At 40.2% G+C, this 114,356-nt stretch overlaps 3 protein-coding genes and 1 long non-coding RNA gene across 4 annotated transcripts; 1 reads left to right on the forward strand and 3 right to left on the reverse strand.

The window, feature by feature from the left end:
• Positions 1 to 6,597: 6,597 nt before the first annotated feature.
• Positions 6,598 to 28,104, reverse strand: LOC121877163 (arylsulfatase D-like). Its single transcript, XM_042382774.1, has 11 exons — positions 27,211 to 28,104; positions 20,792 to 20,894; positions 16,639 to 16,764; positions 14,329 to 14,492; positions 12,243 to 12,389; positions 10,601 to 10,833; positions 9,706 to 9,878; positions 8,812 to 8,996; positions 8,287 to 8,398; positions 7,389 to 7,570; positions 6,598 to 6,950 (listed from the first exon to the last, which is right to left on the reverse strand). Exons 4-10 carry the CDS (start codon positions 14,389 to 14,391, stop codon positions 7,389 to 7,391), a joined length of 1,095 nt encoding a protein of 364 aa, XP_042238708.1. The 5' UTR covers positions 14,392 to 14,492; positions 16,639 to 16,764; positions 20,792 to 20,894; positions 27,211 to 28,104; the 3' UTR covers positions 6,598 to 6,950.
• An 8,774-nt stretch (positions 28,105 to 36,878) lies between these two features.
• LOC121877161 lies at positions 36,879 to 38,499 on the forward strand. Its single transcript, XR_006090917.1, has 3 exons — positions 36,879 to 37,037; positions 37,472 to 37,540; positions 38,458 to 38,499. It is a non-coding gene; the product is annotated as an uncharacterized LOC121877161 (long non-coding RNA).
• Positions 38,500 to 41,530: 3,031 nt separating this feature from the next.
• On the reverse strand, positions 41,531 to 53,627 carry LOC121877162 (barH-like 1 homeobox protein). The gene is made up of 4 exons (XM_042382773.1): positions 52,403 to 53,627; positions 44,475 to 44,632; positions 43,767 to 43,903; positions 41,531 to 42,240 (listed from the first exon to the last, which is right to left on the reverse strand). Exons 1-4 carry the CDS (start codon positions 52,926 to 52,928, stop codon positions 41,835 to 41,837), a joined length of 1,227 nt encoding a protein of 408 aa, XP_042238707.1. The 5' UTR covers positions 52,929 to 53,627; the 3' UTR covers positions 41,531 to 41,834.
• Positions 53,628 to 65,207: 11,580 nt separating this feature from the next.
• On the reverse strand, positions 65,208 to 65,753 carry LOC121877159 (IWS1-like protein). The gene has a single exon (XM_042382772.1). The coding sequence runs from the start codon at positions 65,751 to 65,753 to the stop codon at positions 65,208 to 65,210; it is 546 nt and encodes a 181-aa protein (XP_042238706.1).
• Between the last annotated feature and the right edge of the window lie 48,603 nt (positions 65,754 to 114,356).

Genomic DNA, 114,356 nt, shown 5'->3' on the forward strand with positions numbered 1-114,356 from the left:
TATTCCTGGCAGTACCCTTTCTCAAATGACCTTGATAATCCCGTTACTTTTTTTTACTTTACTTTTATCCTCTTCGCCACTGATGAGCTTGTTGGCCGCTTGGGCGATCGGTCACGTCTCTCATTATTTTTCCTTTTCATTTATCTTCTTCACCAAAAGATCGGCTAGCTAGCCGCCCGGGCGATCAGGCACGTCTCTGTCACGCACTGTTGGCAAATACTGGGCAATGGGCATGCACCGGCTCCTGAATGTAACTGAACCCGTTCCAGTGTTGGTCAAGTCTTGTCTTGAAAGAGCTCACACTCGGTGCCGTCACAACACTCTCTGGTAGATTATTCCAAGAGTTTACAACCTCACCTGAAAAAGTTTGCCTCACAGTTTCTGGACTTGAGGCTTCTTCAATCTTGAGCTTGACCCTCAGGGGCGAGCGTCCGCCAAACCAAGTAGGACACTCAACTGAGTAGTGCCCCCCGAGATGCTTATACACCTCAACTAGTCCCCTGCCCGTCTGTAGTATAAGCTAGGCAAGTTCAGGGCCCAATCTCTCAGGGCATGAGGTGCCGAGTGCAGGCACCAGTCTGGGCCCTCCTTGAAACATTTTCAACCAACTGACAGTCCCTAGCATATCTCGGGGACCAGATGGGTGACAGTGCTCCAGATGGGAAGCACTTCACCCTGAAGATCGTTTACGGGACGGACCGTCTAGATATCTGAACGACCTTCTTATAAGACCCAATAATTTATTTGCCAGATTTACCTTCTTCTCAATGGCCCGAGAACTTAAGCTCATTGTCAACATACACACCGGTCCTTCTCACATACAGTCTCAACTAGTGCAGTTTCTTCATCCCATTGGGACATATGATACGCCTACTTACCGTTGGTAATGCCCCAGGTGCATCCTCTTACACTTCGTGACATTGAATCTCAGCAGCCATTTCTTCGACCATTCCTGGAGCCCACAGAGGTCCTTCTGCAGTTCTTCACAGTCCGCTTGGTTCTTAATTTCCCGAAATAATTTGGCGTCGTCTGCAAACATTTATATGGGAGTGTACAACGTCAGGCATGTCATTTATGAAACAAACAAACAACAGTGAGCCCTATACACTGCCCTGTGGTACCCCACTTGTGACAGGTACAGATGACGATTTCGTGCCATTAATCACCACACACTGCTTGCGGTCATTTAGAAAGTCTTCTATCCACGCTAGGACATTTTCCCGAATTCCGTACCGTTCCAGTTTGATTTAGCCTCGTGGGTACACACTGAAAGCCTTGGCATCTAGGTAAATATTGTACGATATTACCCCTGCTCCAGAATAGTCCAAATATCCAATACCTTGAGCATTTGTGTTACAGGAGCGCCCCGGCAAAAACCGTGTTAGCAATCTTTACAAGGTTGTTCGTATTAGATGTTCCATTGTGCATCTCTGATAACACTCTCAAGTATTTACATATTATGCTGGACAGGCTAACTGGTCTATAGTTGTTCCTGGAGTGACGATAGCCCTTCTTGAAGATAGAACCTACATAAGCCACTTTCAATTCACTGGGGCCATTTGTTCATCCAGGCATTTAACAAAGGATCTTCAGGGCTCTGCAAGCTCGTGCACAACTCTTAGCACTCTAGGATGCACCATGTCAGGCCGGGACTTTATGGACCTTTAGCCTGGACAGTGTATTTAATACCTCTTCTGTGAAACAACGTGGGTCAAATGAGGGCTTGAACTCCCACCATTTATGAGGGCCTCTAAAGTAGTAATACCTTTTATTTATATTTATCACCATTGGTATGGCGATAGAGGCTCCGTGGGTAGGTAATGATAGTATCACAATAGAAGAAATAACGGTAATACTGTAGGTAAATAATAGACACAATTATACAAATACAAAGTTTATTTAAACATGAATATGAAATTAGAAAGAATTTGTTTGTACTAACAGACGAAATCTAGTACTAGGCCCCAGGCTCAACAATACTCACACCATTACTGTGGACATATTCAAAACACTTCCAACCCTACTGGGTGGACATACTCAATAATACAACTCTCATAGTCACTTAGCACCATAAATACTAGGGCAACCGCCACCACAACACTCAATCGTCAGGTGTGTTACTGAAGCAACAGCCATGGGTCCACCCACCATGAGTACTATCCGACGAACTCCTGAGATCCCAGTGGATTAATTCCACCACACAAATAGCCCTACTGAGTTAGACACTCATCCACCAATGATGGGGGCTGGTAGTGTGTGGCTTGGTGATCCGGCGTCACCTCGTGGACCGAGCGTTAGGGCCAGACGAGCCAGCTGGCGAGCAGGTAGTCTGAAGTGTCTGACGGCCGGGTCTCAAGGTAACTGATCCTACTGGACCTCGGACATCTCCCCAGACATAGTGGATACAACATCCACGCCAGACACGGCCTAGGCTGCGTTAGGGACCTGTATGGATGAAGGGACGGCACTTACTAACCGGTGACAACAACATCACGTTTGGGGACGAAAGACGTAAATATGACTTCACTCAGAGCATATCAACTACCTTACTGTAACGCTGCACAAGCAACTATTAATTGGGTAAATCACTTAAAGAAGGACGAATTACAACACAGAGTGGAATGGCATACCCATATGGACGAAGGACGGCACTTACGAATCAGGAAATGCCCGCGGCGCCCTCATCAAACCAGACGAGGGAGTCCACCTACCTATTCCGATGAATTAATTTACTGTACCTGACGTTGAAACTGAGACTATGGACTCATTTTCATTCTCTACTATTATCTTCACTAACAATGCTCTGACTCAGCTATCGAAAGCAAAATTAAATACAAAGGGTTGTATGGCAACAGGTCCCAACATACAGTCTGGCTCCCCTATAGACAAGCAGGTAAACAGAGAAAACGGGGGACGTTTCCACTGGGGACTCAGAAGGTTTTGTGGACGTTTGAGCGTAATATGAATCCTTTGGTTTTCAGGTTACCTTATCATGACCATTACAAATGCTGTGTCGAACCGTCTGTCCTCAAACGCAGGAAGGTTAGTTGCATCCTCTCTTGTGAACACCGAGGAAAAGAAGCTGTTCAATGCCTCAGCTTTATCCTGGTCAGAATCTGCGTAACTACCATCCACTAGCCTCAGGTCTGATACTCCTACTCGCGTTTTCAATTTCGACTTTGCAAAGCGGTAAAATGCCTTTGGATTTGACTTGACCTCGCTTGCAACCAGCCTCTTGAACTCCTTTTCAGCCCTCCTACACTCTATCTTTGCTTGGTTTCTGGCTCTTGCATACATCCTCCTTTTCTTGCTCATCGTTTGACCCAACCCACGTCTTGAATTTCTGGGTTTTCTTCTTAATTTTGTCGACCGCCGCATGGTTCATGCGTAGGATCCCTCGTATTCCTAAAAGCACTGGGTTTGGTCTTGTATATATTTATCGATCAAATGGGTCACTTTACTAGTTATGATATTCAGCGTAGTGTCTGCGTTCTTGTACCTAATGAGTCAGGCCAGTTGATAACCCCTCATTCTTCCCTCATCCCATTGTAATTTTCCTTGTAATATTTGCACCTGACCTGGCCTTATCCTGAACTAGGTAAATAAATCTGAATGACAACACTGTATGGTGACTGGTCCAACTAAAGGGCAAGTTCTTAGTTTGGCCACCATACCTCTCTTTTGTTATGATGAGGTCATGGCTTGGTGTTTGCTCCCTGTAATGTGTCGGGTCTTTAATATGTTAACAGAAAATTATCTCTGAGTTTCTACGAAAAGAGCAGGGCGTCATTCCGGGTGGACCTGCCTCCAGTCGATGCCTGCTAAAGTCCCCATGATAAGGAGGTGGCTAGGGTTGAGCATCGCCGCGTTGTTTATTAAGGTTCTTAAGTCTTTGATTTAGTGGGCCACAGTTTGGGATCTGTAGATACACCCGACGATAAGTAAGTCCCTCCCTTTAATTTAATTTTACACCACTTGGACTCTTCAAAACATCCTCCCTGTACCCTCGCCTGGCTGGCTCTATGGTCTTGCCTAGCATAGTAACCACACCCCTCTGCAAGTTTCTTGAGATAGGTTCGTAAATGAGTCATATCCAGCAATACTGAACTTACATTCCTCTGGGTCGATTCTCCTGTTCTTGTACAACAGTTCTACAACACCTACAATATCTGGTTGGTGTACTCTTAGTAGTGTTTCAAATTCTCTTATCAAGGAACGTGTCAGTATTAGTGTACATGACATTCATGCCAGAATTTGTTCTCGGTAACGTCTCTGCTCTAAGTAATAAAGAATCTCTGAGAGATCATTTTCTATTCCAACAGGTGAAAGATCCGACTCACTATAGATGGGATCAAACACCCAAACCGCAAGACCTCATCGTAACTAACGACGAATACGGTATAGTGGCCATAAGTACTGGGAAATATCCGAGCATACTTCCTTTTATCCACCTGTCCATCCATTCAACCATCTATCTAACTATCTATCTATATCTTTACCTTCTATCCCCCCGTCCTCTGTTTATCTGTCCATCTATCCTCAACCTCCCTACTATCTCGTAGATAGGATGCATCTATCAAGCAGGGAGGTACTACCGCCTGGGAAGTTATTGGAAGCATAATGTGATGTCTCACGGTAGACCCTGCTGCCATATTGCATCATATAAAATTGTGACCAAGTCCAAGGCTGCTCATCTGACTTTCTGTTTCATTTACACATAATTGCAGGGTCTCATACATACTGTATATCGTTTCTCACTCTTGATTTTTTTTTCATTTTTGTATTTATTTTTGGTCTTTATTATCAATATTATTTTATTTTATATTATAATTTTAATTTATTTTTTATTAATTTGTAGTATTATTATTATTATTATTAATTTGTATTATTATTATTATTATTATTATTATTATTATCATCATCATCATCATCATCATCATTATTATTATTATTATCATCATCATCATCATCATCATTATTATTATTATTATTATTATTAGGCTATTATTATTATATTTTTTCGCCCCAGGCCCTGATGTGTGTCAGTGACCTGTGACCGGTTGGGCAAATCCCAGTAAAAAAAAAAAGTCCCCCCCTTACCAGGGGGTGGATCCAGGGATATCAAAAGTGGGGGGTCCAAAGTTACGGGTGAGGTAACATGGCGAGCACGAACCCACAGCTGTTTTTTTTTTTTTTTTTTTAGTCAGGGAGGACTGTAAGCCCTCCCATAATTTTGGAAATCTGACCAATACCATAGGTATCTTGAGGCCATTTTTAAGCCATATTGAACTTGATATTAGGATATATTTTGAGGTCAATAGTAGTTACTTTTTGCTATGCAAAATACTTGAAATCTAATACTGTACTAAAGAAGAATTATTGATTTTCTGATAAATGGGGAGATCGGACCCCAGCCTGGATCCACCTCTGCTTAAGAATTTCCGTAACAATATATTTAATTTTGCAATTTTGCAAATTACACTACCTCATAGTCTCCTAAGCTCCCGAGTAACCTACCAGTACAACGACTGACAGATCTATTTCATTTAATTTCTAATAGTTGATAACTAGAGTATGTACTTTACTAAATTAGATTACGTGTTTAAAGGTGTTTCGTTGATAAAGATTTATCAATTGAGTTTCAATTTCTGAATCTCTTTATTTTCTGGGATGGTCAGATGTGAGGATACAATACACAAGGTTTAGAACTTTAGACGAAGCATTTATTTAGTTTTTGTTACACTTAAGAGAACAATATAAGAGCTCTAAGCACATGACACATTACAAGGAAGAGGATAGATGTGAGTCATTCCTCTGGTAACGTCGAGAATGATGTTCTTGGAGTAACAACTTATCAGTTCATGAAGGTATATCAATTAGCATAGGTTAATAAGACAGCAAGATCTTCATTAAGCAGCTATAATAGTGTATGACCACAATAACCATTGGGCCTGATATTTGTACCCACCAATATCTTCAGGTCGAACAAGTCATAACTGGTACAATATCAGCGGTGGGTCACTCTATTGGGCTCTAGGGATCCTTGGTAAGAGTCTGGAGCCTTTATGTTTACATTTCTCTACCCTTTATTGCTACTTCTATAACTCAAAGAATCATGTCGGAATTAAGTAAGCCTTACTGCAGGTTAAAAAAACTTGTTAACTATTAATGGCATTGATTGGGAAATTTACCCATTACAAAAAGTTCTTAAATTATCCCAAACCCCTAGACATCAGTCAATGAAATCATGAATTCGGGCTTAGTTTTCAGTCACGTAACAATGCGTTCAGAGACAAATCATAACAAAAATAATAATGCTGCTACCTGCAAATGTAATAATTATTCATAGTAAATAAAATTTACAATAAAAAGTAAAATAAAATAATAATGATAACAATAACACTGTAATAATAATAATAAAGAACTGTAAAGAAAAAAATAAAATAAATAGTGAGTACCGCTTTATGTTTGTTGTGTTGTCAAGTAAAAGAAACAATTGAGACCTGCAATTGTGTGTAAACGAGGCAGAAAGACAGATCAGCAACCTGGGATTTGGTCACAATTTTCGTGATGCCATATAGCAGCAGGGTCTACCATTACACAACAAATTATGTTTCCAATATCTTCCCAGGCGGTAATAACTCACTGTTCGATAGCTGCCTACTACCTACTTCCTCAATTGTCATGACTCCATTTATGTGTGAAAGCTTTGAAGTCAAGCCTTAACAGATACAGGTCATTATCGAGATATGGATACCAAATACACGGTGTAAGACCTGTCAGTTATTTTACAGACAGTTAGATTTGACAATTACCACAGTGAACGGAAGGGTTGACGCCAGATTAAGTGTATGTTGCTCTGGAAGTCTCCGAACAATGAAGGTGGGTATGTCACTCGTTCTCTCCACTTAGCCAAATACTGCTTCAGTATTCCTGTCACCTGCATATACCTGTAAGATCATCATATGTTTGATTGGAAAACTAAAATATATGCTCTTATTACCACATGTCAACAAAGAGACAAAGATTTGTATTTTTCTCTTACGATCATAACAAAATAAAGGCTATTTTTTCTTATAGTTCCTCAGACAAACAATGAAGACTAGATATTTATTTCTGCATAACAAAGACAGTGATACATTTTTTCTACATTATCTCTATATATAAACAAATACTAATACTAAGCTAAAAACTGGTGCTAAAGAAAAACCTACAGAGTATTAAATTAAAATTTCACATAAATGGAAGTGAATAAACTTATTCACCCATTGAATAACTAAAAAGTATATAACAATGCCGATGAACAATATCCGAAGAACAAAAAGAAATATGTTAATTACTTTAGCCTATTTAATTTTCTACGACTATATCCGTTTCTATTAACTTACTCAGTAGTGTTGGTAGGAATCGGGTGATCTTCGTAAGGGTCCTGCTGGAGGTTGAAAAGTGGGCTCGTGGCTGTAGTTGATCACATCATAGCACGAGCAGCAAGTCTTGAGTCCCCAGCCACACTGTGTACTCCCGGGCTTAAACTTATACCCTGCCAGTTGCATTTTGTATGTCGCATTACCTATTAAGAAAATGTGTCATACCAGAGATGTTGTTTCAGGTCCATGGTATATCAAATTCGATACAAGTGAACGTGGAAAAAACAGTTGCTGATGACATTGAATGTATAATTTTTCACATATCCGTTGAGACATTGTTACATAATTATTTGACAAATTTTATAACCGAATAACAGAACACATATCGAATGACAATCTAAAATAACTGTTGGTGGTATGTCATTCTCCAATTGTTACATTCTCAAACTATATGTAGACTGTCGGTTTATTGTTCACGTCTGTCAACTTCATAACTTATGTCAATCACTTCCGTTAGCATGAACGAACAGTTATTTTAGATTGTCATGAGATATGTGTTCTGTCATTCGGTTATGAAATTTGTCAAATAGTTATGTAACATTGTCTCAACGGATATGTGAAAAGGTGTATTTTAAAGGGGCATTACGTAGGTCGAGAGTTGTCTGTCTATAGAAGGTCCCCATCACTTTAAACTTTGAAATGAAGTGTAATAAAGAAAGGCAGTTTTGATATGTTCTGTTAGCACGTCGATGTTTGTGGTGGTTATTTTTTCTGTAAGTCTAAATATGTGTCAATGAATAGGTCTGAGGTTGTTTTAACTTAAACAGGTCTAATGGTGTTTCATCGTGAAGAAGTTATATGTGTTACCTTGAAGAAGTCAGAGAGTGCGTTACCTTGAACAAGTCAGAGAGTGCATTACCTTGAACAATTCTAAGTGCGTGTATTTCTCCTTTGCAATGATGGAGGAGGACCCGCGGTGGAAGCTGTTTACGGCTGGTCATCAAATCTCCAATGCTTACACCATCCAATTCCTGAAAAAATCCCAACCCTTTTTCACGTCACCGAGTAAAGTTAAGGCTCGTTGGACCGTACCGTGGAAGGTGAGAAAATTGTCCCAACTGTATCATGCTACACACTTACACAGCCTTGAGTCAAAGACCTGAGTCTGGTCTGCAATGATAAAAGTAACATGGAATCTTAGTTACCTCGGTTAGACATCCATGGAATTTGGTTCGACTGCTTGTAAGATACTTTTTCGTGTTACAATCAATTGCGATCATTTAATAGAAAATATATCAGCCTGGATTCACGGCATATTACAGAATGATTTGTTCTTTTCTTTAAACCAAACACTAGTTCCTGTAGACTATGAGTTTTAAAAGTCCTGGTGTGGTGGGCTTGTATCCTAAGAGGCAGGTGGTTGTACTAGCGGTGGTGGACTTACCCTTTGAGGTAGGTGAGGCATTAGTTGAGACAGGGGTGGGAGGCCAGTGAGGTGGAGTGTGGTGGGTAACAAGTCCAGCATGGAGATAGGGGTGTCGTCAGTGACTCCGGCCGGTATGTGACCTGACCAGCGGTAGATCCCCGGCACACGTATTCCACCCTCAGTACCACCTGCACATTTACCTCCTGAAGATCAGTAGAATGTTTTTGCGATATAAGGAACTTTGATTTTTCATCCCTTCCTTATAGATAGTTTTATATTACGTATTGATTTTAATGTTTTGCTTTACAGGAGGGAGGATTGTTAAACAGGTAAAGAACAATGAGGGACATAGACGCCAACAAGGAGAAGACAGTAAATGCATTACATGAAAAATATTAGCCCCTGACTTACATATTTTACTATCATTATATATTCATTTACATTTCTTTAATTTTCTTCACACAACTGCTCTACCGACATACGGATACATCTTATTGAAGTATACCAGTTGTTTTCCTTTGGTAAATTAAGCCTGTGGTTCTAAATCGTCCCTAACCAGAGACTAATAGACTACTTCACTACTGCCTCTTTAAGTGTCTACAGGAAAGCCGGGAAATTAAGGGATGATTGTCTGAAGGAGGGTCAAAGAGCTGCTGTGATCAGATCTTTTAACATATGCAATCAAACTTTTTTAATTTGGGAAAAATAGATAAACTAAGGCAGTTTAAATACACATTTTTTACACGGTCATTTTATCAATATATATTTTTTAAGTACTAAAGGATAAAATTAACCAAGAAAATGAAAATTTCTAAATTAAATGCAATATTAAAGTTTACCAGAACATTGTCATATCTCTAAGAAGTATCTCTAATTTGCTCTGACATCACGGATAAGTACAAGTAAGCTGACCCTTGAAGCGTCCATTATAGCCTCCAACTCGCTCGCCGTTCTCTCTGGCCTCCAGGTGGCCCCCGTGGTCTGACGTGAAGTAAATTAAAGTATGTTGATCCAGGCCATGTTCTGTGAGAGCATTCAAGATCCTCCCTACCCCGTCGTCCATTTCCTCAACATTATCACCATACCTGCAATCACGAATGCTTACTGGTTGCTGTTGTTCACTATTTACGTTCACTAGAGTGCACTAAATTCAATGTTATCTTCTGTATATAATAAACAGAGCACAGTACTAAACAGGAAGATTAATTTAAACCAACATTAGATAGTTCTGGTGATAATTACTATTGAGGATAAGGGAGGGAGTAAGCCACTGGTGGATGGCTCAATGTACTGTAATTCTCACGAGATTCTGAGGCTGTGGAGGACAATAAAAGTTTACTCATGCAAAAACTTAATACAAGTACAGTATGTGGCTTTCCTGGATTCCTTATCGGTTATCCATGGTGATGTGATATTATTATTATTATTATTATTGTTAATTATTATTATTATTATTATTATTATATATTGTTATGTTCCATATCTTGAATCTAGGACAGATTCAGACAGTTGACGTCAGAGTTAAACCCGAGTTTTAACTAATGATGGTAGGTAGTAGAAATAACTAATTCCAATAAAATTAATTTATAATATTGGAATTAGTTAATTTTACCGCCACACCACCCCGTTAAGTACTGTACTGCGGTGTCCCTCAGGACTAATTTTATTTAAAACTCGGGTTGAAATACGACGACCCTCTTCAAGGGAAGATGTTGTTTAATAATACGGGCGTCAGTATCCACGGTAAGTGCAACACAGAACCAATGGCGAACGGGACCGACAGACACAGAGACCTGTATGAACCAACCGTCCGTGTTTGCTCCGTCCACTCATGTTTGCTGCTGTGAACATGGGAATGTGGACGTGAGTGAAGGAGTGGTAGAGGAAGAAGGGACGATCGTCTTGGGCGTGATGAGCAATAAACTTAACGGAGTGATCCACCAGCCGCTGTGAGAGGCCAGCAAGCACCATCGGTTGCTCCAACACCCGCTCATCATCCATCAGGATACTGTTCATGATTCGCATCATCCAAGGTGATGCCTTATTGGGTTTGTCAAACATCACTAAGTTACCATTCAAGATATATCATGTTTATTTAATCACTGTTGACCATTCCTAACGCAATTCTTAAAATAAGTCTGAAATTCGGTTGTTTAGCCAGGTGGGGTTAAGCGGTCTCTTTCAGTCTCATTTGACAATTAAAACATGGCCGGTAGAGCACATACTGTACATGGATACAAATTAGTAGATTAGCTCAGAGTAATTTCCTTATCCAAAAATATTGAATGCTTCTTCTACATATATTTTGTTATTATATTAATGTCCAGGAATACTTTACGGTAAAATTATGGCTTTGAAGATGATGGCTTAAAGTTTAATTCCTCGATGATAATAATCTATGCTTAATCCTCAACAGTCCATCCTCCTCACAGGGTTAATCAATGGTCTGTAAATTGATTACGGGTTGGCTGATTATGTAAGAATCTCTTCCCCTATCAATTTAGTCACCGTTATAGGCTTTAATTATCCTATGATTAAAATTTAGAATGTTATACAATGTTTGGGCTCCGGTGTAAAACTTCCTACACTTACTACACTCAGGGCTAAGAAGTCGCAGTATCAATGTTTTGGCATAAACTTATGGCTCTGACACATTTACACGTAGATGATGTAACCTTTAGAAGAATATGACAATTGCTAAGGGTGTACGAAATGCCAGGAATCAGTAGTAATGAATTGGGTATTTGGACCATCTATATAAACGGATCAGCCATGGTCTTGGGATCCATTGATGGTTTATCTTGTATAAACGCCTTGTGAGCGTCGTGGCGAACATTGGAAACATGTATTTTCGATCGATCAATCACGGCACCTTCATCATATGTAAGTGTTGGCGACTACGATTTTCCACTCTAAATGTTTTGGGTTGTTTGTACCAGTCCTTCCAGATTTTGTATGTCTGGGGCTACAGTTTTTTATTTGACCCCAGTCTCTGTCTTCCGCTGATCCTCCTACCCTCAATTTTACCCAACATAATTTCTTCCATTATCCTCCCTTCCATATTTATATGACGAAAGTATCTAATATTTATTATTCTATAAATTTCCAGTATTCCTCTCGTTGCTGGAACGAGTCTTTCTAACTTTTCGTAAATTCTTATTGATTCCTGGATTTTCGGACCCCTAGTACCTCTTCTCTAATGTTCAGTAACAAATGAGTATTTTTAATATTGTAATGCCTACTTCTATTCATCCAGCTTTTCAAAATGTTGATATGTTTACAAAAGAGATAAACGTGGGAAAAACAGATTGTACTTCAAATATTTCTTAATCTCAAAGATTCCAAACTAACCCAATCCTACAATTAGCATTAGTTACATTAAGAATGAGGCTTAATTGGTCTGGGGACTATTAAGACTAGAAGTCATTTAGTTATTCTTCAATACATACCAGCCACCACCTATCGGTGGAAGCGGTAGTGTGAAAACGTGAACCATATATGAACAGGGCGAAGGGCAGCAACACGAAGACGACACCCCGCTGACCCTTACACCCCCATAGCGTCACTCCAGTCACTAACATTATGGTCACCAGCATCTGATAACACATAGATAAATATATAGATAGGTGTTATTTAGTTAATAATCTTCATTCAAATTTACATTTGACTCAGCACGTACAGTTGAGGAACAAATTACCAGGACACTTGTCAATATCTGGCATGTACTTCAGGGTTATAAACCTTATTTGATTAATTTATGTCTAATAGCGCTGCTTATCATTACATATTATTCCAGAATCACAAAATGGATAAAATATCTTCTTGCAAATAGAATTTGAGAAGGTATGTTAGAATTCCAATCGCTCTCACTTAAAGATCCTCAAGTGTGAGGAATTATGTCCGCAACTGTACATAACGGAAATAAGCTTACGAACAATGACATTTTAATTCAACTAAGGAGAGCTGAAGCAAGAAGATTATCTCTTCAATGACTTGATCCCTTTAGTGGTACGACTTAACCAACCTGCACCCAGTTACTCTCACTTGAGACCACGCAAATGATTTTTATGTCCATTTGCCTGGCGGACAATTTAATATTTTAACGGAAGTTTGTCAGGTGCTGCTCGACTCACCCCACATGTTTAACCAGTGAGTCATCAGTGTCCCAGGATTAGTGACCTACTGTACGTCAGGTGCAGGTTAATTTACCTCTACATTCAGCTGCCAACCCGCCTCTAGTTAGTCGGTCAACTTGACAACATTTCAAAGTAACCAACAACCTAAGAAAGGCTGTAGACGTGAGGTGACAGGTGTTATGACCTCACATGACAAGTGTTACCGCCACTGATTATAGGGTAGGTGATATACACAGTAAATTTGAAGGTTTTGAGAAGTTTATTTAAGTTTCTAAAAAAAAACCGGGAAAGCAAATTGTTCCCTAAAATTTGTCAGGGCAAGAAAACAGAATATCCAGGCAAGTAAATTCCAAAGGTCACTTACACATCCGGGAATTAACCTTTTAGGAAATGTAACTTAATCCATTGCCTGCGGTGAATTAAATCTTCTTTAGCACAATTGTCAACTACTAAAAAAATGATTAAGTTATCATACATACTATAGGCTAACGTCGTATTTGACAGTAGTTCATGTATTCAAAGTGTCAATGAACCAAATTCTGTTAATATGATTCGTCTTGAAATAATGTACGTAAAAGATAAACAGTCTCTCACTCTCTCTCTGTCTCCCCTCTGTGTCTCTGTCTCGCTCTCTCTACAAACAGAGAGTAAACACCAGAGGCAGAACACAATGAATATGAACGAGGGGAAACCCGACATACATGTCTTATTAACTTAGTATGATAGAGAAAGGTGAATACCCCTTTACTATACCTAGTTGGTGTCAATGGTGTAATTGTACACACAGATTCTTTAGTTAGTTACTGTAGCGTGCCTTAACTGGGACCTGAAACACGCCTTAACTGGGACCTGAAACACGCCTTAACCGGGACCTGAAACACGCCTTAACTGGGACCTGAAACACGCCTTAACCGGGACCCGAAACACGCAAATTGGAGCTGAATCACGCCTTGGGCTGAAACACACCTTACCTAGTGGTGTATCTGGAGCACGCCTGGAGGACTTGTTTAGGAATGTGTAGTTGCGAGCTGGGGGACATTTCTAATAACAATGGAGGGAGGACTGCCACGCAAAGAGTGTAAAAAGATACTAATTTAATATTCGGTATAAATGTATCTACCAAGATAATCCCCCAAGACAGGTATGGTATTGAGGAGTCAGAGTTAAAAGCTGTCTGATAAATGTTCTCACTCAATTAACCTTCACCATCACTAGGTGACATAAACGGTGCATTAATACTGTAGATTATTTTGTAGAAAAGACGTTTACCTTTGGCAGGATTATAATATGTGATATACAAAGAAACTAACAACTGTTGCTCACCTCCAAGGGCAAGACATCTAGATGAAAGAATCATAAATAGCCGGAATGTGTAAAGAAAATGTGTGACTTACACTACCTGGTAAACTGTGTTATCCGGAGGTAATGTGAAAAAGGGATGAGGACTTCCCATCTCTTGCATCAGGGTTGCAGGGACGCCAAAGAAAGACTGGAAGCCATGTAGGTGCGGTCCCCGACAACCTCGTCCGAAAAGGCCGCATCGAGAACCCAGGTGCCACTTGCCTGTCAATGTTATTTGTTTTCATGTGCTGGAAACATTTTTAGTCATATTGATATCTAATTTGTGAATATATATATATATATATATATATATATATATATATATATATATATATATATATATATATAAATCAGGAAAAGGAAACAACGGAGCACCTTAGCTTTTCGTCTTTATTCAAGACATCTTCAGAGGCAACTGGATTCCATGGACAGAGAGGCTTAAATATACAGGTTGACCTTAAAAACATGAGGTCAGGTCATAATGATGTCATCCACTAGTCCCCACCCAACACACGTAGAAAGTAAGAGAAGGGTGGTTGACTAGTCAGGTCAGGTAAAAAATAAGGGACCCACTAAATAACTATCATACATCTAGATCAAAGGTTTTCAAAGCATTTTTAACCTTGGGCCACTGACAAATAAATTTATGTAACATATTATCAGTTTTGACAGAGTACATTTGACAGAGTACCGCATCAGAGGCTTCTGAGAAAAATTAAGGCTCATGGTATCGAGGGGAAAGTTTTAAATTGGATAAAATCATGGCTCACCGATAGAACGCAGAGGGTCAGCGTAGATGGTGTTAAATCTGAGTGGGGCCGTGTAATCAGTGGGGTTCCCCAGGGGTCAGTACTAGGCCCACTCTTGTTCATAATCTACATAAACGATCTAGATACTGGGATCAGTGATGACATAAGCAAGTTTGCGGATGACACCAAAATAGGGCGCAAATTAATTCAGGGCAGGATGCAAATGCATTACAGGAGGATCTAAATAAACTGCAGGGTGGTCTGAAAAATGGTGAAATTCAACACCAGCAAGTGCTTAACATATGGAAGAACAACTACTTATAATGTATACAGCCTTAACAACATCAACCTAGAAGTCGACTTGTGAAAGAGACCTAAGGGTACTTGTAAGCCGGACCTACGGCCCTAAAACAGTACGTTAATGTTCGAAATAAGGCAAACAGAGTATTAGGTTTTATATCTAGAAGTGTAAAAGGTGCAGAGGTCTTATTGCAACTTATCTTGCGCTAGTCGCGCACCTCGATTATGCGGTTCAGTTCTGGTGCCCTTATTATAGAATGGATATAAATTCACTGAGTCGGCGCAGCGAAGAATGACAAAGTGATTTCGGGAATTAGAAACCTTCCATATCAGATATATTAAAAAACTAAACTTGCATTCCCTGAAAGACAAAAGAGTGCGGGGAGATATGATAGAAGTATTTAAGTGGGTGAAAGGAATCAATAAAGGTGATATAGATAAAGTTCTTATAATATCCGAGCAGGATAGGACTCGAGCAACGGATTCAAGTTGGATAAGTTTAGGTTTAGGAGGAGATAGGAAGAAACTGGTTCACAAATAGGGTGGTAGACGAGTGGAACAAGCTTAGCAACTTTCTAGTAGGAACTCTGGAAAGTTTCAAAAGGAGGCTAGATAGATTCATGGATGATAGAGAGTAGTAGTAACTCTCGACAGGAGGTACCATGCACAGGCCAACCGGCCTATTGCAGACTCCTTATTTTCTTATGTTCTTATGTTCTTATCACTAAGGTTTATTGATTTTAATCCCATTGCTTGGGAAAAAAGCTTAGACGTATTTAAATCATCTTGTGTCACAGAAAGACTTCTGGTTGAAGCTAGTTTGATTAAGGAATTAAAATCAATAAACCTTAGTGATGGTCAGTTCAAAACTGATAATATGTTACATAAATTTAATATATATATATATATATATATATATTAAATAAGAGAATAAAAGAGATGAAAGTGGGCCCCATAGGCGTGGTGGCCGGTTAGGGGCAGATGACACATCACACCATAGAATCTTAGATTTATCCTTACCTTCGGTACATGAAGAGGCAATGTGGCCAATCCTGCACTTAACTACTTCCACTTATCCAAATATAACTTTAGGTACTTATTCACAGCTGGGTGGACAGGCAGGAGTACGAACCAACAAATAGGACAAGGTGTCCCATCGGCCTTACCAACCCACATATTATAGTATTAGTTTAATTTAAACTAAGCCCTAGATTCCACCACACATAGAAAAATAAGTACAGAACTATATTTTCAAAGTACTAAGAACTGTTACCTATAAATAGACAAGCAGACACGTTTACAGTAAGTAACAAACCTACCAACAGCAGCTGTGGTGTAATTGGCAGCGGTAAGGGCAGTGGCGAGGGTCACTTCGTCCAAAGGCAACCCAACTTTGACAGCAACAAAACCAATTACACCTGATGTACCCTTGCCTCCAACCAAACCTGTAATATACCCTATATTTATAGTGTCACGTTATATAAACAGTCACGGTCGTTATTCCGCAGTTATTTACATATGTCAGTATGCAGTCATGTAGGCTGTCAAATTTTACACTTCTTCAATAAATGGAAACTATATAATATAATTTGATGAGCTAATTTATAATAGGTTAATTACAGAAATCAGAGGGAAAACAAAATAACAGCAACGTGTAAATTACTTTAAAGAAGTAAGATTGATCAGTTTACTCTAAAGGGAAATAAACTATCGCCTGTTAGGTCGCGTGGTGCCACTAGTTGAGGTTCAAGATGCAACCATCCCACCCTAGCTCTCATACTCGCAGTTTTACCTGGTAATACTTGGTGATCCGTGGGGCGCTGGTACAGGGCTATTTTTTCCTTTTATCCTCTTCACCACTGATCGGTTTCTTAGCCGATTTACAAAGGGAAAATCTTGTCTAACAAATCTACTGACTTTTTTAGGAAAGAATATGAGGTAGTAGATAATGACGAAAATTACGATGTTATTTACTTAGACTTTAGCAAAGTATTTGACAGAGTACCGCATCAGAGGCTTCTGAGAAAAGCTAAGGCTCTTGGTATCGAGGGGAAAGTTTTAAATTGGATAAAATCATGGCTCACCGATAGAACACAGAGGGTCAACGTAGATGGTTTTAAATCTGAGTGGGGCTGTGGAACTAGTGGGGGTTCCCCAGGGGTCAGTACTGGGCCCACTCTTGTTCATAATCTACATAAACGATCTATTCACTGGGATCAGCAGTGACATAAGCAAGTTTCAGGTGACACCAAAATAGGGCGGCAGATTAATTCAGGGCAGGATGCAAATGCACTATAGGAGGATTTAAGTAAACTGCAGGAGTGGTCAGAAAAATAGCAAATGATATTCAACACCAGCAAGTGCAGCGTACTTACTATTGGAAGAACAAATACTGTCAATGTATACAGCCTTAACAACATCAACCTAGAGAAGTCGACTTGTGAAAGAGACTTTGGGGTACTTGTAAGCCCGGACCTATGGCCTAGAACACAGTGCATTTATGTTCGAAAGAAGGCAAACAGAGTATTAGGTTTTATATCTAGAAGCATAAGTAATAAGAGTGCAGAGGTCATATTGCAATTATATCTTGCGCTAGTCAGGCCGCACCTCGACTATGCGGTTCAGTTCTGGTGCCCTTATTATAGAATGGATATCAATTCACTGGAGTCGGCGCAGCGAAGAATGACGAAAGTGATTTCGGGAATTAGAAACCTTCCATATCAAGATATATTAAAGAAACTAAACTTGCATTCCCTAGAAAGACAAAGAGTGCGGGGAGATATGATAGAAGTATTTAAGTGGGTGAAAGGAATCAATAAAGGAAATATAGATAAAGTTCTTATAATATCCGAGCAGGATAGGATCATCACGGATTTAAGTTGAATAAGTTTAGGTTTAGGAGGGAGATAGGTAAAACTGTTCACAAATAGGGTGGTAGACGAGTGAAAGCTTAGCAAGATTCATGGACGATAAAGAGTGGTTGTAACTCTCGACGGGAGCTGCAATGCACAGGCCAACCGGCCTATCGCAGACTCCTTATTTTCTTATGTTCTTATGTTCTTATGTCTCTGTTACGCACTGTTGGCAAGTACTGGGCATGCACTGGCTCCCGAATGTATCTGAACCTGCTCCAGTGTTGGTCAAATCTGTTCTTGAAAGAGTTCACACTCGGTGCTGTCACCACACTCTCTGGCAGATTGTTCCAGGAGTTCACAACTCACTCCGAAAAAGTTACCCCTCACAGTTTTCCGGACTTGCGGCTTCTTTAACCTTGAGCTGTGGCCCCTTTGTGGGGCGAGCGTCCGCCAGCTCCAGGTAAGGACACTCTACTAGTAGTACCCTCTGTCAGTTGAGTCTACTACACAGTGTCAGCCCTCTAACTTACGTCAAATTACATTATAGAATAATGACATTAGAAAGAAAATTACTTCCTTCATGAAATAATCAAGATTAATTATGGAGCATGTATTCTTGAAATTTGATGTGAGGTTATAATGGTAGCCCTAGATGTAGTTGAAGTGCCAATTCATTAAAGTCATTTTCTTCATTATTTAAGCAAATGTATTAATATTTTAAAACTCATCATGTTTAAATAACGATAATAGTTTATTATTATAAATATGTTACCTTTGGTTTGTTTAATATTTATCCTGACAGTGATACAGCGGAAAATAGATCCACCAATCACATTCCCGATTCCTTACAGCCTTACTTCAAGTATTGTCAGGTAAAATACCAGTACGAGAGCTAGGGTGGGGTCGATGCATTTTTGTTTGACTGGACCAAATCATCAATGCAAAGCCGCAATTTGATAGTCTCCTGAGGAATTTTACCAACCAATACATAGACTCCAGTTTGCGAGGTGCCGTTAAGAAGGCTCCCATGCCACTGGCCTCGGGTTACTTCCCAACTAAATTCAAAGAGGCCATTATTACCCTAACAAAACAAGGAAAGAACCCCGCCGTCCCACTAAACTATAGACCGATCTCCCTCCTCGAAGTACCTGGAAAAATTCTAGAAAAAATCATCAATAACCGTCTGAGAAATCACCTGGAAACGACCAACAGAACCAATTGCAGACAATTTGGGTTCAGGAAAGGGAAATCCACCTCAAATGCGATAGCCCTGGCATGTGAGAACATAGCCAGATCCGCAGCGAGTAGTAGCCAATGTGATCTAACTCTCCGGGATGTAGCGAAGGCGTTTGACAAAGACTGGTATGATGGCCTAAAATATAAGCTCCTCCAACATGGACTTCCCACCAACATCGAAAAGCTGCTTTGTAACTTCCTTGATGGCAGGAATGCCAGACTGAGGGTGGGACGACACACGGGAGAGACCTTCCCACTCATGAGCGGAGTCCCTCAGGGCAGTGTCCTCTCCCACCCAATACATCATCTACACAAGTGACACCCCACCTCCTACCAGAATAGGCAACGAAGATATTATGTACAGGTATGCAGATGACATCACTCAAATAACAACACACCGAGGAAAATCAAGAGCACTACAGGTCGACAACACCAGACGGGAAATAGAAAGGGTAAATAACTGAAAAAAAGGAAATCTAAACCAGTCTCCCGAAATTCACAGTAATACCCTTATGCAGAAGGAAAACCCATCCATCAGTAACCAGCAATGCCCAAGGGAATACAAAAGCAGGGGAACCCTTCTGGGCCTGCATATATCCACGACAGGTTACTCCCACAATGTCAACACCAGGAAGGAAAAGGCAAGAAGAGAGCCGAGAAAACTCTACCTCTTTAACGCACTTCCTGAGAATATAAAACTCCGCCTGGTGACATCACTTATCATACCAATATTAACTTACCCAGCAGTACCTCTTCATACTACGAGCACCACCCAATTATTAAAATTACAGGGGGTCCAAAATGAAGCCATGAGGTTCGTCACAGGTGAAAGATACCCTTTCACCAGAACCACAGCCGAGATACATAGAAACCTGAGAATAAAACTCATCAACCAGCAGCTGCACACCATGGCCAGTAGAGTCTGGCAAAAGATAGAACACTCAGAGCAAGAACTCCTTCAGAGACTCCCACCATTCAACGACAACAACCATACATGGTTCCCAAAGAGTTACCAAATATCAAAAGGGTCCTTACCATCCCCGATCTATACGGCCAGGTCAGTCCACCTCCCCAGACCAGCATCCGCCAGTAGGGTCGGCGGAATATGAAATAAGTCCCTCTAAACACCCATATATGGGATAGGGTAGGCTGTCTAGTGCCTCTACCGACGGACAATAACTAACCCATGACACAACCCTAACACACTATTAGCTTAGCTTACTCACAGCAAGGCCAGCCCGCCCTCTCCTACCTCCTAAATTTATTCAATTTCCAAACTATAAACTTCCTTCCCCCACCTTTGATCTTCTTTCACCCTCTCTATCTCTACAAAAAAAAAAGAAAAAAAAAAAAAAAGCCCACTGAAGGTCATTTAACTTACCATAACGTGCTGGGTAGCGGCTGGTGAGCAAGGCAGCACGGCTGGGTCACACACGGTGGCCGCTGTCAAATGATGGGTGAGTCGAACACCTTGTCTAGCTAGCCTGTTGACAGCAACACAACACTCAAGGGTGACAAAGATAATGTTCATATGTGGTTGAAGAGAAATGATTGTTATTAGCGTATGATTAGACGACTATGAAGAATACCGCTTCCATTTATTTAGTGTTACTTTATCATATCTAATATTGATAGTGGATCCCTATGTAGTCTGGATATGGCATATATGTTGTATACTAAGCATTGTGTACTGTACACAAAATGGCAGTGTTGGGACACTACCTTAACTGCCTTGCTTACTGTACCTATGGAGGAGAGCAGGGCACTTACTATACACATACTATGCATTCTCTTATATAAGCGTTATTGGGGGCAGCCACATATCCTCGTTGCCTCCCCTTCCCTCCCGCACCCGTTCTGGCGCCCATGAGAAGCAAGATGAACTTTAAGGTAGGAAGATTTTAAGATAACAAAGAACAAGATAACCTTAGAACTTATGATTAAAACTAAAGAGACATCTAAGTTTGAGGTTAACCCACCGCTGATTTTTATAATTTGTAAGGGAATGACTAAACGTTTATTCACTTTTTAAAATGTTTTCTAATAGGACACAAAAATCAAAGACTCCTTGATCTATTGTATAATTTCTACTATTATCCCAATGTTATAATGGTAAAAATAGGGGATAAGGATGATATTATTTTGTTTTAAAACATTCCCCGTACGGTTATCTATACAAGGCTTTAGGTTAGAGTCTAACCTAAAGCTTTGTATAGATAACCGTACGGGGAATGTTAGACAATATGAATTTTTTCTTTGTGGAGTCGAAAAATATTAAAAAGCAGACGGATACTAAAACAGAAATGATGCATAAAAAACGATTCATAACACAAATGACAAAACAAAATCGACTCTCCAAACAGTTAATGTATAAGGATGAAGTTGAAAGTTCGAACTAGCGTTTGTTGTTATGTGAAGTTGATAAGGTTATGTTATTCAAGGGTGAAGTACCTGATAGGGTTGTGGACCGTAGTGGGTACAAAATTAATGTCCTGTATTCGTGTGTGTGTGTGTGTGTGTGTGTGTGTGTGTGTGTGTGTGTGTGTGCACAGGGTGGTGTTATGCGTCTATTGTAGTAGCACTATGTTAAGTGTTAAGGTGCAAGCACTGCTTGCTTCCTCTAGCTTTCAGCAACAACCGCTGGCGAGCCCTCGTGGTGAACAGGTTAAGCAACTTGCATAAGTCTTCCCCTGCCAGTACACAGCCTCCTGCTATGCCTCCTCGTGGCAACACACGGTACCTGGGTACCTCGTGGGCCCAGGCTAGACCAGCAGGGGATCTCGGAGTAGTAGTGGGCCCCAGAGGGACGGCGCATAGGCCCACTGGCATGTGGATACGTTCTGGCGCACACCAACCATTGCTCCGCTGCCTTGCGGATTAACCTTCGTAGGTATAAGGTTACGGGAGTAAACTCCAAACAAAATCTCTGCAGTGGAGCCCCGCACCAAGCAGACATGCTTACAGAGCTCCAACAAGACCCTAACAGCGGTATAGGCGGAAGAGGTGACCACCATGGGAACTCAATGACTTCACCGGTGGACGAAGGCAATGCATGATGGACAAGCTACAAAGGCGAAACAAAACAAACTGGGCTATTGGCAGTCCATTGAAACTCTCCCTCTCCCCAGTCATTGCAGCACTTACACCACTGGATCAGGAAAAGGGAGAGCCAAGATGTGTGGTTGCAGCCTGCACTCCTGCCTCACCACATAAATCAACTCATGCACAACCATCATCCGGCTCATCATACTCCTCATCATCATCAAAACCCCTATACCCCCAAAAAGTTCAATAGCGACGGACAGGTGGCGACGGGGACAGGCAGAGAAGACTGCCAGGAGTCTCTAGTCACAATTCTGTTCATGGACGGCACAGATAAGATGGTCGCTCATGCACTGGGATCTAGGCAGCAGTGCAATCCGGTCCTGTCTGTGTGACTGAGCAGCCCTTTCGAGTAGCCACTCTGCTCACCCCACATGGGGAGGGTTGGAAAAGGTGCCCTAAACACAGTTTGCATAAAGAACCAACCTGACTGGGCACCGCATCCAGTAAGGTCATCCTTATTCGGTCAAAAACACAATTATAATCACAAAAATGGCTGCTGAGATTCAATGTCACGAAGTGTAAGAGGCTGCACCTGGCGAGTAAAGGGGCGTATCATATAAACCAACGGGATGAAGAAACTGCCTTTTGAGACAGAATGTGAGAAGAACCTAGGTGTGTATGTTGACAATGAGCTGAAGTTCTCGGGCGATTGGGAGAATAAGGCAAATCAGGCAAATAAATTATTGGGTCTTATAAGAAGGTCGTTCAGATATCGTAACGATCGTCAAGAGTGAAGTGCTTCCCCATCTGGAGCACTGTCACCCCGTCTGTTTCTCGAGATATGCTAGGGACTGTCAGTTGGTTGAAAATCTCAAAGGAAGGCCACCAGACTTGTGCCTGCACTTCGGCACCTCAATTACCCTGAGAGATTGGAACGCCTGAACTTGCCTAGCTTATACTACAGACGGGCAAGGGGCGAAGTAAATGAGGTGTATAAGCATCTCAAGGGGCACGACTCAGTTGAGTGTCCTTACTTGGAACTGGCGGACGCTCGCCCCACAAGGGGTCACAGCTCAAGATTGAAGAAGCAGCAGTTCCAGAAAACTGTGAGGGCAAACTTTTTCGGAGTGAGAGTTTTGAACACTTGGAACAATCCGCCAGAAAGTGTTGTGACGGCACCGAGTGAGCTCTTTCAAGACCAGACTTGACCAAACCTGGAGCAGGTTCAGGTACATTCCGGAGCCGGTGCATGCCCAGTACTTGCCAACAGTGCATAACAGAGACGTGACCGATCGCCCAAGCGGCTAACGAGCCGATAAGTGGTAAAGAGGATAAAAGTAAAAGTAAAAGTAAAACAAAAGCAAACTATAAAACCTCTTATGGTGGCTGCATGGAATGTCAGGACCCTTCTGGATACTGGCACAAATTAACGTCCTGAAAGAAGAACTGCCCTTGTAAAAAGAGCTGGCTAGGTATAACATCGACATAGCAGCCATTAGTGAGTCCTGCTCCCAGATGAGGGCCGACTCACAGAACGGGGCTCTGGCTATATCTTCTTCTGGAAGGATAAGCCTGCTGCAGAGAGAAACTGCATTTATGGAGTTGGCTTTGCCATCCGCCAATGCATGCTACACAGGCTAACTGAATTGCCTGTTGGGATCAATGAGCACCTCATGATGCTCAGAGTCCCCTTTTTCATCAGTGCATATGCCCTAACACTGGATGCAGAGGATGATATCAAGCAGGCCTTTTATGCTAACCTTTATCCCCAGAGAAGATAAGATTGTGCGCCTAGGTGACTTCAATGCCAAAGTTGGCAGAGATGCTGACATTTGGCAGGGAATCATAGGGAGAAATGGACTAGGCAAGTATATCCAACAGAATACTCCTCCTCAGCAAGTGTGCTGCACACAACCTTACTATCACCAATACCTTGTTTAGGCAGGCCGACAAGTTCAAGAGTTCGTGGCAACACCCACATTCCACAATCCAAACACTGGCATCTCATTGACTTCATCATTGTCAGAGAAAGAGATCGCCGAGATGTCCTCGTTACCTGAGCCATGCATGGCTCACGTCACTGCGACACTGATCATCGGCTCATCAGAGCCAAGCTCTCACTTCATGTCGCCCGCAAACGGCGAAGGCAAAGAGCCTCCAGAAATTTTTTTAACACTAATCGTCTGGAGGCTCCATTGGTAGCACTTGTTTTCAGAGAGCAGCTCAAACATGGGCTGATAAACAACCCAACAACAAATAACCCAAATCCCAGTGCCGAATGGGGCGTTCTCAACACTGTCGTGACAAAAACCTGCAGAGAGGCCCTTGGCCAGATCGAAAGAATAAACCAGGACTGGTTTGATGAAAATGATCCTGAAATCAATGGACTCATCAATGATAAACGTGATGCTTTAACTAACTAACTAACTAACATCGCAAACTAAAGACCGACTGGTTTAAAAATAAAGCATGTGAAACGCAAAAAACTTGCAGATCAACACAAGATGCGTTAATTTTTCAATTCTACTAAAACATTTTTGGGGCCAATCACTCATGGCGCAGCCCCACACTCACCCGACGGTAACTCAATTATTAAAGACGAAAAAGGCATTCTTCAGCGCTGGAAAGAGCACTCCCATTCGCTACTCAACCGAAACACTGGTGTGGATGTCCTGTCTACCCAGCAGGTCCCTCAGCATTCAGAACTGACCCATCTCAGCTATCCTCCATCCGTGGATGAGGTAGCTACTGCCATTAAGCAGATGAAAAATAACAAAGCCCCAGGGCCTGATGGAATCCCAGCCGAGGTGTATAAAGCAGGATGACCTCTGCTTACCAGCAGTCTCCACTCTCTCCTGGAGTATATATATGGGAAAAGAAGGAAATCTTCTAAGGTCATAAAGACGCTTCCATCGTCAATATTTATAAGGGCAAGGGAGACCAGTCAGACTGTGGCAACTACTGCAGGATCTCGCTGCTGTTTGTAGCTGGCAAAATTATTGCCCGAATCCTCCTGTGGCGGAAATCTTCCTCCCCAGAATCCCAATATGGCTTTAGACCATCACGTGGCACTACTGACATGATCTTTGCTATCCGCCAGATACAGGAAAAGAGCAGAGAACAGCGTCGTGACGTGTACATGCCTTTCATTAACCTAACTAAGGCCTTCGAATCGGTCAACAGGGAAGCCCTCTGGTGGACCCTCAGCCGTTTTGGCTGCCACCTAAAATTTATCGCCATTGTGAGGCAACTCCACTATGGCATGAACAGCAGTGTCCTTCACAATAGCACCCATTCTGAGTTCTTCCCCAACCAAATGGGGGTAAAACAAGGATGTGTCCTGACACCAACTCTCTCTTCCATTTTCTTAGCTGCCTTCCTTACTCTTGTCAGTGCCAATTCAGCCGGCGGGGCGGACATTGAGTACCGGACGAAGGGTCTTTTCAACATAAGACGACTCCAGGCAGGAACAAAGGTATCGGGAGCTTCCATTACTGAACTTCATTATGCGGACCACCTCACCCTTGTCGCTCAAACTGAACACGGTCTACAGGAGATCCTGAACACCAATACAGATGCGTATGCACACTTCGCCCTTGAGGTGAATGTATATAAGACTTTGATTCTCTTTCAGCCTGCCCGTGGTTTAGCCACACCTCCACCATCCGTCCAGCTTAATGGTACTACCCTCTCTAATGTAACCCACCTTCAGGATCCAGGCTCCCACCTGTTCACCACTGCGGCGGACATCGATGAAGAGAATCAACATTGGATCAGATGTGCATCTCAAGCCTTTGACAAACTCCGTACCTTTGTCTTCAGCGAGGGAGCTTAAATTATCTACAAAGTTGCACGTATATCGAGTAGTGGTCCTCCCCACCCTGCTATATGGCAGCGAGACATGGGTCACATACAGAAGACACCTCAAGACACTTGAAAACTTTCAGGAGCATCGCGGCTACCATTATCCGTGAGCAACTACGTTGGACTGGCCATGTTTACTGTATGGACAACCGTAGACTGCCAAAGCAGCAACTTTACAGTCACCAAACGAATAGTGAACGTAACGCCGGCGGGCAACTGAAATGTATAAGGATAGTCTTAAGGCAAACCTTAAAAAATGCCAAATTGACCCCCTCACCTGGGAGATGATTACTCCACACTGTAACGCTTGAAGGAGCACCACACGAGAAGGTGTCAATACTTTCGAGTTAGCCCAACTGCAAACCAAGGCAGACAAGCACCAACGTAGGAAAGACGCTGCCATTACCCCTCCTGCATTAGATGTAGCCCTCTACATGTGCCACATCTGTGAATGATCCTGCTGCTCCGGTATCGGCCTCTCTAGTCACCTCAGAGATCACCAACGAAGGTGACATCCTTAATAACTCATATCATTTTATCATAGCTTGACGATCGTCATACTCGATTGCGAGTGACACCTAATTAGTAGTAGTGTGTATGTTTAATGAATTACTGAACTGGTTCCAAAACATTTAAAAAATATCTCTGAATGTTTGTTTTTGGAATCCATGAAAAAAAGTTCAACTGTTTTTGTTATAAATCTATGGTTTCAGAATTGACATTACACTTATTTTCCAGTCCATTAACTCACTTTAAATATTTTCACACATACACACACACACACACACACACGCACACACACACACACACACACACGCGCGCATACACACACCAGGAGCAGCAACCTTGCCAACTTTACACACTTGTCATGCAGACGGAGATACAACATACCTGTCGATGTTCGGCGTGTTAATGGTAGTATTGCCGTAACAGCCAAGATCACCAATGCCAAGATCATCTGCCACTAGCACCACCACATTAGGTCGTCGATATTGTTGTTGCTGTTGCAGCTTTTGTTGTTGTTGCTCCTCCTCTTGTTGCTGTTGCTCTTGTTTCCCAATAGGCTGCGCACTCTGTTGCAATCCATCTTCACTGCCCACCACTACCACCACCACCACCATCATCATTCCTACAGCACCCCAAAATACTGCCATCGCCAATACCCACTTCCTTGCCACCCTGTCTGTGTAGAAGTTGGTAATAATCGCTGATATAACCAGTACATCATATATATTATTCCTTAAATATTGAATGTATTTATCAAGTATCACAGACTAAAGTTCTCACAGCCGAAAGTGAATTTGATGGTTTCTTTGAAGATAGTCACTACTCATCATAATAACCTGTGATACTCATTTATTATCACCTTTTCTCTATGTTTATGAACAAGTGTATTGTCCACACTACATCTGTACAGAGAAAAAACTAACCTGAAGCAAATTGGATTACTCCAGGGCTAAGGTATCGTAGTGAATAAGTGCCAAATAATATAAACTTTAGTCTACATGATCAAATTGGCTGCCTTAAGCTTGGATACACGTTTTAGCTGTTCATTTTTTGCTCGTATCTAAGATGAAGGCGGCCATTTTGAACATGTATTGTAGAATAAACTATACTATTAAACAAATTATTTTTATTGAGGGTAAATCATTACTTAACTTGTAATACCCATAACTCCATAACCGTTGAGAATTGGACCTTTGTTCATTGAGTATTTTTGACTGGAATGACCTCATAAATAAACTCTCTAAGGTCATGGAACACCCTGTATCTAATATACTATAGGACTAGGCGTGTGTCTGTCTGTCTGTCTGTCTGTCTGTTCTGGGCAGCCGAAACGGCACAATCGTTTTTCATCAAACTTGGTGGAAAAATCGCAAAAAATTCGTAGAGTGGAACAAACCTGGTCCCATGTCGATGGCTTCTTTAGGAAGGCATTAATTAACCATTTTATTTATGATGGAAAATGATGCAAGTCTACGGACTTGGCACACCCTAATTAACCATGCAAGTCACGCACCCTCATTCCATGTACGCTAGCAAAGCAAGAGCTTGCAAACTTTCACTGGGCACGAACGTGCCTGCGATCTGTTATCATCTATTTTAATTGTTGCTGTAGACCCCAGGAAAACCCAGTGTCATCCTACCTCTTCGGGCTGGGGCGGACAAGACCAGTGGTAGGGGAACACTATTTGAAAGACTCGGTGGAGACCTATGCAAAAATATTACTGATATGCATACCAATGACTCGGACATCACCTCAGCACTGCCTAGACATAAATAAGCTGTGATGTCACACGACGACTTTTACGTTCAATTTTCGATTGTTTTTCATTTTTCATACATATAGGCTACCCGAAATTTCATTTTATTAACACAGAGGTAACTAGACACGTACAATACATGTGGACACAATAGAATATTGTTGATACGTCGTTTGAAATAAACCATTTTTTTTTTTTTTTTACAAAATTTATGCCTTAAGTTTGACAATATGGAGTAAAAGGTGAAACAAAATAAAGAGAAGTGTTTCTTTTAGACAGATTTATTGTTCGTGATAATTATATTATCTTGACTTTTCCTTATCACCAAATAGAGGTCTCGTACAGAGGTGAATGTAAGGAAAGTGATCGGAGTTCATTTTGGCCTACGTAATCACAAACGCTGTCAGGATTGGTAAAGACTGCCCCCAAACGTGTGTAGTGGGCCATGGTGACCAACCCCCCAGACATGAGGAGACTACCATGATTAAATTATCTCTAATTTATATCTTAAAAACATGACTATTCCATATTTAGATTCTGTTAACTATATGGCCAGGAATCAATCAATGGGTGAGTTAAACGCCCGTCACTTAGAATAGATAAACAAGGCCTTCACTCTCTTACTCACCAAACGGAGTTGTGAATATTAAAGTGGAGTATTTATTCCTGTTCTTTAATCTCAGCTGAGTAAGAGGGTCAATTTCGGCATTTAATGTAAGTTACTTTGGGTTGCCAGCTGCTTCTATAGGCTATACTCTACCTCACATCCGCCACCAACACTACCCAAAAGTTTGTGTCTAATGGAGAGATAGGTGTTTATTAAGTGAAACCGCTATAAAAGTTTATATTGGTTTAGATTTGTTTAAGTAAAAACTTCAGTATGCACAGACCAGATTATAGTATACAAGCAATGGCAAACACTAGGTCGTCTCAAACCAGTATAACTTAAGAAAGACATTAAAGCGTTACTCGCAGTGGGGTTTCTGTAACACGACGTTAAACGTGATAACATTCTAACTTGTATTTACCCTGTAACATGTTATTAAATCTTTTATACGAATTCATTGAAACAAATGACAGGTGCTATTAAGAGTGTTCAACCATATGAGCAATTGGTGTCAATTTGTGTCGTCTGAGTTTTTCTGGCTAAATAAACTGTTTCATTGTCACCGTCAGTAACATGAAGGTGTATGTAAGTCTTAATACACAATGAATAACCAACTTTCCACCGTAAATGTGTGTCAAAATTCGCAATTGTGAAATAATAAAGTGTTTGATTAAAACAACATTAAACTGACAAATGATAAATAAAATGACAAAGTGCAATTGCCAGGCTGATATCCAGACGAAGCACTCTTCCTATTATATTACCTCAGGAGCGGCTTGAGTCAGACTGAGACTGTTGTCGGCCAATTGTTTTTAAACACTCGGGGCAGCAAGCCCGAAGAGCTTTTTGGCCACGCCCATTATTTTGTTTTTCCAGTTTCCAGCATACATAAGCATTATTATGTGATAAAATTTTCTGATCAAAATTTATGAGAAGATACGTAATAAATTGACTTCTATTTTCAAAATTCTATAATATAAAATATATATTATGAAATATACAATATACTCTGCGAAATATTCAATATATATTATGAAATATACAATATACTTTGCGAAATATACAATATACTTTACGAAATATTCGATATATATTATGAAAACAATTAAATGCGCGTTTTTTTCTGAAAATGGAAAGTCAAGATTGCATTTTATTTATTTATTTATTTACTTTTTTACTTTTACAGGGATTGTTTTGGAGGGATAGGATGTCAAACTATCTCCTTTGTTAACACTTGTCTGAATGAGTGTAGGTTCGTCGCTGGTACCTTTAATGCAGCCAGGTGAGATATCAGGTAATCTCACGGCATGTCACCTTTGATACAGTCGTAGATTGGTTGATAGTTGAAATCGTCACAGCTGGCCTGGGTTGTACTTGTAATTATCTTAGCTTGTAAGTTAAACAAGACACACAGGTACTGTTCTCTTCACTCGTTGTTCCTTGGTTTAATGTAAACACACGTGGTGATTTTTTAGTTATATTGGGTGTAATGTCTGTGCAATTATTTGGTATTGACAGATTAATGAGCATTAGCTATTAAGCGTAATTAGCTGATATATTTAGAGAGATGTACAGCCCGGAGAGCTGGTCTCACGACACGACTTTAAGGCGTCGTGTCAGGCTGTGAACTGATGAGGACTGGGCTGAACTCTCTTGAGTCTGGTGACTGGTGGTTGGAGAGTAACCAAACTTCAACCTGGCCATTACCGAAATAGCCTACCCACACACTGAGGGTTGAGTCTGAAGTTGTATGGGATGTATACTCGCACCAAAAAGTATTGGTGCAGGGTGAGATCGACGAGTTCCGAAACGATATGTATACACTGTGATATGTCGGGAAGGTTGGTAAGTGTATCCTCATAACCCCTCCCCCCTCCCCCTCCACTAGGTGTTGTCATATGGCTGACAATCAGGGCTGCCAACATACGGCTGGAACAATTCGCCTTTCCCAATACCTATCGTCACTGGTCTCAAATTGTTCACACTACAGTATGCACCGATACTTTTTGTTGAGAGTGTACACCCGAAAAGGTGTAAAGAACAAATGTTTATGGGCTGTCCACCCTAGGAGGTGTGAAAGAACAAATGCTTATGTAGCTGTATGTTCAATAGTCTGGGTGATAGAATGTATATAATGATTATATGCTATTAGCCCATACTTATATAACATTACTGTCTCTATACTGTATGAGACAGAGGCTAATACAGGATTAGCCTAACCGTGCACAGGTCGCTCAACAACAGGGCCTCAGGGCAAAATGATAATAATAATAATAATATAATAATAATAATAATAATAATAATAATAATAATAATAATAATAATAATATTAATAATAATAATAATAATAACAATAATAATAATAATATAATAATAATAATAATAATAATAATAATAATAATAATAATAATAATAATATTAATAATGATAATAATAATAATAATAATTCATAGTAAATAAATTTTATAATAATAATAATAATAATATAAATAATGATAATAATAATAATAATAATTAATAGTAAATAAATTTTATAATAAAAATACAAAATTAATAATTAAATAAAAATAATTCATAGTAAATAAAATTTACAATAAAAATTAAAAAATTAAAACAAAACAGAATAATAATGATAACAATAATAAGAACATAAGAAAATAAGGAGTCTGCAATAGGCCGGTTGGCCTGTGCATGGCAGCTTCTGTCGAGATTTACTACCACTCTCTATCATCCATGAATCTATCTAGCCTCCTTTTGAAACTTTCCAGAGTTCCCGCACTTACTACAAAGTTGCTAAGCTTGTTCCACTCGTCCACCACCCTATTTGTGAACCAGTTTTTTCCTATCTCCCTCCTAAACCTAAACTTATCCAACTTGAATCCGTTGCTCCGAGTCCTATCCTGCTCGGATATTATAAGAACTTTATCTATATCCCCTTTATTGATTCCTTTCACCCACTTAAATACTTCTATCATATCTCCCCGCACTCTTCGTCTTTCTAGGGAATGCAAGTTAAGTTTCTTTAACCTATCCTGATATGGAAGGTTTCTAAGTCCCGGAATCATTTTTGTCATTCTTCGCTGCACCGACTCTAGTGAATTTATATCCATTCTATAATAGGGGCACCAGAACTGAACCGCATAATCGAGGTGTGGCCTGACTAGCGCAAGATATAGTTGCAATAAGACCTCTGCACTCTTGTTACTTACACTTCTAGATATAAAACCCAATACTCTGTTTGCCTTATTTCGAACATTAACGCACTGTTTTCTAGGCCGTAGGTCCGGGCTTACAAGTACCCCAAGGTCTCTTTCACAAGTCGACTTCTCTAGGTTGATGTTGTTTAGGCTGTATACATTATAAGTATTTGTTCTTCCAATAGTAAGTACGCTGCACTTGCTGGTGTTGAATATCATTTGCTATTTTTCTGACCACTCCTGCAGTTTACTTAAATCCTCCTATAGTGCATTTGCATCCTGCCCTGAATTAATTTGTCGCCCTATTTTGGTGCCATCCGCAAACTTGCTTATGTCACTGCTGATCCCAGTATCTAGATCGTTTATGTAGATTATGAACAAGAGTGGGCCTAGTACTGACCCCTGGGGAACCCCACTGGTTACACGGCCCCACTCAGATTTAACACCATCTACGCTGACCCTCTGCGTTCTATCGGTGAGCCATGATTTTATCCAATTTAAAACTTTCCCCTCGATACCATGAGCCTTAATTTTTCTCAGAAGCCTCTGATGCGGTACTCTGTCAAATGCTTTGCTAAAGTCTAAGTAAATAACATCGTAATTTTCGTCATTATCTACTACCTCGAAGACTTTCCTAAAAAACGTCAGCAGATTTGTTAGACAAGATTTTCCCTTTGTAAACCCGTGTTGAGAGTCGTAGATTAATTAATTAATTAATGATAATAACAATACTGTAATAATAATAATCATAATAAAGAACCATAAAGAAATGAAAAATGAAAAAAAAATCTTGAGTGAGAAACGCTATACAGTATGGACAGTATGCTGTGTTGTCAAAGTTAGATAAATAATTGAAACCCTGTTATTGTGTACAGGCCCGTCCTTTAGGGGGGGCGAACAGGGGCGACCGCCCAGTGCCCCACTCGTGTGGGGGCCCCGCGGGACCCAGCACTAGACCCAGTGACCTCGGACACATTACCTGTTGATTGGTTAATCTGGCCTGACGGCTTACGCCACCATCGCACAAGTGACCTTACCATCCATAGCGACAGTCCCATGGGGGTTGGTGGGGGTGGGTTCCTCTGACCGCATAATCTGACTCCATAATCCATTGCACTCCACACAGCCAGTCCACCAGGGTCAGTAACCAGTGAGATCAGGTTGTGTCCTGTCCTGTGAGCTGTGACTCCTGCCTTTTGAGTTTTGTGGATATACTTTTTTGTGTAAGAAACATGGGGCCCCGCACCCTCCTAGGGACGGCCCCGATTGTGTGTAAATGAGGCAGAAAGTCAGTTCAGCAACCTGAGACTGGGTCACAATTTTTTTGATGCCGTATGACAGCAGGGTCTACCATTAGACAACACACTAAGCTTCCAATATCCTCCCAGGCGATAGTACCTCCCTGTTTGATAGCTGCCTACTACCTAACGTATTTAAAATAGTATATCTAATATGAGCAATAGTTAAAGGTCGGCGGAATATGAAATGTGGCTGTCGAAATGCCTGTAAATGGGTTCGGGTAGGTTGTCTAGTGTCAGTGATTACATAATGGGCAGCAAACCAGCCAACCAGCTCTAAAAATCACACACAATTAATAACCCAATGCACAACAACATTCCATTAGCTTAGCTAGTCAGTAGCAAGGCGGTAACCCCCCACTAGTACAACTACTACCTTCTTCCGAACTATTAGCTCCTTTTTTTGTTTACAAATACTTTATTCATCTGATTGAGAAGAACTATTTTTAGTTCCGGATAAACCAGAGGTACGAGATTTAATCATGTATAAGGCGATTGTTGGTGGTGATCCGTGTTGTCCTGCCCGGTGGACGTCTTCGAAAGCATTGATTTGAAAAAAAAATTCTTTTGTTACTTGTTAACGATATATAACCATTTAATATATTTGTGTTTTATCGTAGTATGTTTCTTTAGTTAATAAACTGAGTAAAAGAAAATAAGAACAAAATTGTCACATTTTCTTCATAGTTTGAGACACTGATGACGACAGAGTTTGGAAGTGTTGCTTCGGAAGTTCATGACCAGTGGTGATATGTGTTCGTTACAAGGAACTCGTTCAAATGGGACAATAGTCTTTATAACTGGAAGAGTAAAGGTTTCTTATAGGCATAGAATAATTTATGTTGGACAATAAAATGCTATTACATGGGTTCTAGATCAGCGAATCAGGTATTTCGTAAATTCAAAGAGAGAGATACAATTGAAATCTTCTCACAGTATAATGAGACAGGTTCAGTAAGACTCCTGAAGCTCTGACACTTTCTTTGAGACGTTTTATGACGGTCAGTTCCGTTGTCGCTGTTGCCGTGTTAACAAGTGTTACAGTTAAGTGCCATCGTTGGTGAGAGAATACAGTATTAGATCAAGAGGTAAGTGGTGGTCAACACGGGTTTTATATATTGATGTTAATGTGCTATGAAAATGCACAAGAGGCTACACTGTGAGCAAGTACAGTAGTCTTGGCTTGGAGCATACCCAACCCTTAACAAACCACGATCGCTCCACGAAAAACAAAAACATTGCACAAGGACTTCACCTGGGGAATACATAGACATATTTTTATAGTTAGCCAACAAAAAAAATTACTGCCCGTGCGTTGACAATACGCCGTCCCGGTCCACCCACTGTCAGTGAAAACATAGAAAGGACTGTAAACTCAGGAATGTGTACCGGTATGGATTATGTCAGGTAAACTCACCACAGACACATTTGTAACTGCAGTTAGGGTGATCCTGGAGACAGCTAACACCAGAAGGCGTTGTTCAATTTCGCTCTTTTTCCCACAGATGTTCTTATGATTATATTAAGTATTTTAAAAGACACGACATTTACTAGAACATAATAGAATCTTACCTAACCTAACCTACTATCCGTGGGGTTCCGGCCCCGGACCACCCGCCATATTAAACAAAGTACTTTTTTTGATATTTGGTACTAATGAAATCAACTTTGTTGATGCATCGTGGTGAAATTTTACTTTTTTGTGGACGTGAGAGTATGCCTGTAACGAGAGGGTCGGTTGTAAATAAACTGAACATAGCGGACTCAGCAGATTTTTCGGAGGATTATTTGAAGTATTTTTTTTTCGGGGGATTAGCCCACCCTGGCACATGTTATCGACCTACAGCGGGGTCTATATGGGACGCAAAATAAGAGTAAAAATAAATTAAAAATAGAAAAGAAAACTAATTTATTAATCTACAGCACGAAGATGCCGGATAACCAGCTTTTTAAAGTGAGACATTGTATGAGTGTGGAAACACAGAAGACGGCAGAGCATTCCACAGTTTGGCTGTATGAGGAAAGACTGATGTATTATAACGGGTTATTCTAGTGTGACCGACATCCACAGAGAACGGTGGGCACTGAGGGCAAGATGAGTGTTACGAGCCCACGGCCTTGTCGGCGGTATACAGGATGCCAAATCCACCGAACATTGCCCGTTATAGTACTTGTAAAAGAGAGAGTGAAGCAACATTGCGGCGAAGAGAAAGGGAAGAGAGATTATCAACTAAAGGAGAGTGAGTTAATAAGGCGAAATGCCTTTGATTCCTCCCTATCTAACAGTTGGACAGACGAAGAGCCGTCCCAGATATAAGAGCAGTATTCCAAGTTAGGACGAATGAATCCTTTATGTACCAGTGGTTCAATTAGGCAATCCCATTCACCTTGCATTTACAGGGGGTCGTCAGGTTTTGTGCAGTGTGGTAGCGCTATGTCTGTTTACATTCGCAATAGTAAACACAGTGTGGAATAAAAGTAGAAAAAAAGTAAAACAAATATCTCAGTGTAAAGATTTGTGGAATGTTTATATGTTTAATAAGAAATGTACTTATTAGACTATTATTGGCTTGTATTTTTCCCCAGTGGGCTGTGGTATGGCGAGGTAAAATGACGTAAAGAGGATGTGGGGTGGGAGAGTGGGCAGCAGGGGGAAGTGGAGGCAGGTGCTCCTCTACCTATACTCATGTTATCCGTGAATGATGAACTATTCAATTGAAGCTTAAGTTCATATCTATTATTTTCCACGTCTGCTATGTTATGCTGGTAACATTCATACTGCTCATGTTAAACTCTGGCCATAGTGTGAACAAGAGGAGGTTTGAAGTTAATTGCAGTGATACTTTATTCATATGTGCTTGTTGCTTGCTAGAACAATCTACTAATAAATTAACTATACCATAATAATAGAGTAAATAAAACATGTAATAATAATAGATGGCGCGTGTTTCCTAAATTTTTAATCAGTTGTTATTTCAGACATTTTATTCTTTGAAACCAGTATGAAGGTAACAACGTGTGTTGAATATGTTTCTAAATAAATAATGTGCGGTGGTGGAGACTTCAGACGCCTGCCCACATCTTTCGTTTAAAGGAACATAGTGGCAACACTTGAGTTGCCAATGCAACATTTCATATTCATTTGCCACAGTTGACAATTCAATTCAGTTTCAATGTTTTATTCCTTGATAGCGGAAGCGGGATCCTAGTGCTGCCACTAAGTACCCCTGTACAGTCCAGTTGACAATGGGAAGTTTTCTTCTGATTTCGCATTTTGTTGTAATCATTGTATCGTGGTGACGAATGGCGAATATAACGTATTTCCAATGTAATGCACAACGAACTATATAAGGTAATAATCAATGTCTTTCGTGAGAGAGTTTATGTTCCGTATCGACCACACACAACACAACACACACACACACACACTCAATCCCTTTCATACCTTTACAATATTATCTCCCTATATTAATTACAGACGTAAAATATAAGCATTAAATGTATCCACTGTATCCACCCGACTGCCGTGCTCCTCGGTGCATCCCTACTGTAGAAGTTTCCTTACATTTGTTTTTTAAATGACTGTACACAAACCTTAGTAAATTGAAATTAAATCTTGCACAGGTAATTTCTTCATCAAAATAAGGAGAGAGGTTACGGTAATTGGCATCAACAGCCCTCCAGCCTCCTACATAGGGGCATGAAGCTTATGGTTCTGTTACTATTCATAGAATTTTGTTTTAAATGAAAGCAGAAGTGTGGCTTCATTCATGAATATTGTTTCAGGCATGATGGTCCCTGGTCCAAGACATGACGGGTTATGCCAAAGCTTCCTCTAAATACCACCAGGGCAAGGTAAGCACTACTTCTGCTACTCGTATTGTGACACGATGAACAAGTATCTTTATATTATTTTGGTGTGAACGAAAAACATTGTTAGTACTGTATACTGTAATAGTTGTTCGTATTATTTGAAGAGAAAAATTGTTGGTCATGGTTAAGAAGAGGGTCACCACCTTATTTGTTTTTATTTGGTGGGGGGCAGGTAGGAGGGCTGAAGCTTTTGGTGGGGGGCAGGTAGGAGGGCTGATGCTTTTGGTGGGGGGCAGGTAGGAGGGCTGAAGCTTTTGGTGGGGGCAGGTGGGAGGCTGAAGCTTTGGTGGGGTAGGAGGGCTGAAGCTTTGGTGGGGGCAGGTGGGAGGGCTGAAGCTTTTGGTGGGGGGCAGGTAGGAGGGCTGTAGCTTTTGGTGGGGGGCAGGTAGGAGGGCTGAAGCTTTTGGTGGGGGGCAGGTAGGAGGGCTGAAGCTTTTTGGATACACATTTGTTGTAATGCATAAATGCTTATCTAACAAGAGAGAAAACAAATTTATACAGTTTTCTTAAGAATTTTAAGGTCTTATCAAAACTCCCCCAGGAAGGCTGAAGGTCTAAACCACTAATGATGACAGACAAAATGAACCAGCTAAACCAAATTTTATGATCTTACATATCTATTGATTTGGTTAGGTTAGGTTGGTTACTGTTGCCAATCACCATAGCCCCACAACCAATTGCCATTTTGTAAGATCACCTTTAAAGGTGCTACTGTAGGTTCATAGTTATTATTGAATACTCTCCCACTTAATAGATTTTTTTTTTTGCTTTCAATCAAACACGTCCTCGAGATTCTTCCAATATATGATGCGGTATAAATGGCAACTTTCTCCTTAACATCTATGACAAATTTTACAGGAGTAAAGTGTGATGGGAGGTTAATCTGATTTTATTTTCAGGTTGGTGAAAGTTAACAGCTTCACGAGGGAACGTAACACCACAACACATTACACTTCAGGCATGTCCAAGTCAGTTTTATATATCAGTTATTATTGTTTCTGTACTTGCTCAGGGGTCTTGTGCCTCTGCTAACTGAGTAAGTTGCTGATACCTCCTGCATTGACGATCCGGATCAAGTTTGTTGTATAAAGTTACTGGGGAAATTTTCTTGGTCCTGATTTTCTTGATACTAACTTGCGTATATTAACTCATATCAACTTCCGAAACTTTTAACTACTTTACGCCATTTTCGCATGATCGTTTAATTAATTTTCCATTCAAGCATCATGCATCCTCTTAATACCGACATGTTTTCCCATGTTTCTTGTGATACCAGAGATCGGGTCCAGATTGAACCAGAACATGGAAAAGTCAGTTTTCATTCCACTCTCGATCCATCCCGGAACGAGAAGAGCGTCTTTTAGTAATTTGGTTCTGCCTTTCAGACGCCCCTTCAGTTTGTTATGGTTTTCATTCTTTCATGCGCTGGTATTTATTACAGTAGAAGGAAAAAAAACATTCTTACTTGAATGTCGTGTTTTGCCTTTCAAATAAGATATTTTCTGGTAAAATGTAAAGTAATTTTTAATAAAATATAAATTTTTGTGTTTCTTAATCGCTATTTTTCCCGGAGGAACTGGAGGTATGGGAAGAGCCTACTGCTGTCTCTACTGTCCTCGTCTGCCTAGAATAGTTACTGGTATTTTTCTCTCTCTCTTATGTCAGACGTATCAAGTTTGATATTGAAGTCAATGAAATATTGAAATAAATATTCTAAGGTAGTCATGGTGGGCGCTAAAAAGTCAAGAAGTTTGTAAAATGTGGAGCTTATCTATGATACACATGCATGCTATCTACCAGAGATTCTAGAGACAAGCACGTCTCCAGAACTCTCAGGCTTGTGATGGGGTGGAAAGGCTAGAAACAGAGTCGATTATGTTATAATAAGTAGAGCAGTAATGATGATGATATTACCCCCTGGAGGGTGTGTGGCTGGGGTCCTGGTATCATTCACTGGAGGGTGCTTGACTGAGGGCCTGGTATCATCCACTGGAGGGTGCTTGACTGAGGGCCTGGTATCATCCACTGGAGGTGTATGGCTGGGGTCCTGGTATCATTCACTGGAGGGTGCTTGACTGAGGGCCTGGTATCATCCACTGGAGGGTGCTTGACTGAGGGCCTGGTATCATCCACTGGAGGTGTATGGCTGGGGTCCTGGTATCATCCACTGGAGGGTGTGGCTGCGGTCCTGGTATCATCCTACCTTCCTACACTGGCAGTATTGTTCTGAAGATGAGTTCTGTGTAACCCGAAAAGTTAGATAAATAAATTCGGCTCAACCCTCTCCCTCCAAGTGCTAATCATTGGTTTTGTTCATGCCTCAACACATGACTGAGATTTTGGCAAGCTGCTTCTTGGATAAATATATCTTAAAATTTATGATGGATAAATCTTTGTTATGCCATTTTCAAATAAAATTTAGTCATTCATTATTTGATAAGTTTTTCGCCTTATTTTACCCCGTAATTTCCCTCATCTTTCATGCCTTTCCCATTACAAGTGAATAACAGGTAGATAGAGGAAAACGTAAAAAACTACTTAAAATTAAAGGAATAAGTTGTTGTCATTTTTATTACTTACTTTCATCCAAACAACACCTGTGAAAAATATGAACGAATTCCATAAAGTCCTTTTTGTGTTAATCGTCTGCTTCTCTATTGCCTAATTCAGAAATATTCTTGATAGTTCTGCAATATTTTAGATTTGTAACCCATGAACATTGTGATATCGGACGAATGCTATTTCCTGTGTAATCACTGACAAATAACCGGGTGGAAGCGAACGTATATAAACTTCTAAAGTGTCCCCTAGCAAAGGGCATTCAGAGGCAGTCAAGCAGCTAACTGGTTCATAGAAAATGTTGCCAATATTTTAAGGGAGACTTTATCAGTTATCACCCTAAGTCGACAATTTTGTGTCGTGCTGTCACAATCCCAGTATGGGGATTATGCCGATACTACCCAGCAACACATTTTAACGAGTGTTAAGGAGAGGGATGCTGCTATTTTCTGAACAGTTGTGGGGGGATCTGTGTCAATTAGATAATTTTCTTTCGTCTTACTGACTTATGAGTTTTACACTGCGGAAAAGATTGAAAATTCTAAATTGATTTAATGTAAGTGCAAGGTAATATTTTTTGTTACCTCTGTATTGTCAAATATATTTATTTATATAGTAAATTCTTTGTTATCTGATCAGTCACCCCAACCCTATACCCGTAAAAATTTTAGTCAGAGTTGTGAACTCTTGGAACAATCTGCCAGAAAATATTGTGACGGCACCGAGTGTGAGCTCTTTCAAGACCAGACTTGACCAACACTGGAGCAGGTTAAGGTACATTCAGGAGCCGGTACATGCCCAGTACTTACCAACAGTGCATAAGAGACGTGACCGATTGCCCAAGCGGCTAACGAGCCGATCAGTGGGGAAGAGGATATATATATAATTTTTTGTTTTGGGGGGGGGTATCCGTGGTTGATCCAGCTTACTGTTTGCCGTTGTTTGTATACCTGCATTGTCTATGTGCTATAAGTACTGAGCCTATACGAAATTACTTGATAAATGATGAAAAGTGCTGCAGTTGCGTTATTACGTTATATGTTAAAATCCCCCCTTCCCTCTGCCTCTATATCTTATTGTGTAGAGTTGCGTGCATAAAATGACACAAAAATCTGACTGTTTCACAAACCTCATTATCATCACCTCAACCTTTCAAGTGCTGTAGCTACGAAACTTTGCTGATTCCGACAGTTTGATATACACTCTGCAATTTACTGTACGCAATTAAGAATCACCCTGTATTGGGTCTAATTTTAACAGTTAAATATAGACAAAATTATTACTAGAAATCACTTAGTTATAGATAAAACTCCAGTGTATGTGTATTGATAGTTTTTGTTTATACAAATATAATAATTCACCTCTGGGAAGGGTGGTTAGATTAGGTTAGGTTTGGTATATCAAACTACATAATATCTCGTAATTATCTTTATTAGAGAAATGGGTGGAATTATCTCGCACAAATTAAGCCTTACGTTAGAATATCCTTCACTGGTGATGTAGCTCGCCAACAACTTCAGCAACAAATGTTATCCGTTGACATGATGTTGCCAGTTGGAAGCTTCACAAACACCTTTTTTCCCAATCAGTTTTTAATTTCATAATATTCCAAAACAATGGAAGACAATCATTACAATCAGTTGTATATCTGAAAAGTTAATAACTATAAATTATGTGTAATTAACTATAATTTTATCCTTGTGTGGACTTGGTGGTTCTATACTCCAGACCGGTTTTCCTGTTGGCTTGAATGTCCGAGGTTGTTGATAGTGTTATGGAGTGAGGTGAGGGCCGAGAGGTGATTGGTGGAGCCGTGTGTGTACATCGATGACGTAAGAGTGGGCAGTGACCCGGAGCCAATGGGAGACAACGAACTCGGAGGCAAACCGTGTGTTTCACCAACCAAGTGGCGGTCAGCCAAAGGGTTAATTGGACTTGGGTGTATGATTGGTCGTTCACAAGAGGAGGCCACCAATGAGGACGGAAGAGGCAGTGAGGGGAGGCATTGGGGCGGGAGGTGAGGCAGGGCGTGTGAGGGGAGAGGTGAAGGGAGAAGGGGCAGGCCGCTGCCGTGGAGACCCACTGTGTGCTGATTTGGGTGTCCCATGGAGTAGTTGAAGAGCCTGTGGAAACGAAGGGATGCTTTTAGGTTACAGTAACACCAGCAGGTTCTACCTTAACATATACGTCATCCACGTGTGTTTTGTTCATCCATTTACACAACCTCTGAGCAGCTGCGTGAGGTCTTGCTTCTAGTACTGTATAAACATGTGGTATGAGTTTATTAAAGTAGATTGCTCATGAAAGTAAACAATAATCACCTCTGAGTGCTGGGAAACTGAGCTGTAACAGAGTAGTTAAGGTGGGGAAGGTTTTTAACCCTTCGTGGTCAAATGGATAAGTTTCCAGCCGACCAATCGTGGTGGTACAGGTTCGATACCCGTCCAGTGTTGCCAACTCGGATTTTCAAATGTCGCTAGGCTGGTACCTAAAAGTAGCTAAATGTCGCTAAATCTTCCATGGAAAGTCGCTAGCTATTATTCCCAAGTTTCTTGAATGGTAAAATTGTCTGTCTTTCTGCACTAAACGGCTCTTCTGCTTTCTTGTGTTTTTTAGTGTTTTTGTGTTTTTCAATGTCGCACAACTTGGCAGACAAAGTACACTTGCAAAATTTACAAAATCCTTTTTTATTATCTCCTGGCACCTCCAGAAGCCAATTTTTGTATCTGTCATCTCTGAGCCATTCCTTCCTAAATCGCTGCGAATACTGTGGCTTACCCATTTTCTATTGGGACTATGAAGGGTTCAAATTAATAAACAGCATGCAAACAAGCGGAAACTTTCCTTGATGGTTTTTGGCAAAGCGGGTGAACAGTGTCGGGGCAACTGTATGGAGTCTATGGGTCACCCATGGTGGACGCGTATGAGAAGTTTGGAACCACGCAGGCTTGATAGAATTAATTCTATAAGATGTTTTGCTAATATTCTTTAAAATTTAGCGTATTAATGAAATTCATATTGCATATCTGACAAAGAGGTAAGTTACCCAGGTGCTACAAAGGCGAAGGTAATAGACAAATAAATGACGACACGGCAACATTAGCCATGGACGGGCTGACATCAAGTGATCAGGAAATAGACGTGTCCCTCCTTCTGTACCACGACCCGTTCAAATGTATTAAACTTTTCTTATTATTTATTGTCCCTGTAACCCCGTTGCTATATATTATGGCTCGAAATTAGGAAAACTGAGTTTTCATGGACAGTCCAAAAGTATCCAGAAAGTCGCTAGATTTCTGTGGATATCTCTAGATTTGCGACAAGTCGCAAATCGCTCTAAAATGTCGCTAGAACAAAACTAAAAGCTCTAGATCTAGCTACAAAGTCGCTAAGTTGGCAACTCTGTACCCGTCACTCAGAGGTGATTATTGTTTACGTTGATTTGTATGTGTACATTACAGCTTCTGATATATTTCTGGTGTATTTCCGGTGTTGTGTTACTGGAAAGTGGTGAGGAGATATACTTTGTTACTAAAAAAAAAATAATTAAACTCGGAGTTGATTGCAGCCAAAACACATTAATTAGTATGTAGTTATTATCAACACTCTCTTACAGTAGAACTCAGGTTACATCGCTGGATAGACTCACCACAGTCTATCACCGACCACCATGGGCCGTGGGCTGAGGACCCCCAGAGCGGAGTAATACTGTTGTGCCATCAGTTCTAAGTCGTTTGTGTACTTCCTCTTCCATTTCGTCCGTCGATTCTGGAACCATATCTTGATCTGGGTAAGGGAATGTTGAATTAGTTGATTAAATGGGAGAATTATTCTTTTATTTTACTTCGTTTATTCATGTAGTATTTGACTGGTATATCATGGTAGTGTACAAATCAATTGGTAATATATAAGGTGTCGTGTTGTACAAGAAACTATGATAATCTTAAGGAATGTAAAAACACAAGCTTCCATCCCTATTCTCCTTACACGTGTCTCCATATTCCCTTCTGTTCCATTTAAATCACATTTACCTTCCCTAATCACTTGATAACCAAAGCTCAATTCACTTGAAAATCGGTAAATGCGACTTCTTACTTCAGAAGTTAAGATTCTGTACTCCAGTGGCCGGGATATACGTAATCAAGGGGTTGAGGGTATCGTACTCACGAGATTAGATTATAGTACTATAGGGGTTAAGTCATACACTCGAGGGGTGAAGATCTCGTACTCAAACAATTAGGTTTAGGGTCCTCGTATTCAAAGCGGGAGGTTGGCCTGTTTTTTGTACTGTATTATGAACTCTCTCTCTCTCTCTCTCTCTCTCTCTCTCTCTCTCTCTTCTCTCACACAAGCTCACTTGCGTCTCGGTGAGTTTCAACTGCTTGGAGAGTTGGAGTCGCTTGCTGACGGACAGGTACTTATTCTTCTCAAACTCCTGCTCCAGTGCCTTGATCTGTGAGGCTGTGAAGGCGGTGCGAGGCCGCTTCTTGCGTTCCTCACTCGTCCGGGAGTCCTCTGATGGGGGGTGGGGTGAGGGGAGAAGAATGTCAATAGATGCGAAATAATGGACATAATTAAGGTTAATATCAATCAATAAATCAGGGTGTCGCCATAATCATGTTCTGAGGGTTGGTGACCATAGCCCTCCACCCTATACTTTATCGGGTTGTATATAAAGATAAGATGCATAAGACCAAAACAAATTATAAAATGTAAAATAGAAACATAGAAGCTAAAAGAACAATGAGAAAATATTACAAACATTATCTTTTCTAATCTTGAATCATAAATGTAGGAGAATTCTTGACATAATTTTTGACGATGGAGGGTTCATAGTTGTGAGTGGGGGTGTGGGCGTGTGGGGGTGTAATTAGACGTTAATATGTACTTAAAAAAAACAACACCACGTCGGGTTTTTTTTTTATCTCTAACCTTAACCTTAAAACATGTATGACGTTTTAGGTGTGTTGGAGTGATGTGCAATTGTGCATCCTCCTGACACTCGACAAAACCACACCTGCCACCCATCCCCGCCCACTTAATGCTATACCTGCCGCCCATCCCCGCCCACCCAATATTGCTATACCTGCCGCCCATCCCCTCCCACTCAATGCTATACCCGCCCCCATCCCTGCCTGCCTGGTTGCACAAGTATAATCTGCGCTTCTTCCATCCCCGCCCACCAGCATTGCTATACCCGCCGCCCATCCCCGCCCCACATTAACACAGGCACGCCCATCCCCGTCTGCCTGACCTTGCTATACCCACGCCCATCCCCAATTGCTATACCCGCCCATCCTCCCTGCCTAATTAGTATACCTGGCCCATCCCCGCCCAACACCAGCACTGCTCAGTTTGACCTGCCCATCCCCTGCCCACTCAGTATTGCTGTGCCCCCCCATCCTGCCCACTCCACATTACTTACACCCAGCCTATCCCTGCCCATCACGCTGTACCCGCCCATCTCTCGGCCCCTGCTCCACATTGCTATACCCACAGCCCATCCTGCCCACCCACACATTGCTATAATTCCACACCCATCCCCTGCCCACCATTACACCCATCTGAAGATACACCCACCTACACATGCCCATCCCTGCCCACCAATTGCATCACGCCCATCCCAAATCACCAATATTACACCCATCCCTTGCTGCATTGCCAAAATTCCGCAGCCCATCCCTGCCTAATTAATATTACTATACTCATGTCATCCCAACCTAAATTCTCTATATTGATACACCTATCCTCACACTCATATACCTGCCCACCCCGCCCACCCATTAATACAGTTATACCCGCCCATCCCCTGTCCACTCAATGCTATGCCCGCGTCCATCCCCTGCCCACCATTATTAAGCACCCGCCGCCCATTCCCGCCCACCAATGCTATATACCTGCTGGCCTATCCCCGCCCGCTCAGTATTGCTATACCTGCCGCCATCCCCGCTCAATTAATGCCATACCTACGCTCATCCCCGCCCACCATTATTGCTATACTCATCCATCCCCGCCCACTCATCGCTATACCTACGCCCATCCCTGCTTCCACTCAATGCTATACCATTATGCACCCAACACTATTTTACCCGCCGCCCATATCCGCCCACCCACAACTGTTATACCCACCACCCATCCCCGCCCACTCAATGCTGTACCCGCTGCGAATCCCCGCCCACCCAAAACTGCTATACCCGCCTCCCGTCCCCACCCACCCACTCAATATCGCTATACCCGCCACCCATCCCCGCCCACTCAATGCTGTATCCAACGCCTATCCCCTCCCACTTAACATTCGTTTTACTCACTTATCCTTCCCACTCGGTTACAGTGTGGGTGGGCGGGGTGTTACAGTGTGGGTGGGTGGGGTGTTACAGAGGGGGTGGGCGGGGTGATACAGTGTGAGTGGGCAGAAAGGTGTGAGGTGGGCGAGGTGATACAGAGGGTGGGCAGGGCTGTCTGAAGGGGTGGGCAGGGTATTCTACAGTGTGAGTGGGCGGGGTGTCCCAAGGTGGAGTGAGGTGTTAGAGGGGTGGGCAGGTGTCTGATGTGTGAGTGGGCAGAATGTGTGTGAGTGGGCAGGGGTGTTCCCAATGTGGTGGGCGGGGTGTTACAGGGGTGGGCAGGGGTGTCAGTGTGAGTGGGCGGGGTGACCCAGTGTAGTGGGCAGGGTGTTACAAAGAGGGTGGGCAGGGGTGGCTACAGAGGGAGTGGGCAGGGGTGTTCAGTGTGAGTGGGCGGGGTGTCCCAAGGGGGTGGGCAGGTGTCCCAGTAATAGTGGGCAGGGTGTTCTGAGGGTGGGTTGACAGTGTGGGTGGGATGTGTAAGGCAAAGTATGGCGGTGTGTGGGGCAGGATGTGGGGTTGGGTGTGACTGGGTGGTGGGCGGGGTGTGTTATGTATGAGATCTGAATGGGATGTGAGTGAGTCATAAGCGAGAATGTGGGTAGGGGCGTAGGGGAGGATGTGGGTGGGGATGTAGGCATGGGTGTAGGCAGGGGTGTGGGCGGGGGTGTGGGCGGGAGTATATGGGCGGGGAGGAGGAAATACCCACCACCCCGAGATAGACCAGCGGGGGTTAAGCCGCCTGACTGCTAATAGCCTCCTTAGATGGTAATTAATAACAGTGTGTGTCACCGTGGCGCCGTCATCCGAACCCGCAGGTCAACAGGTCAGCGAGTGTGACCTGGGGTGACCTGGGTCAAGCGTCACCACCGAGAGTTGAAGTTCGTCTCCTCAGTCATACGCTATATAGTGATTATGTCTATAGTTTGGCAGGATTTAATTGATTGGAAGTGTGTGTGTGTGTGTGTGTGTGTTAAGCTAAATAAGGATAATTGCTGAATAGAGATAACTTCCATGTACTTCTAGCCTTTGGAACTTACTGTCTGACTATAGACGATCATAGAGGTCTTCAAAATACACACAAATGTATAGTTTCATAAAAAAAACCTAACCTAACCTTACCTAGACAATTTTAGGTATAATTTTCCTATTTCTGCTATAATAAACGACAACTTAAAAGAAACAGAGCAAATTTTACCATATGCGAATTAAGACAATAACTTACTCCAATTAGGCAAAAAAAATATCAGTTGCTTTTTAAGGCTTAACACGTAGACAAGAAAGCAATTATGAATGATTATTTTCCTGACAAACTCAAATCGACCTACGAACTTGAATTTTATTATTTAAATTTCTCACATATGAACACACCTTTGTTAATTTCAGGCAATACCGGTAATGTTAAGACTCGTGAAGAAGCCGCGTTACAAGAGTATTTTAACGCTGATGTAGAAATAGTTTTGAACACTGTGATGTAGTTAACGCTGGCGCGCACACTTCTCAACGTGGCGAGAGAGGAATATAACACTTGTTGCTATACGGCGTTGAATATTGCAAATAAATTTCAACACATGTGAAATATAGCAGTTATCATGAAGCTTGCAATATTATTTTAAAACAAAAGGTTAATTTAAATGGTGTAAGGAAGTTTTACCACGGCAGGGATACGAACCAACAACACATCGCTGTCACTGCAATCGCGGTCACAATGTCAAGAGGCACAGACATGATACCAACAATAATAATAATAATAATAATAATAATAATAATAATAATAATAACAATAATAATAATAATAATAATAATAATAATAATAATAATAATAAAGTGCAAAATATAATAAAACAAGAAAAAATATGGTAACTAAGACCAGATGATATTTTGTTACTTATTCATTTATTGAGATAGAGGTCTTATGATTATCATATGTTTTTCAAGACAGCTGGAGTTGTCAGAAGGCTCATCAATTCGACTCCTGGTGTTATTATTATTATTATTATTATTATTATTATTATTATTATTATTATTATTATTATTATTATTATTATTATTATTATTATTATTATTATTATTATTATTATTATTATTATTATTATTATTATTATTATTATTATTGCATCTTTTCTATTCTAGCTAGTTGTCTTTCTGTTTCCAGTGATAAGTATAGACTAAAATTTTATTCTGACAATGAACTTCCTTAAAAAAAATTACAGACTAAAGATTCCCTCCAAACATAATAATTGATTATTTATATACGAGAACATACTCAACATACCTTCTTGGGCAACATATGTGATAATTACACCATTTATATTAATCCCACTAATTTTACCAACAATTAGTGAATACCTATTGCAATTAACTATATTTTTTTACTATGAACAATTCTAAACTAATAATCGCATTTTGGGGGGTTAAATCAGTATCAAATTAAGACAAGTATATACAGTATTTGATTGGTTTATTTCTCTCGGCGATTATTCCGATTTCCCGGCGCTAATGTTCATAATCATTCATTCAATTCCGTTTTCCTACTTGGACTCTCAGGGGTTAAAGTGTGATCCGAATATATAAACAATCACATCCAGCCTCTGATACTACACAGTTTATATAATATTGTATGAATGATTGATGTAGTAAGAATCCATTCCTTCCATAAGATCCACACGGACGGGATACACATATACACACGCGCGTGACCACACACACACACACACACGAAGCACACAGAAACTTGATAATGTCTGAGCGAATTTTCGTTTCATATATAAAAATCACCATAAAAAAATAATAATCAAACAAAAAACACAATAATAATTTTTTTTATTATACCGTAGTTAAAAAAAGAAAAATATTCTTTATTATCTATAGTCAACCAATTCCCCAGCTTTTCTGAATTCATTGATGATTTTTTCTTCATATATGGGAGTTTGTTTATTCAAATTAGGTGTAAAATTCAGTGAACGATGCTTTGATACTTTTGTTTCATTCATTAAAGAGGAGTAGAGAGGAGCTGCGTTGCCAACTTAGCGCTGACGGAGAACTGTGGCTGCCCAGTGACCGACGGAGATGTACAGTTGTTTTGCATAAGTGACATTTCAATGTGGTTTAGTTAATATTATTACACGGTGTAAAATTAGCTTCATTGTTACTTACGTGAGGTAACTGATGCAATTAAAAATTCTGATGAAAAAATATTACGAGGAAGAATAAAGATAATAATAATAATAATAATAACAACAATACTACTAATATAATAATAATAATTATAATAAGAATACTGATAATAATAATAATAATAATAATAATAATAATAATAATAATAATAATAATTCAGGGAGTGTAGGTGTCACATACTTGTATGCTAAGACTATATTAGCATGACAGAAACTGTTGCATAGTATTCTTTCACCCACCCGTTGAGAGACGGGTTGTCACCGTTAACAGAGAGAGAGGGGGGAGGAGGAAAGCGAGTGTGAGAGAAAAGGAAAAAAAGGAGGGATGAAGAAGTGTATGTATTTATGTGTATATGTGCAGGTGTGAAACTATAGGCAAGTTTCTTTACGCCATTTGCCTGTGTCTACTCAGCAGTAATTGGGAACCTGGATGTTAATCGATTTGCGGATTGTGTTCCTAGGTAATGGTTAGCCAGTGCAATTGGCGAATTGTCCGGTCTTCTCGGACTATTCCTTGACACTGGGTCATGCAGCTCTTTAACTTAGGATGTTGGACCATCCTCGAACACGAGGGGCAACCGTTAATTAATAATGATACGTGCGTGCGCGAGTGCGTGTGAGGAAAGATGGTGAGAAAGAAGTGTGGGAGAGAAGGAAGAAGTGAGGATTGAGTGTGGGAGAAGAATGAGCAGTGTGTACAAGAGAGAGAAAGAGAGTGTGAAGAGGAAGAGAAGGGAAGAGGAATTAAGGGTTAGAGAAGAATAAGAATGGGAAGAGGGTAGGTAGTAAGAACATAATTATACTAACTTCCTCCATAATTCCCCTTTCACATATCCCCCCTACTTCACTAAGTTCTTTAACCTATCGTGTTACTGATTATAAAATTCATCCTTAGGTCAGTTTGTGTACGATGTGGCTGCTTTTATTCACCCATTGTCCGTCTTTACTGATTAAACTGATGGACGTTCTTCCCGAGCGTGGTTGTTTTTTCTGTTAAATGAGGTCATTTCTGGGTCATAAGACTCTTGTTCGTAAAGTTTATTTTATTGCTAAGTATAATTTTCAGTCGGGTATATCTTCAGCGGGTATATACTTATATATTTTTTGTTCTTGTGCTTTTGTTGTTCTTGTTATAGTTATTATTATTATTATTATTATTATTATTATTATTATTGTTATTGTTATTGTTATTATTATTATTATTGTTATTATTATTATTATTATTATTATTATTATTATTGTTATTATTATTATTATTATTATTATTATTATTATTATTATTATTATTATTATTATTATTATTATCCACCACATCAATTCAGCAAAGATAATATTTTTATGAATACAGTATTACTTATTTTCGATATTATTTCCCGTCGGCTAAATTTCCAATGCTATCTATTCCCCGTCGGGTAGGTGTCATCCTTCCGGATATCTTGACTATCAGGTAACTTATCTGTCGGTTATATTTCTCATCGATAATATTTCCCATAATCTATAATTCCTCTTTATCATACTCCCTCTCGCTTAATTATACCTCCAGGTGTGTAGTTGATATAATTCCTGTAGGATATATTCTTTAACGGGTATTTTTCCTGCTGAGTATATTTCTTATCAGGTATAGTCGGGTATATTTCTAATAGATTTTAAAGCGTCATGGCTAAATGTGCTATCTTATTCCGTGTATATCGTGTATTATATTTTATAATATATAATACCTATATCATGTATCAAATATATTTCTTATAAGTATGTTTCGAATTGGTTATATATTTAATATATTTTCCATCGATATATTTTATATATAGCTGCTGTTTTGATTATGATCAGGTATACTCATAGACGGATATATTTCTCGATGAATATAGTATCCACTAAGAAGAGTATATCTCCAAGAAGTATATTTACCCATGAATATACGAAGTACCATGGATATATATCGCTAATGGTATATTTCCCGATGAATATATGGACCATAAATGAAATATAGTATAACAAGTAATATATTTATCATTGAATATACAGAACAATTGGGGAAAATATCACATAAAAAGTATACCTACCAACGAATATACAAACTAGTAGGCAATTATATATCCTAACGCATATTAGGTATATTTTTCACTTATACATTTATCATAGTGTCCTGGCTATGGAGGTTATACCAAAACTGGGAATATATTGAAATTTTAGTGATAAAAGACCTTGTCCGTTGAATTACCTAAAATTTAAGACTTGGTGAACGGTGCCTAAAGACCATGGTCCTAACCTAACCTAACCTAACCTAACCTAAAAATTAAGGCACCCAAATAGATTATATACAGCCATAAGAGCTAAATAATCGGGACCGTCGGAGCAACTCACTATCACTAGGTCTCAGAAAATGAACGCGTAACTCGCATTTCATTGATCTCCATCGTTAAACAATGATTACCGCTCCCCCCCCCCCTCCCCCAATAAGCTTTGTTGAAGACCAGTTGAACTTAATTGGCGAGACGTTAAATTGGTACTTAGGTAAGCCCGGTGAATTTAATGAGTATTAATGTTTTCTTGGGTTCAGTATCACCAGGTGAGTAGATGACTATATTTACCTGTTCCTCTGTGGTGTTGTATTTTAATCTTATGTTTAATGTGTTGAAAATAGTTTGTAATGTTCCTAATTAGTGATAGGTTGAGTGTTGTTGTATGCTCTCTCTCTCTCTCTCTCTCTCTCTCTCTCTCTCTCTCTCTCTCGTTCTCCCCTTTTCTATTTATATCTTACTTACCTGCATCGCTGTGCTGAGGATCACACCTGGAAGACGAGGTAGACACCCCTCCCTCACCCTCCATAGAGTGAGAACTGCCACCATCGTCAACCACCACATCGTCTTCCCCCTCGTCGCATTCTCTCAGCTCATCCTCCACATCCTCCTCCAATTCCCCGTCCTCCCCCGTCGTGGTGTGGCCCTCCACCCTGGCTGTAGCCCTAGGAGGTTCGGAGCTGGCTCTTAGGTTGGTCAGAAAGATCGGGGTGGTTAAGTCTGAGGGCTGGGGCGAAGCATCTCGTCGAATGTTGGGTTTGGGGCATCCGATGAGCTGGGGATGTGAGTCGAGATGAGATTGAGAGTCCGGTGTGAGGGCTGGCGTGAGGGCTGGCGTGAGGGCTGGGATGAGTGCAGATAGTGGAGGAGAGGGGTGAGGGGTGAGGCTGTGTGGTGGAGGCTGAGACGAGGGCCTGCGGGAGGCTAAGAGAGATTCGATGGAGAACGAGTCACTGGCCATGGTGAGGCGGGGAGGGGGCGACGATGACATCTTAAACTATATTACCGGAAGAAAAATATTACCGGTATGTATTTTTCAACTGGTTGGGGAATCTGTGGAATATATATGACAGAACTGTATACGATTCCACAAATTCGTTCTGTTATGAAATATACTGACACACGGTCACATTAATGTTTATTGACGGATCCTTGAAAACAGGTCAAATATCACTGTGAGGTCAACATGACAGCTCGTGTGTCTTCACTGTTAAAGGGATGTGACCTCAGGAGGGGTCATCAGGTCACCTTACTTATCATAGCCTCTTGTCACTTAGTCTTAGTGGGTGCCAATGCCACGTTGAAATAAGATGACACTTTGGGAAATAGTTGGCACATATAGTTTAAGTGCCAAACCTTTATCAGTCTTACAATACAGTCAGTTTTTTATTCGTAGATCGCTCACGAGTCAGTATCAACAAACTCTTTTAACAGTGTGTTGACCTATTCCTTGGTAAAACGTGTCACTTATATATCATGTACAATGTCCATCTCGCCGAGTCACGGAGTCGCCGCACCACACATACTATCGTCCAAAATTTGCTCTTCCTCTGAGTTTTTGCTTTCATATAAAGTCGCAGGAACATACGTCGGCCACTCCGCCAGGGCTCAAGTATTGGAGCTGAGCGACGTGGCACTGGTGAACGACGACACGACACAGAGACAACCAGAGTGGCACTCCGGGTGTGTGAGTGAGGTGCCTCTGTGTGCCAGGGCATCACGCCCCGGGTAGGAGGAGGAGGAGGAGGAGGAGGGCACCCCGCCACTGACAATCTTCACTAATTGTGTTTACTTCTTACTACGCCTTAAATTCGAATTCATCTCAGGTTCCTCACTGGTTCTTGGGGTCAAGGTTGATTATATAAGCACAGGTAATATATTATCTCAAGTATATTGTCACAGAATCGTCCTCAAAAACTAATTTATAATCAACAGTTGGGCTCTGGTGGCCACGCCTGGGGGGCACGGAAGCGAGTCGGAACACAGGAAAAACACTCCGAGTGACACCAAGCAGAGGAGGTGGGCGGGGCTTAGTGGACAAGGCCCCGCCCACCTCACACCACACTCAGGACACACGCTCGGTGTCTGAGATGTATGACGCCTCTATATCATTATTATTATTATGATCGTTGGTGATGCTTTCTCCCTCTCATTGACCACCGCATCATTATACAATACGTTGCGTTTGCGTGTGCACGTGCTTGTGTGTGCTCTTTATGAATTTCCATAGATTTGGAGATAGAGAGCTGAAATTTGGTAGGGATGTGCGGGTGGCCTAAGGGATATTCGTACACTAACTCCTATTCCTTCATCTGAGCGAAGCCGGATAACCTATCTTATAATTTTGTACCACGAAAGTCTTAGACGCATATGATCCCTAATAGTTTAATATATAATCTGTGATCATTTGAAATATATCGAAATAATTGTCTCATCAGTTACCTTATTCTTACTTTAAAGGTGTGTGTGAAGACTTCCTTGGTGTCAGAAGTTACACACACACACACAGGTATAAAGTGTCGTGGGCTCGTCTCATAGGTATATACATTTTGGCCTAGTGTTATTGAGTGCGGTTGAGATACCTAGAGGTGTAGTCAGTTAAAAATATGTTTATCAGGAGCTTTTCAAGAGAACTACAGGTATTTAGAGACTCAGCCAAGATAATGAAAACTTTAGAAGACACACTTAAGGAATGGATGCACTTAAGTCAATGCTTTGTGTTGTGGATCGTGGAAGTGTATAGTGAGTGTCTCTAACCCGTCTTGTTGATATGTGTTTAGTGAGTTTACGAGGGAATTGAATCTTCTTGCATACCCCCCCCCCCCTCTCTCTCTCTCTCCTTTTCATTGACGGTGGAATTGAGCATCCTTGTCTACTCTTCTCCCCCTTCTTATATGATTCTCTTCCACCTCCGTTTCCTCCCTCCATTCATCATTATTCTCCTTCTCCCATTTCCCTCTTGTTTTTACACTGCCTTTTTTGCTTTTCAGTCCCCACTTTCTACATGTCTTTTTCCTTCTTTCCAATTTGCTACTTTCTTTTTTTCTCTTTGTTTCCTTTCCTCTTGTTTATCCTGTCTTCCCTCTCTTCACATCATTATTCTCCCTCTCCTCTTCCTCCGTTTCTTCCTCTCTTCTCACCTGTCACCCCCTCTCTATTCTTATATTTTTATTATTTCATTATCCTCGTTCCTTCCATCTACATTATCATTCTTCCCTTGTCCTATCCTCTCCTTCGTGTCCCCCCTCCCCATTTTCTTTGTCTATCACCCTTTTCCTTGTTTCCCTTCCTCCCCTCCTCTTCCCCGTCACCCCCCCTCCTCTTCCCCTTCACTCCCCTCCTCTTCCCCTTGGTGTCAGAGGAGAGGAAATTCCCCATTGAACACGCAAATAACAGACGCGTCACAGTACCCTAATGCTGTTTACATATTCTGTCAATTGTTAAGGTTCGTATGAATGATTAATTTATTTATGTTCTTTATAAAATTACATTCCTCTTTTTGCTCAATCTTCAATGTTCGTTTAATCTGAGTGTGAAAACATGGATAATCTGATTGTCATTTTCTTGTATTCGAAGCCAGAATTAAGCAAAGGGTTTTAAGGGATTGTTGTGTTGTATATAATGTAATGTAACCACGGTATATAAAGCACCAAAATAGATAACAACTTAGAATAATATGTCGTATTTTTTTGAAAGCGTTAACAAACAAATCCACTGTTTTACGAGAACAAATTAGAGGTAACTTGATAGTATGGCCAAAAGTAGGAAGATACGCGTACACATATTGTCATCTTAATTAAGCGGTATAAAGTGAGTTCTTAATGGCAACCTAATTTTTTAACGTTGGGGGGGTAGGAGACGCCCATCATACCATCCACCCCCCCTCCTTGAGTACCTGAATAACACTATTGAGATATTTACCTTTTGATACAACTCAAATCTTTTGTTAAGGTGATCTAAAAGAACATAATTTCAACATTGAGAATTATAATTAGTTGTGGTATTACTGCGACCTTCTTTTTTCTCTGATAATTCATGTTATTTACGAGACGCCTGAGACTGTTAACTTAGTAGAGGTTAACCTTTCATACTTGGTGATAACTTGAGCCATTTAGATGTCATAATAATCATATCTTCGTGTATATCGGTTTGATCACCACAAAAAACAAAGAACTTCGGTGTTTTTTCTCTGTAACTTGAGCATCGTATCAGTATTAATGAGAGAGGTGTCACGTGCCTTAATAGCCTCGACTGTCAGTAATTAATGACATGTGAGTGATGAGCTCAAGCGTCTGGCACCCACGTGGAAGGGCGTGGGGGCGTGGTCTGCAGTTGTTGTATCAGGTCACTCAACGCAACCATTAGTGACGTCACGTTATCTGTGGCAGCAGTAGAGGCGTAAGGTTAAAATTATATCCTGAGCTTCAGATTGAATTTGAAACTATATAACAATTTCATACAGGAATAAGTGTAAATACGACCCATGTATACAAATCCATAATACCGCATGATTAGAGCACCAAGTTTCAACACTCACTGATATCCTTTTCACCGACTAATTTAATTACAGTTTATCGTCCAATAACTGTCAATTTCATAATAAAACAAAAAAAATGTATCTCTCTCAACTCTGCTAATTCATTTTTGGTTCCATCAACTCGTTTTCAGCATATGATATATAAATTCACGTATTGTATTACTTAGAAACTCAAGTCGAATACAACAATCCCACAGAACAGTTGCGGTATAATATAAAATACACTTCCTTTATCATATATGGCTTTTACGAATACCATGGATAAAGGGATAAGGTGATTAATAAACGCATTCACCTTATACTGAATGTATTTATGAGATTAAACACTTTATTTTCTGATAATTACTGTTAAACATCTTCCTTTATGTGATATAACACTATCGGTAAATTCCTCTGACCTGATCGCGGGAGCTGTGCGCATAAACAACGCCATTTAACCTATTGATAACGATAAGGTAGCCCATGAACAGTGTTATCTGCCTTAGAGGTTTAGGGCATCATGTTCCAAGGCTTATTGAGACAGTACTCTAGGGATGATTTCATTTTACTCATTAGGTTACGTCATTGTCTCCATGGGTTTGGTATTGTACTCAAGAGATTAAGCCATCGTAATCACTGGGCTTATTTATCGTACTCAGGGGCTAAAGATATAGTACTAAAATCAGATTATCCATATCGTACTTATAAGAAAATTAAGGAGGGGTGAGCGATCGACTTGAAATATTCGACAAATATTACCCTAAAAAACATTAACACACAATAACTAGGATAAAGAATAATAGCAAACATTGCTTTTGATATTGTAAAAAAAAAAATAAAAAAAATAAAAAGCATTAATGTATAACTGTAAATATTAGTAGACCGAACAAATTAATGCTTTGTATTAGTTGATTAGTTGATTATGATTGAGACTTGATATAGACATGGTCGATAGACTTCCTAAAGATATTAAAGAAATTTTGTGAAAGTGTGAAAATAGAATCAATTTCCTCATAACACTCTTAAACAAAAATATATATGCTCGTAATTTTTATGGTAATAATTATTGTTTAATAAAAGTATTTTTCGCCAGACGAAAAGGATGTACTGTATCATATATTTCAGCACACCTTAATCCCTTGCAACCACTCTGACCCCTTACCAGCCCACTCTGACACCCTACAACTTACACTACCCCTCTGCAGCCCACCATAATTCTCTACAGCCCACCTTGACTCTCTGCAACCCACCCTGACCACCTACAGCCTACACTGTTCCCTACACAGCCCACCGTGGTCGCTTACAGCCCACCCTAGACACCTCTAGCTCATTATATCAGCACCTTATTCCCATGGTAGCTCGCCAGCCCCTACCCTAGACCCTCCCGCTCGCCCGTACCACACCCTGGTCTCCTATAGCTCACCATAAGTCCACACTAGACCCCTCTACCCCATTATAACCCACAGACGACTCGCCATAACCCACAGCCGTCGACCCGCCGTAACCCACCTTTTAACCCACTGTGGGCTTCGGCGGTAGCACCCGACACCACGTCAAAGTCGGGCCTCAGATCTCTTTGTCTCCCGGCCTGAGGACGCGGCGTGGCACCAACTGGTGATGGATCGACCGCCCTCCTTCTAGGACAGGGAGAGGAGGAAGAAAAAGGTAAAGGGAAGAAAGAGAAAGAAGAGGGAGAGGAGTAATAGAAGGAAAAAAAGACAAGGAGGGTGGAAAGGTGGAGGAGGAGTAGGAGGAGAAGAGGAGGATAAGGAAGAGGAAAAACACGAGAAGGAAAGAGGACAAAAACGAGCAGGAGGAGAAGACAAAGAATGGTGGCTGTTTTCTGGTCAGGAATCGTCTAATCCCCCTCTCTCACCCACGAACATCTTTCACTTACATATGCTACTCATAAACCCCTTCGCCTCACAATACATACTCATAAACCTACTCACAAACACTCACAATAGTTACTCATAATCACCCTGTCTACCAGCTGTACGACCACCCGGAAAAACTACGCTAGTAACGAGGTTCTAATGAGGAAAATCTTGGCAAGAAGAAGATGGTCTTGTGAGGCTGTGCTTTATATATTTAAGTCTCATTAGTCAGGGGAAGCGGCGATGATAGGTGGGGGGAGGGTGAGTGAGTGTGTTGGTAGGGTGTGTGGGTGAAGGGTGTGGGTGAGTGAGGGGTGTGGGAAAAGGGTGGGGGTGCTGATATGGTGTGTGGGTGAAAGGTGTGGATGAGTGAGGGTGTTGGTAGAGTGTGTGGGTAACGCGTGTTGGTTAGGATATACCTATTCCTCTACTAACCAACCTGTAACCCCTATCGCCTATCCCATAGTAACCAATCCCTACGCATAGCTTATATTTCCTGCTAGCCTCCCGCCGTGTCCTCCCCTTAAGAATTATAGACACTAGCCTATATAAATTTACTTTAATTCCAGGTGCTGAGAGAGAGAGAGAGAGAGAGAGAGAGAGAGAGAGAGAGAGGTGTCGTTTAAAGTGCGGTACTTTCAGGCTGTCGTCTCGTTGACTGATGACACGACTAATTGCGGTAAGGACCAGCGTGCGTCAGATCACTAACACCTGGGGTCGTTAGTTGGTCGTCCAGGTCCTCTAACAATGCGTAACTGGCTGTTTGATGATTCTAAGATTACCCTGCTAGTGCTTGGTTGTGTGTGAACTAATGTTGTTCTGAGAAAGGACTCCTGGTCTGTCTGTCTGTCTGTCTGTCTGTCAACGTGACTTCCTAACAGGATCTAATACAAGTGTATGATATTTGATTATTAATATAGTAATAAATAATAACCTTTAAAATAATAAGCTTCGTTTGTTACTCCTAATATAATTCATACTCTATTCCTATAATTCATTCATCGGAATATGCATCATAATATTTTCCAACAATAAACACAATAATTTTAATAGCATTTGTGATGTATGGACAATTTTTATCTATAATCGTCCATGTGGGAATTGTCTTTCTAGGAATCGTCTTTTTTTGGGAATCGTCCAAAAGGGATGACACCCCCTTCTCCTCGACTCTGCCAACCTCCTACGACCTTTTCAGCCCTAGGACACCAAGGGCCAACACTGTTTCACCGACCGTCCCACAAATCCAACATCGCCGTCAATGTCACACACACCGGCACTGCCTCACTGGCGAACGGAAATAAAGTCACAGAACAAAAAAAAAAGAAAAGTAAAAAATTTTGGCTACGAAAAAATCAAAGGGAAACAATTCACATTTTAATTATATACCATAAACATGCAAAGTAATAAAATAAACAATATTTTAAGTCGGTTATTATTATACCTATGTGAAAAAATCTCATTTTATTCAGTATCATAGACAAAATAAGGTAATGGAATAATAAAAGGTACTAAAATCCATCATTTATTGACAGTACTTGACAGGTTAGGTTTGCTCAGCTCAGCTCAGCTCTTCAACACAATAACCAAACCTACTAGAGTAACTTCCACCTCTACCACTCCTAGATCATATCTGGACTAACAACACTCCTAACAGCCTTGCAAGTGGAATTATTTATAACAATGTCTCAGATCACTTCCAGTTTTTGCCATGTATAAAACAGCCACAAGACCTGAAAGGTCTAGTAGAATCTCAATACAATACAGAGACTACTGCGCCGACAGTATACTCCTGTTCGAAATGCTAAGTGGGATCTTGTCTATGCCTCCGACAACCCTAACGTGATCTGCTGAAACTTCTCTTCCATCTTCAATGTTTGCTTTGATAAATGCTTCTCCCTCAAGACTAAGTTAGTTAAAGCTGTATCTATCTCCAAGTGAAATTAGGGCAATAATAAAAATAAACTCAAACTCTAAAGAAAATTTAAATTTGCAAAAATACCCATAATTTTCGGTGATGCTTACCGAAGTATCAGAAATAGAGTAACTCAAGGAGTTAGAACTGCCAGACGTAGCTATTATACAAATAAGCTACAGTCAACATCCGGCAACAGTAAGAAAACCTGGAGTATCATCAATACTATTCAGAAGAGGAACACTCAACCTATGACTCCCCACTCAGCTTTTATGATAAATGATACAGCTGTAACGAAACCCTCAGTCATTACCAACCACTTTAATGATTATTTTATCAATGTTGGCAAAAATCTTGCAGAGAGCATCCCTAATCACCATGAGGAATTTAGAGCCTACCTGCAAAATAGACAGCAAAATTAAATGGTCTTATCACTTGTCACGGCAGATGAATTTATTATTGACCATAAAAACGTCCAAAGATGCAGCAGCAGGCAACGACAATATACCAATGAGCATCATTAAGAAAGTAGCCTACCTATTACTACCTGTTCTCCAACACATTTGTAACTCCTCCTTCACTGGTGACGTCTTTCCGGATAAACTGAAATTGCTGAAGTTCAACCAGCATATAAACAAACTGGGGTTAAAGGTCTTTTAAAAAAAATACTGTCCCTTATCAGTCAGCCTTCCAGCCATAGGTGAGATATGTAGTTGACAAAATTCCTTCTGATAACAGTCAGTTCACAGTTGGAATATTCCTGGACCTCTCTAAGGCCTTTGATACCGTTGACCATACCATCCTCTTGTCAATTAACCTTGAACATTACGACGTTAGCGGCTTATCCCATAATTCATTTACCTCGTATCTGTCTAACAGGACGCAATATGTCTGCTATATAATCATCAATCTGACTCCTCACCAATTTTATATGGCGTCTCTCAAGGCTCCATTCTCGGTCCTGTACAGTTCTTGCATGTTGTACGTAAGTGAAATAGTCCACTCCAGCGCACTCGTAAAATACAACTTATTTGCGGACGATAGTAATCTCTATGCCAGCAACTCAGATCTCCATTCTTTGATGAGAACTACGAACAATGAATTGACTAAAGTCAGTACCTGGGTAATATGTAATAAACTGACCTTAAATATCGAGAAAAAATCCCACTACTCAATCTTTTACAAAAGAAAAAAACTTGACTCCAAATTTGGACCCCCTGTACCTTGGTAATACAGTCCTCAAACGTGAACAAAATACTAAATTCCTTCGGGTTATTGTTGATGGTAAACTAAGAGGTAAATTAATAGGTACAGTAGTAGGAAGCTATCAAACAGGGAGGTACTACACACTGTTAAAAAAACCTTGAAAAAATTTACAGAAAATTCACTGGTTATATTGTTGCAAAACATTTTCTGTAGAATTACAGAGATTTTGTATATATTTTTACATAAAATATCTGTTGAATTAACAGATTGTTGGAAGTTACTGGAAGCTCCAACAACTTATCCCTGAATACGAATTCGCAACTTTCGATTTACAGCAGGTACCTACTGTGCTGCTATAGGTGAATAGGGACCAAGGGGACTAGGAAGAATGTCCAAACAACTTCCGCCGGCCCGGGAATCGAACCCCTGACAACTTGCTTGCGAGGCAAGAGCGGTACCACTCCACCAGCACCCCCTTCCCCCCCTGTGATAATGTGGCGCTCTTTTAAATAATGTACAGATGTACAGTAAACAAACACGGACATACGACGATCGTGAAGCACAAACAACCGCCAACCGCATATTCAGTAATTACAATATAGAAATAACAGCATTAACATGCAATTTTAAATGTTCTTTGCATCATGAAGTGTATATAGTATGATAAAATGTCAGTTCATATTGATAATTAAACAAATTGAAACAGGGAAAGAGAGTGTCTGAAATATTTTACAGAAGAAAAAAAGTAATTCAAATTACTACATTTTCCTGGTCGGAAATACGGAAGAAACATGTAAAAAATACTGAATTTTCTAACAGTGCAGCCTGCGAAGATATTGGAAACATAATGTGTTGTCTAATGGTAGACCCTGCTTCCATATGGCCTCACAAAAATTGTGACCAAGTCCCAGGTTGCTGATATGACTTTCTGCTTCATTTAAACACAATTGCAGGGATTCAATTGTTTCTCTTACTTTAACAGCACAACATACGAGTACATATATCGTTTCTCACTATTAATCTTTTTTAAATATTTGTATTTATTTTTGGTCTTTTATTATTATTATTATTATTATTATTATTATTATTATTATTATTATTAATTATCATTACTTGTTAGTATTATTGAATTATTATTATTATTATTATTATTATTATTATTATTATTATTATTATTATTATTGATTATTAATTATTATTATTTTTAATTATTATCATTAATTGTTAGTATTAATTATTATTATTATTATTATTATTATTATTATTATTATTATTATTATTATTATTATTATTATTATTATTATTATTATTATTATTATTATTATTATTATTATTATTATTATTATTATTTCGCCCCCAGGCCCTGATGTGGGACATTGGATGTGCCCTGGTGGGCTAAGCCCATAAAAAAAATGGAGAAACTACATACAAGCCATTCACAGTAAGATAATGGCTGCCCCTCATGTAACGAGGATGGCCGATGCCATTCACAGTAAAGTCAATAAATAGCGCGGTAACCTCTATCACACTCGTCAGTCACTCTTGCAGCAATGAAAGAAATCTATTATGATCTTGTTTACCAACACTTGATACACTGTCACACAGTATGGGGGGCCTCTGATCACCGCACAGAAAAGTTGTGATTATACTAATGAACAATTTGCTGAATTGAAAATATTATAATTCGAGGATATAAACACTAACTGCTGTACCCTATTTGTTTACAAATCTGTCAGTCACTTGTTTGACTACAATTATTTCCTGCTCCGGAATAATCAGAGATACAGCTTAGACACCCAGAGCTACTATGAACTACCCCCATGCGCTCCTCTCAGTCCCAACCCTCCATGAAATATCACGGTGTGAAGGTGTGGAACAACTAACGCCCACCCATCCCAGCAAAGGCTACGCTCCCTTCCTTTAACCCTTTCACAGCGGGAGGTTACCCTAAACTGAATACAATCGACTAGCGGTAGCCAGAATAAAATAGCAAGTGCGTGACACGCGGTAAAAGGGTTAAATATATCTTAAAAAATATCTAGTGTCTATGTATTAATAATTTTTAACAATAACTTTATATCCCTGCCATTAATGTACCACTAAAACCATTAGGTCAAATATTGTCATGTAGATACTGAAGATAGAAATTACCATTGCAATAATTATATATACAGTATGTCTTCATGACATGATCCCAACTGTTTTTGCTCTCTTGTTTTACCTTAATACAACCCATGTTGTATTGCTTCCCTCACTTATCATATTAATTTATATCATATTAATGTATATCAACTCCACTGTAAAATATGTACAGTCTCGTTCAAGATTCTTGGAACACTGCTGAGACAGCTACCAACTCAAGGCCGTTTGTTTACTATAGTACGTAGTAAAAATTATGAATGAATGTAAAAGGTTATCAGTGATTCGTTTCTTAGTTCCCCGTTGCTTAATTAATGGCTGGGCTTTGTTGTTTCGTATTATATTATACTACGTACTATAGTACACAAACGGCCTTGAGTTGCCAGCTGTCTCCAGCAGGTTTCGAAGAATCTTGAACGAGACTGTACATACTTATAATTTAAATGAAAACAAAAATACAGAAGTGACAATCGCGGTAAGATTCTGATATGTTCTTACTAACACCATGTTACGTGTACTATTCCAGATGTTACCAAATGTTACACAATACTTCCTTGAGATAAATGTGCAGTATGTATCAGGTCCCACTAAGAGAGCTCAGGCTCTCACTTGGCTTAGCCATGTCAATATTGTTAATATTATCGACTCTGCATCTGCATATTTCTGGCCAACTAAACTGTTTCAATATCAATATCAACATTAATATCAATATCAAGGCTCTGTAACTTTTTTCTGGATTCGCCTCACCGACGTTCCACAACTCCAGTGCTTCCCTTCCGGCGTCATCCTACTTTGGACTCCATTCAACAAAATAATGTTTGTACACATTGCATTATATGTCTTTATTGAGTTACTATGTTTGGCATTTCTCCTACTGTTCTTGCCAAACTTCATCAGGTGGATGGGTGAGTGGACCACGTGACGGGAGGGTTGCTTCACTCAAATTTAAAGCGCATGTATGGCTAGACCAATGAGGTCCCAAGGAATAGGCGAGTCTCCTGGGCCACTGTCTTCGGCTATAAGAAAAAATTCATTTTCTTCTTGAGATGTGCAAGAAGCCAGCGGTCTCTGCATTGCAGTGCGACGCACCCATAAGTAGTCTCTAGACCAAAAAAAAAAATCTTGGGCGTTTTATGCCAACTTGCGAGCCATTCCAAAATCAATCAACCGAACTTGGGGGCCATTAGAATCGGTGGTAATAATAATGTTTCTATTATGAATATCTCCGTGTGTGTAACCTGCCCTATGAAGGTCTCCTATAGCTAGTGTTAGCTTTATAAACGCTAAAAGACAAGTTTTTACGTCAGCTTCACAAAGGAACCTGTCATAAGTTTAGCCCGGACAAAATTCCATAATGAGTGAAGCAACATGGTAACCGAACCCTTTTTCCACCATCACACCATAAAGTTTGGGCACCCCAGCGACCCCCTCCAACTCCTTCATTGTCCGGGCCTCCTAAAAATAAAATCTGGCGTTTAGTTCAAACTGTTTGATCGCCACAGGAACCAACTCACCGTTCTCGAGTTTTAAGGTGCCCATGTAGACGACGCCATAAGCTCCACTTCCCAACCTCATGCCAATTTCTAGTTATGCACGGCAGATAGATGGGATGTCCTTGTCTTATGTTTTTAGGCCCACAACTAACTTGGAGCGTCCTTCCCTCTCCGAGTTCTTCTTACCCCACTTTACCCCATTAACAGAAGACTCGGGAGAACATTCTTCTAAATTATTTTTTTTCGTGCACGGTTCATCATCATCTAAGTCAGACTGAGGTAGAGGGCGTTTACATCCTCTGTCATTAGAATCGATGGACTTCATGGGTGAATTTTCTTCTAATTTTTGTTTTTTCTTGCACGGTTCATCATCATCTGAGTCAGACTTAGGTAGAGGGCGTTTACATCCTCTGCCATTAGAATCGATGGACTTCATGGGTGAATTTTCTTCTAATTTTTGTTTTTTCTTGCACGGTTCATCATCATCTGAGTCAGACTGAGGTAGAGGGCGCTTACATCCTCTGCCATTAGAATCGATGGACTTCATGGGTGAATTTTCTTCATTTTTTTGTTTTTTCTTGCACGGTTCATCATCATCTGAGTCAGACTGAGGTAGAAGGCGTTTGAATTGTTTACCTTTTGGCTCGGGGAACTTATTGGGTGAGTGAGACATTACTAACAGTAATTAATTTTATAACAGGCGAAAAATACCAAGGCAGTCGATTTATTTTAGTGGACTAAAATGTAGTAAGAATGGAGCCTCGGTAGAGTTGTAGTGTAGAGATAACCAGTGTTGTAGTGTAGATGTAACCAGTGTTGTAGTGTAGATATTACCAGTGTTGTAGTGTAGATATTACCAGTGTTGTAGTGTAGATATTACCAGTGTTGTAGTGTAGATATAACCAGTGTTGTAGTGTAGATATAACCAGTGTTGTAGTGTAGATATAACCAGTGTTGTAGTGTAGATATAACCAGTGTTGTAGTGTAGATATAACCAGTGTTGTAGTGTAGATGTAACCAGTGTTGTAGTGTAGATATTACCAGTGTTGTAGTGTAGATATAACCAGTGTTGTAGTGTAGTGTTGTATATAACCAGTGTTGTAGTGTAGATAGATATAACCAGTGTTGTAGTGTAGATATAACCAGTGTTGTAGTGTGTAGAGTGTATATAACCAGTGTTGTAGTGTAGATATAACCAGTGTTGTAGTGTAGATATAACCAGTGTTGTAGTGTAGATATGACCAGTGTTGTAGTGTAGATATAACCAGTGTTGTAGTGTAGATATAACCAGTGTTGTAGTGTAGATATAATCAGTGTTGTAGTGTAGATATAACCAGTGTTGTAGTGTAGATATAACCAGTGTTGTAGTGTAGATATGACCAGTGTTGTAGTGTAGATATAACCAGTGTTGTAGTGTAGATATAACCAGTGTTGTAGTGTAGATATAACCAGTGTTGTAGTGTAGATATAACCAGTGTTGTAGTGTAGATATAACCAGTGTTGTAGTGTAGATATGACCAGTGTTGTAGTGTAGATATAACCAGTGTTGTAGTGTAGATATAACCAGTGTTGTAGTGTAGATATAATCAGTGTTGTAGTGTAGATATAACCAGTGTTGTAGTGTAGATATAACCAGTGTTGTAGTGTAGATATAACCAGTGTTGTAGTGTAGATATAACCAGTGTTGTAGTGTAGATATAACCGGTGTTGTAGTGTAGATATAACCAGTGTTGTAGTGTAGATATAACCAGTGTTGTAGTGTAGATATAACCAGTGTTGTAATGTGGAACACGTTCCGGCAGACTCTTATACTCACACTTAAAGCGCATGTATGGCAAGAACAATGAGGTCCCAAGGAACAGACGTGTTAGCCGGTTCCCTGTTTGGGGCTTCTCTATAAAATTCTTCTTCTTCTTGTAGACATACTTAACAAGTCGGCGGTTTCGTCTGCAGCAGTTCACGCGCATATAAGTAATCCCTAGACCAGGAAGAATAATCGTTATAACTAACAGTAGTTTACTTTAGCCGGCAAGCATTTCCTAAATCAATCAATCGGACTTGTGGGTCAGTTGAACCGTTCTTAACAATTATATTGCCACCGTGGATATCTCCGTGTGTGTATCCTGCTTTATGAAGGTCTCCAATAGCCAGGACTAGCTTCAAAAACACAAGAAGACAGCTTTTTACAGTAGCATTTAAAAAAAAATTGGAAAAGGTTTAGCCCGGACAAAACTCCATAACAATTAGTACAGTCTTTTTACAGGCATCTCTGATTTTAACAACACCATATAAATGGGGCACCCCAGCGACCCCGCCCACCACTTGCAATACTTTTGCTTCTTTAAACGCTTCTTTCATTTGATTGCATATTTTTTTTATCACTACGACCGTGTCATCGTTCCCGAGGCGTAAGATGCCCTTGTAGGCGGTGCCAAAAGCTCCTGCTCCCAACTTTTCTCCAAATTTTAGATCCCTAGGAAGGATGACTGGGAGGCCTTCGACTTCTTACTTTAGGTTTTTAATTGACCTGGAGCGCCGTCCCCTCTTAGTGATTGTCTTACCTCGCTTTACACCACTACCAGATGATTCGGGTGAGTTAATTTCTAATTTCTGTTCTTTCTTGCAAATTTTGTCATCATCAGTGTTAGATTGCGGTAAAGGGCGTTTACGGGTACCTCCTGTACCTCTAGGTTTGAGGGGCTTCTTAGGTGAATTAGACATTACTAACGTAAAGATTCCCAGACGTTAAATACTACTGTAAGGCAGTCGATCTTTTTTATGACCCGCTAACGAAAATATAGTAAGGGGTGATCCTCGGGAGAGGGAGAACATTAGGTAGGTTATTATTAATCCCCCCCTCCTCTCTCTCTCTCTCTCTCTCTCTCTCTCTCTCTCTCTCTCTCTCTTTTAATAACAATATTAACAGGTGTGATCCTTTTGAGGATCACTGGCCACCCGAATCCTATCCTGGTTCCGTCTAATGACCTCATATTTGTTGTTTTGTATTATGGCCATTATAGTAGGGTAGATATAACCAGTGTTGTAGTGTAGATATAACCAGTGTTGTAGTGTAGATATAATCAGTGTTGTAGTGTAGATATAACCAGTGTTGTAGTGTAGATATAATCAGTGTTGTAGTGTAGATATAACCAGTGTTGTAGTGTAGATATAACCAGTGTTGTAGTGTAGATATAATCAGTGTTGTAGTGTAGATATAACCAGTGTTGTAGTGTAGATATAACCAGTGTTGTAGTGTAGATATAACCGGTGTTGTAGTGTAGATATTACCAGTGTTGTAGTGTAGATATTACCAGTGTTGTAGTGTAGATATAACCAGTGTTGTGGTGTAGATATAACCAGTGTTGTGGTGTAGATATAACCAGTGTTGTAGTGTAGATATAACCAGTGTTGTAGGGTAGATATAACCAGTGTTGTAGTGTAGATATAACCAGTGTTGTAGTGTAGATATAACCAGTGTTGTGGTGTAGATATAACCAGTGTTGTAGTGTAGATATAACCAGTGTTGTGGTGTAGATATAACCAGTGTTGTAGTGTAGATATAACCAGTGTTGTAGTGTAGGTACAACCAGTGTTGTAGTGTAGGTACAACCAGTGTTGTAGTGTAGATATAACCAGTGTTGTAGTGTAGATATAACCAGTGTTGTAGTGTAGATATAATCAGTGTTGTAGTGTAGATATAACCAGTGTTGTAATGTAGATATAACCAGTGTTGTAGTGTAGATATAACCAGTGTTGTAGTGTAGATATAACCAGTGTTGTAGTGTAGATATAATCAGTGTTGTAGTGTAGATATAACCAGTGCTGTAGTGTAGATATAACCAGTGTTGTGGTGTAGATATAATCAGTGTTGTGGTGTAGATATAACCAGTGTTGTAGTGTAGATATAACCAGTGTTGTAGTGTAGATATAACCAGTGTTGTAGTGTAGATATAGTGTAGATATAACCAGTGTTGTAGTGTAGATATAACCAGTGTTGTAGTGTAGATATAATCAGTGTTGTAGTGTAGATATAACCAGTGTTGTAGTGTAGATATAATCAGTTGTAGTGTAGATATAACCAGATATGTTGTAGTGTAGATATAACCAGTGTGTAGTAGTGTAGTGTAGATATAACCAGTGTTGTAGTGTAGATATAACCAGTGTTGTAGTGTAGATATAACCAGTGTTGTAGTGTAGATATAACCAGTGTTGTAGTGTAGATATAACCAGTGTTGTAGTGTAGATATAACCAGTGTTGTAGTGTAGATATAACCAGTGTTGTAGTGTAGATATAATCAGTGTTGTAATGTAGATATAACCAGTGTTGTAGTGTAGATATAACCAGTGTTGTGGTGTAGATATAATCAGTGTTGTAGTGTAGATATAACCAGTGTTGTAGTGTAGATATAATCAGTGTTGTAGTGTAGATATAACCAGTGTTGTGGTGTAGATATAATCAGTGTTGTAGTGTAGATATAACCAGTGTTGTAGTGTAGATAGTGTAATAACCAGTGTTGTAGTGTAGATATAACCAGTGTTGTAGTGTAGATATAACCAGTGTTGTAGTGTAGATATAACCAGTGTTGTAGTGTAGATATAACCAGTGTTGTAGTGTAGATATAACCAGTGTTGTAGTGTAGTAGTGTAGATATAACCAGTGTTGTAGTGTAGATATAACCAGTGTTGTAGTGTAGATATAACCAGTGTTGTAGTGTAGATATAACCAGTGTTGTAGTGTAGATATAACCAGTGTTGTAGTGTAGATATAACCAATGTTGTGGTGTAGATATAATCAGTGTTGTAGTGTAGATATGAGCAGTGTTGTAGTGTAGATATAACAAGTGTTGTGGTGTAGATATAATCAGTGTTGTAGTGTAGATATAACCAGTGTTTAGTGTAGATATAACCAGTGTTGTAGTGTAGATATAACCAGTGTTGTGGTGTAGATATAACCAGTGTTGTAGTGTAGATATAACCAGTGTTGTAGTATAGATATAACCAGTGTTGTAGTGTAGATATAACCAGTGTTGTGGTGTAGATATAATCAGTGTTGTAGTGTAGATATAACCAGTGTTGTGGTGTAGATATAACCAGTGTTGTAGTGTAGATATAACCAGTGTTGTAGTGAAGATATAACCAGTGTTGTGGTGTAGATATACCCAGTGTTGTGGTGTAGATATAACCAGTGTTGTGGTGTAGATATACCCAGTGTTGTGGTGTAGATATAACCAGTGTTGTAGTGTAGATATAACCAGTGTTGTAGTGTAGATATAACCAGTGTTGTGGTGTAGATATAACCAGTGTTGTGGTGTAGATATAACCAGTGTTGTAGTGTAGATATAACCAGTGTTGTAGTGTAGATATAACCAGTGTTGTAGTGTAGATATAACCAGTGTTGTAGTGTAGATATAACCAGTGTTGTAGTGAAGATATAACCAGTGTTGTAGTGTAGATAAAACCAGTGTTGTAGTGTAGATATAGCCAGTGTTGTAGTGTAGATATAACCAGTGTTGTAGTGTAGATATAACCAGTGTTGTAGTGTAGATATAACCAGTGTTGTAGTGTAGATATAACCAGTGTTGTAGTGTAGATATAACCAGTGTTGTAGTGTAGATATAACCAGTGTTGTAGTGTAGATATAACCAGTGTTGTAGTGTAGATATAGATATAACCAGTGTTGTAGTGTAGATATAACCAGTGTTGTAGTGTAGATATAACCAGTGTTGTAGTGTAGATATAACCAGTGTTGTAGTGTAGATATAACCAGTGTTGTAGTGTAGATATAACCAGTGTTGTAGTGTAGATATAACCAGTGTTGTAGTGTAGATATAACCAGTGTTGTAGTGTAGATATACCAGTGTTGTAGTGTAGATATAACCAGTGTTGTGGTGTAGATATAACCAGTGTTGTAGTGTAGATATAACCAGTGTTGTAGTGTAGATATAACCAGTGTTGTAGTGTAGATATAACCAGTGTTGTGGTGTAGATATAACCAGTGTTGTAGTGTAGATATAACCAGTGTTGTAGTGTAGATATAACCAGTGTTGTAGTGTAGATATTACCAGTGTTGTGGTGTGGATATAACTACACTATGACGAAACAGCATCGTTTGAGTAACTTTTAATAGTAAATTCTTCAAAATACCTTTATATCTTTTAATTCATCAGGTCTTTGGTGTTTGCATTTTCTTCTACAATGCTTGTGTCATTAAGTCAAATATTTTTAACTTAAAAATATAATCGTACTTAAAATATGCTAAAGAAAGTGCACTTCAGATATTTCATATTTTCAAATAAAGGTTCTGTCAAAATAGAGCAAGGTTAAGTAACAGTGGGATTATAGGCTAAATAATCATGGGTAAATTTCACGGACACACAATGTATATTTCAAGTACACACAATGTATATATTTCAAGAATACACAATGTATATATTTCACGGACACATAATGTATATATTTCAAGAACACAATGTATATATTTCACGGACACACAATGTATATATTTCAAGAATACACAATGTATATATTTCACGGACACATAATGTATATATTTCAAGAACACAATGTATATATTTCAAGAACACAATGTATATATTTCAAGAACACAATGTATATATTTCAAGAACACAATGTATATATTTCACGGACACACAATGTATATATTTCAAGAATACACAATGTATATATTTCAAGAACACAATGTATATATTTCACGGACACACAATGTATATATTTCAAGAATACACAATGTATATATTTCAAGAACACAATGTATATATTTCAAGAACACAATGTATATATTTCAAGGACGCACAATGTATATTTCAATGACACACCATGTATATATTTCAATGACACACAATGTATATATTTCAAGTACACACAATGTATATATTTCACGGACACATAATGTATATATTTCAAGAACACAATGTATATATTTCAAGGACACAATGTATATATTTCAAGGACGCACAATGTATATATTTCAAGGACAAACAATTTAAATATTTCACGGACACACAATGTATATATTTCAAGTACACACAATGTATATATATAGAAAATGTTCCTAAAGTTACTCCTTGTTATTAGCTCGCATCGTTAAAGTATTATATAAAGAAATGTAAAGATTTAAGTGTGAAAGTTGCTTCCCCAAATTAACAATTAAGACATAAGTTACATGATTTGTACTGAGTACTCTTTCTAAGTCTGTGTAGCTGTCCATTTAATAACAAGTAAAAAAAATCGTGGAGATATTTCTGTTGAGTCTGTCCAAGCTGGTTTTATTTCTTGTCAATATAATGGTTTGATAGATTAATACTCTAATGAATGAATTCTTAAAGACAGAATGGTTCGTATTATTTTGTCAAGAGTGTTAGTCATCGTTCAGAAAATGCGAAAAGAGCAATTTTATATTGATGTTTGAATAAAATAAACAGTGTCTAAGTTCATAAGCAGACTAATAGAATAAATTAAATCTGTACAAATAACTGGCATTGATGGTTGTACCTGGGGAATTAATGCTTATCCGTCTTCAGGCACGAAGCGACCTTCAAGTTTTCTCAGTGCAACAGGTTCGGTTCGGTTAGTAGGTGTGTTGCGGCAGTGATGTGGTTTAATATCTCTCCCAAGTTGCCACCTGGACCAGTGAGATGACCGTGGTAATTCCAGAGGTCCTATGTGACTAATGGGAAGGCCAATTAATTCAGAATGAAGCTGAAGTGTGTATATAGGTAACTGAGGCCAGGATAAAACTAAGAAAATATCCTCACTCACTCAACCTATACCTTAAACTAATTGTTGACCAACCCTTCACAGTTTTGACTACAATTGTACATTCCCATAATATAGACAACAGAGCTAAGACTGTAACATTCGGAAAACAATAAAGAAATTTTTGCACCCAACATTTTACCACAAGTCAGTTTCCCCCAAATTTAGTCATATATCGGGAGAAAATCAAAAGTGGACACAGTAAGAAGAAAGATAAGTGATAATTGTAAGAAATGAGACCTATTGTGGCTATTTTAGGGAGAGAAAACGTGGCCACATGTCCATACCCGCGCGAGGCAGCCACTTACCCTCAACGTAACGCTCATCAACACTGATTTCGAAAACTTGGTGTCAGGTATCCGAGCTGGGTCATCAGTCATCAGCCACTGACTCTCGTCTAAAGGTCAGGTCACACTCATACCATGACCTCGTCACCCCTGCCGGGTCAAGAGGTTAAGTACCGTTTACTGACCTACACGCGCCCGCTAGAAATTATAAATTATATCAGAAAGGAACATCGCCAAAGATAAGTCACCGTTGATTGGGTTTAAGTGGAATTATGATGATGACGTGTGTGTGTGTGTGTGTGTGTGTGGTAGTTCCTCTTTTTTCAAGGTGTTTTTGTATCATGGAATAATCTAATTAATGATCTTCTTGGTCTACTATTTATCTGTTTTGTGTGTGTGTAACATAACCAGTATCTGTCTCTTTAGTTAACCCTTGCGATATATATCATCCTTATGAATTTACCTGAGTGTAATAATCTGAAAAATTAAATATTGAGAAATTATAAAACCTTTTTGCAAAATAGATAAAAATCAGCTCTTTCATTGTTAAATTTAATCACCAAAACAAAAATATGAAGAAAAAATCCAGGAAAGACTCAATACCACAAACAAATCAATTTATTAATATCCATATGATTAATTCACCTTCTTTGTCAAGAGGATGAAATGATAGCCACTAGAATTACAAGCGGCAGACACAGACATACTCGTACACAAAGACAGACAGGCGGCTTGATGAAAAGAATAAGATGGATTCACATTATCATTAATGGGGTTGGAAACTGGAGATGTGGTCTATAGGGTTTTGTAATAAGTGTTTTAGTGACCATATATGAGGGTTCGAATCCCCCTCCCCCCCCCCCTTCTCCTCCATATCACTGTGTTATTTGATCATGTGTGTTGTGAGTCATGGTGTGTCGTGTGTGTGGAGACAGGAATGAAGGTTGATGAATAGATGGAGATGAGAGATTGCTTTCCCGAGTGTCGTATTTCGTGTCAGTTATGTAGAGACTGATAAGCCTGATCTACCATATGCAAGCTGACCCAACTATCCACCAGTTTGATCCACCACTTGTAGGTTGGCCATCATCAGACATCCTTCCTCCTTAGTTACCGACGGATCTACTGAAGGTGTGCCTGTAGGATCGAGAGACGGACGCGGTGTGTGGGGAGGGAGCAGGAGGTTGAGTTGGGCATCGTCAATAAGAAGTCAGACGAGACAAGATATAACCACTGGGGTCACCTTTAACGACCTAGTGACTAGTAACTGCCTCGTTACAAAACAGTTACAACTCCACAGGCGGGGGTGACCACCTGACCTCTTGGCCTCGTCGCCTGACCCCACCTGACCGCGACCGACTGACGCCCGGATATCCGATTCTTACAGACGGAAAATGATGACCCTTTGTGAGTCCATTTACAGAGAAATATTATTGACCTCACGGGAACCCCAACATTGACCTACAGTAATACAGTGTCGGTATTTCAGTGTAATGATGACGTATACTTGATGCATAAAATAGTTGGTAATTCACAGAAATATTGTCTTCGTTTCATACAGTCTGTCAAGAAGTATTCGCCTGTCTATATTATTACATGCATCATACAAAAGCCTGAAAGGACAGGTGTCATGTTATATGGGTAATCATCGTGTTAAGTCATTATAGATAAGGTAAATACCACACGTTAGAGGACACAGGAGATGCCTATAGTGAGATTTATTATGTACAGTAGACTTTAGGGTGAAAGTTAAAGCCAAGTTTTACCTGGACAGAAAATTGAGTTAAATGGTAAAAAAGGAGTTGGACGATAATAATATGTTGCTGCTGCTGATGATGATGATGATGATGATGATGGAGACAACGTGAAGGAGGGGGTGGAGTGGGTGAGTGGAGGGAGGGGCAGGGGCAGGAGCAAGAGCCAGGTTGTGCATCAGGGCAACAAATATCCCGGGTTGCTTGTCGTGGCAGATCTCTCCACCTGTCGCCAGCTGCGATAATTAGAATTTATTAGTTGAAAAATAATCCATGAATAATCACGTTAAATAATGGGAGTTTCACGCTGTAGCTTGACAGTTAGTGAACACCTTGATAGCGGGAGTAAGGAGGTGAGGACGTGTGTGGTGGGATAGTAGCCTTCAGACGGCTCTCTTATGTGTGACTGGTAGATGCACATTAATGTTTAAAAATAAAAATATTTGATACTTTTTGAAACTTATATAACTCAAAATGGTCGGGTGGATGTTGTTTCAATGAGTCATAGCATCCAGAGGTTAGTGTGTTACTCCACCACCCTGGCGGGATGCTCGTCCACCCAAGGGTATTGATATTGACACAATTTATTTTGCCAGAGAAAACAGAGATATAGAGTCGATAATAACAACAATATTAATATGGCTGAGTCAGTTGAGAGCCTGAGCTCTCTTGAAGGCACCTGATACATACTGTATATTTGTCTCAAGGAAGTATTATATAACATTTAGTAACATCTGGAATAGTACGCGTAACATGGTGGTAGTAAGAACATATCAGAATGTTAACAGGGGTAATCACTTCATTATTTATTTATCTTATTTTATTTTTATTTTTTTTCACATTCATATTATAAGTATATACGTATTTTACAGTGGTGTTTCACCATCGGCAAGAGCACCCGATAGTGTACACATTTAATGCTGACAATACGATGGTTTGTACACAAGAAAGGAACCCAGTCCCTCATTGTGGCCGGAATCGAACCCATTCATTAACGAGGCGAATTCTTTACCACCGAGCCTTACATTTTCACCTGAATGCTAAATTTATTATACCAGAAAAGAATATAAAACAGATATATTAACTTTGTTGCTAAATACATTTTCTACCTACGTATAGAAAGCAAATACAAATATATATCACACGGAAGCTTTCTTTTAAAGATTGATTTCCCTTCCCAAAGTTTTTCTCTTCATTAATGTATTTCGTTTTCCATGGAAGTCATATCAGGTTATAAATCATAATTTTCATTAGATGTTCAGGTATCATTAAAGCTCACGTTTCAGCAACATATATCTAAAACTCAGAGCACTAGAGCGATCCCGCGACTGGGTTTGCTGAACCTCAAACAAGAGAACTGAACCCTGTAAGTGAACCCGAAGCGATCTTAGTTGCGTGTTGTTCATTAAGATAAATCTCCTCAAAATCAACCTCGTTACTAACAAGGATCTAAGGCACCAAGAACACATGGCCTCTCCAGCTGCGTCTCCTGGACGTATGAACCAATTAAACGTCTAAGAAAAAAAGGTGTTCAAGTTACAATGTTGACACCGGTAAGGTACTGAGATGCAGGAATTCATCAAAAGACGGAGTGGGAAATACGGCACTGAGTCAGTGAGTGCCTCCGGAGTGCCACCCGACACTGAACTAACAGATGTTGTTACACATGTGTTCACGGGGCGGGGCGGGGCAGGGCGGGGCAGGGCGGGGCTCACGTCACCAGCTCGGGCGTCCGCGTTATAATGAACCCTCACATCATCACTCTGTAATCCACTGATTAGATTTACTCCCCTGCTTCATTCCACACCAGGTAGATAATGAGTCACCCATTTTGATCATTATGGGCAAGATGAGTACTCGGTGGGGGCGTGATGGGCGGCGTTGTGGGCGGGGGAGGGCTTGTTGGTCGGCTCCTTAGTGCCACCGCAGATGAGAGGGAGAAAAACCAACACAGCGGCGCGTCTGACGGTCGTAACCCAATTGTTGTGTGATGCATGAGAGGGTCGGGACAATGGCACCTCTTACCAGCCTGCCACGCCCTGCCACGCTATGTACCGCCCTGTAACGCTATGCTACTTGAGGCTAATGAGGGACCACTCGCTGGGCTGTTGTGGTTCAAGATGATCACTAATTAGATGCTCAGTGTAAGGCGAGAGGCTGGATGTAATTGTGTGTCAGGCTCAAGATCTCTCTCTCATCCTCAGTGCGTCACCTCCTCTTATTTCAATGTTTGTTTGTCTCTGCTTTCTTTTTTTTGCTTAGCGTGTTTCGTTTTATACATTCATTAGTTTAATTTCTTATAAACTACATCATCCAATTCTCTCTTTCTTATCTACTTTCTTTCCTTTTCTCTTGAGTGCCGACAGATGATCACACACACACACACACACACACACACACACACACACACACACACACACACACACACACACACACACACACACACACACACACACACACACACACACACACACACACACACACACACACACACACACACACACACACACACACACACACACACACACACACACACACACACACACACACACACACACACACACACACACACACACACACACACACACACACACACACACACACACACACACATATATATATATTATGTTACTGGAGAAGGATTAATGTTTGTCTTATTTTGTATATTAAGAGGGGGAACGAAGATAAAGAATAATTGATAAGGAGAGAGAGAGAGAGAGAGAGAGAGAGAGAGTATGTGGTAATGATAACAGTACGCCATGTAACAAGACTCACGCTTGGACCAATTACAGAGGAGGTCAGAGGTCATGTAGTGGCACAGGTCACTTTCCTGTGTCACTTATCCTCACTTCCCTTGGCTTCAGTACCACTTCAGGGCTGACGATGTCCTGAGAACTGACACTGTCCCCGTGATGGCTGACAAAGTCTTCTTGAGCGGTGACAGTGTCCTCTTATGGCTGACACTCACAAGTGATGAACGGGTCTTCCTGTTCATTGTTTATTCTCCATCTCTTTCTCTCTAATATTTTTATTCCTGTGATGTTTAAACCATTTTGATTATCCATATTATATTTCGTCTAAGATTATATATATATATATATATATATATATATATATATATATATATATATATATATATATATATATATATATATATATATATATATATATATATATACATACGTGTGTGTGTGTGTACCCACCGCAGCTTTTATCAGTCGCCTACTGTTGATTTTTTTTCCATGTCTTTCAATATTCAGTTTACCCGAGCAAGATATATAAACGAAGAAAACAATAAACATCAGAATGAAAACCATCACTCTACATAACACACAGCCAGACGATGGAGTGTCATTGTTCCATAACATTCATAGCGTGAGAGCAGCCCCATGAATTACAATAAAAACTGCATTACCCGCACCACCCTACATCATGACCGGTTCCCCCAGATGATAATGTTATTTGGCGATACTTACTCACTCGCCACACTCTCCCCATCGCCTCCCTGGGCCCTGGCAGCATCAGGTGGTCATCGAGGGGCCAGCATCGAATGGTCTATAAGCGCTCAGTGGTGTCCCCACGATGAGTACGAATGGCGAGGCTTGAGCGGCAATCAATTGGTCGAGCATGACCAGACCACACCCTGGCTTTTTGTGGAATTGGCTGCCGATGGGGCGAGGCTGGGGTTGTGTTGTTGTCAGTAGGGGAGGGGTGAGGAGGAGGTGTTGGTGACAGTAAGGGAGAAAAGGAGGTAGTGGTGTAAGGGAGGAGGATGAGGAGCAGGAATAAATGTTGGTGAAGGGAAGGAGGGGATGTTTGGTGTAGGGGAGGAAGGAGAAAGATGGGGTGATATTACACAGGGGAGGAAGGAGGGAGGGAGGAGAAGGGGAAGAAGAGGAGTAAGGGGATATTGACGTAGGGGAGAGGGGGGGGGCAGGATGGAATATTCGTTCAGGGAGGGAGGGTCATTAGGTTAAATATACAAGATAGAAAGACGTGACATGATCTCTTATAAGCGTTAAATGACACACGAAGGCTGAAAGGCGAACCACATGTAGCTACTTCAATTTAAGATGGAGCATCAGACTTTCCTTACAATAATAACAGTATGACTGGGGGTAATAAGGGTAATACAACCAGTTACGAAATACATCAATTCATATTATGGATGGAAAAAGGGAGGGATAGTGGCATAAAAAAAGAGAGTTAAATGATTGTTAATGGTGTGTGTGTGTGTGTGTGTGTGTGTGTGTGTGTGTGTGTGTGTGTGTGTTTGTGTTAAAAATTGATTGATTTTCATGGTCAAAAGCAGTAATCTCAGTTCTCTTTAACGTTCAATGTAATGCCACACTGAGGTTCTTAGCTACACTAGTAATTAATGAAACATATCCTGGTTGTAGATGGTTTTAAAATCCTCATAAATTATGGATATAAATGTAACCTTTACCTCAATTACCTGTTTTATTTATGAAACAAAATTTTTGAAGGATTTGTGGTCCATTTTTCGATTTTTTTGTAGTGTCTAGACGATGTTAACAAGTTTCTATGGTGGTTAGAAACTGTTTAATTTACCTCCAGGAAAATTAACTTCTTCAATGGGCCGCCTTGTCTACACCCGAAAATAACGAAAAGATAAAAATTCCTTACAACAAAATGCTCGTAATTTGATTTATCCACTGGTAACTTCTTCATTGACTAATCTATCTGATATAAACAAATAAAAAAATGAAAATACAAAACTAAAAGCTACATTTGGAATATTGTTAAAAACATCGAGGTTATAACTATTTTTTGGGGGGTACAATTATTTAAATATCGCCATGAAATTTTGGGTGGGTATTTATGTGGGTAGAGGAAGACCAGTTTGGCCTTGTTTTTTCGAAGTTGTAATTGCCGGCGGCCGCTTTAGAAAATGAGCCCTGACAACCGGATGAATTGTTCAACAGTTTGCATGACATATCGATGATTGGGCAAAAACAAAACCAACCCCCCCCCCCCATAACACCACATACATTTCTTGAGTGGAAGTGATGTACTGTGTTTGTGCTACACTGAGTTTATATTACATTCATCAATGACTTAACGATACTGACGACAATTCTCTTCTTTGGTAATTTTTGTTAATGTCTTTGTGAAAGTTGGTCTTGAAAATTCTCCCTATATTGCCATGATGTTGTTTGTTTTTGTTTAATTGTAGAAGCAAGTCTAGGTTTTGTATTCTTGTAATCATTTAATGATTGTTTGATATTAAAAGAGAGGCGGGTCATTTGTTGAGTCAGTTCTATAGGTCAAAGGGCCCGCACAGTCCTAGTGGCTCCTATTCTATCTTTATCTGACCTTTAGGACTGGGGCCCATACGGACATCATTGAATATCTAATAGTTTAGTTAGGTTAGGCTAGGTTAGATTAGATTAGGTTAGATTAGGTTAGGTTAGGTTAGGATGGGGTTTACTAGGCTTGCAGTTTTTTGTCCAGATCCTTGATAACTCGTTCTCACTCCTTCCTTCAATATCTTGTAAATTATTGAGTACTTAAGAATATTTCTATACACACCAGAAATACTTCCCTTGCGTGTCAACAATCACTGAGGCTTTTTTGCGTGACATTGACAGAAATAAATATAAAGTACATTTATTGATACATTGTTCTAATACCTGTACACACTTCACACCTTGATCACTCTGGCTGAGCTACAAATTAATTAATCCATACCTGATGTTGCTGCTTTTAGAAGTATATTAAATTACATAAATGTACTCTCTCTCTCTCTCTCTCTCTCTCCTCGATTCATCTGTTAATGATCCGTTCGTCACATAAATCGCTGAATTTTTAGCCATATGATCCGCCAGCCTTATGGACTGTTAAGCAGGTGACCTCGTTATCTAGGTGATCTGTCAGCCATGTGTTCCGTAAGCCAGATGACCCAGTCATCCAGGTGATGTGTCAGCCCTGTGAGGTGTCAGTCATGTGATCTGTCAGCCATGTGATCCATCAGTCATGTGATCTGTCAGCCATGTGATCCGTCAGACAAGTAATCCCGTTATCCAGGTGATCTGTCAGCCATGTGATCCATCAGTCATGTGATCTGTCAGCCATGCGATCCGTCATCCAGGTGATCCGTCATCCAGGTGATCTGCCAGTCGAGTGATCCGTTAGACTGAGGCAGGGCAGTGTGACTGATGGCTGCTCTCGCACACGCCAGCACTACTACGCGCCAAAACCCGCCATTAAGAAGAGACATGGCGACACCCTGGCGGTAAATTAGCGCCAACCAACCTCCTTTCTCGCCAAAACTGTCAAAACAAGTCGATGAAGAACTCTGTTATTATGATGGACTACGGAGGTCTGATGGGTGATGCTAGGCTGAGTGAAACGACGGGGATAAACCAGCAGACTCGGTATAGATATTTAGGGCCTTGTTGTATAGAAGGGAAATACCAAAGTAGAACACACCTGTTAGGGTGGTAAAGGTGATGTGAATAACAGCGAAGGAAGAGAGCAGAGTGTACGAGTATATCTGTTCTCTGCTTCCTGTCGACTTACTGATACAGAAGCTTGCAACATTTTACATATTCATCAACAAACTTTCTCTGTGCAACATTGTCTGAGAATCAAAAGCGCTATCGTACAAATACATTGATTATATAAATTAACTTCTTATGAGAACATTATTAGGGGGAAATAATCGTATGTCGGAGAAAGGGTGAAGATACGTTACTCAGATAAAGTTTATGAGTGTTTAAGTGACAGTAGATTGACACGAGTGCAGGCTACATGGTTTGAGGTGACTGTGTGGTGAGTGAGGACCAGAATCTTAATACTCCCGATGACAGACGCTGCTTAGGTGTATTGTCTCACTAAACTAAACAAAAAGATGGAAGGGAAAAAATAGGTTGACTAATATTTTTCAGTTAAGGCGCATGAATTCTTTTTGGTGGTGATGGTGGTTGTAGTGGATGGTAGTGTTGGTGTAGTGGTTAATATTGGTAGTGGTGATGTTAAGCATATTGGTAGCGGTGGTAGTGTTGGTGGTCTTGCTAGCAATCTAAGTTAGCTTTCATTGTTAGCAGTAATGGTGTCAGAGAATGTAAAGGAAGTTTCTGGCAGTAATAGGCATACAGATGAAAGCAGAGGAGCTCCCGATGGTGGTGGTAAAGCTCTCAATGGTAGCAGTGAAGGTGACAATTGGTGGTATAACGGTGGCAGTGGTGGCAGACGGAGGAGAGTAGTAGTAGGGCGGGGGGAATGTGGTGACAGTTATGCCACCATTCGTCATTATGTCATGAGCAAGGGGAAGCCAAAACCCCGCGCCCCTGCAATTAGCCCGGGGAGGTGTCGCGGTGGGAAGGGTGGAGAGGAGTGTGTCTTGGGCAGGAGGGGGAGGAGATGTCATGAGGAGGGAGGAAGTGGAGAGGTGTCATAAGAGGGTGGGGTAGGGCGGAGTCATGAGGGACAGAGGGGGTGAGGAGGTGCAATTTGAACGAAGGGGTGGGGATGAGGATGGGTGATTTGAGGGGGGGGATGGGGAGGCGTTCTGAGAGGAAGGGATGTTATGGAGGTGAGAGGCTGGGAAGGTGTATATAGTCCGTGAATTATAGGAGAGAGGAGGAGCAGGAGGAGGAGGAGGAGGAGGGGGAGGTAATATATCTTGACAGGAAAGTTGCTATAACAAGAAACTGGTAAATAATAATAATAAAAAAAATAAAAATAAAATAATAATAATAATAATAATAATAATAATAATAATAATAATAAACAATTATCTGTGGTTAAGAAATCACAAGCGTTTATCACTGACATTAACACACGACACTGTCAGAGGTACACCTGACCTCACATAGGCTCCTCTGGGCTGAGATATTCTATACAAATAAATACCTAAATCGACGTCCGGCCCCTGTGTACAGATCTCGTTTCGAAGTCATGTGCTTTTTTTTTTACCCATGAGAACATTAACACAAGACGCAATAAGAGAAATACTTATAATATGGTTTACCCGAAGTAATGTAATTCCTATTCCCGATTCGAAATCAAACCGAATCTCGAAGCTTCGCAGGGCCCTACTTTAGAGGTATTTTCCATTAACTTTATACTTCGAGGTCAACTTTCCAGGAGATGTGAAACTTTAAGTGAAAAATTTCAGGGGTTTTAACTCTCTTACATTCTGAAATTCAATAGGATATGAATTATGAAACCCTTTGTGTGAGGTGTTAAGCGGGATCTTTCCTCATTAGCGAGACCTCTGACTGCAGTTTCCCACGCTGTTGTCTTCCTCGGTGTCTCTCCCACACATTCATTTATTCTCTTCCCTCCTTTTGGCATCTCTCCTCACTCCATCCCACTTACCCCCCCCCTCTCTCCAACACCTCTCATCATCACCTCATCCCACTTACTCCCTCCCCCTCTCTCTCCAACACCTCTCATCATCACCTCATCCCACTTATCATTCTCTACAACACCTCGAACCCACTCCCTCTCCAACACCTCTCCTCATTCCACACCACTCATCCTCTCTTTCCCTCCACGCATACCTTCCACACGCCTCTTTTTGTCTAGCCTTCCCTTCTCCAGATATACCCTTTCCCTTCGTCTTCACGCCCTTCCCTTTCCCTTCACACCTAATATTATTATTATTATTGTAATTTCGCCTCAAAGCCCTGATGTGGGTCATTGACATGTGCCGTGGTGAGCTAATCCCGTAAAACAAAACAAAAAAACTTCCTCCTACACACCCTACCCTTCCCCTAACACACCCTTCCCCTAACACACCCTTCCCCTAACACACCCTTCCCCTAACACACCCTTCCCTCTACACACCCTTCTCTCTATCCTTACCTCCCAACCTTCCCATCCCCCTTACACCCACCCACACACACCCCTCCTTCAACACCCTCCTAGGACCATATCTCTGGCCTTTACGCAGGCATGTAACTCCCCTTCAAGAGCTGGCTAAGAGGCGGCATAAGGATCTCGTTAAGGAATAATTTGTACCGCTGCCGTGTGCCTCAGTCCGTCTGCCAATAGCCACCATACCTGCCAAACGACGAGGATTTCACGCCACGTCGACCCACCAGGGGAATTAGTGAGAGAGTGAAGGGGCGTGAGACAGTAAATTAGGTTGATGGTTTATGGTGGTTGATCGTGGCTGGTTGACGGGGGTTGTGTTGCTCGTTTTATTTTTGCGACGCGTGTGTGTGTGTGTGTGTGTGTGTGTGTGTGTGTTTAGTTAACATACAGTAACTGGTGTGGACAACGTCAACCAAATGTCATAACATATTACGGACACTGCCACTGTCATGAAGAAAATTATTATGATAATAAAACTTCACTACGATCAGTAATACTTGATGACTTGATAATGTAGGTATTCACACACACACACACACACACACATACACACACACACACACACACACACACACACACACACACACACACAGATACACACACACACACACACACACAGATACACACACAAATACACACACACACACACACACACACTCGAAATATATATACAATACATACAGTATATGTGTTTGTGTAAATTTTTGTGTGCTCAAGTAAAGGTAAACACATGTGTACAAGTATGTATTATACACACATGTGGCCACAACAGCGCCTTATGACCAGCAGTGAACACCAAGACACTGTTGAGGCGGTGAGTCTCCCACCTCTTCCACACTTTTTATTTACTTCACTTATTCTCTTCCTTCCCTACTCCCTCCCCCTCTCTCTCCCCTCTCCCTCGTCCCCCCCCTTGATATACACTACTGTACAGTATGTGCTCATTATTCTTCCTCATAATTATCCTCCTCTCCTTTCATCTCTCTTACAGCCTCCCTCCCACATCACTCCTCTTCCTCATTCAACACTCACACCCCTTCCCTTATTGATAGACTCTATACGTAAGATATAAACTCACCTCCTCCTCACGCCCATCTTCACTCCCTTGCTTCCATCCTCACGCCCACTTCTACTCACTCACGCCCTCTTCCCTCTCTTTCTCTCACCGCCGCCCTCACACTCACCACCACCCCCTCACCACCCCCTCGTAGCCTCGGCGTGAATAACTATCAACATCCATCTAAGACGCACGTCCTGAAATCTGAGTTGGACTACGCTGGTTTCTCCCCGTCTGCTCGTACATCAACCTCCCCCCCGTGGGCGTGTCTGTGGGCGTGGTTCTTGCGAAGTTGCGGGAATATATTATGCTAATTAGTCGGATAATCCGTCGTAGGTCTGGCAGCGCGGGCGATCAGCTGACATCCCCAGCTGACATTATGGCTCTATTTTGTAATCAGGAGAGAAGCAGCACCTCGGGGCAGCAGGGCATCCACTTAGTACACGCTCCAAGAATTCTAATTGCCTGCTAATTCTCCTGATTTCTTTGATCTAATCTCACCAAAGCGAGGAGTTGATTTTTATAAAAGCGGGGCTCTTATTTATTCACTGCCTCTGTATTTACCTGGTGACTCGCTTAACTAGCTGCTTGTATATATAGATTCGTCGCGGGTTTTCCTCTGTTTCTTATACACTAACATTCCTATCCATCTCTCCGTGTATCTGTTCATCTGTTTGTCATTCACTTCATCTTTTTAATCTATGACGTTTGTTGTCATTCTATAATGTAGCTGAAGGAAATTTGTTGGGGAATAATTAAGTTAGTCTCAGAGGCGATTATCGATGTAAAATATGGTTACAGAACAACAGAAGACACGGACTGAAGGATGATATCAAGAATTATGCCATTTCGTGGTGTATGAATAATGGAAGGTTTATTTGTATTCCTAATTGTGTACATTCTTAAAACCTATTTTACAATTCGTTGACTGTTGGAAAAGTATTATCTAGCCGTTTTATCAGAAATATTCAGATTCGTAGAATTTTTAAAGCACACAAAACTTCTAAACCGCGTGTGTGACAGAGTGAAGGTCTGTGATCAATGTTTCCACTGTAATAGTGAGTTTCTGTGGCTCGCTACAACAAGGGTGACGCTAAAGAAAAAGGAAACGGAGAAAGAAACTGTATACACCTTGATGGATGAAGGGGTGACTCTTACAGTTTCGGCAGCTCCTGGAACTTTGGTTTTACCGTTGTCAAATTTGGCCTGTGGTGCGATGGTTTTCTGGGGCGATACTTGCGTTAATGATAATATTTATTCTATACATGGAAGAGTATTGAACTTCTCTAAGCTTTGGATGAATATTAATGGAAGAGTCATAAGCTCATCTAAGCTGTTGATCAATATGCCAGGAAGTATCAGGAACTCCACCACCAGTTCAGCCCAACATCTCCCAAGTGCAATAGATCTTCTTAGTTGACTTGAGTCCACACAGGCTTGGCGTTGACGTGTGGGCTGTGAATAGCACAGCCACTGCCAGCCTGCCAGCCCCCCTTGTCTCCCGCCTCACACCTTCAACATCTTTTTCAAGTGAATTTAGCGGCGAGCGTCCGCCATACCGGAGGAGGCGTCTGGTCCCCTCACTGCCACATCAAGATGGAGTAAATTATCTTAAATTTTTCTTGTATATTCTTGACTTCAAGAGTATTTTCGTAGAAATGGAATATTTATTTTTTATTTTGTAAATATTTCATCATCTATATGTGCAAAAGGTACCTGATATTAGGAATTGTGTCTTGTTCAGAGGTGTACTTAACAGCTAATTGGTAACACTGTTAAAAGCCGCGGGAAGTGGAGGCGGGAAATATCTTATCTCAAGTTAATTTTTGCCTCCTGAACGACCGTCATTATGGCTCGTGTTACGTCAGGATCTTGAGGGTTCTGCTCGACACTTACCACTCACACATGCAAGCTAACTTACACGTGAGTCCTGGCTTACACAGCTGTCTGTTACCTGGTGTACTGAACTGTGGCAGGAGGTCAGGCTATGGCTCTATTAATACAGCCTGTTCATTGTTGTCTCTAAGGTTCATTGTTGGTTCTAAGGTTCTTTATTGGTCCAGAGGTTCATTGTTGGTTCAGAGATTCATTGTTGGTTCAAAGGTTCATTGTTGATTCAGAGGTTCATTGTTGGCTCTAAGGTTCATTGTTGGCTCTATGGTTCATTGTTGGTTCAGAGGTTCATTGTTGGTTCAGAGGTTCATTGTTGGCTCTAAGGTTCATTGTTGGCTCAAAAACTCGGTGTTGATCTGAAGATTCATGCTCAATGGTCCGAATATCTAACCTAAACAACCTTTGTACCAACGACTCATCAATACAGAAGGTGAATACTGACCTAAAGATTATCCCCAGGTGTCGTCAGGGTGGTTAAACTTCAGGTGGATTAGGCTGGTGGAGTGAATCTGTAAATGAGCATTTTTAGGGTGCGAATCTTCAGGTGATTTGCATTTAGTTATATACCTGTACATATGGCGAGTTTTAGGAATAATTTGTTTAGTAAGAAATTTGGGCCTCGGTTCACACATGTATAATATTCTTGAGGGGTTGATATTCTTGTATGAGGGAGAGTCAGTGTTGTCTTAAAGCATGAAAATATTTACCAACAAGTATGGATGTATGCATATCAACTACCAGATGATTAGTATTGTTTTATTTATGCTATAGATGAGTAAGTAAATATTCACATTTTACTACTTACATATTTTTTGAGGTTATATCTGTTACATCAGACTCATTGATTTTATCCAGGTTCTCTATTTTTCTAATCTAAACCACGAGAAGTATTCATTACACTTAAGAAACATCAACATATTCAGTACATTTGTTGATATTCGGCATTTATTATCCTACATATTGCTAAAGTGCCAGAATGATCACTAATGGAAAATTGGCCTTGTTGTGCTGCTAGAACTAGAGTGGAGGAGTCACGTGTCACTTGATTGACCTTGCCAACTGGTGGTCTAGGTACTGACGAAGGACGGGGTGGTGAGGCGAGGTGAGGGCTCTCCTCTACCTGAACCTAAACACATTGAATTGACAACTCTACAACAGCCTTGATAACGATTAAATAAAGTTATGGTCTGGAAAGGTGTCGAGCAAAATTCGGAGACCACAGATGTCCAAGACCGAGACCTTGGAAATGGTCTCGAAACAAGTCTTGAAACACACACACACACAGACACATATTCGACGATCAAATGTTAAACTCGTCTAATAAAGATGTGAACAGTCTACAAAACATGTTCAGGGACTGATATCATAAGACAGCTCTTGGCCGAATATTAGTCAAGTCTGTGTCTGGTGTTGTATCTGTAACCGACCATGAATCTCAGTCAAGGCCCCGCCTCCTAGGGTATAGTTGCTACGTACAGTTTTTTTTATTATTTGTCATTAATTATTTTCTATTTTAGCCTTGCAATTATAAGTAGACGACACAGTGGAGTGAATAAAGCTTCCCAAGTCAGTGCACACAAGCTACAGTAGTAAAAAAATAAACTTGGTTGGGATATATTAAAAAGATTGAACCATAGGTGACAGCAAGACTCCTCATGCCATCTAGCGGCGTTAAGATGAAGCGTGGGTGTCATCAAAACATTTGCCACAGCTCTCGTTGACTGTCTTGAACGCTAGTTAAACATGAGTTGATGGCGCAGTATCACATATCTTGCTCTTACACATTCTGCACCCATTAGCTGACAAGCCTGTGAATATATGATGAACTGAACTTTTGGAAACTGGTGATGTTAATGATATTGCCACTATTGCTGTATCACATAATAGCTTAATTAAATAGCATGTATAAATTTTAATAATTTATATCTAACAAATTAAATTTCCCACTCTCATAACACGGATAAAGTCACAGAGAAACACAATAACTCCGGATGAAATCAAATTCTTGTTCATCACATAAAAATGGAAGAGGAAGGTAGCACAGAGGAACACCAGGGCCTTGAGCTATTTTGAAAATTCGGCGCCTATCACACTATCGCTTTAAACGTCCAATCAAAACCTAGTGAGTGGCGCTACAAGAATTCTAATTGGGTCATTCATTGTCTGTGTGCGTTGTTCAAGAGGACCTGGGTAGTGTTGGTTGTGGCAGTTGATGTCACTGTTTCCGGGGTTGATCTCTTGTGTGTCTCTTTTTTCCTTTTCTCCCCCTCCCCGTCTATCGTCTCCCTTCCCCTCCTCCTCTCTTTCACACCTCCTGCCTTTCTCTCCTCTTTCGTTCCTTTCATACCTCGCTCTCTCACCTCCAATATCCCTTTCCTTCCTTCAACCCATTCCGTTACTCCCTCTCACTTTCTTTCTTTCTTTACAATTTCATCTTTAACACTTCATTATTCCACTCTTCGTTCACCCATCTCTTCCTCCTTCCTTTTCCCTCCTCCTCTTCCCCTTTCCCTCCTCCTCCTCCTCTTACCTCAGCTCTAGTTATAAAGCTTCCACAGAGATAAGAGGCCGATGAACCATGATAAAACGCTTAGAGAGTATAGATCAGAATGCAATAATGCGTTTGGGTTAAATTGAGCTTTTGGGGAGGAGAAGGGCGAAGGAGAAGCTTGCTGTAAAGGTTCATGGTATGTCATTGGTTAGGTAATGCAAGGTAAGTAATTAAGTGATACAGGTAATGCTATGGGTCTAAGGAAGATGTAAATATTATCCGTGTTTAGTCTGACCAAATATCCTCCTTTCCTGATCTAACTGAAATATATTTTTTGTTCGTGAGGGATTTTGTTTTTGTGTGTATAATCAAATAGACCAAAACACTAAAGACAGAAATTACAGGTGTTAAGGAAAATTGGTGTACAAGTTTTGAAATGAATTTGTAAATAGGGATGAAAATATGATTATACGGGGTTTAAGAATAGGGAGTTTTAAAATTAGTTTAAGAATAGACTTGGAGATAAGATTATATAAATTGGCTTAGAATATATTTGAATATGAATTTAAATATTTGTTTATAAATGGCTTCGAATACGTATAATTTGCTTTTGAGAATAAGTATGGGGATAGGCGTATTAATTGATTAAAATACCCCGTTTACCCCCAATTACAAAGTCAATTAGAGTTCTAAAATAATATACCACAGTCTAACCAATACTCACTCGTCATCGTCATGGGTATACACACACGAACATATAATAATTAATTGGATATACCTGAGATTAAACAGCTACACTACAAATTGTATTCTTAGTCACACCTGTAATAAAAAAAAACCAATGCAGGTGGAGTGATTCTTATGAGGTAACATTATTATAATTTGGTGGATCAGCTTATCTGTTGTGTTCTTTTAGTTATTGTTCTCTGTTCCTTTAGCATTTATCTACTTCATAACAAAAAGGTGGTAAGGTAAATGTTAATCTATAAGTGCAAATGAATCCGACTTTCCGAACAACTCCGAATCCAGGTTCTTCGGTGATTCGTACGGAAGCCAACACCTGCCCACACTGATTCGGCCTTAATGAACCAGGTGTTGACGGCCAGCAGCAAACAAGGGTTCCTGTATCTTGTACCTGTACCTGAGTAGCATCTTATGTCAGGACCATATCGTGATAATTTCGTTTTGTTAAATTTCTATATTTTTGTTTCTGTTTAACCTTAATGTTCGTTATCTTGTTGTTCCTTTCTGCTGTCACTACGTCGTAACTATATGGGTCGGTCGCTCTGTATTTTATTCGTGTTGTTGGTTGCACTGATAGGTCTTATGTGTGACTGTGTGACTTTAAGCTTCTCAACGTTGTTTTGTGTACAGTATATATGGTAATTTGAAATCCAATCGTGTTGATACTCAGTTCTCAGATATATAAATTTATTATTATTATTATTATTATTAATCTCTAAAACATTTAAAAGTAAACGTACACATGCAAACACTGACATAAACACACACACACACACACACACACACACACACACACACTCAAAAAACACCAGTGTAGTAAGAAGGAGAGAGAGAGAGAGAGAGAGAGAGAGAGAGAGGAGAACATATCTCTTATTTCACATCTAATAAGCCTGGGAAACTTGTACTTATTGTGGGGAAAATCTTTTCCTGCTTCGTCATCTCTCCTCACCCTCATATCTCTCCCCCCCACACCCCCTCACACCTTTATTCCCTCCTCTATACCCCCTCAACCTCCCTCCCTCACCCCTCTCCCGTGGTCATATCTGCCACCACCTTCACACTAATTACCACACGGACCTGAGTGCCACCACGCTATCACTTTGGCACTATAACTTTTTGCTCTGGCATTATATTTTGTAGCATCCTGAGGTGTGACCCAGCAGATTGTGCTATTATGTGCGGCGGGTATTGTAGATTGTGGCAGTGTGGTTTGTGGTAGCGTGGGTTGTACCAGTGTGGGTTATAGCTTGCTGTTGCAGTGTGGTTTTTGTGGCGTGGGTTGTACCAGTTGTGATTGTAGTGGTTTGTGGTGGGTTGTACCAGTGTGGGTTATAGCTTTGTAGATTGTGGCAGTGTGGTTTTTGGTAGCGTGGGTTGTACCAGTGTGGGTTATAGCTTTGTAGATTGTGGCAGTGTGGTTTGTGGTAGCGTGGGTTGTACCAGTGTGGGTTATAGCTTTGTAGATTGTGGCAGTGTGTTTTCTGGGATTGTGGTGTTTGGTACCGTGGGTTGTGGTAAAGTGGGTTGTGGCAATATAGGTTGTGGCAGTGTGGGTTGTGGTGGGATATGGCACCGTTGATTGTAGCAGTGTTGGGTTGTGTTGAGGTACTTTGAGTTGCTACAATTTAAGATATTGCCTTCTACAGTAGTTTACCACGTTTGGGGGATAAACTTAAGGTTTCGATCTTTTTTGGCTAACAATGTAATCAACAGGTGATGTAAACAGAATATTTTACTCCTTATCTGACTGCAACACACCTGGTAGTAATTAATTCTCATAAGTGGAATTTCTAAGGTTTTACTCTCTATTTCAGTTATTGTTGATAATTTAATCAGTGTCTATTTACTTAATTAATCATCATATTTCAGTATTCTCTAGACGAATTAGTGAACGCTATTGAGGGAGATGTCACTTTATTGGTCTTTTACCTTAACGTAACAGGATGGGGCGGACTCTGAGTGATTACAATGTTAATTTTTTTTAATTTTTCCACATAACTTTGGATGGGAGATCGTGTTTAATAACTGTATAATCTCAGAGCAGTAACGCAGCCATTTGTTGGTCTTTAGGTTAGAGTCGTAGATAAGGTGAAACAATTAGAGGTTAATTCTCAACTCCAATTAGGGGACAAATTTCGGACTTTAAGAAATTCGGTTTCTGAAGACTTTCTCACGAGGTTTAGGGTGTCTCCAATGACCAGTTACCCCTGTGTGTGTGTGTGTGTGTGTGTGTGTGTGTGTGTGTGTGTGTGTGTGTGTGTGTGTTAAAATACCAAAAGCCCATAGATATACCTGATAGTGGAAGAAAGGATTGAGTAGCATTAAATGAAAATATAAAGCCAACTTGTGTATGTATTAAAGTTAATGGAAAAAATATCACTGGTCAACTACACATAACACCGGACTGTGTTTGCATTGTTGAGTACCACACATCAAACAACATCAAACAACATCACTAATAGTTTGTTTGCTCTGTTTGTTATGAATTAATTAAGGAAAAGGTTTGTACTAAGACATTGCCAACACTCTTTAGTTCACTGCATTAGCCCACTAAGATATTTGGACCACGTAAGTAAGATATGTGAGGTCAGTGAATTAAACCACTTGAGTTTGAACACAGTAAATTAAACAACACTGATATCTTAACATTTTGAGTACGATAACTTAGTCCCCTGAGTACGATAACTTAATCCCTTGAGTACGATAACTTAATCCCCTGAGTACGATAACTTAATCCCTTGAGTACGATAACTTAATCCCTTGAGTACGATAACTTAATCCCTTGAGTACGGTAACTTAATCCCTTGAGTACGATGTCTTAACCCTCCGAATACGATGACCCAATCCTTTAAGTCATCGTTTACTGAAGGAGCCAAAACGACTGTTAGTTCTTCATTATGTTCACTGTGTGTATTGTTTGATGAATACAGCAGTGATGATATTAATTACTTGATACGACGCTGATAGGGTAAATGCATGACCAAAGTGAAGTCAAAATATGGGCCGCGTCGGGATTACTGGCTAATTTGTCTGATGTGTAGATTATAAGCGTGATAGATGGAGGCCGCCCAGAGCTGTATGTGTGTTAAGTAGTAAGAGAGAGAGAGAGAGGAGCGAACATGACGGGAACACCATCATTCTATCTTGTATAGCTACAGCCTTTGATAATATTGAGAGAGAGAGAGAGAGAGAGAGAGAGAGATAAATGGGTGGGAGTGTTAAAAACGCATCCCATATCCGGTACCCAGGTCGAGCGGGGGCGCCTCGTCACCCTGTGTAATTTGACGCATAATGTACACGCGGGCGTCGCTGAGGGACATGCACACACACACAAACAGACACACCGGTGGTGCTAAGAACCCAGTTAAACGGAGAAGAAGATCTGACGATCGTTTAAATTCCGCGCCGTCTCATTTTCGCGGGACAAGGCGAGATAATTTGTAGTTCTTGTTGCCGAACGCGAGATGGACCACGATAAGAATTTCACGGTTGTTCCTTTGGTTATACTTCGAGGTTATTCGTCTCTGCTTAATTGTTCTCTTAAAGAGCATCGCCAAGGATTCGTGCCTTGTGTGAATACTTCATCAGAATCGTAAAATAAACCACTAAGCGATGCAATTACTTGGAGAAATGAAATTAGCATCAAGGCTGTAAGAGAACTATTTTGCAGAGGTTTTATGAGCGACCGGTTGGCACTCGCAACGCCCCGAGTTGGCAGAGATGAATTATCCCTCAAATTATTATATACACATGTCTACTTAATATAATGTTTAATAATAATTCAGACCAATTTGCATATCGTCAAGACACTTCATACTTAAATCGAGCACGCAGAAGTGTTGGGGAGCGCCAGTAAAATGCCTCAGCTGATGTACGAGGAGTAACCGTGAGCAAAGTTTCGCACGGTTCCTCGGGGTTACTAATTGGTGCGGGTGACAGAAGCCAGATGCCCGACCATGACACTAAGTAGTGCCTTAGAGGGCAATTATGCGCTGCCAAGGTGCTGAGCCGGCTTTATATATTTACCCACTCATTTTCATATATCATTTTCTCGCACCCACCGCTTCAGGGACATGAGCAACGAGGTCAAAGGTGATTAGTATTAGGGGTAAACACTCATCCCAAAAAACAAAAGGAGCAAAATATATAAGAAATCCTTGTGAGGAGCAGCTAAGCGTCATCCAACACACTGCTGACATTAACTCATCCGAAGTGCCAGATATTTCAAATACTCACCAATTACAACCTCTTTACCGCGTAGCCAAAGATATCGCCTCTGATACCCGCGCAGTTGACGGGCGACCTCTCTATGCTCTCTTGTATGTCTGTTCTACCCGTGTAAATGTCTAACGATGTTGTTGTTGTGGCGAGTGTTGGTATACGTTGTGCTCCTCTTAACGACAGATTTCTCTCTCTCTCATTTAACTAGTGTTTAGTTTACAAATACAACTCTTTAACGGCGGTTTCACTTGTTGGAAGTTTACCTTTACTTCATACGAGTCTCTTTGTCGCTTGTGTTTGTTCTCACCAGGTGTTTTGTTCTATAGGACCTGTTCTGGTGTGGTCTGCCCTCTTTTGTTCAGGAATCTGTTTGAACTTTGTCTTTATACCAACAGATGTAAACGTTTTGTACCGATTTTCTTTTTGTCGTGGGAATGTGCTAGTTAACTTTACTTAATATCGGGTGTTCTACTTGTCATGTATGTGAACTAAATTACGTAACAACTAAAATATTTTTGTTGTGATTAATAATACAGTTGTTGTTATAGAAGTTCTCCACTTTCTCTGTATTAACTTTAAATTTTGTAAATGTTCTAAAATATTTAAGTGATCATGCAAGTACATTTATTTTCATAGATTCCCCATAAAAAAAATATTCTTGAAGATTAAAGAACACTGAAAGGGAGTTAGTTCATTGACATTAGTGTTAAGTGAGTCGGGTGTTTATTCCATATGGGTAAATTACTTAACGACTTGGTGTTTATGTTTTATATCAAGGAATCTCCTACTTACTCCTGGTTTATGGTTTGTCTAATGAGCTTTTACTGAGTGTATTTTGGTGTAACACTGCACCGTTGCCTGGTACTGTAATGTTTAGAGACTTGTGAGTTACGTAGTGGAGAGAGAGAGAGAGAGAGAGAGAGAGAGAGAGAGATGATTTTTTACTTATATCCGTTGTAGAGTTCTTGTCCGTGTGTTAGTGTTGTATAATAACAGGAACATTATATAAGTGAGTCATAATAATACGGAAAACGCTACATTATTATTTTAATTTGAGTTTCATACATTTAGCCATGTCTATGAACGCCATTCTTGACTGACCGATCCATTAAGATATTCGACTGAAAAAAAAAATCGTCTCTACTGACCTAACTGATGGATGTCGTTCGCCCTAAAGGTAGTGATATCTTATTTTTCCATCATCCTTCTCGTTTCCTTTCCTTTAATAGAGAAACAAAATTATTTACTAAAAACTAAACGAGTCCAAGAAATCGATGACGTATATGAAGATTCCTGTCGTTGAGTTCATTGACTTTAATATAATGAATTTGACTGAAAAATAATGTAAACCACGACCAAGTCACTACCATGATAGCTGTTCAGACACTTGCTTAAGATACTCCAGCGTTAGAGAGGTCTTACCAGTATGCAAAGTTCCAACAGCATCTGAATCAAGGTTCAGGAGATAACGGAGATAACGGGATAAGAAACTAAAAAAACAAAAAAAAACACACAAACATTATCCTTGACGAGACTAATAGAACAAGGCTTCCCTCCCCAGGCACTAGGAAGGCAGAGTATGCAAATATATACATGGATATTTACACTCGGGGGCCTTGTGTTGATTTCTTACAGTGAGAAGTCTGGAGTACAGGTTATACTTACACTGTAGTAAATATTGGTTTAGGTGAGTCACTGATAGTTGAGCGTAGTCGTGGGTGTTGTGGAGTGGATACCTATAACTGTATATTCGTGGTTAGGTGTAGTTAACGATAGGTATTCTTGACGTGGTTACCATTTATGAGACGATTATCTAAGGAATGATTTATGTGTATAGTTCTATGTTGTATTATAATTATTTAATAGTTTCTTTTATTTTATTTTTTTTACTGTATATCGTTTTGTTTTAACTCATTTGGTTTTGTTCTTGTCTTTTAGGGTTAGGAAGTGCTTTTATTATGACAGTAGAAGTAAGACAGGTGGAAGGATTGCATCTCTCTCTCACACACACACACACACACACACACACACACACACACACACACACACACAGATGAAGCCAATATTTGCATATTTGCTGATACTGTATGACATATTTGTTTTGTTTACCCGTTCTCCATGTTGTGGGCGCTGTTCACTCTTGGTCACCAAATCCCTAACCATACAACATCTCTCATATCCACTTACCTTAATCAGGACTTACCCAATACACCTTAACTGCTTAAATATGTAGCTGAAACTGTAGCCAAAACTGACCAGCGAATAGAACTGATACAGAGAAAACAGGGATATATGCTGCTTCTTAACCCGAATCTGTTCTAAAAAAACATTGACACTGAATCTAATACCAGTTTCAGTTTCTAATATAATCCATTTGTTGTTCCGTGTAGCTGAGAATATAAAAATGTTTGAAACTAATAATATTACTGCGGATATTAAAGTGAAACCACATTTGAAACGAAGTAAAACTATTTACTTAATTAATTATTGATTCGTGTTATGCAAAATACGATTCGCTAGTCACCACTCACACAAGTCCAATGAAGTCCCAGTTATCAAGGGAATATATCCCACTATTGTATATTGATAACTAATATAATGTTTTAACGCTAATATTAACGTACATGTCAAAATATTAATAAATTTAGAGGTATTTGTCTTTCCCACATAGATGTTCCGCCCAAGGGAGGCTAAACTGTATAGAGAATATGTGAAGTTAATAATAGTTTGGAGTATTAATAAAAATTTTTTAGTATCTCTTAATGGTCCCTGATGCTGTACCGAGTAACATAGACACTCCCACTTACTGTTCTTCTTTTTCTTCTTCTTCCTTCTCCTCCTCCTCCTCCTATTCATTCCCTTCCTCTTCACCCTCCTTCTCCTTCTTCTCTTCCTGTTCATCCTCCTTCTCTTTCTCCTCCTTTTTTCCCTTCCTCTTCTTCTTCTTCTTTTTCTTCTTCTTCTTCTTCCACATTATCTTTTTCCTCCTCCTCCTCCTACTCTTCCTCGGGTCCTCATTAACTGATAATAAAGCCTTCTTCTTCTCCACGCAATGATAATCAACAGTGAAGATGAAATAAAATGAGAAATTAAACTCTGAAAATAATGCTGAAATCCTCGTTAAGTTTCAGCACTAGTGAACCCTTACCACCAGTACCTGAGAGTCGAACAAGTGAACACAAGACGAAACCCACCGAAAAGGTACTTGGCAATCTCTGTTTCTCATTACAATCCATTTGGTACATAATAAATTGTCGCAACTCTACCCATCAAAGTTATCGCGGGGAGTAATGTTTCCTCGGGGTGATGGCGACAGTTTTCAAATATGTTCGTTCTGTTTCCTCTCCTTGTTTCATTACGTTCTCTAGTAACTTTCTAACGTTTGTAAGATATACTAAACTTTATAGTGTGGTTGTTGTTGTATATTCCGTTCTATATGTCTCATAAAAGATAATAGTGCGACAAATTATAACGTAGGAGAGAGAGTAGTTTAGTTTCCCCTCTCTGAACCAAAAGAAAGCGGGCACCTGAGCCAACTGGCCGTGAGAGAGCGGCTCGTCGGCTGTGAAATATAATTGTGTTTGGTCGGGTCTGTCACTTGGACAATTTGTCAGCTAAACTAAAGCCAGAGCCACTTCTTGTCATCGAGATGAAGCGTAAGTGTTGGCTGCTGAAAAATATGTCGGACTCACTTGTTTCTTTATGGGTTTAAGTCCCTCCTAAGTCCCTCCCTCCTCCCTCCCCAGCCCCAGAGTCAAGGAAGTGAGGCTACTGCCGTTATATCACGTAGAGTCGTAGAGGGAGATGTGTCGCCTTCAGGAGTAGAGGGAAAGAGAATATTCTGGGGTTTCTGCAGTTAGTGATACACACACACACACACACACACGGTGCTGCTATGAACATCTGGGTGATAAATCTAACTTCTATCTTTCCGACTTGATTTACAGAAAACGGTGAATAATAAAAGTCATATTAATAATAATAATACTAATACTAATAATAATAATAATAATAATAATAACAGCACTAACACTAACACTAACACTATCACTAATAACGGTTCATTAAGGTACAGCAACCATCTCTAATCTGTAAAAAAAAAAACTCCAGTTGAATGTAAATATGTATGCACAGAAAGTCAAGCAATTCAACACAACATAACACCAAAAATACCTGCAAATCTGAAGTAATGTTTATATTGACTTTGAAACCCGATATATATATATATATATATATATATATATATATATATATATATAGGTAATTTTTTTTTGGGTGGGGTACATGTGAGTGTGTATGATTCTGTAATAAGACTTGGGAAGGTGAAAAGTATTTATCTCGCTAATTATAATGAATAAATACTTTAAAATTAGCCTTTAAAGAGAGATGTACTTATGGTTAATTTTTTAGATAAAGAGGAGTAAGTTTTATCTCGTTTCTCTTCATTTTATTCTCTCCCATACATCACCACACTACCATGTTATTCACTATCTCTCCCATACATCACCACACTACCATGTTATTCACTATCTCTCCCATACATCACCACACTACCATGTTATTCACTATCTCTCCCATACATCACCACACTACCATGTTATTCACTATCTCTCCCATACATCACCACACTACCATGTTATTCACTATCTCTCTCATACATCACCACACTACCATGTTATTCACTATCTCTCCCATACATCACCACACTACCATGTTATTCACTCTCTCTCTCATACATCACCACACTACCATGTTATTCACTATCTCTCCCATACATCACCACACTACCATGTTATTCACTACCTCTCCCATACATCACCACACTACCATGTTATTCACTATCTCTCCATACATCACCACACTACCATGTTATTCACTATCTCTCCCATACATCACCACACTACCATGTTATTCACTATCTCCCATACATCACCACACTACCATGTTATTCACTATCTCTCCCATACATCACCACACTACCATGTTATTCACATACATCACCTACCATGTTATTCTACTATCTCTCCCATACATCACCACACTACCATGTTATTCACTATCTCTCTCATACATCACCACACTACCATGTTATTCACTATCTCTCCCATACATCACCACACTACCATGTTATTCACTATCTCTCTCATACATCACCACACTACCATGTTATTCACTATCTCTCCCATACATCACCACACTACCATGTTATTCACTATCTCTCTCATACATCACCACACTACCATGTTATTCACTATCTCTCCCATACATCACCACACTACCATGTTATTCACTACCTCTCCCATACATCACCACACTACCATGTTATTCACTATCTCTCCCATACATCACCACACTACCATGTTATTCACTACCTCTCCCATACATCACCACACTACCATGTTATTCACTATCTCTCCCATACATCACCACACTACCATGTTATTCACTATCTCTCCCATACATCGCTATACACCCTATACATTAAGCCTTATACAACAACCTTTGACGTAACACTACACGATACATATTATATAGTGTGTGGTATAACAATAGTGTCTAGAATATCACCATCACCACCACCACCTACCACCACCACCACTATCACCACCTACCACTGACACCACCTACATCCACCTTTACTACTACAATTAATACTACCACTACCACCACTATCACCACCTACCACTGACACCACCTACCACTGACACTTACCACCACCTACACCACCACCACCACCACGGCACCAGTGTAGGTGGTATACGCCACTATGGTTGGGCACCACTGTCAGGGAGGGACACAAAATTACACGTTTGCAGTCACACCCGCCCCGGCGTGCGAACTGTACGAGGCTGTCTGGTGGTGGCTCCTCTGTCTGTCTGTATCTGTGTCTGTCTCTGTGTCTGTCTGTCTGTGTCTGTCTAAGGGGGTAGGAGGGAGAGAGGTCTTAGGGTATTTAATTTGCTTCATATTAAACCTATTTTTTATCTGAAAAATTTCTTATTGTTTTTAAATATTTTTTCATCAACGAATATTTCTTCTTCGTTACCTTCTTTTCTTCTTTATCTTCTTAGTTGTTTCCTTCTTCCTTTCTTTTCCTTTGAATCGTTCTTTTTCGTCTCTTTCACGTAAACATTTTCTTACTCACCTTCGTCTCCTCCTTCCTCTTCTTTGTGTCCTTCAACATCCTCTTCTTCTCCATTTCCTTCTTCCTCTTCATTTTATTCTTTGTAAACTCTTTGTGTTCCTTATCCTTTTCTACTCCGTTTTATTCTTCCTCTTCATCTTATTATTTGTAAACTCACATTCAGCATCACCAAACATCACATCTCTGAATACTTAAGCCGGGTGTCCATCCCTCAAGACCACATTGAGGAAGCTGCCCGGCAACAACCTCTCACTCTAAAGTCAGGCCCCACCCAGTACAGAACACGAGGAACACTATATAAACAAGATGTATTATACTATGATCTTGACCTCTGTATGTCACCTCATCCAGGGTCATGGAAGTTCTCAATAGCTTATATAAACCACGAGATGGATTGTGTGTGTGTGTGTGTGTGTGTGTGTGTGTGTGTGTGTGTGTGTGTGTGTGTGTGTGTGTGTGTGTGTGTTTGGATATACTATATGCGGGTGTCTATCTGTGTGAACATCTATATGAGTGTCATGATCCTAACCTGGAGCATAACTCTTGTATCAACCAAAATCAAAACAAACAATAAAGGTCAATATTACATCAAGGTCACAGTCATCAGAAAGAGTCTTGCGTTAGTACAGTTATAAACACGAGTCATCATTAGATTAAGTGATTACATTCATTTCAGGGAGACCGATTATATTCATCAGCCATTTTAAGGTATCATACTTTATCGTATTCTTGTTCTTGTGTTATGAAGAGACCCTGAACCTAACCCAACCTAACCTAACCTAACCTTACCAAACACGTGATATTAACAAACAAATGAGGATCAGGTTCCGAGTATTATATTAAGCAGATTTTTATTCTATGTAGTTTCTTAATATATATTAAATTTTCTTTACGTTGAAAAACAGATCAATGTCCAGTGCTCTGTAACTGTGGCTGGTGAAGCATTGAAAGCAAAGACATAGTGAACAATGGTAGTGAAACACGTCAAAAACTAAGACCTAACGAACGGTGCTTAATAACCCTGGCATTTAAATCACATACAGCGAAAAACAGTGTAGATTCCACTGACTTTCGCTAACATTGACTATCATTAACCTGTATAGATCGCTTAATCTCCAGGAACAAGCAAGGACGGCATCGAAAAAGTGATTCAGTTCATAATCTAATAAATTTTTTTGAGGGGGTATGTCCTCTTGCGCTTCTTTTTATTCAAATTTCTGGTTTATTCTCAAAAATTATATATAATTAAATCTTCGTGCTGCTGAAATGAAGAACATGATTATTATTATCAATATTATTAATAGAATATTAATATGATTATAATTATATTGTTGCTGAATCTGGTATTATTTGCGTCTAGCAGGTGTCGTGCAGGTGTGAAGGCGGTAAGGTAGCTGTAAAATGGACTAATGTACTGGCAGGCTATTTTTCCCCAGGCGGTGGCGTTAAACAAGGTGGAGTTCTAGGTCCTATGTTATTTGCTGCCAATCTTGATCTACTGCTGGAAGAGCTACGACCTAGTAACGTTGGTTGCCTTATTGGGAACATTAAAGCTTTTTCCTATGTTGATGATGTGGTAGTGTTGGCTCTTAACTCAGGTGGTGTGTTGAGTGGAATGATTAACACAGGTAACGAGTTTAATGCTGAAGGTAATCTCACTTTTAATCCTAGTATAGAATAACCTTGATAATTCTTAACTCTTCGCTCTGTCTATCCTGTTGGAAAAATAAAATCATTAGGGTCGGAAATTTAATCGCACTGCTCTGAGAAACATTTACCATGACGTGTCCTCACATCACTGGTTTTAAAAATGTCTTTGACGTCATAAGTCTTAAAACACACGACTAACATAATGATGTGTGAATTTGGTCACCTTGACGCTTCGTTCTTGTTGCTGGTTTAATTTTAGGAACTCCAACCTCCAGGCTCATTATGCATACAACACGAGTCTTAGTTTATTGTAGGAGATAACTTCTGTAAATTTAGAGCGACGCAAAGCCTTACTATCATTGTTACTTATTTTCCTGTAGCAGTCAGTAAATTCTTGGAGCCGTATATAAGGACTACATTCTCCACTGCACTGATCTGAGTAAAGTTAGGTTAGGTTAGGTTCAGAATTAGTAAGGAAATTCTGAATGTGTGTTGTGTTTATCAGGGTTTCCATGAGCAGAAAATATCTATACTCACAGTTCAAAGAAAATTATACCAATTTTTCGTGAACGATCATCTTTATTCTCTTCTCTGATGCGAATTCTTCTTATCAGCACTAGGCAGAGGTGATATACTGTATGTATAATATAAATATATATATATATATATATATATATATATATATATATATATATATATATATATATATATATATATATATATATATATATATATATATATGTATATATATGAATATGATTCTATTGAACTTTATTGCTGTCTCAAGTATTAAAGATTTATCATTGCATAAATTAAGGGAGGCAAAAAGTGTAGAATATACTGTATACTTGCCAGACAGTTGCTTTTGGGATCTACCTCCCACCATGATATATTTCCTCCTGCCCTGCCTCAGACCTTGGTGAAGTATAACCCCCAGCATGATATACTTTCTCCTGCCCTGCCTCAGACCATTGTGAAGTATACCTCCCAGCATGATATACTTCCTCCTGCCCTGCCTCAGACCTTGGTGAAGTATAACCCCCAGCATGATATACTTTCTCCTGCCCTGCCTCAGACCATTGTGAAGTATACCTCCCAGCATGATATACTTCCTCCTGCCCTGCCTCAGACCACTGTGAAGTATACCTCCCACCATGATATACTTCCTCCTGCCCTGCCTCAGACCATTGTGAAGTATACCTCCCAGCATGATATACTTCCTCCTGCCCTGCCTCAGACCTTGGTGAAGTATACCTCCCACCATGATATAATTCCTCTTACCTTGCCTCAGACTACAGGTGAACAAAATTAGTGACTGAACAAGTATGAGAACAACATGGATTAATACAATAACGCTGATGTTCACGGTCAAGTGTTCATTATCGCTTGGCATTAGTGTCTGAACAAATGGAGACTGTTTACACAAGGGAGATATATCACCTGTTACTTATTACTAGTTGGTGTCTAATGTATGGACTGCCTTACTGACTGAACTGACTAACTTGCTGAACAGTCTTACTGACTGTAGTAAACATACATACATGTAAACAACAATATGTATTAAAGATATATGTTTAGATGTGTATTTTATTTCCAATTCTTCTAGTTTATATTTTGTCGATTTAAAGATATGATTTATAAGACAGACAGACAGACAGACAGACAGACAGACAGACATATATGTAAACCAAGAATTATCAGCGAACTTATTCAATCATTTGAGGCAAAAACATATATTCCCAAATTCTTATAAAAACTAGATTGAATATTAAAATTTGTGTAGTTATAAATTTAAAGTTAATAAGATAGAGATTTGAATGATGGTCTAGAGTGTTGTTACCAATGTATATAATGTATATAAATATGTATGATTAAATACATTTCGATAACTTTATATTAGATATTATTTAAGAAGGAAAATATTTTACCGTGTATATGGAACTTACTGTAAGGTGTCGTTTATGAGAACACAACAACAGAAATGATCAACAAATGTGTGTGTGTGTGTGTGTGTGTGTGTGTGTGTGTGTGTGTGTGTGTGTGTGTGTGTGTGTGTGTTTGTAGTGGGTGGGAGGGAGAGAGGCAGCCTGCCACCACACCTCCACAACATGACCAGTTTCGGACGCTGCTGCCAGACTTGAGGGCAACAACGACACAACCACCTTCACACCGCCGCCTGCCAGCTTAGCTAAACTTCACTTTATTATTTTGGGTCGCAAATGAGATATTTTAACCTGTGAGGATTATGTTCATTGTATCTTTCAACATCTGCAAGTGATTTACCCTCCAATTGTAGTGAAAGCTGTTGACACACACACACACACACACACACACACACACACACACACACACGAATCATACATACATGATCGGTTAATTTCCTATGTTAATGTCACTCTAGGTGCCTAATTAATTACCTGGAGGATCAATATTTGGTTTTAGGTCATTAGTCGCCACCTGGACAATAAACAACCCGGCATTAGTGTCTAACATTAAACTAAGCATCTACACAATCCCCCGAGGCGGTGGTGTTGTTGGCCCACGTAATGGTCCTAAGATTTTGACCACAAAGTTTTCTGACCCCTGAAAATTTATGGTTGACTCCTAGAAAATTCTCCCGGAATTGTGGTATGTGTGTGTGTGTGTGTGTGTGTGTGTGTGTGTGTGTGTGTGTGTCTGTGTGTGTGTCTGTGTGTGTGTGTGTGTGTGTGTGTGTGTGTGTGTGTGTGTGTGTGTGTGTGTGTGTGTTTCTTTGTCTGTCTCCCCGTATCTTTCTCTTCTGTCTGTTTGTCTGTCTCTTTCTCTATCTCTCTCTCTCCTCTCTGTCTCACTACTACTACTACTACCGCTATCTCTCTCTGTGTCTCACTACTATTACCTCTCTCTCTCTCTCTCTCTCTCTCTCTCTCTCTCTCTCTCTCTCTCTCACTACAACAATTACATCTTAAGCACAACCAGACAGCACCAAACAGCATCACATTACAAAGACGCCTGTTGGTATCGGCGGCGGACATGTTATAGCCGATGATAATGAGTGTTATCGGCCATCTCACCCGATCGAGGAGCCGCCAGCGATCACGATAACATCAACGTAATTACTCTGCATAGCGATATTTACTGCGATATATGGGAGGGAGGTGGTCGGTGAGGGCTATCGTGTACCTGGGTGATGGTTGTTGATAATAGTGGTAGTGGTGGTGGGAGTGGTTGGGTTCAGGTGGTGGTAGTGGGTGTTGTGGTGGCTGTGTGGTAGTGGGGATTGTGGTTGTGATGGTGGGAGTTGTGGTGGTTGTGTGGTAGTGGTTGTTTTGGTGGTTGTGTGTTGTGGTGGGTGTTTTGGTTGTGTGGTGGTGGGTGTTGTGGTGGTGGTGTGGTAGTGGTGGTTACGTGGTAGTGGTTGTGTGGTTTTCTTTGTGGTTGCTTTGTGGTGATGGTTATTGTGGTGTGGTTATGGTTGGGTTGGTTGTGGTTTTGTGGTAGAGGTTGTGGTTGTGTGATGTTGTTTGTGGTAACGAATAGGTGGTGGTGGTTATGGGTGTGCTAATGGTGGTTGTGGTGGAGGTTGTAGTGGTGTGTAATTATGGTGATAATGGTAATGGTGTTAGTGACGATGGTGACGGTGATGGTGGTAGTGATGATGATGATGATGATGCTGGTTGTGATGAAGGTGATAATGATGATGATGATAATAGTGTTTTAGAGTGTTGGGTTGCAGGCACTAATGACTATATTGGTAATGGGATAATATATTATTTTTAACATTATGATGAACTAGGAAAGGTACCAATGAAAGTGAAGCTTCAGAAGGACAATACTAGAGAAAAGTTAACCTAACCTAACCTAACCTAACCTAACCTAACCAAACCAAACCTAACCTAACCTAACCTATGTCTTATATTGGCATTTTTGCTTATAAACAAACCAAGTAACAATGACTGACCTGACTCTCACCACGTTAAGGGAGGGAAGATGTTTGTGTGCGTGTGCGTGTGTGTTTGTGTGCGTGTGAGTGTGGATGTTGGTGTGAGTATGAGAGAGATTTGTTACTGATTTTTCATAGAGCTTAAACTGTACAAGTAATTAAACACCAAACACTATATTTACTTAATATTTTTACAACACAAAATTCATAAAAAAATCACTCGTCTTTTTTTTATAAGTGTTATTGCATATATTGCTTCTGGTGGCTTCTGGTGGATCGTTATTGATCAAGGAGTCAGATGGTGAAAGGTCAGTGTGACAAATACACCGCGATGAAGCCAAAAATAATTCATTGTAAGATATCAGAGTTTATTCAGGAGTCTGTGTGTTTATTTGTCTGATCTCACATTCACAAAGATCCGTAAAATAAATTTCCCCTGTAACTAATCTCGTATGAATGTATCTTACTGACTTACTTAATCTACGACACAAAAAGAAGTTCTCAAAGGTTTTTATGTTAAATGTTCCTTGAAACTAAAATTTCCAGAACGTATCTAACTGACTCACTGAATCTATAACTCATTGATAGACTCTAAAACAGGCTCGCATCTTCAGTCCTTCCTTGTAATTGCAAACGTAACGATGATTCTAAGCAGCTGACTTCAACCACAACGCAGAAATAGCACTCAAAATGGCATCATAATTACACTGCAACCATACCTTAACTAGCTACGTTTCTTTAATTACACATAAAAGACAAAAAAAAAAAATACCGAATCATTGTGAAGGCGAGAAGTAAAACCCGAGTGAAGGGGATGAGATATCATTGTGAAGGCGAGAAGTAAAACCCGAGTGAAGGGGATGAGAAACTTTTACTTTATATATGAAAAAAAAGAAAAAAGAAAAAAAAAGAAACTAAAAAGTGTCCATGATGTGAAGGGCTGGAGTTGGCTGTCGACCTTAACAAATAACTTATAATACAATGATAATCTCTGAGTCCCACAACCCTCCCGTGACGCAAATTCAGACGCTGGCAACAATATGGTTAACTTCATCTTTATAAAATCACTATTCGTTGTTTTAATGAGTGACATAACAGCAACGATAGCGAAGTGAGGAATGAGAGAGTGATGGAGGGAGTCACAAACAGTCGTCGTTATCAGTGATCTTGTCATCCTAGTGAGAGAGAGAGAGAGAGAGAGAGAGAGAGAGAGAGAGAGAGAGAGAGAGAGAGATCCTTGCGAAGAATGTCAGACTTAAAAGCCATTATCACACTCACATATATACATGACAGGTGATAGTCAAAACATGATCCCTCTGTTTAGTGTCTGCATATTTCGAACCTTTGCTCTCGTGATGACAGAACCGCTCGTGCCAGCTACCATGACGTGTTTCTTCTGGCTCCTGACAATCTGATGAGCCACACATCTTCACTATACCAGACGACATAATGACCGATGTTTTTAACTAATGAACTAAAGGAGATATTTGTATCCCTGACACTTGTGAGTTTATGATTTAGATGATAGAAAAACAACATTGCTGATTTTATCGTTATGGTTTTAGGTTGGAAACGTAAGCACGTATCTGTCTTACTTAAGCTTTGATACTGAACTAGATTTTCAAACGTACTTACATTAATTTTACCTTGAAACTGGCGCACTTACTGTAAACTTACGATATAGAGTTGGATTTTCATACAATTGTAGATTAAATTTCCCTTGAGAATGGTCATGTAAGAACGTAAATAACTGGTTCACTTAAGCTTCGACGCAAAGACAGATTCCAAAAGGTTATTACGGTAAAATTTCCCTTGAAATTGGAGATGCAAGAACCTATATTTTAACTGGCTTGTTCCTTACCCTCAGCTAAATAAGCATGTCTAGTGTTTATTTACTTGCCACATGCCAGCTTTTCTTGTGGCAGCTTGACTGACACCCTAACCAAGAGGTGTGTTTAATACGGTTGCCAGTCTGATCCCTTGTGTATTCCGAGAGTTGAATCCAGTATCAGGGAGGCAGCAGGTAACACGTCGACAAGGCAGGTGTGTAAATCTGACGAAAAGATAAAATTTAAACCAGAGCAAATAAACAACAAGAAGTTAGAGTCTTCAGCTCCGGCAACTTGTATGTGTGTTGAAGAGAGAGTGACTGGGAATGGTGTGTATGTGTGTTTGTGTGTGTTTGTTTTGCTTATCTAGCTTTTAAACCCCAGCATAAGGAGGCTTTAGGTTTGGCTAGGGAGTATCGTAGCTGTGTTAATGAGGCTGTGTGGTTAGATATGTTTTTTCTTATTTATCGATGAGAGGTTCAGAGCATAATAGGGGTTTTGTTCCAATCATTAGAGAGGTTCAGAGTAGTTTAAGAGGTTATTTTCTTATATTATGGTTATTTTAAGTTTGAGTAAAAGGCTTTGTACTTTGAGTGAATTTTAAGACAGGATAAAGGATTTCCTGGTTACGTTAAGGCATAGAATTGGGTAAGAGGATTTAGGGCGGCTTAAGGTGTTTCCAGATGGGGTTGTGCGTTTGGATAACAGGGTTAATATTTTATACACGTTCAGTTGTAGACAAAGAGCTTTATTTCAACCCTGAAACACTCTTAAAACAGGACAGTAATAATCACAGCAGCAGGAGAGCACACAAGGTCAGGTCAAGTCAGGTCAGGACAACCATCTTCCTCACAGCTATGTTTTATCGTTGTTTGAAAGTTATCACAAAGTTTAAATTACCTCACAGTTGTTTGCTTCTGAGGAATAAGAAAATTTTATGATTTATATATTTGATGTTTGAAAAAATTAACAATAAGTGGCTAAGCGTTCCTTAACTCCCCCCAAATACATTCTTCAGAAATCAAAATATTACACCAATTTTTACAAGGAAACATCTACAGGAAAAAAATATATATATACCGGTCTCCGTCAGAGTATTATATTCTCAATGAATTTCTTATTATATTTATACATTCTTTCATCCCAGACAAACAAGCAGGAGTGAAAGTCACCTTCATCAAGGACGACTCCTATCAAGTAGAGTTAGCGGAGTCAGGTGATGCAGGCGACGACTTATAAAAACTCAGCCACACCGGTAAGGTTCCCCGAGCTCCCCTGCCTGGTGCTCACTGTATCGCCTTACAGGTCTGAGAGCGGGTCCTATAATCAAACACCTACACGAGGAAATATTCTATCGGTATAATTACATGTTGTAAGTGAGAACCGACTACATTTGCCAATTCATCATTCCTCCAATTAAGACTCGTATATTTCCAAGGCCGCTGAGGTGTGAGACCATGAGATAAACTATATTTTTTTCCTTTAGATTATCATAAGGAAAAAGAAGATTAAGAATATATTCAATGACAATATTTCAAGAAGTAATAAACAGTTACTAAGCCACGGAGCAATATAATTAATACAGCTTAAGGTTTGAGGATGATGGAAATTTTATATATATTTAGTGTATATTTATTGAATGTGTCAATAAAACGCTCGTGATGAAGGACAGGCTTTGGAACTGAGATGAGATTGATGAGGTTTGACGACAGGTTGAAGGCCATCTTGTTGTAATGATCAACTGAACATTATGAACAACCTAGAGATACTTTCTTTGCGTCTGAGGGAGGGTAGTTATGCATTGTAAAAATAATTCGTGAATGGTGATAGATTCTGACAGTCAAAACACCTACAACCAAGACCAGATACTTAATAACCCGTGTAGTTGAAGTACTAAATCTAACACCGCAACAACAGGATTTTGAAAGCTCTATTGCACAAACACGAATGGAGAAATATATTACTAGAAATTTAAACCGGGAGACGTTTTCAAGTATATTTCTCACTGAGGCAACGCTCGACCAAACTAGGAGTCGCTGGCCTTCCTAAATAGGTCTGCAAGCTTGAGAAATCTTAGATACACACAGATATAAATTGGATTTATCGGTAATTAATTCATCATTGAGAGATGCATTTACGAGTGCTTTTGAGAGGCACTGATAAACACACACAGGATTAACTTACATTCACTATATGTATTAGTTCGATTTAGTTTCCATACAATTACCTTTTGAACTAAGTCATAGGAGGAAAATATAGTATATATATATTTTTTCCTAACTTTTCTAACATTTCCATTTTTGTTATTGATCTGTTCTGAGTCATAGTTGGGAAAAATGTGAAGTTTACACCCTGAATGTTTAAGAATATTTACTCTCTCCCTGACCAACGCCTGATTGATTCCAGCAGCCGAACGCACAACAACAAGGCAATGCTGTTTGATTTTAATGTAAGATATGTGTTTATTATCGGTGTTGGAGGTCAAGGTTCATGCGACAGGTTCAGTATTAATCATAATAGCTCTTGAAGGAGGATACAAAGGGCTGGAGGTCAAATGGGCCCCGGTCAAATAAGGTCTTGTCCTATTAGGCACCAAATGAGACTAATATCACCATAAGGATTGAGGCCCATAAAGATTCTCCCTCATATAAAGCAGTTGTGTTAATTTAGGTTGGTTAGGAAGGGGCCTATCAAGACTGGGGGCCTATTAGAACACTGGGACCTAACCTAACCTTGACTTTGTAGGAGGGCCACAACCCAAATGGTTATGTTAGGAATGGTTAGGGGCCCCCTTAGGTCTAAGGTGGGGCCTATTAGACATGGGGCCCATTCAACCAGTCGCTATATAAAGTGTTGGTGGTGGTTCTCTGCCTACCGTGGGAAGCTGCCGGGAATAGAGATTGATCGCAGGAGGTGACGGAGCTAAGGAGTCCATTATTGTGGTGTAGATGTTTATCACGCGTGACTATGTTACCTGCCAGACTCCAGGTGATGATACAGCTCTCTCTCTCTCTCTCTCTCTCTCTCTCTCTCTCTCTCTCTCTCTCTCTCTCTCTCTCTCTCCTATCGCTCCGAGTCGAGTATGACGATCATCCAGCGGTTGACTGGAATATAGGAATCTAATAATGGTAGAATGGTTAGTGTCACCTTTGATGGTGAGTGTCGTCTGTGATAGTGAGTTCTAAGGGCCCTCTGCAGTAGCCACGTGAGCTCAGCCACGAAGATGACTCCATTGAAAAACTCCTTATATAGTAACGGAAATAACCACCTGAATCCTGAGAGTATAAGCAAGCTAGGACCTTGTGGGCACTGAGAGTACACTAGGACCACGTGTGCCCTGGGAGTACGTCACACCAGGCAGCGTGACAACAATATGAAAAAAATTCTGTGTTTTTTTGTAGTATAATGGTTAGGGTGGACAACAGCGTAATGTTCCGTAATTGGTCACGTGACGCCCTTAAGAGCTGGTTGTCACACGCGATGAAACCTGTCAATAACACCTGTGAAGTACTAAACAGGTAATGAATTAGTGTACTAAAAGGAGTAATTAGATAAGTCATAAATTAATGTAATAAGGAATTACGGAATAATACTTGTGAAATACTGAAGACGAATCAACACCTGTAAAGCACGTGAGTTACCTTGACTTAACACCAACACATCACTATGCTGGCCAGAGGTACAGTACAACCAGCACCTCGCTAACGTAGCTATGAGCACTTCTTGTGTCTTGTTATCATATTATTCCCAACACTGTACACGTCTCAAGAAATACCATAGTCTACCCAACACTGTACACGTCTCAGGAAATACCATAGTCTACCCAAGTGTCTGGTTCATTTTCACCTTTGTGTCTATCAATATAAATTTTATATATCTTTACCCTTTGATTTTCGTTCAGCCTTACCCTAGAAAAATACCAGCAGGTGCTAATATGTTGGTTAATAATTTTACGTTATAGGAAAGTCAGTCTGAGGCTCTGAGTGACATCTCATATGTTTATATGTTTGTATAAAGACATCCATCCGCTCTCTTGACCTCATAAATATCCGATTATAATCTAACTCCTTTAATCTAACACTGTAATTACCACTAGAATTCATTTTCACCATTACGAAACTTCTTATTTTTACTAAACTTTTCTACAAGACAAATACCAACACATATGATCATTGATTATAACCATCAGTACCACTGTAGTATATAATTCTAGTTATAATTTACCAAACATCAATATCATATAGTAATTATAGTAGTTATTAGAAGTGTATTCAATATATTATAGAATGTAAATATAGGGTCAAATTGTTCCTATATGTTTGGTCAAGATGATTATAGCGCTAGTTAACTACAGCTTGTTTGACTACATAACTGTGTAGGTTATTCATATAAAAAAGTAGATGTATAATTAGTTAAGTATATTCAGTATATCAAGAGTATACTAAAATTTGCATAATGGATGGTAATTTACTCTAAAATCAATTCCCACGTAACTCATCTTTCTGGTGTGGGTATTAGTTGAAATTTATGATATATTTTCCAGTTCGTCGATTGAATAGTATATCAGTTTTTTGTTTTTTGTTTATACTGAGGTGAGATTGAACAGCATTGTTTATGTTAGTGTTAATATCAAGTGATGTTAATGTTAATATTGATTTAGTCATTATTCCAGTGTTTGTTTATTAACCTTTAGTTATGAGCCATGTTAATGTTATTGGCTTTGATAAAAACATTAATTGTTTGTATTATTGACTCGCTTTCGACGGGGTAACCCTTTCCTTAGTGACATTGGAAAGGATTGGGGAAGGGGGAGAAGAAGGGGGAAGGTGGCGTGGGAAAGGGGAAGGGGAGAAGGGGAAGGGGGAGAAGAAGGGGGAAGGTGGAGTGGGAAGGGAGGGGAGGGAAGGGGGGAGGGGAAGGAGGGAAGGTGGAGGAAGGGGAGAAGAAGGGGAAGGTGGGGAAGGGGAAGGGGAGTGGGAAGGTGGAGTGGGAAGGGGGGAGAAGGGGAAGGGGGGAGAAGAAGGGGGAAGGTGGAGGGAAGGGAGGGGGGAAGGAAGGGGGAGGGAAGGGAAGGGGGGAAGGGGGGAAGGGGAGAAGAAGGGGAAGGTGGAGTGGGAAGGGGGAGGAAGGGGGAAGGTGGAGGGGGGAGAAGAAGGGGAAGGTGGAGTGGAAGGAGGGGAGTGGGAAGGGGAAGGGGAGGGAGGGAGGGGGGGGACGGGAGGGGGAGGGAAGGAGGGGAGTGGGACGGGAGGGGGAGTGGGAAGGGGAGGGGGAGTAGACAAGGGGAAGAGAAAGGCGGAGTTGATAGAAGGAAGAGAGAGGGGGGAGAGGGAAGAGAAAGGTGGGGTGGGGTGGTGGAAGAGGGAGGGGATATGTGAAAGGGGTGTAGGAAAGGGGAAGAGGCAAGGGAAGGGGATCCACCTGACTACCTTTTCCTCTCCTCAAGTCGAGCAAGAGGAGAGAATCAAAGGTTAGGTTAGGTTAGGTTAGGTTAGATTAGATTATCTCTTCCCTATGGACGTAAATTATCGCCTGGAGGGATTATTTAACTCCCTACCACCATAACCTACCAGCATCACCATTACCACCACCATCACTATTCTCCTCACCAAAACAACCAACCACTCTTTCTTGTACCATAACCAAAAACCAAAGCCACCACACACACACACACACACACCATAATTCTCATCACCATCATTATCAATATCACGATCACCATCACCACAACTATCACCAATAAACATTACATAAACTATAAACATCGTCACTATCACTAAACATTATTGTCATCATCACTATCTTATTCCTCACTATCCTCACCGTCTTTGTTTTCATTATACAATCACCAAAGGTACCCATCGTCCCTACCACCACCACCACCACCACCACCACCACCACCATCATTAACATCGTAATAACTATCATCATCCATCACCACTATACAACCATTACTATTAGCCAAACGGTCGATGGTACCACTAGAACACCACTACCATCTTCAGGATTACGTCACTACCTCAGCTACCACCATTTATTATCACTACAGACCATTACCATTACTATAACTACTACCATTACTAGTTTGGGTACTATTACTACCACAATCGCACTCTTCATTATATCTACCACTATCGTCATCACCGTCACTATCAATGCGATTGTCAGTACAACCACCATCGTCACCACAACTGCAAGGACTACCACTATTCTTTCAATCTTATCACCTTCACCACGATTAACACTTTTACTACTACCACCATCACCGCTTAGTTCACTTAAACAACCATCGCTGCTATCGTTGTAATTACCACCACCACCACCACCAATATCCTTCTGAGAACACCACACCACACCACCACCACCACCACTCCACTACCACCACATAAACACGACTACCCACTACCTTTGTCATTACACCACTACCACACAACCCCAGCGCTACACTACCAGCACCACCTCATCACCACCAGTACCACCAAACCACCACCCCTATCACCATTACACCAACCTACCACCACCACCACCACCAACACCACCACCAGCCTCCCCAAGACATAACAAGTCCCCCGCCACTAAAGTTTCTGTGGTGTGTGGTAAAAAATGCAGCCTTAGAGGCAGCCGTCGAGAAAATGTCTCCTAATCATATTCATTTTAAGC

The sequence above is a fragment of the Homarus americanus genome, unplaced genomic scaffold, assembly GCF_018991925.1.
Source record: "Homarus americanus isolate GMGI-L3 unplaced genomic scaffold, GMGI_Hamer_2.0 scaffold29963, whole genome shotgun sequence".
NCBI classification, from domain to species: domain Eukaryota; kingdom Metazoa; phylum Arthropoda; class Malacostraca; order Decapoda; family Nephropidae; genus Homarus; species Homarus americanus.

What these genes read in the sequence shown, in the direction of transcription:
- LOC121877163 (XM_042382774.1), bottom strand. Translation starts at nt 14,391, where the DNA reads ATGCAAGAGATGGGAAGTCCTCATCCCTTTTTCACATTACCTCCGGAT. An exon ending in CTATAATGGACGCTTCAAGG is followed by an intron (nt 8,997 to 9,705) that starts GTCAGCTTACTT and finishes ACTGATCTTCAG; the next exon opens with GAGGTAAATGTGCAGGTGGT. An exon ending in TGCCTCACCTACCTCAAAGG is followed by an intron (nt 8,399 to 8,811) that starts GTAAGTCCACCA and finishes GGATTTTTTCAG; the next exon opens with GAATTGGATGGTGTAAGCAT.
- LOC121877162 (XM_042382773.1), bottom strand. Translation starts at nt 52,928, where the DNA reads ATGTCATCGTCGCCCCCTCCCCGCCTCACCATGGCCAGTGACTCGTTC. An exon ending in TGAAACTCACCGAGACGCAA is followed by an intron (nt 43,904 to 44,474) that starts GTGAGCTTGTGT and finishes TCCCTTACCCAG; the next exon opens with ATCAAGATATGGTTCCAGAA. An exon ending in GTGGTCGGTGATAGACTGTG is followed by an intron (nt 42,241 to 43,766) that starts GTGAGTCTATCC and finishes TCGTTTCCACAG; the next exon opens with GCTCTTCAACTACTCCATGG.
- LOC121877159 (XM_042382772.1), bottom strand. Translation starts at nt 65,753, where the DNA reads ATGTCTCACTCACCCAATAAGTTCCCCGAGCCAAAAGGTAAACAATTC.